The sequence below is a fragment of the Azolla caroliniana genome, unplaced genomic scaffold (assembly GCF_043228905.1).
Source record: "Azolla caroliniana isolate FFs.n. ecotype wild unplaced genomic scaffold, voAzoCaro1.0.p SCAF_3, whole genome shotgun sequence".
NCBI lineage: Eukaryota > Viridiplantae > Streptophyta > Polypodiopsida > Salviniales > Salviniaceae > Azolla > Azolla caroliniana.
In genome coordinates this window covers 2,777,225-2,908,969 of record NW_028230438.1, presented here as the reverse complement: position 1 = coordinate 2,908,969, position 131,745 = coordinate 2,777,225, and the positions used below count along the sequence as shown (strand labels likewise).

Below are 131,745 nucleotides of genomic sequence, written 5' to 3'. Positions count from 1 at the left end.
AATATGGTTTTTGCTTGGCATTCAAGAATGCATCGGGAGGAATCGAAATTTTCGAGTTCCCCGTGGAGCTTTCCTGCTTAGATGTAGGTGTATCAGGATTAGTAGCAATATGATTGTCAATGTTTGTTATCATTTGTTCTCTCCAGCCATTGCCATCGGCAGTGAAGCTATATTGACGATGCGGCCCAATGCAGTGGTTTGTATGGCAAGTAGGGATGGGTTCAAATGGATGCACAGCAGCCTCATTGGGTTGGATAGTAATCCTGGTTTCCTTCTTGATATTCTCAGCCATCTCTTAACTACTACTACTACTACTACTTCTAAACTGATTTCTTCTTCTTCTTCTTCTTCTTCTTCTTCTTCTACTACTATTACTACTACTTCTGCAGTGACACTTTCTTCCTCTTTTTCTTCTTCTAAACTGATCAATTTCTTGTAGATGATCGAAGTACCATCCACTCCTCTTTTTATATACCTATTAGTGTTTATGTATTGATGTCAAGACATTATACCAATTTAGAAAAATGTCCACCCTTGAATCTTCATGGAGATCACCAAATGTCAAACATTCTTCAATAAGCTCCTTTGTTATGTGATAGAAGAAAAGGAATATCCAAGTCTAGAGTTATAGATGACCAATGATTGAGATAAATCAGATCTAGTCCACGGATATACATGACTTTCACAAGTTGCCTTAAGATATTATTTTGTATACTCAAGTTGTTAGTTGTTCACAAGTTGTCTCTTCCCAAAATAAGGGGGGTTATGTGACATATAGATAATTTTTATGTTTAAACAATTATTAATAATGTTTATATGCACATGTTATAGATTTTTCTACTAGTGTTCATTCCTAGGTTAGTGATATAGATTCCTTGTGGTGCAATGTCTTTGAGAAAGGGTGATCTGTCTTATTTTTAATGTTCAATATTTTTTCTCTTTCGCATTATGTAATGCAACTTGGTGGTAGCACATGACCGAAATCTCGAATACCATTTCTGGAGGGCTGGCTCCACAACTCCAAACCAATTACTAGAAATAAATATCGTGCTATTATGTCTCATAAAAAATATAAGAATGATTCATTATAATTTGTAACGATGTATGTATTTATGTTGAGGACTTCGAAATTCTTGTGCAATGCACTAAACGAAACTACTAAATATGTTGAGTTACGACAATTTTGATTTAGGACAATCATATAGGGCAATCATCAACTTATCCTACACCTCATTCAACTTGTTGTTTGTGGATACAACCACAAGGTTATAGACAATAAAGATCTCCAACTAATTGTGGGGAGCATTAATAAGTGGTAGGTGAGCTTCATTACTTTGAAGGTGAGTTTCTTTGTGTAAAGGCAACCTTTTGAACCCAAGTTGGGAGTGTCCCACTCAATACCCTATCCATGAAAGAACTACATAATCACTTATGAAATTATGAAACAATGTGAATGTCACTTAATCACTATATGTATATGATTTGCACAACCCATGACCTCTTGGTCTCCTAGTATGTGAATGACACTTAATCACTATAATTATGACATTGATAATTAGAAAGTATAACATTTATGACACTTTGACCTATATATCTTTTCAACTTATAGAAAAGTTATGCCTTTATAGAAAAAGTTATTGAATAGTTGACATTAAAAATGAATGCATTATGCCTAATATCACGTGTAAGAAATATATTTGAAGATATTAAAACATGACCAAGTCAATATGTTAATATCCAATTGTTCTAAAGACTACTAGGCTAACATGTCTGTTTCCCCAATTAAATGTTCCTTGTAGTCAGTTCAAAAAGGAAAGGATAAATCCGAAGAGTCAAAAGGGAGTCTAAAATCTCTCAATCGAAGACGAATAATTTGAGGAAAATAAATGAATTGAGTCTAAAATTCAAACAGGGAGTCTAAAATTTCTCAATGGGAGACGAATTATTTGAGTAAAAATGGATGATTTGGCTGGAGAACTGGTGTTATTGAAAGTCTGTAAATAATGTTGGGGAAAACTCTAAAGGCCATCAAATATAATTATGTCACATTAGGGGAGAAAAAGAAGGATTTGAGACGTAGCCAGCTTCGCTTTTGGATGCTCAATAAATCCAGGCTCATGAAAAGCAAAAAATTGTGGACAAAGTCAATACTCGTGAAATTAAAGGGCGCTATGAATAATGAATGAAGAGAGGTTGGAGCTAGACAAAAGTTTGATCACAGTTATGCCCAACATAGACCTGGAGATCTGATCAGAACTGGGTCTCAAACAATCATTCATAATTTGAGAAGAAAAGAGCATGAATTACCTCACAAGTCTTTGATTCATATTCCATCTCCCCAGATTATGGTTATGTGGCATATAGATTGAATTATGTTCAAACAATGACTAATAATGTAATCTCAAATCATCATTGTGTGCCATTTTATAGATTTTTCTATTACGAATCAAAAAGCTCATAGGTTAGTCATATAGATTCCTTGTGCTGCAGTGTTAATTCTTGAGCTACTTTCAATTTTCTATAATTTTCATAAAAAGGATAAGGTCACTTTATTTTTAATGTTCAATATTTATTTTTTCTCTTTGGTAGCTAACTCATGAGTGAAATCGCAAATACCATTTCTAGAGGGCCGCGTTCACAAACTCCAAACCAATTACTACAAATAAATATTGTGCTATTATTATGTCTCAGAAAAAGTATAAGTCTAATTCTGGATGATTCATAAAAGACAGAGAATGTCTGGTTATGAAAGGTTCTGAACTATGGCAATATGTGTATATATACGAAGGGATGAAAAAAGAAAAGAGGGGTAAGAAAGGAAAGAAACGAAGGGTCCTTCGGTTACCTTTATTTTGAATTAAAATGGAGAGCGTTTACAGTCATGAGAGAAACAGAATAAGATAAGTAGGAGGCAGAGAGACAGAGACTCTGTTTCCCTATTGCTTCAAAGAGACTCTTAAGTGATGGAAGGCTATATTTGTAATTAACATAAAGTGAGAAAAAATATGAACAAATTTAAAATTATCCAAAACCCTCCCCCATACAAATAACCTTCATCTCCATTCCTTCATCTTTCCTCTCAAAACCTAATCAAAAACCATATTCTAGTACTTGTGTGAAAAACACCACTATTTATCAAACATGTATAACTCATCATCGTACATTATATTACCACATTGACATTCATTATCGAGCGATAAGTTTTAGGTGCTAAGCATGCTTTTCCATCAAGTAGTAATAGTGTGTTAAATGCCAGATGGAACTGCGCTAGTCCATATTTGAATCGGATTTCCGAAAAACAAACTGGTAATCTGGTAATTACTTTGGAGATTTGACTTTTTTCCTCATTCAATTTTACTTTCCATTTTGGAAATGTCAGTGCGCACTTAGTACTAATCAAAATATGATTCAATAATTAAGTTTGAAAGTTATGTACTGCGAACACCTTGGTAATAAGTTGAGTCTAGATCCTCTCCTAACTAATGGGAAAGTAGCTCCTCGGATTGAAAACGATGTATATGTGTATTTTTGTATATGTGTGTGCACTCTTAAATATTAAAACAATGACCACTTTGGGAGCCGATTCTCATTAAACAATGAGGCCGTGTTGATTGAATACAATATGATCTCACATATGTTGGTTGATTCTTGTGTTTTTTTTCTATAACCAAAGCGGATGTTTGATCACATACACATACTTAAGCCTTGCCTTCATGAGGCTAACCAAATATCTCTGTCATTTCTCTTGTAAACTAAAAGATGCAAATGCTCATGCAATATGCACTTTTCATATTTGAGACATTACTATGTTGGGATAACCATTACAATTTTGTGAGCTAATTGGTCTCACTTTTGGTTGTATGTAGTTAGATATTGGAGATTTTACCTTTCAAGTTCAATAAAGTCACAAAGCAAGGTTCATCACATGATTCTCAACCTCATTTGCATAGAGTGTAGCTGATTGATAAGCATAGTCCTGTAATATACCTCTTTTCCTTGTGTATCCTAATCCATTGGTGAATGTGTGAGTTTTTTGTAGTAGTGGGCAATTATAAGGGCACATGGTCTGAATCTAGTGAAGATGGGCCAATTTGGAACGTATTCACAATGGATACATCTCATTCTTTCATCTATACATGATCAACAGGCTATAAATTCGCAGGCTACTCCCAATTTAAGCCCTAAATTCACCATTGAACCTTAATGAAACCCTTGGGTAAAAATAAAGAAGCTTTGTTATTTTTGTTATTTCTCATTCATTTGGGATTTCATTGTGCGTTACTTCTATTATTTCTCCATTTGGACTGGCAAGAAATAAGAGTCCTATGGACTCATAAAAACGTGGTCAAATATGATATTTGCAATCTGACATTGTACTTACGATAAATAATTTGATTATTATTGTATTATGGAGTATCTGATTACAACATTGGTTGAATAAACAATCATCTTGTCTTCTCCCCAATAAAATGAAGTACGTTTTATATAATGTCTCATTAAAAAATCAAGTACACTTCAGTACTTCATTGTGCTTCAGTACTTCATTGCGACAATTACTCCAACAACATCTATTTCCATTAAATAATACATGAATCATGAAAATGATTCACCATAAGTATGTAAGTACATAGTCTTTCCACAGTATTTCATAAGCCAATGTGGACTATAAATACATAATAAAGAACGGGTAATAATCAAATTAAGAATTCAAATCAAACGGAAATACCAAAGGAAATATTAACCAAAGCGGAATAAATAGATACATACTTGATTGTTGTGTTGAGAGCTTCTTTTACATATTTTTTGGGCTAGGGGTTCAAAGGTTGGGTTAAATTCTGGGTTTGAAATAAGCGAAAACCGTAAAGAATGTCTGCACTATTGTAAGTAGGAGCAATGGAGATGCGGCGATGAAGAACTTCTCATAAAACTCAGCAGCCAAGTGGCTCCAACTGGAGGAATGGTCAGCCACTATATCATCGTTCATCATTTGGGCTTTGTCATTATAGTAAACATTGACGCACATGTTGTTCCACATGTCGACAAACCTCTTGTCGTTCCCCATGTGGTTCTCGATGATTTCCGCATCTTTCAAGATCGCAAGATCTTCTCGGGTGTGGATGAGCGAGTTCATGATTTTAGCATACATAGCAAACTCTTCTCCTCTTTTGGAAATTAATTCGTGTGCAATGAGGCTCCTCAACACATCCCCTGTCCTGTCGAACACTAGAATGCGTGGGAGATGGAGCACACGTTTCGCCTTGCCATACCTGATCACCGATATGTTACCTTCGCAAGCCTTGAACGAAATGCCGGCTTTAAACAGTTGGGACGCTGTCGGGAGCCAAGCTAATTCCTTCTTGTAGACTTCCTCGCTCTTTTTGCAGCACAGCAATTTTCTAAGAAAAGAGAAACATGAATAAACAGACATTCTCTCACGAGAAGGAGACAGGATCGAGTAGATGGTCTCGTCCGCAGTGCATTCGAAGTAGAGGCAATCGAGTAGATGCTCGCAAGTATCGACCAATTTAATGTCTTCCGAAGAATGGAATCTCCTAGTCGCCACTTTGCTAGAGAAGAATGGATTATGGCTGTAGATGAATTCCCTCACCTGGAGCTCCAGATCAGCCACTGAGAAGTCTGGATTGTTGGGAGACTCAGCAATCTTCTTTAGAAAGGACATGGGAATTTGGTTGCCTATCAACAGCAAGTCCCTCCATAGTTGCATGCGGAGTGTATGATCATTGGCGTAGACAGTGGCAAAGTAGTCACCACTTTTTTCCGTAGTGGAGAACAATGAATTCATGATTTCATGAATGAAGACGGTATCGACAGTGACTAGAAGTCGGAACCACTCAAATTCAGATTGGGGGATGTCAAGATTATAGATGTGGCTAAGTTCATGTGGTTGATCAGCAATGAGGTATTGCATGAGACCTTCCACAGCTGATATCCCATGTCTATCCATAAATTTCTTCACACATATTGCATGTTCAGCAATATGGGTGTAGACCTGGAGATCTGACCAGAACTGGTTCTCAAACCAACATGAATAATTTGAGAAGAAAAGAGCGTGAATTGTTGACTCACAAGTCTTCCATTCATCTTCCATCTTCCCAGATTATGGTTATGTGGCAGAATATACATTAAATTCTGTTGCCACCATGACTAATGATGCAATCTCAAATCATGAGTATGTGCCATGTTATAGATTCTTCTACAGTTACTAATCATTCATAGGTTAATTCTTGAGCTACTTTGAATTTTTCGAAAATTTTCATAAAAAGGATAAGGTCACTTATTTTTTGTTAGGGTGACACTCGGATCAAATAGTACATTAGATTAAATAGAAGACAATAATATGATAATATAGGAGCGGAGAAATAAATGACACGAGTATTTACGTGGTTCGGCTAAATTAGCCTACATCCACGGAAAGGAGAGTGATTCCACTATAAGAAAATGTAAGAGAGTGTTTACAACAAATAGAGAAATTGTTCTCTAATTAAACCCAACACCCAAGAGAATAACCTCACAATTCTCTCTAAAGAATTTTCTCTCTAAAATGGTGTTCCCAACTCTCTAATTCTCTCAAATCTCACAAGCCTACAACTCTTGGTGGTCTCTTATCAAATGACTAAGGCTGCCTATATTTATAGCCCACACTTCAATAACTTTTGCCCTAGGGTTTAAGGTTAGGTTAGTTTTAGGGTTTGAGATAAGCTAAGACAGAGAAGACTGTCTGCAATATTGAAGCTATGAGTAGTAGAAACACCGCCATGAATGATGCTGCATACCATGGCCGAGAAAAGAACTCTTCATAGAACTCTACATGCCAGCGATGCCAATGCCAACGGGAGGAATGGTCAACCACTATATCATCGATCATCAATCTTTTAGATTTGTCGGTATAATGCACATTGATGCTCATGGTGTTCCACATGTCTACGACCTTCTGATCGTTCCCCATGTGGTTCTCTATCACATTGACCTATTTCAAGATTGCGAGATCTTCTTCTGAGTCGATGAGCATGTCCATGATATTCGGATACGTCGAAAACTCATATCCACTTTTGGACGTTATTTCGTGCGCAATGAGGTTCCTGAACATATCCTCTGTCTTCTCATCCACGACAAGGCATGGAAGATGGAGCTGAAGTTTCCTCTGGTCATACTTGATCACCGATATGTTACCTTCACAAGCCTTGAACGAAATGCTGGCTTTCCAGAGTTGAGATGCTGTTGGGAGGCGAAGAAAATCCCTTATGTGAGTTTCTAGTTTCTTGGTCTTTTTGGACGACCAAAATTTCCTTAGAAAATAGAAACATGAATAATCAGATTTGCTTGTGGATTCTTCAGAATTAGATCGCCTCGTAGATACCTCTTCGACAGTGCACGAGAAGTAGAGTGAATCAAGTAGATGCTCGCAAGTATCGACCAAGTTTATGTGATTCGATTCAAGAAATCCTAAAAATCTATCCTTACATCTTCGCCTATAGAAGAATGGATTACGTCGGACAATAAAAGCCCTTACCGCCATCTACAGATCAGCAAATGAGAAGTCTCGATTGCCAGCAATCTTCTCTAGAAATGACATGGGAATTTGGTTGCCTATCACCATCAAGTCCCTCACTAAATCTACGCTGAATGAAAGGTTCTGAACTATGGCAATATATATATATGTTTGTATATTTATGACAGGGATGAAAAAAGAAAAGAGGGGTAAGAAAGAAAAGGAAAGAAACGAAGAGTCTTTCGGTTACCTTTATTTTGAACCAAAATGGACATCTTTTACAGTCGTAAGAGAAACAGAATAAGACAGGAAGAGAGAGACAGAGACTCTTGTTCTTTTGTTGCTTCAAACTTCGCTTCAAACTTCAAAGGTACTGTTAAGTGATGGAAGGCTATATTTGTAATTAACATAAAATGAGAAAATATGAACAAATTCAAAATGATCCAAAGGCACTTGAATTTCTATGGAGGCTCCTTTGAGATACTTATGATTGTGTTAGGATTGTGAAATGTTATTTTGTGTGAACCCAACTGTTGATTAACAGTTAATGACAACAAAGTCAACTATAGAGCAATGTCCAGCATGGAAAGAATATTTTGGATAATTTAAACAATCATCCAGAAATTAGAATGTAAGGAAGTTTCCGTGGGGCCAAACAATTTTGCAAAATGATGTCAACAAATCCTCCGAAATACAAACTAAAGACCTTGCCCTACATGGTAGGTGTGAAATGGCAATGTGAAACGTTACAAATTACTTACAAAATAGAACATTCTCACGTTTATGAGAGGGAACTCTATGGATCTAGACCTTCACATTTGCAAGTTATTTGTAAAGTACACACACGAAATGAACAATATCAATAATTGCATAACTTGATGAATTGAAGAGGGTGATTGAGCAAATAGAGGTTGTTTTGGGAAATGCCTTGTGTGGAACAATAGGGTTATTGGCATTGGTTCCTCTGCTGAAATGGGAAAAGAGAACATTACCTTTGCTTTCTTGTAGGCTTTTCCCCCCTCAATTACCAATGTATTTCACACTCATGCTACTGAGGTATGTTTTTCTAGACGTTGTGACACCAATTTTTGTTGATACTACATGCAAGTGACATTACGAGAATGTCAATTAAAACCCATCAATGCCATTGGGAAACATCATAGTTATTGTGACGATTGTAGGCCATTAGCAATTAAAGTTCCACTAACATTAAGTCATCATCATGCATTCTTGAGGATTTATGTTTCTATTAAAGTTTTCGATAACCTAATTTGAATGAATGGTATATATTACATTTTTGACCTTCCACACCATAGTAACTTCTAGTTGATGGCCTCCTCCACAATGCCTATTTCCTCGTTCAAAACACCTCTCCATCTTGTCAGCATTGTGTTCTCAAGATCATTCGAGCAAAACAATGGATACAATATCAGTGATGCACTACAACAAGAGAAAGCTTCAGTGATGCATCACTGTCTCGGATCGGCCATGCCCGGATTGGGACGACATGATTGAAGATGTATTGGATGACTATGAAAATCCTAGGCCTGTCATGTATGTGGATGTTTCGTGAGAAGTATTTCTCTCGGCCATGGCTAACCATTTCGCTCCTTGTGGCGTTTCTACCGCTCCTTTTCTCATTAGTGCAGACAGGCTATACTGTGCGCAGGCTATTACAAAAGTTAGACCCTAATTTGATGATCGTACCTTCATCAAACCCTAGGGCAAAAAACAGAAGCTTTCTTATTTCGCGTATTTTTCATTCATTTGGGATCATTGAACGTTATTTCTGTTATTTGTTTATTTGTAGTGACTGGGAATAGGAGTCCTATGATGGTCTCATAAAAACATTGTCGAATATGCCATTTGCAATCCGATTCTGTACTTATGATAAATAATTGGTGATTAGCGAATTATTGAATGAAGACACTTCTACTTCATACATTGTTTTTTAATAGTGTGAGGTTGTTATCGATTCATAGTTGTCACAATCACCCAATCTAAATGTGCACACTAAACATCAAATTGCTGAGAAACAACAACATGTTGACAATAATATAAAAAACTTCTCGCCCCGAGTCTTCTTGTATCTCACCAAAACATATTAAAATCAATATAGAAAAACAAGAATGAATTACGTTGGACAATAAAATCCCCCACGGTGATCTCTTCTTGTATCCCACCAAAACATATTAAAATCAATATAGAAAAACAAGAATGAATTACGTTGGACAATAAAATCCCCCACGGTGATCTCTAGAGTACATTCTCTTCCACAATATTTCATAAGGCGATCTGGTCCAGGACATTAGATACATAAATAATGGGAAATAGACAAACCTATAAATCAAACTAATAATTAATTTATACATGAATCATGAAAACGATTCACCATTTAAACCAAGGGTTAAAGGTGTGGGTCAAGGTTTGGGATTGAGGTAAGCTAAGACTGTGAAGACTGTCTGCAATATTGTCGCTATGAGCAGTATAAACGCGGCAAAGAATGATGTCGTATACCATGGACGAGAACAGAACCTGTCACAAAACTCGACAAGCCAGCGATGCCAAGTGGAGGAATGGTCGGCCACGATATCATCGACCATTGATCCGGTGTGGGGATCGTAGCGCTTATTGATGCACATGTGTTTCCACATGTCGATCAACCTCCGGCCGGTCTCCAGGTGGTTCTCTATGACCTTGGCCTTCTCCAAGATTTCGAGATCTTCCTGGGTGTTGATGAGCTGATCCATTATGACACCATACATCGAAAACGCAGTTCCATAGCTGTGACTTATTTCCAATGCAGTGAGGTTCCTCAGCATATCCTCCGTGCTGCCGAGCACGGCAATCTTCGGAAGATGGATCCGACGTGTCCTCTTGTCATACTTGATCACCGAGAAGTTACCTTCACACGCCTTGAATGAAATGCCGACTTTGCGGAGTTCAGATGCTGTTGGCAGGCGAACAAATTCCTCTTTGGAGAGAACATATGAACCTTCCATACAGATGAACCTTCCTCTTTCCTCGCAAAACTTAATGAAAAACCAAATTCTAGTACTTGTATAACTCATCATCTTACATTACATTACGACATTGACATTGATTATCTAATGATAAGTTATGGTTGTTTGGGTGCGGGCATGCTTTTCCATCAAATAATAGTAATATGTTACATCATACATGTTGGTTAAAACTGCGGTAGTCCAGATTTGAATCAGATTTGTAAACAACGAAATGGTAATGTTTTTTGAAGTTTGAATGTTTTCTTCAGCCAATTACTGTTTCCATCTTGGAAATGTTGAAATGCTCCCTTAATACCAATAAACTATGATTCCAATAATTATGTTTGAAAGTTATGCATTGCTAACACCTTGTTAATAAGTTGAGTCTAGATCCTCTCCTAACTCATGGGAAAAAAGCTCCTTTTTTGGAAAATAAAAGTTGAGTCTAGATTGTGGAGTAAGTTCAATTCCCTAGGAGCTTTCTCCATTGGTATTGTGATCAACTTTGTACGTCATAAAGCCTCAAAATCAACGTATCCTCATACGAGACTCTCGCTTTTCCTTTATTTCGTAAAGAGTATTGAATTATTGCTTTGCCTCTATCCCTCTTCAAAGCACTAGATCTAAGCATATACGCAACGATGGTTTCCTCGATCTTATCAACGGACAATAGAAAGTATTCAAATATTTGCATGTTGTCGCAAAGTCTTAGGAAAGCAGATTTTATCGAACAATGAATCCATGTTGATTCAATACAATATGATCTCACATATGTTGGTTGATTCTTGTGTTTTCTTTTTTACTAGAGTGGACGTTTGAACATATACATATACATAAGCCTTCATGTGGTTAACAAAATATCTCTATCATTTCTCTTGTAAACTAATACATGCAAATGCTCATGCAATATATACTTTTCACATTTTAGCCATTAGAGGTTACAACCTCAAGGTAACCTTGTTTGTGGATTCAATCTCAAGGTTATGGACAATAAAGATCTCCAACTAATTGTGGGGAGCATTAAGTGGTAGATGAGTTTCTTTCTTGTAAAGGCAACTTTTTGAACCCATGTAGGGAGTGTCCCATTCAATAACCCTATCGATGAAACAACTACATAATCACTTATGAAATTATGAAACAATGTGAATGACAATCACTATAATTATGACATTTGATGATTACAAAGTAGAACATTGATGACACCGTGTCGATTGACCTCTATATTCTTTTCAGCTATGAATTTACATTTTCGTCGAAGAAGTTATTGAATGAAACTATGGTTTCATAGAAAAAGTTATGTGATAGTCGACTTAAAAAATGCATGCATCATGCCTATATATTTATTTGATTGATAACTGTTAGGTATTGTGTCCCTCTTGATGGGAGGAGACTATCAGTGGCTGAATTCTGATCGGTTGGTTGGATCGGTCAATCGATCGATTTGGGGGTTGGGCGAATCATAGGCCATTGAGGGCTGACCAGTCGGATCGACCAGATGGTCGAAGACAGGGTCAGATAGTCAAACCGATCAATCGGTCGACCAATAAACATATATATACATACATATATGATATATGTTTATATGTAGATACATATGTATGTATATATATATATAGGAAATTGGTATATGTAAGTTAGGGGAAACTGTTGAGCGCTTGAGACAGAGTGAAGAAGACAGTGCGAAGAGAGAAAGAAAGTGCTAAGACAGTAGATGTGAGTGACTGTGAGCAGAGAGTCCAACAGAGAGTCCAACAGAGAGTGCGCGAGAGACAGAGAAGAAGAAGAAAACAGAAGAGTCCAACAGGTGGCTATTGTTGAGTGAGTTTCGTCTCTTCCATACTATTGTGGTATTCTCTGAGATTTGAGTCTTTCTCCTAGAAAGCTAAGGGGCTTTTGTAATCGATCTGTATACTCTTGATCCTGAGATTTGAGTCTTTCTCCTAGAAAGCTAATGAGCCTTCTAATCGATCATGTATACTCTTGATCCATCGTGGAAATTTTGCTGCTCCGTGGTTTTCCCTGGTTTCAGGTTTCCATGTAAATCGTGTGTATTCTGAATTTTTTGTTTGTGTTTCAGTTTATTTTCTGTTTGTCTCTGTCTACAAACATATCCATATCACGTGTAAGAAATATATTTGAAGTTATTAAAATATGACCAAGTAAATATATTAATATTGAAGTGTTCTAAAGCCTCCCCGGTTAAGATGTCTATTTCCACAATTAAACGTTCCATGTAATTGGGTTGAAAAACAAAAGACAAATCCAAAGAGTCCACAGGGAGTCTAAAATTTCCCAATCTTAGACCAATAATTTGAGTAAAAATGGATGAATTGACTCGAGAAATGGTGTTATTGAAAGTCTGTGCTACACAAAAGTTTGATTAGGCCAAGCTGAAGTAGATTCTGCTAAAGCAATGAAGATGCCATGCCTTGTCATACCAATTCCTTCATACAATGATGCGCAAGCTTATGATACAAGGGATAGTCTGCATCCATCCAAGCAATAATGTGTAGTGTATTTAATCAGTTTTTGGTTGTACTGCTCAATGTCGATTGCATAGCATATCATGCAATGGAAATTTGAGATCAATAGACCATTCCTCCTGGCTTGTCGATGGGGATAACCAATTCTTCAAATCTATCATCCATCAATCAGTTATTGCAGTTTTGGTGGGGAGGTATTCTGAAAATCTTTCTAGCAATTTGATCTTGAATAGGTCAAAATTTTTGTGAAGGCTAGTAGAGGTCAATTGCTTTTTTTTTCGTGCAATCTGAAAAACAAAGAAGGTCTCGCGGATTATAGTTCCTTCTTTTGGCTGTAGAGCTTGAGGCCAGTGTAATGAGCAAACTCCTTGTTTTCTGTTTTTATGCATTTTGAAAATTGAAAAACTCTGTTTTATTTGGGTTCTTGTTTCCCAGTGTCTACAACTGTGATAGACAATTTCTGCACAGGCTTGATCCACCAATGATGTCGATTATTTATGCGGAACATTTATACAGGTGGTGCTAAGAATTGTGCTAGAAAAGATTTTTAGTTGATGCTAAAATGACAAATAGATCTTCAAATGTGCAAATAAGTATTTGTTAGTTAGCTTTGTAGTATTCAAAATATATGACCCTTGGAAATGGTTTGGCCCAGCAACGTTTATGGGCCTATTTAGTGACATTCAATTTTCCTTTTATAAATAAGTGTAGAGAACATGAGAAGGGGGGACAAAAGTTTTTAAACTTGTACATCTTTTAACGTTAATTTTCCTATAAATTAGGCCTAATGGACGGAAAATAGCTACTTTTGAGAATCTCGACTAGCTAGATTCTAAAAACTCTAGCTAGAACCACTTCCTAATCTCCCCACATTAGTCTTGAGAAAGTTCCTCCGTACAGGGCATGCTTACATTGTGCAGAGGAATTCACTCAACATTGAAGAAGACTTTTTATGTAGGGTTAAGAAACATGAGGATACCTATCATAAGTGCCATAAAAACATTGCTCATGACACCATTCATTGAGTCGTTATTATTAGAAGTGTCACTTAGAGCCGAAATTGAAAATCGAAAACCGAAAACCGAAAATTGACTCGATCATTAGCTGCATCGGCTGAAGCCGATTCAGGAGACTATAAATTTTGTAAATAGTCTAAATATGTCCTTAGTGGGCCATAGTCCATATTGTATATTAATATATATACACCTAAGGCAATCATTATGTTATGATGATTTTAGTTGTTAAAAAAGTTAGAGCGGTAGTGGCCTTTGTAACTAGTGTATATGTGTGAGAGAGTGAGAACAATGTGTAACTCTGTAGCTGTTAGTTGACGAAGAAGAGCCCAAGGTCGTTGCCTTCAATCCTCTTGTTGTAACTCCTCCCCATATAGTGTTCTGTCGGGAGTTTGTACACTCCATGTGGTTTTTCCCGATTCGCGTTTTCCATGTTAAACATCCCGTGTCTCTGTGTTCTCTCATTTGAGCATTTCTGTTTTATGTTTTCTCTTCTTTTGTACTTAAATCTCTGTTGTGGCCGAGTCCCATATTCATCATCGAGTTACTATTGTTAGAAGTGTCACTTAATACCCATTAAAAATCCTTGTAACAAATAATTACTCAATCATGTATTAAGCACCAATGAAGGTGTGGTAAATACAATGCCATGATGTCTCACCGCGTTCTTATTTCTAAGCACAAAGATGCTTAGGACAATCTTCCACACTGATAAAAGCTCATATGGATTATAAATTGGGATAGATCTAACTAAAGTAATGGAGTCAAAATGAGATCCCAGAAATGAACTTAAAGGAAAGAAAGCTCAAACACTTGATTGTTTTTGAGCTTCCCTATCTCTGCCCAAGAGTTGATTCAGAGATTCAACTAGTAATAGCCTAAGATTGTGTAGATAGTCTGCAATAATGTCAATATAAGGATTAGGATTCCAGCAATGACCGATGTGGTCAGCCATGGGCGAGAGAAGGACTTCTCATGAAACTCCACATACATGCAACGCCAAGAGTTTTCATAGTCACGTAGTACCTCCCATGTCATATTGTCCCATCTTCTGCATGATCGAATGGTGACATTCTCGCTCATGTTGTTCCACATGTTGACCAACTTCTGATCGCTCCCGAGGTGGTTCACTATCACCCCTGCCTTAGTCAAGATTGCTAGATCCTCTGTTGTATCAATGAGTGAGTCCATGATTACAACATACTTAGCAAACTCACCTCCATCTTTGGAGGTCTGCTCATAGGCAAGCAGGTTCCGCAGCACATTCTCCGTGCCTTCGTACACCACAATCCACGGAAGATAGAGCTGAAGTTTCTTCCGATGATACCTGATCATTGATGTGCCACTTCTATGACTCAGAGCATGAAACGAAATGCCGACTTTTGACAGTTGAGACGCTGGTGGCAGCCGATCACGATGTTTAGACTGTAGCTTGCCAGCTCCTTGATTCGTCGACCAATTATGTTGGATTTGCGGGGATCTCAGCTCGTTTAATCCTTGTGTGACCAGAACATATTGGCAATCCAGTAGATGTTTGCAATTGAGTAAATTTGGATATGGAACATTCTTGTGCCAATCATTATAGCCCATGGGGAATGGGGAATTTCTCGCAACAATATCGACTAACACTGCCTGGAGATCTTTCAAATTGACTTCGTTTTTGTTTGGAAACTCTGCAATCGTCTTTAGAAAGGACATGGGAATTTGGTTTCCCATCAAGAAGAAGTTCCTCCATACAGGTTTGCATTTGAAATCATTGTTGAAGAATTTGTCCAAGTAGTCAGTATTTATAATAGGTTCTTGGTTGCATTTAGTTTTGTTATTGAAGAAACTGTGTAAGAACTCCTGTTGCTTATCTTGGCAATATGAACGTGCAGTGCTCGAAAAGAATAAGAATTCATGAATGAAGACGGTATCAATAGTAACCAGAAGTTGGAAATCTTTGATGTAATCTTGGGAGAAGTTTGAATAATGGTTGTTAAGGTCAAGGTGGTTAGGAATAAGGTATTCAATGAGCTTTGTCACCTCTCCTATATCATGTCTTTGCATGAATTTCTTCATACATAGTGCCTTACAGTCATCAAGACAGGATTTGGTCACAAGATTTGTATACAATGGTCTGATGGTCAGGTTTTCATCCCAATATGATTTTTGCTTAGCTTCCAAGAGTTCTTTGGGAGGAATCGAAATCTTCACATTTTCATCATCGCTTTTCTTGTTGAATGGATTTGTATCAGGAGCAGTAGTAATTTTATCGATCTTTTTTATCATTTCGTCCCACCATTTGGATTGGTCCCCAAGTTGCCTAATGGAGTGGTTTGTATGGTTAGGAGGAATGGGTTCATATAGATGCACAGCCGACCCATTGGGTGGGATTGTAAGGCAGATTTCCTTGTTGATATTCTCACCCATCTCTTAAACTACTGCCACCACCAACAACAACACTACTACTACTACTACTACTATTACTTCTAAACTGAAATTTCCTTCTTCTTCTTCTTCTAGTACTACTACCTCTAAATTGTTTTCTTCTTCTTAGCCTTCTTCTTCTTCTACTACTTCTAAACTGATTTTTTTTTTCTTCTTCTTCTTCTACTAACACTTTCTTCTTCCTCCTCTTCTAAACTGATACTTTCTTGTAGGAGATCAAAGTACCACTCCTCTTTTTATACAACCATTAGTTTTTATCTATTGATGTTAACGTTTTTTGGTGGTGGCATCCTAGAAAAGTCAAGGGTAGGGATGTGGAGACATTTTGGTGGTATCCAAGCATAGTCAAGGGTGGAAGTTTTGCCACCAAAATGTGTTGACATCAATATAGAAAGACTTCCACCCTTGAGTCTTCTTAGACGCCACCAAAATGTCTTGACATCGATATAGAGTCTTCTTATTTCTCGTATTTTTCATTCATTTGGGATCATTGAACGTTATTTCTGTTATTTGTTCATTTGTAGTGACTGGGAATAGGAGTCCTATGATGGTCTCATAAAAACATTGTCGAATATGCCATTTGCAATCCGATTCTGTACTTATGATAAATAATTGGTGATTAGCGAATTATTGAATGAAGACACTTCTACTTCATACATTGTTTTTTAATAGTGTGAGGTTGTTATTGATTCACCCAATCTAAATGTGCACACTAAACATCAAATTGTTGAGAAACAAGAACATGTTGACAATAATATAAAAAACTTCCCGCCCCGAGTCTTCTTGTATCTCACCAAAACATATTAAAATCAATATAGAAAAACAAGAATGAATTACGAAATCCCCCACGGTGATCTCTAGAGTACATTCTTTTCCACAATATTTCATAAGGCGATCTGGTCCAGGACATTAGATACATAAATAATGGGAAATAGACAAACCTATAAATCAAACTAATAATTAATTTATACATGAATCATGAAAACGATTCACCATAAGTACATAATCTTCCACAATATTTGATAAGGCAATCTGGTCCAGGACTAAAAATATGTACATAAATAGTGGGCATTGAATAAACCTATAAATCAAACTAGTAATTAATTTATATATGAATCATGAAAAGTATTCACCATCCATCAGTTCATAATCTTCCACAATATTTCATAAGGGCAATCTGGTGGACCAGAACTACAAACACATAAGTAATGGGCAGTATACAAACGTGTAAATAAAATGGAAGATCGTAAGGAGTATAAATCAAAGCTGAATAAATGTATACATATTTGATTGGGTTGAGAGCTTCTCCTCGGTTTTGCGCCCCCCCCCCCCCCAGGGTTAAAGGTGTGGGTCAAGGTTTGGGATTGAGGTAAGGTAAGATTGTGAAGACTGTCTGCAATATTGTAGCTATAAGCAGTATAAACGCGGCAAAGAATGATGTCGTATACCATGGCCGAGAACAGAACTTGTCACAAAACTCGACAAGCCAGCGATGCAAAGTGGAGGAATGGTCGGCAACGACATCATCGACCATTGATCCGGTGCGGGGATCATAGCGCTTATTGATGCACGTGTGTTTCCACATGTCGATCAACCTCTGACCGGTCTCCAGGTGGTTCTCTATGACCTTGGCCTTCTCCAAGATTTCTAGATCTTCCTGGGTGTCGATGAGCTGATCCATTATGACACCATACATCGAAAACGCAGTTCCATAGCTGTGACTTATTTCCAATGCAGTGAGGTTCCTCAGCATATCCTCCGTGCTATTGAGCACGGCAATCTTCGGAAGATGGAGCCGACGTGTCCTCTTGTCATACATGATCACCGAGAGGTTACCTTCACACGCCTTGAATGAAATGCGGACTTTGCGGAGTTCAGATGCCGTTGGCAGGCGAACAAATTCCTCTTTGGAAGTTTCGACTCCCACCATGTTTACTGTTCTGTGTTCTTCAGAATGGGATTCTTCACCAGCAGACATCCTAGAATTAGGCTCTGCGTGCAAAGTGCATGTTAAGTACAGGGAATGAAGTAGAGTGTTGGCCTTCTCGGTCAGTTTGATGCCTTCCGAATCAAGAAATCCTAGGAAACGTGTTCTCGCTTTTGTGATAAAGAAGAATGGATTACGATGGACGATGAAATCCCTTACTGCCGTCTCGCAATCAACCTTGTAATGCTCTGAATAGGTGTTCCAAACATGCACTAAATATGATATGGGAATTTGGTTGCCCATCACCAACAAATCCCTCTCTACACTAAGCATGAACGAGTGTTCCATGTTGTTGGCATAAAGAACGCTCTTTCTAAGGGTTCTCGATTGGTAGCACTGATCAAGGAATTCCACAATGAAGATTGTATCAATAGTGACCACAAGATCTAGCCACTGTATGTCAAATCCTGTATGACGGTTTTGTGGAACATAGATTTCGGCGAGTTTCTTATTTTGATGAGAGGCTACCACGTCTATGACCTCTTGTACAGCTCTGATGTTACATCTCGTCATAAATTCTTTCATAAACCTTGCCTTCAGGTCATTAGCATGGCTAGGCTCTAGAGTTTGATAGGTGGGACCGATCTTCAGTCTCTTAGGCTTATATGCCTCCGGCTTCGCTTCCCAGATTTCTGCGGAAGGCTTCCGAATCTTCCAATCTTCACCTCGGGCACCGACAGCAGCTATGGTAGTCTGATTGATCAACTCAGTCATAGCCACTCTCCAGGCATTTGGGGATATTTTAGTGTTTTGCGGTTTATCTATGATGTTGAGGGTGGTAGTTTTTCCGGTCTCTACTATCTCAACATCTTCTTCTTTGTTAGAATGGGTGGTTTCATCATCATGCTTATCAGAAAGAGTTGTCATATTGTCTGATCAGAACACCCGATCTCAGCTATGTGATTTCGTTTTACAAAATACTTAGCTGTGATCACAATAAGTTGAGTCTAGATCCTCTCCTTGCTAATGGGAAAGTAGCTCCATTCTTTGGAAAAGAAAAAGAGTACATATAGTCTTGGAATCTAGATTGTGGAGCAGGTTCAATTCCTCATGGTATTGTCATCAGCTTTGTAAGTTGTAAGGCGTGAATATCAAGCTATCCTGATTCCTCATACGAGACTCTCACTTTTCCTTTATTTCGTAAACAATGTTGAATTATTGCTTTGCCTCTGCCCCTCTTCAGAGTATGTATTATATCTAAGCATATACGGTACAATTGTTTCCTCGATCATAGCATGTACAGGACAGTAGAAAGTATTCAGACATTTGCATGATGTCGATCAAAACGATGTACTAAGCATGTTTGTCCATCAAATAATATTAGCGTGTTACATGTGAGTTAAAACTACATTATTTCATATTTGAATTGGATTTGAGTCTAGATTGTGGAGCAGGTTCAATTCCCCATGAACTTTCTCCATTGGTATTGTGATCAACTTTGTAAGTCGTAAGGCCTCAATATCAAGGTATCCGCATACGAAAAAGTTATCAATTCATTTGTATATCAGTATTTTCTTATTGTTCACGAATCATGAGATTTTATGATGAATGGGCCATGCATTGCAATAACAGTAAGTTTACTATTCAAACATTGGAGAATGCTAAAACAAAAGTTATGAATTTTATGGCAAATAGTGAGCATATCGTCATTTTCTAAGTACATACATATTTAGGAGCAATGTATTGTTGAATATGATCTTAACCTAATGTTGTGAATGTGAAGAGTACAACTTTGATATCAAAGTACAAACATGGAGAAATTTATTACAAGCACCATCAAACCTGTCGTAAGTTGTTATTAAGTATAAAATACAAATCTGACTTTGGAGACATTCTTATTTAATTTTCATCTAGGCCATTGATAAAGAAAATTGGGCAACATTGAAAAGCTTTAACCCAAGGTAACGTTGGGTTAATTTCAATGTACTATTCTTTTGACGACGGTTCATGCTACTTATTTCCTACTTAATGTTAGGTGTAACCTTGGAGGTAATTCCGATGAGTACATACTACATATCCTTGAAAAACATTTCTAAGAAGGCTAACTCACAAAAACATTTCTAAGAAGGCTAATCAACAAATTGGTATATAATCCTTTTGACAATTACTATGATTTCGACAAAGATTGTGTGTAATCTTAGAGGGGGGTTCATTGGATAACATCAAGGGTGACATGCAACATTCACCTTCGCTAGGGGGTGATTGGGTGGTCTAGCACCCTTTCTGCCTTATTTTAACAATGAAGATTCTTATAGGTAACCCTTTCATCATCCCACATTCTAATTTGGCACCCGTCTCCACATTCCCAAATGAAAGAGGAATAAAGGCACGCTCTTTCTCACAAAAACACCACTCTTTCTCTAGTAACGATAGAAGCTCATGTGTCACGGGGAATGTTGAAACTCATTAGCTATGCGTCATAGAATATGACACATAGTTAATGTTAGAAAGTAGTGGTGATCTTTATCCTTAGACTCTATGTACAAGGTATGTTCACACACTAGAACTTAGATTGAGTTTGATTCTCAACCATTACAAGTGGAATTTCTTAGGGAAAAGAGAATAAAGTCGTCTATGCATATAGTAAAAAAGGCCATAATGTAGTATTTCATTCTCTAAGTTGTTCTAACATGTGTCTAACCATTGTGTTAATGGTGAAATATTCTTATGCAAGTGTGTCTAACCGCTAACATGCTCATATGGGTGATACATTTGAAGGAATAAAATCATTGGTACAAGAGTATTTCATATTATTTTGGAAGATTTTGTGGGCCATTTTCTTTGAAAGGGAGAATAAAATACTTCATGAAACCATTTTGGGATCAAGAAGATCTATAAACTTAGAAAATTTGTAAGATCTATTATATATTCAATGTTAAATGGGAATTGATTTCCATGGATTTGATTAGAAAACCTATTCTCTTCCCTCTAGTTATGATCACAAAGTTAGTCAAGAAAGGGTATACACATTATTTTTTCATTTTTTCATTTTAAATGGATATCATACTTTAATTATAGTAAAATTAATTAAGAATTTGATTTTGTGGTCGTTGAGGTGGGATTTTTCACGGCGTAAACTGAGATATGACTAGATTTTTGAGATTCTCATTCAAGCATATATCCTACTCATTATACATATTTTAGAATTCTCACATGTATTCAAAATGCTCTCAATGTTTTTGAATATTCTTATTTATTTAAAATGTTTTCAATGTTTAAAACAATTTGGACGTTTTTTTTCCAAGAAAGGTACTACATTCATATTAGGAATGGGCCCGGTTTAAGCTCAAACCGAACCGAACCGTTAAGCGACGTTTAAAAGGTTTAGGGTTTAGGAAAGTCTTAGGAAAGCTGATTTTATTGAACAATGAAGCCATGTTTATTCAATACAATATGATCTCACATGTTTAGTCAATACAATATGTTTATCGAACGTTGATGACACCTATGAATTATGTTTTCATAGAAAAAGTTATGTTTAAGAATGCATGCATCATGCCTAATATTTATTTGATTCATAACTGTTAAGTATTGAATCCCTCTTAATGGGAGGAGTCGGTCGCTGAATTTTGATTGTATGGTCGGATCGGTCAATCGATCGATTTGGCTGTTGGGCGAATCGTAGGTAATTCATTGCCCACCAGTCGGATCGACCAGATGGTGTGGTCGAACCGACCATTCGGTCGACCAATAAACATATATATACATATATGATATATGTATACATTTTATCGCTAGGAGAAGTATTGAGGTTTTGATACAATGGGCTGATGGTCAAGATCATTTTCTTCTTTTTCTTTTTCTTTTGTTGTTGTTTCATAAGCTTGATCTACTTTCTTTAGAAGGAGTATAGTTCTTTACGGTGTAGTACCAGCCCTCTTTTTATGCATAGCGCCTTCAAAGTAATTACTAAGGATTTGAGTAAAAACGGATGAATTGACTCCGTCCATAGAACAAGCTAAAATTTAAGAGATGTATTAATGAAAGTTCGCAAATAATGTTACGGAAAACTCTAAAGGCCATCCATCACTATATATCTGTGCATCCACATCATTGTAATAAGCCATACACTTATTCTTAACATTAATAATGGTATGTATTGTATGAATGTCTATACCTATATACATAATTAATGCAATAAAATTATGTTTCTTTAGGATCGTGCATATTCATAGTTTGGCATTTTACTACACTTGAACGACGCACATTTATAAATCACAATAGCATTGTGCCTATACTCAAAATTGTTGGTTGTTCACAAGTCTTCGATTCAATTTCCATCTTTTCAAATAATCGGAGTTTTGTGGCATATAGGTTTTATGTATAAACAATTACTTGTATTGTAATCCCAAATAATGCTTATGTGCATGTGTCATAAATTTTTTAAACTGGTGTTCATTCTTAGGGTAAGGATATAGATTCTCACTGAAATTTCTCAACGGAAGGCCAATTGTTTGAACAAAAATGGATGAAACGACCCTTGGATACATCCAATGTAAAATTTTAGAGGTATCGTGTTTATTGAAAGTCAGTAAACAAAGTCGGTGAAAACTCGGAAGGCCATCTAACATAATTTTGTCATATTGGGGGAGAAAAAAGCAAGTCTAATTGAGACGTAGCAAAATTCGGTTTTGGATGCTCAATAATCCCTCATGAAAAGCAAGAATTTGTGGAAGAAGTTCAAATTTTGAGTTTAAGGAAATTGTCGAAGAAGTTTATAGTTTGAGCTAGATGCTGCCACGACTTGTCATATGAATTCCTTCATACAAAGCGGTCAATTACATCTGGCGATGACAGAAAACTGTGTATCCATCCAAGCAATAATTAGTGCATTTAAAGATTCAATTTTTAGTTGTGCCCTCCAATCTCGATTACATAGCGTATCATAAAATTGAGATCTATAGGCTAATGTTAGCATATCACGCAATGGAATTTTGAGATCAAGAGTCCACTCCTCCTGTTCTTGCAGATTGCAATCTAACGACTCCTTCAAACCTATCATCCATCCATCAGTTATTCCAGTTTGGTGGAGGCATATTCTAACAAACTTTCTAGTAATATTTTGAAAGGGGAGATGAAAGAGAAACTAAATGGATTTGGCAACTTACAAGTATGTATGTTCATTAGACAAATAGAAGTAATGTAACAACTTACAAGTATGTATTTCCAGAAGTAATAGAACTAATCGATATAGTAGAACTGATTTGGATATTCCATAATCAATATATTTTGTTTGGCATCGTATTCAACTTGTAGGTAATTTAATGAACGTGGGATCAGGAAGAAGATGATGATGAAGAAAGAGAAGAAGAAATTGTGCTTTAGTAGTACTTCATTTCGTCAATCTCCTACAATTTAACAACCACATTGTAACATCTATGTCCATTAGTGTATATATGTATCATGAAAACCATTCACCATGAGTTCATAATCTTCCACAATATTTCATAAGGCAATCGGGTCCAGGACTATAAATACATAATATATATAATGGGAATTAGCTAAGCTATAAAACAAACTAATAATTAATTTATACGAGAATCATGAAGACGATTCACCATAAGTACATAATGTTCAGCAATATTTCAGAAGGCGATCTGGTCCACGACAATAAATACATAAGTAATGGAAAATAAAGAAACCTATAAATCACACTAATAGTTAATTTATACATGAATCATGAAAACGATTCACCATGAATACAGAATCTTTCAGAAGGCAATCTGTGCAGGACTATAAATACATAAATCGTGAGCAGTAAAGGAACCTATAAATCAAATTAATAAAAAATTTATAAATGAATCATAAAAACGATTCACCATAAGTTCATAATCTTTTACAATATTTGATAAGGCAATCTGTTCCAGGACTATAAATACATAAATAGTTGGCATTAAATAAATCCTGTCAATGAAATTAGTGACTAATTTGTACACGATTCATGAAAAGGATGCACCATTAATCAGTTCATAATCGTCAACGATATTTCACAAGCAAGCTAGACCACAGGAACTACAAATACATAAGTAATGGGCAACATGTAGTCCGGTAGATCAAATGGAAGACCTAAGGAATATAAATGGAAGCTGAATGAATGAATACTTGAATGTTGTAAGAGCTTGCTTGGCGTTCGCCCCAAGGTATGAGATAAGCTAAGACTGTTGTAAGAGCTTATCTCAAATTTTGTGAATGAGATAAGGTCCTCTTGTCATACATGATTACCGACAGGTTACCTTCACACGCCTCGAACTTTTTTCTGCAACTCTGTCTTGTAGATTCTCCATTTATTTATCTATGCTTATGTGATGTTGAGATTTCCTGTTATTTTCTTTGTCAAATTCTGCGTTTATGCTGAAATTGGTGGTTTGATCATCAGGGTTGTCATTATTGTTGACATTTTTGCACTTTCATCACTTTAATCGTTATCACCTTATTCTTTTTCCTGTTGCTGTTATACTATTATTGTGTAAACTTGATGAATTGAAGAGGGTGATTGAGCAAATAGGGGTTGTTTTGGAAAATGCCTTGTGTGGAACAAGGATATTGGCATTGGTTCCTATGCTGAAATGGGTAAAGAGAACATTACATTTGCTTTCTTGTAGGCTTTTCCTCCCTCAATTACAAATGTATTTCACACTCATGTTACCGTGGTATGTTTTTCTAGACATTGTTGTGACACTAATTTTTGTAGGCTGTCGGGGAGAGGCTGTTACCATTTGGTTACATTATCTATATTCTCTGTCCCTTTAGATGAAGATATGCATCGATTTCCTAGGTAATAAATGTGTACTACCTAGTATATTTACATAAGCCGACCTACTCCTTGTTATGTACAACTTATCAATCCTCATGCCCATGCGTAAGGGCCAGTTCACACACCCTTTTCACCGATTCCGCCTAACTCCGGTTTTTTTCACGACACCGTTAGCAATTAAAATTCCACTAACATTAAGACATCATGTATTCTTAAAGATTTATGTTTCTCTTAAGGTTTTCGATAATCCTGATTTGAATGGTATCTATTACATTTTTGACCGTCCACACCATAGTAAGTTGTAGTTGATGGCCTCCTCCACAAGGCCTATTTCCTTGTTCAAAACATCTCTCCATGTTGCCATCATTGTGTTCTCAACATCATTTAGCCAAACAATCTGTACAATATTTTTTCCTCCCTACGTTTTGTTTTTCGCATTTTGTTTCATTCATCTTTGTGTGTGCCTTTAACATCACAGATCCACAGGAAGAAGAAATCGTTGGGATTCACTCAATTAGAGCCCACAACTAGCTGAAGCCAAAGACCCGATTGAGAGTCGGTTAGTCTAAGTATCGACAAAAAGTTGAGAGTCGGCTGATAGGCTAAGCGTCGAATTGACTTGGGGCTGAAAAAAGGAAAAAGATATAATTAACTATATTAACATATACCTACTTACAGATACACACACACACACACATCCTACATATATGTGTGTGTGTGTGTGTGTGGACAGTTATATATGTATGGGTTTTTTCTTTGTATGGTTTTTGGTGTCTCTCTTTTATGTGTCTTTGTGTGTGTGAACAAAGGGTTATGGACATTGAACATCAAGGAGAAAAAACATAAGAGGAAATAGAGTGAGAGTTGGAACATTGCCTTGAAGCTAGAACATTTTCTCTAGTCAATACCTAGAGTGTCCGTACTCATTTGTACCCACTATAGTGTAGCCAAGGTTGTGGCCTTGAGGTTTGTGCATTCTTTGTTATTATATCCACCTGATTACGTGAAGGTTGTAACGAAGGCCAATGCCTTGAGGTTGATACATTTCTCTAGTGAGGTCATATTTTGTTGTACTAAAAAATGTAGTGAAGTTGTTTGGAACCTATGGTTTCGTGGTCTTTCCTTGTTTTAGGTTTTTTATGTTAAAATTTTTGGTGTACTCTCATTTTTATATTGTGGTTTCATCTAGTGTTAATTGTGCTTGAAGTTTAAATCATCCCAATTCAGTCCCATATTCCCAACAGAAATTACTCGTGAAAAAAGATTTTAGGGTTCCAAGGCAAAAGTTTATGAATTCCCAAAATTGCAGAAATGGATGTAAAATGAAATTGTGCTATTCTCACTCACATAAAGGGCTTTAAATTGAAATGGTCTCGGAAATCAATTTGCAATAATCAGTTATTGTTGAACGCTAGGCCTTCTTCAGTAATTAAAACTTGTCGCTGCATTTAGCTCTCGGTCCTCAACCAAACACATAGGTAGGTACATGGGTCAAACTTGCAAGTATGCATGGTAGTTGTTGCCCTGTTGGTCCTTATCTATAAAAGTCCTAATGATATATTGGGGAGAGGATCAATTAATGGTTGTTAAGATCAATGGGGTCAGGAATGAGGTGTTTCATGAGCTCTTCTAAGACATTTGACTCAATCAATTGGTCCACACAATTTTAGTTTATTTTTTTGTACTTATTTCCTCTCAAACAATTACAACATGTAAATGATTGAGTCAATTCGTCCACATTTGCCTCAATTTGTCTATGTTAATTTGAGACTGAATTCTAATCCATAGACAGTGGGAAAATTTATGTGATCACTGATGCATTTACTATCACCTTCTTATACTAGGTTGGTAATTTGTACAAAAATGTCACCCTCTTCACTCACCATTGATAATGTGCCACAAACCCATGGTGAATCTTCATAGTGAACTCGCCATAACATAACGGTAATAGTAAACCCTAGATGAGGGCCATAAATTAGGATTTGGGAAGATAAAGTTGAATTGAAGACTTGCAAATAGCTAGAGTAAAGAGAGTGATACTTTGTGTTCCTTGTTTCATGTTCATATGTATGTTCTAGATTGTTCGAATTCTCATTTAATTTACCCCAATCATAGGTCATCCCTAACACTACAAGTGGGCATCCATTTCATCCTCACCAAGAGAGGCATGCATTCTATGAATTTCTACATGTGAATGGCCTTACATTTGTCAAGAGGGGAAGGCTTGAGGTTTTCATACAATGCACCAATGGTCAAGATATGCATATAGTATTGATTGTGGCTTCACCTCGATCATTGCACGTAGGACTTACCCGATCACTTCTTTTGGAACATTAATATGTTGACAATCACAGTATCAACAACATAATCAGCCTTCATGATCTCTTTCTCATGTAATCAACCACATAATCACAGTAGTCATGGACTTAGATATCGTTATGAGTTGTCATTCCTAGATTACATATTAGGAAGGTAATCTAATATCTTGATTTGTGGCATATGTTGTTTTCAATTACTTTCCATTCCTAGGATAGTGAAATAAATTCCTTGTGGGCCAAAAATTCAACACTATTTTTGAATATATGTTGAACCTCCCTCAATTACCGATGTATTTCACACTTTTGTTACCGAGGTATCTTTTTCTAGACATTGTTATGGTTCTTTTTCCTAGATATCATGGCTTAACCATTGAATTTGTTCTTCCACATAGAAGTTTGCACCTGTGCGTGCGCATACGTGACTTAATTTTTTACGAAAGGAATTCTCATCTATAGATTTCCAAACACAAAGTGGAAGTTTTGCTATCTATATGTTTGTCTATCTTCAAATGTTTATACAAAAAGTATCAATAAGATTTAAATTTTGAAAATATGTGCACTTGGTGGTATTGAGTATTGACATCCTATTTATTGTATGCATATGGATTTGTAATGTGTACCTTGCGGAAATTTGACTTTGATTTTTATTGTTAGTAAACTTTGGATAATGGCACAACGAAGGCTTTATTTAACCTCTTTATTAGCAATATCTTTAATGGGAGAAATGACAAATGAAAAAGTTATCAATGCATTTGTATATGAGCATATTGTTATTGTTCACGAATCATGAGATTTTATGATAAATGGGCCAATTTATGCATTGCAATAACAATAAGTTTACTATTCAAACATTGGACAATGCCACAACAACAATAATGATTTTTTTGGTAAATCGTGAGCATATTGTGATTGTCTAAAGACATTCTTTAGGAGCAATGGATTCGACTAGGTGAATATGATCTTAAACTAATGTTGTGAAGAGTAGTACAACTTTGATATCAAAGTACAAGTATGGAGAAATTTATTACAAGCACAACATTAAACCCATCATTTGTTGTTATTATTTATAAAATACAAATTTAACTTTGGAGACATTTTTATGAATTTTCATCTAAGTCACTAATAAAGAAAATTGGGCAACATCAAAGAACTTGTAATGTTATTTATTTTCTACTTATCTAGGTAACATTGGGTTACTTTCAATGTTACATATTTTCTACTCAGTGTTAGGTGTAACCTTGGAGATAATTCTAACGAGTACATATCCTCGAAAAATATTTCTAAAGGGTTGACTCGCAAAACTCCTTATTACATATACTTAATAGCAATATTATTGATCTTTATTATCATTACTTCTATCCATTTGGCTTGGCCAAGTTGCCCAATGGAGTGGTTTGTATGGCTAGGATGGATGGGTTCATGTGTATGCACAATCCCATTGGTTGGATTGTTGATATTCTCACCCATGTCTTAAATATCCCATGCTACAACTACTACTTCTAAATTGATGCTTTCTTCGAGAAGATCAAAGTAACATTCCTTATTTTACACAAGTATGAGTTCTTGTCCTCCCATGATGATAAAGTCTATCAGTATGTATTTATCTATGAAATATGAGAGAGAGAGAGAGAGAGATACAATAATGAGAATCTGGTCAACTAATTGGATCAAGTAAGGGGTTATCATGGGGAAGCATTGCAAAAGGTTCAGGAAAGAGTAAAACATGTTGGAGATGGTTTATGTCATTGCCACTACAAGATCAAGCCAACATTCTCCATGGAATTAAGGGCAAATGACTATCATATCTGAATTTATGAATGCTCTATTGCTAAGGAATGTTGTTAATCAAAGGACGATAAGGGATAGGTTGAAGATCTGAAGTGGATAGGCTATGAGATCTAAAATGGATAGGCTATGAGGAGAGATCCTTGATCCCAAGAGGTAGGGAAACACCGGATATGATCCAAGGCCATGAATTGTGAGACAATGAGGTACCAACATTGAACATGACAATTCGAGTACTCGCATATATAGGTCGTAATTGGATTGTAGACCCCGATCCAATCAAAGTACAACCTACATAAGGTAAGTTAGGACCCTTTGCAATTGACGGGACACGATCCTTATGCGGGTCCAGGAAGCAAGGCTATCCTTTTCTTCCAATTCACAACGAGATTAGGACACCACATTCGAGCTGCTCAAATCGTTTGAGAGCTGGCTGTTGCAAAGACGTGGCACACATGTCATGCTCCCCGTGTAATTATTGCTAAGTTTTGGCAGAAAATATAGAAACAACATCACGTTAGGCGAATTATTACATTCCAATGGCTAATAACACATAGGTCACTACTGTTTGGAGTGTGTCCGCGTGGGATCCTTAGCTCTTGTAATTGTGTAGTGTGCCCAAATGTAATAGAGTCAATTCGACATGCTTTGTGGGAGTGCCCAAAGACCCATTGAATATGGTGGGGGGTTGGCCGCCTATTGCTATCGTGCTAGGTGCAACACACAAACAAGTGAGGAAATGTATGTTGGTTATCATGGCAGGGCCCAATTGACAAGTATGAACATCAGGAGGAGGGGATGACACTGGTGATAAAGGCAGAAGGGATTTGTTTTCCACCATTCACAATATCCACTCAAGTCTTATAAATACCAAAGCTGAATTTGTAAGCCCAATTACTCTTTGGGTCCTTTGTAAACAACGATATAGACAGGTCTTTTCCTATCAAACCATGCATCAAGCACAATTGTTGTAGGAGATATGGAGTGAAGTTGTAGCTACTCTAAAGAGCCAATACGATGGCCTCATGGATGGATCCAATGGAGTCGAAAGACAACGATTAGCCTTCATCCAACTGAATCGTTATCCTCTCCCTTTCTTGAGTCAACGGGCCTCCTTATAAGATGGAACTATTGTGTCCCTATTGGGATTTGTATATAACATTCTCATCTTTAAAATTTTATAACTAATGGAAGGAATTTAGGTATGTATAGATTGAGAATCTAGAATGTATGTATAGAGCTTAGAATGAATGTCATTTTCCTATATTGTGTGCCTACTAGATGATCTTATCTTCGTTAAAAAGGAATGTCGGGTATATTATTGTTATCCAAGCATAGGGTATAAATTTTCCATCGATATATATTGGTTTTGTGTATCCTCAAAGACAAAATGCATCAGATCAAGAAGAATAAGTTGAATATATCTAAGTTTTATGTTATTGAATTCCTAAATATTGCGCGTATTCATACGTATGCATAATGTGCATATTGTAATGAATCAAAATTTATTCTCCATGGTTCACATAACCTTGAGCAATAGGGAATCTAATAAATAACAAATATATGCCAAAATAAGAGTAATAAGTTTTATGGCAAATAATGGACATCAATATTAGCCTTGATTTTAAATGGTAGTTAGAACCATTTCCATTCCTTGTATTGTGTTTAGAAGTGAAGTAGTGGTGTACATTCTAGAAGACCTCAAACTAAGATTGTGAGGAGTTTTTGTATAGAACACAACTTTGATGTCAAAACCATAGTAATAAAGAATTGTATAACAAATACAATATCAAAACCATGGCTTTAGGCTTGTAAATATAACCTTAGAGTACAAGTTTAACCACCACACTATCACATCCTTATGTAATATCATAAGGTACCTTCTTATTTATGACAACAAATAAATTGTTGGAATAGTGAAAGTTCCTTATATGGTGGATAAAGGTGATACTTTCACATTGTGGCTCAACATTTAATGTTTTTTAAGGTTGTTAGAATGTCTTGTCTCATCATCATTGCAATGTCCTAATCTAAATGTGCACACTAAACATCAAATTGATGAGAAACAAGAACATGTTAGCAATAATATAAAAAACTTTCGACTCTTGACTCTTATTGGATCCCACCAAAAGGTGTTGACATCAATATAGAAAAACTTCCACCCTTGACTCTTCTTGGATACCACCAAAACGTGTTGACATCGCCACCCTTAACTCGTTCTTGGATACCACCAAAACGTGTTGACATCGCCACCCTTGACTCTTCTTGGATACGACCAAAACGTGTTGACATCAATATATAGAACCTTCCACCCTCGAGTCTTAGTGGATTACACCAAAACGTGTTGATATCAATATAGAAAAATTTCCACCCTTGAGTCTTCTTGGACCCCACAAAAACGTGTTACCATCAGTATGGAAAAACTTCTACCCTCGAGTCGTCATGGATCTCACCAAAACATGTTGACGTCAATAAAGAAAACTTTCCAACCTTGAGTCTTAATGGATCACCAAAACTAACTAAAGATGTGCTTCAACAAGCTCGACTATCATTGCAAGAAGAAAGGAGTTTTCAACTCTTAAGTTATAATAGATGGCTAATGATTGCGATAAATCAATGAGAAATCACACGATCTAGTTCATAGATATTACTAACTTCAACTTACAATATTTTAATGTATAGTTAATTTGTTAGTTGTTCACAAGTTTTCATGCATTATGGCTAATATTGCTGTGATTGATATCACGTGTAAGAAGTAAATTTGAAGATATTAAAATATGAGCAAGCCAATATTAAAAAATATAATTTGGTCAATATATTTAAAGATATTAAAGTACGACAAGTCAATGTATTAATATCCTAATGTTCTAAAGAGAGATAAAAGTTTAAGATAAAGAAGTCAATCTAAGTGGTCCAGACTCCACAGGTGTCAGAAATTGCTCAAACTAAAACAAAGGATTCGGGTAAAAATGGATGAATTGACTTCTCAATTCATACAATTTAAAATTTTAAGAGATATGGTGTTAATGAAAGTCTGTAAACAATGTTGGGGAAAACTCTAAAGGCCATCAATACAATTATGTGCATCCACATCATTGTAATAAGCCATGCGAATTTTCTTAACATTAATAAACGTTATGTATTGTATCCATATGTACACCTATTTTGCAAGTTCATGGTCACATGTGTTTATCCCCAATTTGCCTCGTCCCTCAATTTTACCACCCAAGATTCTGCATTGCCAACATGCATTCCATCTTGGTGGTGTTCCAAAGCCCCGAACAACCCAACTTGTGGTTGTGTCCACTACTTATCTAGTGCTCTTGTCCCAAACCAAGATACCCATAAATGCCATCCACTTGTTATCGTGACATGGCGGGCAAAGTAAGGTGAAACGGGTAAGTGAGGGCCTAAGGAGATATCATATTAGAATATGAAAAGATAGGATTAAAAAAATGGAATGTAATAAAGTGTAGCCCAAGTGGAAAAGGTTTTTGGTTTAAAGGGAAAAGCTTTGAATCTGGAAAACAATTTAGGAAAACTTAAAAAAATATTCTCTGCAACTAAGATTCCATAATTCTAGCTGATGGTCTCCACAAGGCCTACATGAAAAAATTAACAAAAATGTTCGTGCTCTTTTTGACTTTGGAATACTGTTTTACTCTTTTTGGGATCTCCCAAGATTTTAGGAAAAGCGAATCCTTGCCGGGCTTTGTGAAACATTAATGTTTAAAATATCCACGTTTATTTGAAAAGTTCTTGATTCATAATGCTGCATCAATCATCCGATTCATAATACTACTAAATAATTAATTTGTAATGTAGCACCACATTTTAATCCCCCTCATAAATGGCAAAAAGAATTGATTATAGAAATGTGCAAATCAACCGCTTATTCATAGGCGAGTCCGAGTCCCTTATACGTGTTTGCTTACATGTAGTAACAATTCTGACTCTAATTCTCTTCAAAAGATGCTAGTTTGTTATGCACAAAATACTTTTGTGAAGTCTAAAAAATCCATCAATGGTAACACCATAAAGATGATAACAACAACATATGTATAATGATCAACATCTCATTATTAGTAGACCCAGCGGATCATGACGTATTTGTCTTTATAACATATCGACCAGTTTAATTAGTATCCCTTGGCATGATCCTTAACTTGCATGATAGTTGACGTCATGTACATAAGTCAGTCAAGATCACAAAAATAAAAGAAGATAAGCTCTTGATTCCAATAATACAGGAATTGGTCAAGAAATATGGAAGAGAGCATTTGATCTTTATGGGAAATGATATGATTATTGGCCCCATACACACGCTTTATCTCATTCCTATGTCTCTACTTCTAGATAGATAAATAGATAGGCACCTAAGTTCATGTCTTTGCTTCTATATATGATGCATGAGCTCTTCCACATCTGATATCCCATGTCTTTCCATGAATTCCTTCACACATCATTATTATTGCTAATGTAATTAATAGAATTTCTATGATTAGACTGGCAATCTTATCTCTCCCCCTCTCTCTTTCTCATTTGTCTCTCTATTCCTATCTCCTGCAAGGCAAGTCTAGTGCTGGTGTTTGATTTCAAGAAGAAAGCATCAAGTTTGTGCCCACCCAGGAAGAAGAAGTCTGAAGTTAAAGTTTAAGAGAATATCAACAAGAAAGAAATCAACCTTACACTTCAAATGGATCAATCTAAATCCTGTACTAAAGAAGAGAAATGGAGAGAATGGATGACAATAACAATCAATAATGCCACTGATGCTCATACAGAAGTGTCTAACAAAAGTTGGACGATTTCGAAGCCTCCAAAAGCCTTATTGGATGTCAGGCCACTGGCATACTCCCCTCAGCTCCTGACCATCGGACCATTGCATGAAATCTTTAGTCAAATCTCTTCTGCTGATCATTGTAAGGCAATGTGTGTGTTGAGATTCATGAAAACACATTAGATATCAGATGTGAAACAGCTCGTGAAATGCTACTTGGATGCCCCTTGTAATCTTAATACCCATTATTCAAGTCTTCCGGCCTATGGCCCTGAAACCCTCCAACTTATGCTCACTGTCGATACCATCTTCATTTACGAATTCTTGCTATGGCTATGGATTGAATTTCAACCCAAAACGGAAGAATCCAGATCCCAACTAATGCAACACGACTACTTCTACACATTCTGCAAAAATGAAATCACAACCAACCAAATACTTAGGGACCTGTTCTTGATGGGCAACCAAATTCCCATGTCATTTCTAATGAAGCTGTATGAAGAGTTTCCAACGAAACCCAACATAGAAAAAGATCTTAAGCTCAACAAAGTATTGGTTAACATCATCAAAGCAGCTGATCCATTCTATATGTGGCATCCTCGATTCGAAATTTTCGAAAATCCTGAAAATCTCCATAATTGTGAACATCTACTTGATTGCCTATATGTTTGGGTCATCCGAACGACATTAATAAAGACAAAGAGAAAAGCCATCAATCCATGTAGAATCCCACGACTACTGAATCTTTTCCGGACGGAACAAGCTCCTCACAAGATAACTATATATCGCAATCGCCTGCCGACAGCGTCACAGCTCTCTAAAGCCGGCATCTGGTTCAGGGCAATGGAGGGTGCCATATCAGTGATGCGCTATGACAAGAAAAAGCTTCGGTTCGATCTTCCACGGCTTGTCGTGGAAGCTGGCACGGAGGATATGCTAAGGAACCTTATTGCACATGAACAAACCTCCAGAAAAGAAGGTTATTTCACTAAGTATGCGGTCATCGTGGACTCGCTCATCGACACGCCGGAGGATGTAGCGATCTTGACAGAGGCGCGGGTCATAGAGAATCACTTGGGGAGCGACCAGAAGCTGCTCAAGATGTGGAACGACATGTGCATCACTGTCTCGGATCGGCCATGCCCGGATTGGGACGACATGATAGAAGATGTATTGGACGACTATGAGAATCCTGGGCGTGCCATGTATGTATGTGGAGTTTCGTGAGAAGTATTTCTCTCGACCGGGGGTAACCATTTCGCTCCTGGTGGCGTTTCTACTGCTCCTTTTCTCATTAGTGCAGACAGGCTACACTGTCGCAGGCTATTACAAAAGTTAGACCCTAATTTGATGACCGTACCTTCATCAAACCCTAGGGCAGAAAAACAGAAGCTTTCTTATTTCTCTTATTTTTCATTCATTTGGGATCATTGGACGTTATTTCTGTTATTTGTTCATTTGTAGTGACTGGGAATAGGAATCCTATGATGGTCTCATAAAAACATGGTCGAATATGCCATTTGCAATCCGACTCTGTACTTCTGATAAATAATTGGTGATTAGTGAATTACTGAATATCAACTAAGTTCTCATCGCCCATGAAACAACAAACGAATCAAGACGCTCAATCATAGTGTTCATACATTTTTTTAATAGTGTGAGGTTGTTATCTAATCATAGTTGTCGCAATCGCCCAATCTGAATGTGCACACTAAACATCAAATTGCTGAAAAACAAGAACATGTTAGACAATAATATAAACAAGAACATGTTGACACACTAAAGTACCCAATTCTTTCCATAGGGCAAACTACCCGGATAAACAGCAAGAATTCATGAATGTAGACGGTATCCACAGTGACCACAAGTTGGAGGCACTCAATTTCAGATTGGGGAAGGTGGAGATCATAGATGTGGTTAATTTCATGCGGTTCAGCAGAGACGAGGTCTTCCACTGCTGATATATTCTCATTATGTCGCTCCATGAATTTCTTCACACAGCGCCTTCAAATTATTAATGGGCGAAGGCTCAAGATTTTGATACAATGGACCAATTGTCACTAAATTTCGGGTAATATGACTCTGGCTTCACTTCCATCAATGCTTGGGGAGGCTTCAAAACCATCCAAAATTTGTCCAACGCAGGATCCTTAATTGTTCAGTGGGAAGAGAAAACTATTTTGAGTTTTGTCACCATGCTACCATGATATATTCACAAATACAGAATTAACTCATTCAATGGACATGGTGATACACTAATGAGATTTACTTGTTCATAATTCTAACCAACATGCACTTGAATTTCTATGCAGGCTCCTTTGAGATACTTATGATTGTGTTAGGATTGTGAAATGTTATTTTTGTGGACCCAACTGTTGATTAACAGTTAATAGCAACAAAGTCAACTATAGAGCAATGGCCAGCATGGATGGAATATATTGGATCATTTAAACAATCATCCAAAAATTAGAAGGTAAGGAAGTTTCTGTGAGGCCAAACAATTCAATTGTGACCAGAAGTTGGAAATCTTTGATATTATCTTGGGAGAGGTTTGAATAATGATTGTTAAGATCGAGGGGGGTAGGAATGAGGTATTCTATGAGCTCTACCGCACCTGATTTCTTATGTCTTTCCATAAATTTCTTCACACATAGTACCTTACAGTCATCAAGACAGGATTTGGTCACAAGATTTGTATACAATGGTCACATGATCAGGTTTTCATCCCAATATGGGGTTTTCTTGGCTTCCATGAATTTTTTGGGAGGAATCAAAATCTTCACATTATCCCGGCCACTTTTCGTGTTGGATGGACATGTATCAGGAGCAGTGGCAATTTTATTGATCTTTGTTGTCATTTCTTCCCACCATTTGTAGTGGTTTGTATGGTTAGGAGGGATGGGTTCATATGGATGCACAGCAGCCCCATTGGGGTGGATTGTAAATATGATTTCCTTGTTGATGATTACAATGTAGAATGTTGATGACACTGTGACGATTGACCTCTATATTCTTTTCACCTATGAATTATGTTTTCGTAGAAAAAGTTATTGAATGAAATTATGTATTCGTAGAAAAAGTTATGTTTAAGAATGCATGCATCATGCCTAATATTTATTTGATTGATAACTGTTAGGTATTGCATCCCTCTTGATGGGAGGACTCGGTCGCCGAATTTTGATTGTATGGTCGGATCGGTCAATCGATCGATTTGGGGGTTGGGTGAATCATAGGTAATTGAGGGCCCACCAGTCGGATTGACCGGATGGTGTAGTCGAACCGACCATTCGGTCGACCAAGAAACATATATATACATATATGATGTATGTATATATGTACATATGTACATTTATACATATGTATACTTTATAAAGTTATATGTAAGTTAGGGGAAACTGTTGAGCGCTTGAGACAAAGTGAAGAAGAAAGTGCGAAGACAGTAGATGTGAGTGACTGTGAGCAGAGAGTCCAACAGAGAGTGCGCGAGAGACAGAGAAGAAGAAGAAAACAGTTGGAAGTGAAAGAGGCAGACAAACGAAGTAGGTTTGGTGGATCTGGCTTAAACCTTAGTCTTGGTTTCAGACTACGACCTGGGAGTGCACCTATGCCTGAATAGGTTTTGTCAATTCATGCACTATTGTTGAGTGAATTTCGTCTCCTCCATACTATTGTGGTATTCTCTGAGATTTGAGTCTTTTTCCTAGAAAGCTAACGGGCTTTGTAATCGATCTGTATACTCTTGATCCTGAGATTTGAGTCTTTCTCCTAGAAAGCTAATGAGCCTTCTAATCGATCATGTATACTCTTGATCCAGAGTGGAAATTTTGCAGCTCCGTGGTTTTCCCTGGTTTCAGGTTTCCATGTAAATCGTGTGTATTCTGAATTTTTTGTTTGTGTTTCAGTTTATTTTCTGTGTGTCTCTCTCTGTCTACAAACATATCAATATCACGTGTAAGAAATATATTTCAAGATATTAAAATATGACCAAGTAAATATATTAATATCGAAGTGTTCTAAAGCCTCCCCCGGTTAAGATGTCTATTTCCCCAATTAAACGTTCCATATAATTGGGGTGAAAAACAAAAGACAAATCCAAGGAGTCCACAGGGAGTCTAAAATTTCTCAATCTTAGACCAATAAATTGAGCAAAAATGGATGAATTGACTCGAGAAATGGTGTTATCGAAAGTCTGTAAACGATGTTGGAGAATGATGGGTAAAACTCTAAAGGCCATCAAATTAGGGGAGAAAAAGCAAGAATTGAGACAGTAGCGAAATTCGGTTTTGGATGATCAATAATTCCTCATGAAAAGCAAGATTTTTTGGAAGAAGCCAATGCTCGTGAAATTAGAGGACGGTATCAATAATGAGTAGAGGTTGGAGCTGTACAAAAGTTTGATTAGGCCAAGCTGAAGTAGATTCTTCTGAAGCAATGAAGATGCCATGTCTTGACATACAAATTCCTTCATACAATGCTGTGCAAGCTTATGATACAAGGGATAGTGTGCATCCATCCAAGCAATAGTGTGTAGTGTATTTAATGAGTTTTTGGTTGTACTCCTCAATATCGATTGCATAGCATATCGCGCAATGGAAATTTGAGATCAATAGACCATTCCTCCTGGCTTGTCGATTGCGATAACCAATTCTTCAAATCTATCATCCATCAATCAGTTATTGCAGTTTGGTGGGGAGGTATTCCACAAATCTTTCTAGTATGTAATTTGATCTCGAATAGGTCACAAGTTTTGTGCAGGCTAGGAGAGGTTAATTGCTTTTTTTTCATGCAATCTGAAAAACAAAGAAGGTCTTGCGGATCATAGTTCCTTCTTTTGGCTGTAGAGCTTGAGGCCAGTGTAATGAGCAAACTCCTTGTCTCCTGTTTTTATGCATTTTGAAAATTCAAAAACTTTGTTTTCTATGGGTTCTTGTTTCCCAGTGGCTACGACTGTGACGTACATTTTCTGCTCACCTCCATCTTTGGAGGTCTGCTCGTAGGCAAGCAGATTCCACAGCACATTCTCCGTGCCTTCGTACACCACAATCCGCGGAAGATAGAGCTGAAGTTTCTTCCGATGATACCTGATCATTGATGTGCCACTTCTATGACTCAGAGCATGAGACCAAATGCCGATTTTTGAGACAAATCCAAGGATGAACCGTGTAAGATGTCTATTTCCCCAATTAAACGTTCCATGTAATTGGGTTGTAAAACAAAAGACAAATCAAAGGAGTCCACATGGAATCTAAAATTTCTTAATGGAATATGAATGATTTGAGTAAAAATGGATGAGATGACTCCTCGATTCATACAATGTGAAATTGAAGAGAAAACGTGTTTTTTGAAAGTCTGTAAACAATGTTGGGGAAAACTCTGAAGGCCATCAAATATAATTATGTGACATTAGGGGAGAAAATAGCAAAAATTGAGACGTAGCCGAACTGAAGTAGATACTGCTAAAGCAATTAAGATGCCATGTCTTGTCATACGAATTCCTTCATACAAAGCGCTCAATTACATCTGCATTTGATAGAAAGCTGTGCATCCATCCAAGCAATAATGTAGTGTATTTAATGATTAAGTTTTTGGTTGTACCGCTCAATATTGATTCTATAGCATATCACAAAAATGAGATCAATAAGCTTAACGTTAGCATATCACGCAATGGAATTTTGAGATGAATAGGCCATTCCTCCTGCCTCGTCGATTGCAATCTAAAGAATCCTTCAAATCTATCATCCATCAATATGTTATTGCAGTTTGGTGGGGGGATATTCGAACAAGCTTTCTAATAATTTTTTGAAACGGGAGATATGAAAGAGAAACTAATTGGAAGAAGATGATGATTCATGACGAAATTGTGCTGCAGTTACACTTCATTGCGTCAATTTACTCAAATTTAACTCCCACAACATCTATTTCCATTAATTGATACATGAATCATGAAAACGATTCACCATAAGTACATAATAATGTCATAAGCCAATCTGGACTATAAATACATAAATAATGGGTCCAAATAATTAAATTAATAAACTAAAAGGAAATACCAAAGGAATATTAAACAAAGCTCAATAAATACATACTTGATTGTGTTGAGAGCTTTTTTATTTTTGCCTCAGGGTTTAATGTTAGGTTAAGTTTTGGGTTTGATATACGGTAAAACTGTAAAGACTGTCTAGGATATTGAAGCTATGACCAGTACAAACGCGACAATGAATGATGCCGTATACCATGGCCGAGAAAAGAACCTTTCATAAAACTCTACACACCAGAGATGCCAACGGGAGGAAGAGTCGGCCACAATATCATCGATCATCATTGCGGTTTGGGGATCATAGCCCACATTGATGCACATGTTGTTCCACATGCTGACCAAACTCTCATTGTTCCGTGTGTGGTTCTTTATGACGTTGGCCTTCTGCAAGATTGTGACATCTTCCTGGGTGAGCCGGTCCATTATGAGAGCATAGACCGAAAGCAGAGTTCCTTGTCCGTGAGTTATTTCTAATGCAATGAGGTTCCGCAGCACATTCTAGTTTCCCAATGTTTGCGACTGTGATACACATATTCTGCATAGGCTTGATCCATTAATGATGTTGACTATCTATGTGGTCGGGAACATTTATACAAGTAGTGCTAATAATTGTGTTAGAAGACATTTTTAGTTGATGCATTTTATCTTCTCTTTCTCTAATAATCTTCTATTCTCTTTCTCTTCTCTATCTGCATTTTGTCTGCCTCAGAATTCTGTTTCCTGCGTTTATTTTACCCCAATCATCGATCATGGCACGTAGGACATACCTGATCACTTCTTTTGTAACATTGACATGTTGACAATCACAATATCAACCACATAATCAGCCTCAATAATCTCTTTATCCACGTAGTGATGGATTTTAGATATGGTTACGACTTCTTATTCCTAGATTTAACATACTAAGAAGGTAATCTAAAAACTTGATATTGTGGCATATGATTATAGACAATTCCGCCATAGATTTTTCTTCCTATATGATCATTTCCTCCTGATTTAAGGGTTTCGGGTGTCATCTCCCAACCTAATCCTCTAATGAAAAGCTTCCTGTATGTTGTATCCTTGTCAGCAAGCTTCTTTATCTCTGAAAAAACCCTAGAATCAGACATCGTTGCTTCGTGAAGCAGATCTAACTGATCTATTCTGTCAAGAATGGCTCGATCAAAGCTCTAATTTATTCTGCAGACACTTCTCAGTCCACATTGTCATTCTTGTGGTCTGCTTTTTCTTCTTGATCCTCCTCCTTAGCTTTCCTTTCCTTAAGCGTTGGATGACAAAACCACATCTTTAAGTTGTCTGTTATAGAGAGAAAGTGGTCATGGAGACAAAGCTGAATAGATAAGAGAGCTTGAATCACCTCCGATGAAATAGATGAATGAAAGAGAGATGAAGAACAGGGGAGGATCAGAGAGAGCAGAAACAGACGCATTCAACCAATCTACTTTAAATGCATTCCTATGGGCAACAATTTACAAATTGGTTTTCATCCCTCGGAATTTCCATTAGGTATCTAGACCACTTATGATGGTTGTTCTCATTTGGTTTTCTTGAGGTCTATGGTGAGATTTCTTTTCATAATGATCTAGGATTGCCGAATTGCTCATGACTCCATCACATATGCTTAATAAACACTTTTGGCGTTGAATTCACGATGAACTGTTTTTTTGTTCGTGCTTTGGCGAAGTTAAAACATGTATGTACATACATGTGCTACTTGAGCGGGACTATTGTAGTGGGACTTGAACTAGAGAGGATGGGATGTTAGGTGACTCGAAGGCTCTTGAGAGTTCAAAGACTCTCAGAGTCGAAAATTGTTAGGAGTCAACAAGTTCCTTAGACTGGAGAGCTTTTAGGGGTTGAAAGATCATTAGACTAGAAGGTTCCAGAGAGTCAAAGCCTCTTCAAACGGTCGTTAGACTGGAGAGCTTCTAGGGGTCAAAAGATCATTAGACTAGAAGGTTCCAGAGAGTCAAAGCCTCTCTCTCTCTCTCTCATTTCTCATATGGTATTAGATTGACGTTCATCACGTTAGATAAGTAATCTGTGAATAAATAAGTGCATACATCACATTACATAAGTAATCTATGAATAAATAAGTGTCATACATCACGTTAGATTGATCTGGATAATCTATACAAGATGTCGTTGACGACGGAAAACCAATCGGAGGTTGGTGGAAATTCAATCAATGTTGCATCATCAAATCAAATGGCAAGAAAGTATGTGGTGGAGAAACTCACCGATCACAGTTATAGAATGTGGAGAATGAGAATGGAGTTAATTCTCGAAAGAACAAATCTTATAGGAATTGTAAATGGTTTTGAAGTCATTCCACCAACAGAACCTAAATTGGGCGATTGGAAAAGTAAAGATCTAGATGCAAGAATGGAGATAATCATGCATCTAAGTGATTGACAAGTTGATCATGTTCGAAGTCTTAGATTTGCACGAGCAATGTGGGATCATCTTCAACAATTACACCAACCTTCCGATGGTACGACCAAAATCTTCTCGTACCGAACCCTAATGAGCATGGACATGCGTGAAGGAGAACCAATGAACACCTTCATAAGCAATTGGCAAAGACATCAAAATGTGAAATACTAACAGGTTCTTCGCCAGAATGATGGATCACATTCGTGAGCATCGATAGCAACGAGAAGGATCTCAATCTCCAAACCTTGATTGCGAAAATCAAGCAAGACGAACTACGGAGAAAGAAACCAAATGGTCAAACCGACACAAGTCACACAAATCACTTGGCAATGGCGGCGTCCATGAGTCATTGTTACAAAGGCAATTCTTACAAAGGCAATTGGGAGACAATTACTACAAGCCGAAAACATTCCAAAAATTTTATCCAAGGAATAAGCCTCCTCAAGGAGGGGCTGGAGCTATTACCATGTCTACAATTTTTTGTAGATTTTGCAACAAACCGTGCCATCTTGAATGGGATTGTCGAAAGAAACAATACGGCCAAAAAGGAAAAGGTTCCATCTCTCACACCATTTGGACGAAACATTGGTGCACATATCATTCCACATCTACACTTACATCTCGTCACTCCCGAGATGGTTCTCTAATACTTTGGCCCGAATCAAGATTGTGATATCTTCTTGTGTGTGAATCAGCATGTTCATGGTTGTGGCATACATCGACAACTCACCACTTTCTTTGGAGATTTGTTCATTAGCAATGAGCTTCCCTAACACATCTTATGTGCCATCATACACGACAAGGCATTCAAGACAAATCCGAAAAGTCTTTCCATTCTTTTGAGTTGCAATGGAGTTGATGAAGTTGCTCGATGGGGAATTTATAGATAGTAGGGATGGGATTATATGGATCTGGATATTGGGCCATTTGGTTCCCACGGGAATCATGACTGATCATCATCATCATCTTTTTCTTTTGCTATTGTTGTTGCATAAGCTTTGATACTTTCTTCAGAAAGAGTGTACTAATAGTATGTGAATGGAGTTTCCTTTGGGGAGTAGATAGTTCTTAGATATGTTGATCATCCGTGAACTGTTCGTTGGTCTTTATAGATCTTTAAAGAAACCAAAGAAGTCTTCAAATTTGTTGTTCGTTTCCATGTGAGGTGGAGGAAACTTCGTGTGTGTTTGTTTGTTTGTTTGTTTGTGTGTGTGTGTGTGTGTGTGTGTGTGTGTGTGTGTGATTGGAAACAAAGATTTATCTTTGTGCCACATACCCTCGGACACTCCTCATGCACACACACATGTAAGTCACATTTGCGAGCACAATAATAAAATCTATCTATCTAGCTACCCAATCATAGCTTAAACACTAGTTAAGTAGGTAGGTCGGTACACAAGATGTGGGACATGTAATGTTGGGGACCAAAGTTAAGCATTTCCATGTAGCATAGAGGATAGGAACACGACAAAGCCAAAAAGGAGGGGTAGTTGACTAAAGATATCGGATAATAAAAAATGAAAAGAAAAGAAAAACTTTTGGGCTGTCTAGAACAAGTCATTGAAATCCAAGTGACACACTTAAAGTAAACCATTGCAAACAACATATGTGTAAATGTAAGTTTCTACAATAACCTATAATGTGCATAATGCCAAGGATAATAATGCACATATGTAATCTTTGAAGGTTGTCTATGAACCCAACAATCATGTTAATGTATCATGCCAAATCAATTATGTTGTGAGAATTGTGTGTGGAGCCTTCAATCATGTTGCTCAATCTTGTGCTTGAGTATATTAAAAACTACATGTTAGTTTACCAAGTGAAATACGTCGTGATCAAGTCTGGTATGAGATGATATTGTGCTAGTAACCCCATTTCTGGTATTGATATGATTTATGGATATTATGAGACTTGGACAAAAAGTATATGGAACTAATAGCTTTGTCATAGAATTAGCAAAGAACTTATAATTAATTAAGTGTAGCTACATACAAAAGTGGGAGGATAATAGAATTTCATTACAATTTTGCAATAATTGGATATAATTTGATATGATAGATTTTGAAACAAAATACTAGTAATGTGATCACATTTATACAACACATGTAAAATCTGATCATAATTAGGTTGCAAACCAACTTAATTATTTTGAGAAAAAAAGGAGATCAATCCACTCTTGATCAATTTCTTTGAGAGGAAACAGTGAGCATGCTAATAACAGAGAGTTTGGGGTAAATGCTAATAAATTTTACTCGTAGTATTATGACACCAATATTCATGAATACTGCCAATGTCAATTAAAACCCACCAATGGCATCAGGAAATAATCATAGTCATTGCGATGATTGTAGGCTGTTGGAGTAGGCTTGGCTGAAATAGATGTTGCTAAAGCAATGAGGATGCCACGAATTCCTTCATACAAAGCGCTCAATTACACCTGGCGATGACAGAAGGCGGTGCCAGCTGATGATACAAGGGATAGTGTGTATCCCTTCAAGAAATAGTGTCCTGTATCTAATCCGTTTCTGGCTGTACCCCTCAATATCGATTACATTGCATATCACAAATAGGAAATTAGAGATCAATAGCCGTTAGCATATCACGAAATGGAATTTTGAGAACAATGGCCATTCCTCCTGCCTTGTCCATTACGGTAACCAATCCTTCAAATCTTTCATCCATCAATCAGTTATTGCAGTTTTGTGGAGGAATATTCTAACAAACTAAATGGATTTGGTGGAAGTGATTTGTTAATGTAACAAGTATGTTCATGAAACAAATAGAACTAGTAATGGGATTTGGGTTGATTTGGACATTCTATAATCAATCAATTTCTTTGTCATCGTGTTAAAACTTGTAGGTAATATGATGAACGTGGGATCATGATGAAGATGATGACGAAGAAGAAGAAAAACCTGTGCTTCAATAGTTCATTGCGTCAATTACTTAAAACTTAACTCCCAAAATATGTATTTCCATTAATACATGAATCATGAGACGATTCACCATAAGTACATAATCTTCCACAATTTCATAAGCCAATGTGGACTATAAATACATAAATAATGGGAAATAATTAAATTAATAAATAAAACGGAAATACTAAAGGAATGAAGAAAGCTGAGTAAATACTTGATTATGTTGAGCTTCTTTATTGTTGCCCTTGGGTTTAAGGTTAGGTTACTGTTTGGGTTTGTGATAAGCAATGACTGTATAGACTGTCTGCAATAGTGAAGCTAATAGCAGTACAAACGCTGCAATGAATGATGTTGTATACCATGGCCGAGAAAAGAACTTTTCATAAAACTCTGCATACCAGTGACGCCTACGAGAGGAATAGTGGGCAGCTATATCATCGATCATTCTCCATCTTTCGGATTTGTCATTAGAGATCATATTGATGCACATGTTGTTCCACATTTTGACCAACCTCTCGTCGTTCCCCATGAGGTTCTCTATGACTTTGGCCTTTTTCAAGATCGCCAGATCCTCTGTTGTGTCGATGAGCATGTCCATGATATCCGCATACATCGAAAATTCATCTCCTCTTTTGGAAGTTATTTCGTATGCAATGATGTTCCTGAACATATCCTCTGTGCCGTCATCCACGACAAGGTGTGGAAGATGAAGCTGAAGTTTCCCCTTGTCATACTCGATCACTGATATGTTACCTTCACAAGCCTTGAACCGGATGCCCGCTTTATAAAGTTGGGATGTTGTGGGAAGGCTAACAAAATGCTTCTTTGGAGCCTCTAGTTCCTTGCTCAGAAAAGAGAAACATGAATAAACAGATACTCTTGTGGATTCTTCAGAATTAGATTGTCTCATACATTCTTCCATTTCGACAGTGCACGAAAAATAGAGGCAATCAAGTAGATGCTCGCAAATATCGACCACTTTTTTGGGGTTTGGTTCTGAGTCAAGAGATTTTAAAAATCTACTCCTTGCAGTTTCGCTATGGAAGAATGGATTGCTACCGAGGATAAAAGCCCTCAGGGCTTTCTCAAAATCAGCCAATGAGAAGTCTCCATTGTTAGCAATCTTCTTTAGAATTGCCATGGGAATTTGGTTGCCTATCAACAGCAAATCCCTCTCTAGTTGCACCTGGAGTGTATGGTCGTTAGAGTAGAAAGTGTCAAAGTAGTTGCGAAACAGCAAGAATTCGTGAATGAAGATGGTATCCACAGTGACCAGAAGTTGGAGCCACTCAATGTTATATTGGGGGTAGTCGATATTGTAGATATGGCTAAGCTCATGTGGCTGAGCAGATATGACATATTGCATAAGGTCTTCCACACCTGATATCCCATGTCTTTCCATGAATTGCTTCACACATAGTGCCTTATAATCATTAATCGGGGAAGGCTTATTATTTTGATACAATGGACCGATGGTCACTAATTTAGGCTTGTATGCCTCTGGCTTTACCTCGAACAATGCTTGGGGAGGCTTCAAAATCATCCAACTTGTGTTGGGCACAGGTGTATCAACATCCTTGATCTTCTCCCTCATGTAGTCTCTCCATTTATTATGTTTGGTGAACTTGGGGGCTTGATGATGAGGTTTATCCATTGGAATTGGAATGTTGAATCTTCTTCTTCTTCTTCTTCTTCTTCTATGAGTTAATTCTGCCCTCTGATGATGAGAAAGAGAGAGACAGAGACAGAGCTATATATAAGAATGCGAATGTGTGGAACCATGCCATTTCCCATTGGAAGCAATTCGATTCTAATTAATCTATTCTTGTTGGCTTCTTGATTTGAGAGGTGAAGACTTTTGAGCCCAAGTTGTTAGTACGTCCCTTTCTTTGGACCGATCACAGCACATAAACCCAAATCAACACCCATCCATCGATGGCAATTATGTGATCATATTGACAAAACACAACATACATGAGATCAAACTAAGATCAATAATTTGAGACGAAAAGGGGATGATTTGACTCCTCAATTATTTACATTGAACTCTCAAAATGTCTTATAAGTCTTTGAATGGTAACAACATATCCACAAACTTTTATAGTAAGTAGTCGATTTTACTATAAAGTCACGACGTATTTGCAGAACACAAACACAAACTTCCCTTTGACCTAGGCGTATTTGAAATCGTCAATATTAGATCTTTGATTTCAATATTGCAAATGTTGGGGTAAGTTGGGTGAAATCACAACTCAATTATTTACATGGTATAGTTGAAATAAGTATGAGAATAATAGAGACTTTGGGAGCATTAAATTTGGTGTTCGCCTTCCTGCCCGATGTTGCATTTAATGCTAGAGAAATGCCTATTACTTGTTGTATTATGAGCTCTAATTACTACTCAATACCATTACAAGTGTCAATTAAAACCCATAAACAATGTGAGGGAACACTCAGTCATAGATACCCGACCAATATGTACCTAATGGTTTATTATTTCCTTATTAAGTCGTTCAGTTCTCCAAGTCGTTTTATTATTTTTCATGCACCCATTGGCCGTCATATAAAATATATACCAAGAAGCTAGATGTGGCTTGGTAATGATCAAGTTACAATAGGAGCCCATGTATGGTTTTACTATCATCCCTCCATTATGATGCTCTCATTATAGAGATTCACTATAGAGAAGTTAAAGGGGTTTCGTTTAGAGAGGGAGAGGGAGAAATTGACCACAGGTGTTTGTGGAAATAACACGAACCAAAACAAGCTATTGGTGTCCAAAGGACACACATGTTAATGTAGTTCTCTGACATATGTGCATATATATTCAAATTGCAACAGTAGTTGCATATATATATTCAATGATAAAAGTGCAAATGTGTTTCAAGTAGATTTGCAATTGAGCTGAAAGTTGTACTATTAATAAGGTCACATTTGTACAACCTATGTAAAATCGGATGGGAATAAGGTCTCAAACTCACATGAATGGTTTGAAAAACAAGAAGGGATGAGTTGGATTGCAGATCAATTTATTTAAGAGGAAACAGTGAGTATGAAAATAACAGAGAGTTTGGATTAAATGCTAATAATTTGGTTATTATTTGTCATATTTAATGCCACCACTTTTCATTGATACTATGTACATACAAGTGACATTACTGCCAATGTCAACACTACTATGTAAAAGCATTGTCAACCGAGGTGCCCGAGGAAGACGAAGACTATGCGAACAGTCACTACACAAGGCCACATTGGGTGAGAGCGACAACGTAGACACCGGTACGGGTCGGAGATGTAAAAGAGCCGGTTGTAGCATTGATCGACCATGGCTCTGAGATCGACCATGGCTTTAAAATCTTCCAACTTTCGTTCGAAACATGTGCGTCATCAACAACCAGATTCATCTTCGCCTTCATGTAGTCTCTCCATTCATCTTTGGTGAAATTGGGGGGTTGATGGTGAGGTTCATCCATTGGAATTATAATGTTGAATCTAGTATTCGTACCCATCTCTTCTTCTTCTGTGGGGCACTAAGTTTGACTACTTTCTTGTAGGATTAGATCAAGTAGTACTAGCCCTATTTTTAAGCATCTCTATGAGTTAATCATGCATTCAAATGATAAGAAAGTCTATATTCTATGTATCTATTTGTCTATCTATGATAAGGAGAGAGAGTGTGTGTGTGTGTGTGTGAATATGTGGAATTCCCTACAAAGAATCATGCCATTTCTCATATGAAGCAATTCGATTCAAACTAAACGATTCTTGTATGCTTCTTGATTTGAGAATTAAAGTCATTTTTTAGTGTGGCCATGTCGATAGTGCTTCCCTTGTTGTGGACCGATCAATGACTGATCACAACACCGATCACAGTTATGTAATTGGTTTTACAAAATACATAACTGTGATTAGAGTTATGCCCAATGTTACGGGCATGACCATTTAATATCCCGTGGTGAGAATTTACCGTAGTATTCTATACACGTGGATAAGTGTGAGGGTTAAACGAGAGTGTAAAGAAGGGGAGGATTACTTTTAATCCTCGGGATTGAGACAACCCATTAGGTCAAGTGTGAACTTGGCTGGGGGCCTTGGGTATCGCTATAAATAAGAGGCCTAGCTACCCTCATTTGATCATCTTTTTTTGACTACATCGAGACTCTGCTCTTGTCGTGGGTCAACTCTTGTAGCGAGCGCGCCTGTCAGGAATAGTACTAAAGTAGAGATGGAATTAGTACTAAGAAGAGCAGTACTATTAGTACTAAGAGGACGGGACTGCGTAAGATTCCTGAGAGAGGAAGCGAGAAGAGGAGAGAGAGAGAGAGAAATAGCGAGGATGAGAGAGAGAGAAAGATGATGACAACAGCTACTATATTATGTGAAAAGATAAGTACAAAGCGGCTGAGAGGCTTAAGACTGGCGTTGAACCAATTTGGTTCAACATAATGCCTAGTGCCTTCTTTTATAATGTTGTCAGGAGTAATCCGGAAACTTCTAGAATGTTCTAGAGAAATCTAGAATATACATTACTTTCTTATAATAAAACATAAATGAAAATAATATCCTATGAATTACAATAGATGGTGTGAGGGTTAAGAGCTCGACCCATATACCATAAGGTCATGGGTTCGAGTCTTGCCATATCATGACACTATCTCCCCCTTAAAGACGACGAGTGGAACGAGTCGGCGCTGATTGCGGACCGGGTTTGTCCGGATACTTTCGGTGGAAATCAGCAAGCAGATCCTGGGCATTGGCAACATGCTCGACGGGTTCCCAAGTGCGTTCGCTCGGACTATAACCAAGCCAATCGACCAAATAATAAAGTTTGTTGCGAATAAGTTTGGAATCGATGATGGCAGCAACTTCATACTCCGGCCCGGCGTCCAACTCTAACGGCGGCGGCGGTGGTGTAACACGATCGGGAATGGCGTTTGCTTTATAAGGTTCAAGAAGAGAACAATGGAAAACCGGATGTATCTGAAGCTGTGGAGGGAGATGAAGGCGGAATGTGACATCATTAACCTTACCCGTAATACGGAAAGGACCGAGTCGTCGATAATCCGACTTGTTGCACGGTCGAGTAGTCTTGATGTGACGACGTAAGAGCGATACTCGATCTCCGATGGCAAAAGAGGAGGGAAGCCGATAACGATCCACGTAAGTCTTCTGTGTCTGTTGAGCATGACGAAGTGGATCGGCACCCTTCTTTCTCTTTCTCCTTTCTATCTATCATTTGTTTATCCTTATCTTAAGCTTACTTTAGTACCTGGTTCTCTAATATTAAAGTAATCCTCCCCTTCTTTACACTCTCGTTTAACCCTCACACTTATCCACGTGTATAGAATACTACGGTAAATTCTCACCACGGGATATTAAATGGTCATGCCCGTAACACCCAACATGAATGAGATCTGATCAGAACTGAGTTTCAAACCAACATTAATAATTTGAGTAGAAAAGAGCATGAATTGTTGACTCACAAGTCTTCGATTCATCTTCCATCTTCCCAGATTATGGTTATTTGTGGCATATAGATTTTATGTTTAAACAATTACTAATAAGGTAATATCAAATCATAATTCTGTGCCATGTTATAGATTTTTCTACCAGTTTTCATTCTTGGGATGAATCTGGAGTTAGTAATGTTGAAGGAACACTAGTCGAAAAATCTATAACACAACAATGTTAATTCTTGAGCTACTTTCAAGTTTCTATAATCTACATATTGGGTGAGGTCACGTATTTTTAATGCTCAATATTTATTCTCTTTGGTAGCTCATTCATAAGTGAAATCGCAAATACCATTCCGCTACAACCTCAAGGTGTTATACAATTGTGAAGAGCATTTTATGTGGTAAGTGAGCTTCATTATAATCGACAATGTGAATTGTCTATAATTATTACACCAATAATTACCCAATTAAACATTGATGATAGTTGCGTCTTGGACCTGCATATTATTCATTTATGCAATATGCATTTGGAGAAAACGTTATTGACTAGTAGACTCTAAAAATGCATACATTCTGCCTAATATTGCTTTGATTGATATCATGTGTAAGAAATATATTTGAAGAAACTAAAATATGACCAAGTCAATATATTAGTATCCAAGTGATCTAAAGAAAAGAAGGAGTCCCGTAAGTCTAAAATTTCTCAAACTAGCACAAAGGTCTAGTAAAAGCGGATGAGTCAACTTCTCAATCCATACAATAGAAATTTAAGAGATATAGTATTAATGACAGTTCGTATACAATGTACATTTAGAAATTATAATAGGAACCAGTGTAGCAATTATTACCATTATTGTGTTATGGTGAGTTCACTATAAAGATTCACAGGAGAGGAAACAAAGGGGATAAGTTATGGAAGATTTACGGTTGTGACTCACGAGTATCTCTTAAAGCGAAGAGCAAAGGAAGGAACGAGTACCCTTTTTAACATCGTAGCTATTAGATTTTTGAACTTCAAGACCGTAGCTATGAAATGCCGTGCATAATGCGAATGCCATATAATTTCCTTACATGCCTCATAACTAGCTACAAGATTATTCTTGAAGGTGGGGTCTCCAATAGATGGAAACTCCCATAAATACAAATGAATTATACACTAAATTAGATTTCTTGCAATCAAAACATCCAAATAGTGAAAGATCGTGTATCCAATATCTAATACATAGCTGCCACCCAAACACAAGCACTTATCCTTAGTGCCACTTAGGTATATCAATATCATTTTGATTGTTTCCTAACCATTCTGGTATCTCTTCACAAAGCCCACTTCAAATGCAAATGCAAATGTATTGTGTAGTGTATCAGTTATCCCTTTCTACCACATCATCCATTGGTATTTCACCAGTCCCATGGTCATATGTGTTTTATGCCTAGTTTTCCTTTAAATAAAAAGGTAAAAGGTTTGAATCTTAAAAAGTAAAAGAAAACTAGAAAAATATCCCCAAGTTCCAACTAAGACTCCATAGCTCTAGCTGATGGCCTATTTTCTCATTCGAAAAAATGTCACTATCTTATCATTTTTTATACCTTTTTCTCAGTTTCATATGCCTCATCCCTTCAGAGCTCCCGCTTCCCAAATTCCTCTAAGACTATTGCCCATAATTCACCTGCATGGGAGCCCTCATGAATCTCTGTCGATGATGAATAGAAGGTAGCATATACTTTTCTTCTTTCAATTTCCTCCACATAACCCAGTAATGCTTTTGTCTTCATCCTCGCAGATCCTTCAGAACTGGAGGAGGAGAAGAAGATTTGTGAAGGAATTACTCAGGAAGAAAGATTTTAGGGTTCGAGGATGTTTGGGACGATAGAAGATCATGGCTGTAGCATGAGATAAGGGTTAAGGAAGAAATACTCCTCGAGATCCATAGTCTACCATTTTATTCCACTTAAAAGGTGTACATTGAGAAAGCAAGATAGGAACGCATGTAGCATTTACTATCCTCAATGTGTTATGCTAAGTTCACTATAAAGTTTCACCATGAAGAAAACAAAAGGGATAAGTTGTGGAAAATATATTATTATGAGGATCTCATAAACCAAAGAGGAGAGGTGGGAGGAAGAAGATAAATACATGGAGGAATAAATACAAAGGAATTACTCAGGAAGAAAGATTTTAGGGTTTCGAGGATGTTTGGGAGGATAGAAGATCATCGCTGTAGCATGAGATAAGGGAAGAGGAAGGAACCCCCCTCCAGATCCTTCTCTACATGATCGATAAATCAGGGGTTATGAAATGAAATGGTTTTGGAAATCAATTTGTGATAATTTGTTACTATTGAACTCAAGGCCTTGAGTAATTAGAACTTGCTGCGTATTTGGCATTGGGCCTCAAACCAACACAGATAGGTACTTGGGTCAAATCTATATACTTGATAGTTGCTGCCTCATTACTATAATTGGTATTGTGCCCAAGTACAACATATGTAAAATCTGATTAGAATTATTAGTCAAACTGATATGAATAGTTTGAGACAAGATGGGGATGAATCAACACCTGACCAATTTATTTGAGACAATAATTAGTACTGTTTGGGGCAAACGCTCTTAAATTGGTTACTACTCGTCGTCGTATTATGAGCTCTAATTAGCACTAATAACAACAATATTCATTAATGCTACATCCAAGTGACATTACTGCAAATATCAATTAAAACCCAAAAATGCCATCGGGAAACACTCATAGTCATTGCGATTATTGAGGGCCATAAGACTTTAAAATTCTACTAACATTAAAACATCATGTATTGTTAAGCATTTCTGTTTTTCTGAGGTCTTGGATATTCCTAGTTTGAACATTTTTCTTAGACTAATTACGAATATACATTTAGGTAGAACCTTTGCAATAATGAGCCAATGGTGACCAAAATCAATGCAATCTCAAATCATTCCTGGGTTGAATCTGGAATTGTAATGTTGAATGAACACTAGTCCAAAACTCTATATAACATTAAGAATTTAACAACGCCAGAAGATGCTTTGGCATGGATTATGGTGGTTTGCTCATTAGATAATTGTAGATAGCAGCAATTTATGATCCAAATTAAGGGAGTGATTAGCGCAATTAAAGCAAGAGAATGAATGGAATCCCTGTTTCAGCACGGTGGCGTGTCATCCATAAATGCACTTCAATCTATTACTGATACATGTAACAAATTACTCAATAATACATAAATCACTTGATGATTTTATCTTCCACAATTACAAGGCTGATTTATTTATAAATCATGAAATCAACATGAAAAAGCTAAAATAAATAATAGAATAAAGTAAAATGGAGTCCCAACTCGATAAAGCAAACGATTATTTTGAGGTTGCTTATATTTACGCTGGGGGTTACTCTAGAGGTTTTGGTAAAAACCTAAGATTGAAAAGATCGTCTGCAATAACGTAAATGTGAGCAAGAGAATCGCAGCCAGGACTTTAATCCAAAGCCATGGCCGAGAAAAATACTTCTCATGAAACTCCGCATACAAGTAATGCCAATGGGTTGTAGCACAGTGTTCACGTAGAGCTTCTATCACCACAGAGTTACAGTCCACAACATTGGTGCACATGTCACGCCACATCTGAACCAACTTCTCATCATTCTCGAGGTTGTTCTCTAATACTTTGGCTTGTGTCAAGATTGCGATATCTTCTTGCGTCTTAATGAGCAGGTGCATGATCATGGCATATCCACCAACATTATCTCCTTCTTTGGAGATTTGTTCATGTGCAATGAGGTTCCTCAACACATCCTCTGTGCCATCATCCACAATAAGACGTGGGAGATAAAGCCGATGTTTCCTCCTATCATAATTGATCCTTGATATGTTACCTTCACAAGGCTCAAACCGAATACCTGCTTTAGAGAGGTTAGATGCTGTAGGGGGATGGTCACCATGTTTCTCCCTCTTTTTCAATCTCCGATTAAACAAGGTATCAGCTTTTGAGGGTTCAGATGTCGTCCAAGGTTCAGATGTCGTCCAAGGTTCAGGATCATATTGCTTCTTGCTCTTTTTGCAGCCCCATAGAAGGTTCAGGAATTGCATGCATCTACTTGGATTCTTAGGCTCCCAAGATTTTTGTGTGCACGAAACATATAGGCAATCAAGTAGATGCTCACAGTTAAGAAGTTTTTTTTCCACTTGCTTCCTTTCTATTTGATTAGCCTCCCATTCTTTAAACCTGGTCATGAGGAATGGACCGTGTACCCAAACAAAATAGTGCAAGACTTGTAGAAGATCATTCTCTGTGAAGTCAGGTAATTCCTGTGGGATGTTTATAATTTTGATTAGAAGTGACATGGGAATCTGGTTGCCTATGAGCAGCAAGTCCCTCCAGATTTGGGATATCGTAATTGTATTGTTCATGAAGGCGTACAAGTACCCACTCTTCTTCTCCTCTTCAGACTGAGGGCAATCCTCGCTCAAGAACAGAAAGAATTCGTGAATGAAGATGGTATCAACAGTGACCAGAAGTCTCAGCGACTCAAAGTTAGAAGTCGAGAGATCCAGATAGATATCTCTAAGTTCCTGCGGCTCGGGGATGAGCTGTTCCATGAACTCTTCGACATCTGATATCCCATGTCTTTCCATGAATTTCTTCACGCAAAGGGGCTTACATCTATCTATAGGGGAAGGCTTGAGGTTTTGATACAATGGACCCATGGTCAGGATCCACGGGCAATATGATTGTGGCTTTACGTCGAACAACGAGCGAGGGACAAACCCGATCACTTTATGTTTTTGAAGCTTATATCTGTTGACAGCCTTACCAATCTCTTTCTTCATGTAGTGTTTCCATTTTTTTGTGGTGCAGTTGAGTTGGTAAAGTCGATCGATGGGGAGGTTATGGATAGTAGGGATGGGGTTATATGGATGTAGATAATGGACCATTTGTTCCCCATGGGAAGCATTATTCATCATCATCATCTTCTTCTTCTTCTTCTTCTTTTGCTCTTGTTGTTGTTGTTGCTCCATAAGCTTGATACTTTCTTCAAAAACAATATTCTAATGTATGTGAATGGAGTTTTCTTTAGGGGGTAGATAGTTCTTACATATGTCAGATCATTCATGATCTATGATCTATTTGTTGGTCTTTATAGGGGCTTTAAAGAGTCTAAAAGAAGTCTTCAAACTTGTTCTTCGTTTCCATGTGAGGTGTAGGAAACTCCATGTCTGTGTATGACTAAAAAGAGAGAAACGCTTTGAAGTATCCCTTGATTTTTTATGTTTCCGCCACAATACCCTTGGGCAATCCCCATGCACGCGCGCGCGCACATACACAAGTCACATTTGCGGGCACAATAATGAAATTCACCTATCTACCTACCCAATTATAGATAAAGATATAGTGAAGTATGTAGGTCGGTACACAAGATGTGGGACATGTAACCTCGGGGATCATGTAACGTAAAGGAGAAAGCGAAAAAGGGTAGTTGACTAACGATGAGGGGTAGTTGTCTAAGGATATTAATAAAAAGGAGAAAAGAAAAGAAAAACTTCAAGAAAAAGGAGTGGTTCACTAAGGATATTAATAAAAAAGAGAAAACAAAAGAAAAACTTTTGGGGTGTGAAGAAAAAGGAGGTGTTGACTAAGGATATTTGATAAAAACAAGAAAAGAAAAGAAACTTTTTTTTGGGTGTCAACTTTGAAGAAAAGGAGGGTTAGTTGATTAAGGATATTGATAAAAAAGAGAAAAGAAAAAAGAAAAACTTTTGGGGTGTAAAGAACAAGCCATTGAAATCCAAGTAATACACTTAAAGTGGACAATTGAAAACTACATATCTGCATATGCAAGTTGCTAATATGAGCTATAATGTGCATATTGCCAAGGATAATAATGCAGACATGTAATCGTTGAAGGTTGTCTATGGACTCAACAATCGTGTTAGTGTATCATGTCAAATCAATTATGTCGTGAGAGTTGTGTGTGGAGCCTTCAATCATGTTGATAGTTGCTCAATCTTTTGCTTGGGTATTATTAAAAACTAAATGTTAGTTTACTAAGTTAAATACGTCACAATGAAGTCTGGTATGAAGATGTCTATCTAAGATCAAGGTGTCCATCAGGGTCTGAAATTGCTCAAACTAAAACAAAGGATTCGAGTAAAAACGGATGAATTCACTCCTCAATTCATAGAAAGTAAAATTTTAAGAGATATGGTGTTAATGAAAGTCTGTAAAAAATGTTGGGGAAAACACTGAAGGCCATCAATATAATTATGTGCATCCACATCATTGCAATAAGCCATATATATTTTCTTAACATAAATAATGTTATGTATTGTATCCATCTGTATACCTATTTTGCAAGTTCCATGGTCACATGTTTTAAAAGGGAAAAGGTTTGAATCTGAATACAATTAAGGAAAACCAAAAAAAAGTTCTTCAGCTAAGATTCCATATAGTAGTTCTGGTTGATGTCCTCCATAAGGCCAACATGAATCACATTTCCCCGTTTAATATGTACTCCTTTCTCTAATGGAATCATGTGTGAGGATAAAAAATTAATAACAAAAATGTTCTTGCTCTTTTTGACTTTGGAATACTCTTTGCTCCTTTTGGGATACCCAACATTAGGAAAAGGGATTCTTGGTTAGCTTTCTGAAACATTAATCTTTAAAATATCCAAGTATTGTTTGAGAAGTTCTTGATGGGCAATAATTAGAAAATGGCAAAGAGGAAAAAAGTACTGCATTGAAAAGTAAATGGCGTTAATAAGTATACGAGACTTACATTTTTAGTGTAGCGCTACATCATCAGCTGATTGATAATGCTAATAATTAATAAATTTTTAATGTAGCACCACATTTTAGTCCCCTCATATAAATGGAGGGCTTTAGTATCTAAGTAGCAAAAAGAATTGATCATAGAAATCAACCTCCTAGTCATAGGCGAGTGCGTTCACATGTATTAACAATTTTGAGTCTAATTCTCTTCAAAGGATGCCAGTTAATTACACACACAACATACTTAAATTAAGAAGTCTCATAAATCCATCAATGGTAACACCACAACGATGATAACAACACCATATAATGATCTCAACATCTCTCACTGTAAACCCAATGACATATTTGTCTCTGTAACATATCCACTACTTTGGCATGATCATTGACTAGTATGATTGTTGACTTCATGTACATAACTCTTTCCTAGAAGCTACCTACCTACTCAAAGACTCAGTCAACATCACAAGAAGATGAGCTCTGGAGCTCAATCATACAAGAATTGATCAAGAAATATTGAAGAGCCCATTTGATCTTTATGGGAAATGAAATGACTATTGATCCCATACACATGCTTTATATATCATTCTTATCTCATTAGATCAGGGATCAGGAAATATGATGCATGAGCTCTTCTACATCTGATATCCCATGTCTTTCCATGAATTCCTTCACAGGTGATTATTGTGAATGTAATTAGTAGAATTTCTATGATTAGACTGGCAATCTTATCTCCCCCCCCCCGCCTACCTCTCTCTCTCTCTCTCTGTCTATTCCTATCTCCTGCAAGGCAAGACTAGGCCTGTTGCTTGACTACTAGAAGAAAGCATCAAGTTTGTGCCCACCCAGGAAGAAGAAGTCTGAAGAAGAAGTTAAAGAGAATATCAACAAGGAAATCAACCTTACAAGTCAAATGGATCAAGACACATGGAGAATAAGGATCAATGAGGCTGATACTATTGCTGAAACTGAACGGCCCAAGAATTTGCCGATCATTTCGCCGCCTGGCCAAGCAATAGTGGATGTGAAGCCACTGCTATATCGCCCTCAGATCCTGACCATCGGACCATTGTATGAAATGTTTCATAAAGACTCTCCTCCTAATCATTGTAAGGCAGTGTGTGTGAAGAGATTCATGCGAAGACATGGGATATCAGATGTGCAACAGATCACGCAACGCCTCTTTGACGACCCTCGTAATCTTTGGGTCATCAGAGAACGATCACAACCGCATAATGGAGAAGACATCAATCCAGATACATTTCCAAAATGCGGAAGTGATAGAGAATCACCTTGGGAATGATGGCAGAGTGGTGGAGATGTGGAACGACATGTGCATCAATGTCTCGGATCGATCATGGGTCTTTCGCACAATGATTCGCGATATATTGGACTGACTATGAGAATCCTGGGCGTCTCATGTATGTGGAGTTTCGCCAAAAGTTTTTATCTAAGCCATGGCTCAGGATTTCGCTCTTTGCCGCGATTCTCGTGATCCTGTTGGCATTATTGCAGACAGCCTATATTGTAGCAGGCTATTACTGACAAGACAAACCTAAATATATAAAACCCACCCTAAGCCAAAAATAAAGAAGCTCAGATATAGTGGAGTGTGGAGCTTTGTTGATTCATTTGGGATTTCATTGTATGCTATTTCTGTTCTTTTTTTTGTAACTCTTGCAACATGATGTAGTAGAAGTAAAATAAGTGACAAGGAATAAGAGAGTTATGGCCGATAGGGTGATGACTTGCATTCACCCCAAGGTAACCCAAGAGAATGGCGTTGTGCTAGATAGCCCCATTTCTCGATTAGAACTCTTGGAGGCACTCAGGGATTTGAAGAGAGGAGCATGCCCCAGCCCCGATGGTCTCTCACGAGATATTTTTGAGATCCATTGGGAAAGTGTTATCCCATCATTGGAAGCCAGGGTTTAGGAGAACTAGACCTCAGGAACAATGCCGACCGGTTTGACTGAGGGGATGGTCTACCTTATTCCCAAAGCAGCAAGAGTGAAGCCTGGAGTTGCGCTAGTGGCATCCAATAACAATCCTTAACACGATTTACAAGATACTCGCAAAAGTCCTCGCTCGGCGGTTAGCAAGCTTCTTACTAGACATTATACATGAGAATCAAATAGGGTTTATCAAGGAGCCGGTGTATCTTTGATAATGTGCTCCTTCTCTGGGAAGTAATGGCATTGGCAGATCACTCCACATCAAGCTCGGCTATTTTGATGCTAGACTTCGAGAAGGCCTACGATAGGGTACTATGGCCCTTCTTGTAAAACACGATGAGAGCTATGGGCCTACCCCAAAAATGGAGGACTTTCACTTCTGCACTCTATCGGACAGCTACCAGTGGCGTGCTATACCCACAATCTTGCATTCACCGTCATTTACCATCCTTATGTAGCCTCACGGGTTGTGTAAGATGAGAAACATTCTCTTTTCGAAGTTAGGTGGAATGATGCACCGGAATCCACTACCCATGAGCACTTACCATTTGCAAGATTCACACTAGCTTGTTCACAAATAAATAACATATCTTCTTCACTAGTTGCAATGATTGAGGTGTTTTTATCATTAGAAATTTTTCTAGGTTCGACCTCATCCACCATGCCTTTGTCCTTCCTAAGGTGTTGACAATTCTTTAGGAAGTGACTAGGCTTCACACAATAGAATCATGTAGGTCTTCCTCTAGATTTCGGCCTAGCATAAAACTTATCTCTACCTTCAGGACTTCTGTGTTTGTTTCTTCCTCTACTAAGTTCTTGTGTCACATTGGCTTCCGATTGAGACAATGCACTTTTATCCTTTCTTCTTGTCTCTTCGTTTAGGATACTTGTCTTTACTACTTGTAAGGATAGGTTGTCTTCTTTAAATGAGGCACTGAGTGTTACTATTAGGTTTGCCCAACTATCTGGTAGAGTACATAGTAGTAGTGTGGCCTGCATAACATCATCTAATGGAAACTTCCCTGATGCTAACTAATTTACCAATCCCATGAATGTACTAATGTGCTCTACAATGCTCTCCCCATCTACGTACTTTAGTCTCACTATTTTCTTCATTAGAGAAGTTTTATTTAGGGTGTTTTTCCTTTCGTACAAGATAGAGAGTTTATGCCATAACTCAAAAGCATTTGTATCACTTGCTACATGTTGTAGGACGCTAATGTCTACACACTGTCTTATAGTTGCCACTGCCTTTCTATATAGAGTTTTCCACTCCGATTCTATTACCCCTACTAGTATTTCCTTCCTATCTATAGGCTCATACAAATCTTTGACTATCAAAAGATCTTCCAATTTGAACTTCTAGTCTGAGTAGTTTTGTGAGTTTAGGACAATCATCCCCGGAAAGCCACTTACACTCCCTTCCATCTAGACCCTAGGCTTTGATACCAGTTTGATATGATTTACACTCAAACGGAAGCTATAAATATACCGAGACACACGGAAAACAAGCAACACACGATTTACGTGGAAAAACTTGATTTCAGGAGAAAACCGAACTTCTATATATGTGTGTATTAATCCGAACTTCTATTCGGCCGACTTCCATTTGACCGAATCCCATTTCGGCTTTTCAGCAGATTTCGGCCAGCCGACTCTCGTTTCGGCTTTTCGGTTGACAACCCCACAAGGAAGGACAATCTTACACAACAAGGGGTAATTCAAGGTATAAATCTGGTCATTGGGTTTTCCTATTCATTTCTTAAACAAAGACCAAGATATTGTGCCAAATCTAATTAGAGTCATGGTCTAAACCACGAAAAAGATAACATGATGATCAACATCTCATAAATTTGGCTTCCACACCAATTTTCCTACAACAGATTGATGGTCATCATCAATATGTTGAGCTATTGTCGTAAATCTAGCTTTCATACCATTTGTCCTACAACAGATGGTCTATTGTTAGAAATATGTATTTGTCCTACTTCAGATTGATGTTCATTATTGAGGTAGTAAAAATTGGCATATCATTTTTCTAAACTGCATTACTTACCTATTAAACATGCATTCCACCACCAGACCTTGTCCCCAAGTCTTGTTGGAGGACAGACCAAGAGTTCTATTGGTTGTTAGAGGTCAATTGCGTTTTTCTGTATACCTGTAGAGCTTGAGGCAATTGTAATAGCAAACTTCTTGTTTTATGTTTTTATGCAATATGAAAATTGAAAAATTCTGTTTTATATGGGTTCTTGTTTCCCAGTGACGATGACGGTGATAGACATTCTCGGCACAAGCTTAATCCGCTAACTTAATCCCACGTTACTTTTAAGTTGTATCTTATATATTTTGTGTGGAAACTCTTGGCTGCTGCTAGGTTTACACTATTCAAAACCGTAAGCTTTGCCATGATATGAGTGAGCTACACACACCATTGCAACATGTCCATTCCCTCTGCTTCCTTTTGATAATACAGTCCATACCAGTGTTGGGCAAAGTCCCAAGAACAGTGTCAGCGTTCCGGTTGGGTTGGGACTTTTGCCGGCCAAGGTGGGGGGCAGCCGGAATTGATTCCGGCTAGGTTTTCCTACCAACCGGAATCTAGCCGGTTCATATTTTTTGAACCGGCTATTTATATAGTTTGTAAAAATAAAAAGGTTAAAAAAAAACATATTCATTTACTCTTGAGCCTTTTCCCCCTTTTTCCCCCTTTGCGTGTTTTTTCCCCCCCTCCTCTTTCTCTCTCTCTCTCTCTCTCTCTCATTTCTGTCTCCCTCTCTGTCGACGATTTCTTTCTCCCTCTCTGACGACGATTTCTGTCTCCCTCTCTGTCAATTTCCATTTCACTCTGTCGATTTCTGTTTTTTCTCACAACTCCATCCTTCGGACTTCATCATTACTCGTTCCTCCTTCCTCGTTGATCGCCGCTCGCTCAATCGCCGCTCGTCGCTCTCTATTGCAAGGTGAGTGCACAACTATAGTTTCTAAAAATTTCCAATTAGGTTCATAAGAACAAGACCAGTTTGAAATGGCAGTTGTAAAATGCAGAATGTATGTTAAATAGTTCAAGTATTCTAAAATGCATTTTATACATAAAATGCACATTTTTAATAGCTATGTTTGTGAAGGTTTTGTTTCTTTATCACAATAATTAATGACATCCATGAATATTTGCTCAAATGCCTGATGATTGCAATCCTGAATTATTGTTGCCTTTGCTTCCAACGTTCATTTTCCCGCTGGAGAAATAGTGTTTTTTGTACTAGAGGCAAGTACAGTGGATGTCCGTAAACTACGGTAATTATTTCAGAACATGGGCGAGAGAAATTAGAGTACTAGAATTTTCTTCTTCTTCTTCTTCTTCATCATGAAACATGGCATGCCCATCATCATCATGAATCATGGTATGCACATACTCATGATGAAACATGGTTTGTTGAGAAGTGGCATGCCTATCATGAATGATGGCGTGCCCATTGCCATCATCATCATCACCACCACCATCATGAGATATGATATGCACATCATCATCATCCTGAACCATGGTACATCCATCATTATCATTTTCATGAACCATCATGGTATTGCCATCATCCACATGACCACATTCTCTTTGAAACCTCATAATTCTTTCTCGCTAACAATTCTTGCAAAGGAACAAGAAAGACCTTGAAAGAAAGTTTCAAGTGATTAACTCATCTCCATAGCTGGATCTATAAGTGCTTTACCTCATACATCTTTGCAGCTAGCTGCTCCAATGGATATGGCTGTTAGGATTTCAGAACGATGATGGAAGCTAGAAGCTGGAGATATATCTAAATCATTTTTTAGGGGCATCAAAAGAGATTGTTGTATGTTTTGAGAGCATCAGAGTGCCTCTTCTGTCAATCAGGGTATGAAAGTTTGAGGCTTTCAAAAGGACACTGAGACTCTCTCAGAATTAGGCCTGTATTGGGATTGAGACCCTAATTTAATGGTGAAACCTTATAAAGTTTTAAGATGGCTTGCTTGCTGTTGTTGGATACACAGAAAACAATCAGAGTCAACAAGAAGAGAGAGGGAAACAAAGGCTCTGCTTTCCTCTGTTTTTTTGTTTTCAAAAAAAGGCAAAGAAGAGGAGAGAAGTGGCAAATAAGAGGAGAGAAGTGCATGGGCCCATGATTCGTGGCAAGTGTGTTTAACCATGAGAAAGAATATCATAAACTTTTTGGGCCTTCGCACTCCGTGATTTGGTACAATGGTCCGAATTTGTCCCGAAATATATAATGGTAATTGCCTCCAATATAGCATGCATAGCATATGTCAATGAAATGCTCATTTGTTTGTATTCCCCTCCCACATAGATTTCATAACTTGCTACTAGTTGTCGTTTTCTCCCGTCTATTTGTCTCCTAGTTTGAGCCGAATGCGAACAATTGTGTACTTGTCAATGGTCTTGCTCATTTTTTTCATGTAAGATGTGGAACTACGTATCTAAGAGAGTATGTTGATGTCATTAGGAACGAGTTGGAGCAAGTGATTTGATAACATGTCATCCTGATTCCTAACCCATGTTCTCTCGGTTTTATATCGCTTGATTTGCTAAGCTTTGAACCAATGAGTCCCTAACCAATGTTGTAGTGACGGTTCATAATCAATACATTGCATGGTAATTTCAATTACTTTAAACAAACTTACCATAAACCTTAAGATGAAGTGGTGCTTTCAATATAGATGTAGCAAGAATTGTTACATATGCTCATGTATTTCATATTGTCTCTATGTAAATAGATTTGTATGAAGATCCAAGAGTAGCATACAAGTTTAGGACAAGTCAAGATAGAGTAGCATAATTAGTGTAAACACCACGAGGCCACTTTGTGCATATTTGGATACACATGTATGATGTGTACAATGTATTGCTCAAACTTTTGACTTTATGACCCAAACATGAGACGAAGACAATGCATGCATGAGACGAAGACAATGCATGTATGTCTCATTGATAGTGAAATTATTTTGAGGTTTTGACATTCAATTTAAGAGTTTCAATTGCGTTTTGCATCGAACACGCTAAGAAAGAGATGAACTAGTAAATAGTGAAGATATGTATTATTTATCATTTGCATGTGCGTGTAAGCTAATGTGAGGCTTCCTCTTTCTTCTTTATTTTTTTATAGATTGGAAGATCCATAGTGGAAACTCAATCTTTTATAGCCTCGCAATCTTCCATATATTCCAGGTATTTTAATTTTCTTATTCTCTTTGGAAAACATGGATTGTGTATGTATGTTTCCCTTTCTTGTAAATGAAAATGATAGATTATGATTGTTCAATATACTCTACCTTATTGTTACAGTATGTCGCACAACAAAAATAGCAAAGGCAAGGGAAAACAAATGAGCCTTCATACAATGCCTTGTTTTAGGAAGAACATGTCATCTTCTAATGAAGATGTGTCTCTAGAAGAACCTATAAAAGACCAACAATACTCTCAAGAGTCAATTAATGAGATAAATAGAGTTAGTAAGGCGAAACTAAGATTTCAAGAAGATTGGCCTACTAAATTTAAGTGGCTTCAAGAGGATTTAGAAACTGGGCTTCTATGGTGTAGTTATTGTAGGAATGACCCACATTGTAAGTCCTTATTTGGAAAAACAGGTGCAAAAAATTTTAAGACTTCTGCATTAGAAGAACATGCAAGAAGTGTGGCCCATCGAGATGCCATTTTGTTACAAGAACGAGACAAGAATGGTCTTGAAAAATGTGCATCAAAGAAAAAAGCTAGTGTGGATTTAGCAGTTGAAAAATTGTTTAAATGTGCATATTTTATAGCTAAAGAGGATTTGGCATTTAGAAAATTGGAAAACCTCTTACGTTTATTAAGAGAGTGTGGTGTGGAAGGCCTTCCACGAATGTACAATGATAATAAGCCTTGTGCAAGCTTTATCTTGCACATTAGCAAGGCTCTTGAAGCCGAGATATATGAAAGGTTGAGGACAAGTCCTTGGTTTGGGCTTATGGTAGATGAAGCTACCGATGTAAGTGTGACCAAGAACTTGATCCTTTACGCTACATTTGTGGAAGGAAGGCAAGTACGAACCTCTTATTTAGGGGTACTTGAAGTAGAGGATGGTACAGCAAAAACAATAACAGAAAACATTTTAGCGTTGTTAAAAAAGTGGAACTTAGATGTTAGAAAAATGATGGGATTTGGAAGTGATGGAGCATCTGTTATGGTAGGTATGTCTACAGGTGTTGCTACAAGATTGAAGTCATATAATCCATTTATGACTTCATTACATTGTTGTGCACATCGAACAAACTTGTGTGTGCAAGAGGCTTCAAAGAACGTCGAAGTCAAAGAAACATGCAAGCAGTTAGATGCCCTTGTGAATCGGGTGGCTGCACATTTCTCGAGGAGCTCAATGCGCCAAGGTGAATTAAGTAAGATGCAAGATGCATTAGAATACACACATTTGCATATTCTTGGGATTATGAAGACACGATGGCTTAGTCGGCATGGTGCTATCATGAGGGTATGTGATGTGTATGAACCCTTGATGAAGACTTTGCAATCGCAAAGTGATGCATACAATGTATTCTTGAGTTTAAGAAACTTTAAAGTAGTGTATATGCTTCACTTCCTTGCAGATGTACTTAAGATCATGTCTACATTAAGTATGGAATTCCAAAAGGAATATGTGGATGTGACATGCATTGGAGGTTTGGCTATGATAGCCATTGGGGAGATAGAAGAACAATTTTTACATCATGTTATGATGGATCTGAATGGTTTTGAGAAGGATAACGATAATTATCCAATTATTCCAGAATATGGTAGAGAAAAAGGAATGCTTTCAGTTTTACGAGATGCCACAAAAGGTAATATGTATAAAAGCATCCTCATCGATAGAAGTGTTGATGGTGAGGACTTAATTGAAGCCATACAATTCCAAACTTTGTTTTCTAAGGCATTGATAGAGACAATAAAAAAGAGGCTTCAAGATCCGGTGACTCTTTCCGCATTGAAAATGTTATCACCAATGAACATGTCTACCGGATCTACAAGCATTTTAGCACGAAAAACTATGGGTCTTAATGAGTTGAAAACACTTGGAAATTTTTATGGCATTCAAAAAATGATAGATGGGAAAGCGTTTTCTCCCATAATTGATAATGATAAATTGTATGATGAATATGCAATTTTCAAAAGGCAAGCTACCACGGAATGGCTTGGAAGAGATTTCTTAGATGTTTGGGGTATGATAAATTGTAATGATGTGTGGAAAGAAAAGCTACCCGAGCTTCTAAAGCTTTCATTGATAGGGTTAATTCAGTGTTCTTCTACGGCAGCATGTGAGAGAGGCTTTAGTCGCCTAAATCTAATAAAAAACAAGTTTAGAAATAGGCTAAAAACCAATGCGGTTGATGCATTGATACGAATATCTATTGAAGGACCTGAATTAGAAGAACATGACTTCAATGCCAGCATTTTGTTGTGGCGAGAAAGCAAGGCATATCGTCATATTTTTACAAGTACTTCTCATGAGCATGATGAAGACATCGAGGACTTCATAGAAGATATAGATTGAAATTTTGTAAATGTGATCTATTTTGTTTTGGAACTTTATATATATTAGCTCTAATTTGATCTAATATGTTGTTAATGCTAGTTTACAAAGTTTCGAAAAGTGAATTTTGTTTACAAAGTTAGTACATTTTTTGATAAATATATATATTTAGTTTTTGGGCTCCAATTTTTTGTGATTGATTTGATGTGGTATTGCACTAGAATTTTATTTATTTATTTGGTATGCGTTAAAAAAAATTTCAACATTTCCGGTTGACATTGTCGCTAATAGGAACGTGGCCGGCTGAGATTTTAACATTCCGGTTAGGTTCATAAGAAGCAGGAAAATTTCCGGTAGGGCCTAGAGACTTTGCCCAACACTGGTCCATACCTCCATATTTCTATTAGTAGAGATTAAAATGGATAGAGAGGAGAAGTGTTGGGCGAACGTTTTGACCTCAAATATCACCTCTGGGAAGATCAACCCATTAATGATGTCGATTATCTATGTGCAACATTTGTACAAGTGGTGCTAAGAATTATGTTAGAAGAGATTTATGGTTCATGCTAAAATGACAAATAGATCTTCAAATGTGCAAATAAGTATTTATTAGTTTGTGGTATTCAAAGTATATTATGACCCTTAGAAATGGTTTCGCCCAACAAAGTTTATGGGCCTATTTAGTGACATTCAATTTTACTTTTATGAAATAAATGTAGAGAACAAGAGGAGGGGAAATCCTTTTTTATACTTTTTCTAAACTTGTACTTCTTTTAATGTTAAATTTCCTCTAATGGGGCTAAAATAGCTAGCTTCCTTGTCACATGCTCTAGGGTTCATTTATAGATTCCACTAGTAATAGCCTAAGATCGTGTAGACAGTCTGCAATAACGTCAATATGAGGATGAGGATCGCACCAATGACCGATATCGTCAGCCATGGGCGAGAGAAAAACTTCTCATGAAACTCCACATACATGGACCTCAAAGGGTCTCGATAGTGCTTCACTACATTGCGCGTCATATTGTCCCATCGTTTGCATGATCGAATTGTGACATTTTTGCTCATGTTGTTCCACATCTTTACCAGCTCGTCATCGCTCCCGAGGTGGTTCACTATGACCCGCGCCTTAGTCAAGATTGCTAGATCCTCTGTTGTGTCAATGAGTGAGTCCATGATGACAGCATACATTGTAAACTCACCTCCTTCTTTGGATGTTTGTTCGTAGGCAATGAGGTTCCGCAGCACATCCTCCGTGCCTTCATACACCACAAGCCGTGGAAGATCGAGCTGAAGTTTCTTCTTATGATACTTGATCACTGATGTGCCACTTTTATAAGCCTGAAACGAAATGCCGACTTTCGAGAGTTGAGACGTTGTTGGCAGGCGGTCACGATGTTTAGACTGTAGCCTGCAGGCTCCTTGATTCGTCGACCAATGGTCTTGAAATTGCGGGGATTTCCTGGGCTCATGTAATCCTTGTGTGACCAAAACATATTGGCAATCAAGCAGATGCTTGCAATTAAAGAAAATCGGATTTGGAATATTTGTGAACCAATCCTTATTGCCCATGGGGAATGGACAATTTCTCACAACAATATCAACCAATACTGTCTGGAGATCTTCCACATTGACTTCATTTTTGTTTGGAAACTCTGCGATCTTCTTTAGAAAGGACATGGGAATTTGGTTTCCCATCAAGAACAAGTTCCTCCATACGGGGTTACATTTAAAGTCATTGTTGAAGAAATCGTATAAGTAGTCAGTACTTGTAATAGGTTCTTGGTTGCATTTACTTTTGTTACTGAAGAAACTCTGTAAGAACTCGTGTTGCTTATCTCGGCAATATGAACGTGCAGTGCTCGAAAAGAATAAGAATTCATGAATGAAGACGGTATCAACTGTGACCAGAAGTTGGAAATCTTTGATGTTATCTTGGGAGAGGTTAGAATAATGGTTGTTAAGATCAAGGGGGTTAGGAATGAGGTATTCTATGAGCTGTGCCACATCCGATTTCTTATGTCTTTCCATAAATTTCTTCACACATAGTACCTTACAGTCATCAAGACAGGATTTGGTCACAAGATTTGTATACAATGGTCCGATGGTCAGGTTTTCATCCCAATATGGTTTCTTCTTGGCTTCCAAGAGTTTTTTGGGAGGAATCGAAATCTTCACATTATCCCGGCCGCTTTTCGTGTTGGATGGACATGTATCAGGAGCAGTAGCAATTTTATTGATTTTTGTTGTAATTTCTTCCCACCATTTGGATTGGGCTCCGAGTTGCCCAATGGAGTGGTTTGTGTGGTTAGGAGGGATGGGTTCATATGGATGCACAGCAGCCCCATTGGGGTGGATTGTAACTACGATTTCCTTGTTGATATTCTCACCCATCTGTTAAACAACTACTACTACCACTACCACCACCACCAACAGTACTACTTCTCCTAAACTGATTTTGTTTTTCTTCTTCTACTACTACTATTACTTCTGAACTTATACTTTCTTCCTCTTTTTCTTCTTCTAAACTGATAAATTTCTTGTAGATGTTCAAAGTACCATGCACTCCTCTTTTTATACGCCTATTAGTGTTTATGTATTGATGTGAACAAATTTTGGTTGGTGGCATCAAAGAAAAGTCAAGTGTATGGATGTCAAGACATTTTTGGAGTCCGGGATGGAAGTTTTGACACCAAAATGTGTTGACATCAATATAGAAAGACTTCCACGCTTGTCTCTTCTTAGACGCCACCAAACTGTCTCGACATTGGTATAGGAAGACTTCTACCCTTGACTCTTCTTGAATCCCACCAAAACGTATTATGCCATCGATATAGAAGGATTTTTGCCCTTGACTCTTCTTGGATCCCATCAAAACATGTTACGCCATTGATATAGAAAGACTTCCAACCTGGACTCTTCTTGGATCCCACCAAACTGTGTCACGACATGAATATAGAAAGACTTCCGCCCTCAAGGATTTGTGGATCGTACCAAAACATGTTAACATCAATATAGAAAAATGTCCTCCCTTGAATCTTCATGGATATCACCAAAAGATGTATACATCAATAAAGAAAACTTTCCACCATAGAGTCTTCATGGATCCACCATACCCAACTAAGAACGTTCTTCAATAAGCTCCTTAAGACAAAGGAATATCCAAGGCTAGAGTTAAAGATGACCAACGATTGAGATAAATCAGATCTAGTCCATATATATGAGTTTTCAGCTTAAGACATGTTTTTGTATACTCATGTTGTTAGTCATTCACAAGTCTTCGATTCAACTTCTTTCTTCCCAAATAATGGGGGTTTTGTGGGATATAGATTTTATGTTTAAACAACCACTAATAATGTAATGCCAAATAATGTTTTTATCCCATGTCATAGATTTTTCTACTAGTGTTCATTCCTTGTGGTGCAATGTTAATGTTGAGCTACTTTCAATTTTCTATAATTTTGATAAAGGGTGAGTTGTCTTATTTTTCATGTTCAATATTTTTTCTCTTTGGCATTATGTAATGCAACTTGGTGGTAGCTCATGATCGAAATCTCGAACCCCATTTCTGGAGGGCCAGCTCCACAACTCCAAACCAATTAATAGAAATAAATATTATGCTATTATGTCTCATAAAAATATTAGAATGATTCATTGTCTTTTGAATATAAAACAATTTGAATGACACTTAATCACTATAATTATGACATTCATGATTGCAAAATGGAACATTGATGTCACCTTGACGATTGACCTCTATATTATTTCCACTTATGAAATTATGCCTTTTTGGAAAAAGTTATTGACTAGTTGACTTTAATATTTATTTGATTGAAATCACATGATATTTGAAGATATTAAAATATGATCAAATCAATATATTAATATCCAAGTGTTCTTCTAAATATTAATATCCGGTTAAGATGTCTCCATGTAGTTTGGTTGAAAATAAAAGACCAATCCAAGGAGTCTAAATGTTCTCAATCGAAGGCCAACAATTTGAGTAAAAATGGAGGAATTGACTCTTCACTTCATACAATGTGAAATTTAAGAGAAATGGTGTTATTCAAAGTCTGTAAATAATGTCGGGGAAAACTCTAAAGACCATCAAATATAATTTGTCACATTAGGGGATAAAAAGCAGGATTCGATTTTGGATGCTCAATAAATCCTCATGAAAAGCAAGAATTTGTGGACAAAGTCAATACGTGAAATTAAAGGGCGCTATTGATAATGAGTGGAGGTTTGGAGCTACACAAAAGTTTTGAGTAGGCCAGGCTAAAGTACATGTCGGTAGAGCAATGAAGATGCCATGTCTCGTCAATTGAATTTTTTCATACAAAGCCTTAATTACATCTGGCTATGATCATAAGGTTGTGTAACCTTATGATTCAAGGGATAGTGTGTATCCATCCAAGCAATAGTTTAGTGTATCTAAACAATTTTTGGTTATACCCGTGAATATCCATTTCATAGCATATAACAAAATGGAATTTGGCAATCAATAGCCGTTCGCATATCACAAAACGGAAATTTAAGATCAATAGCCATTCCTCCTGTCTTGTCGATTGTGATAACCAATCCTTCAAATCTATCATCCATCAATCAATTGTTGCAATTTGGTGGTGGGGGGTATTAGAACAAAGTTTCTAGTAATTGTTTGAAACGAGAGATATGAAGGACAAACTAAATGGATTTGGCGGAAGTGATTTATTATTCTAAAAATTATGTTCACGAATCTGAACTAGTAATGGCATTCGGGTTGATTTGGACATTCTAGAATCAATCAATTTCATTGCCATCGTATTCAACTTGTAGGTAATTTGATGAACATGGGATATGGAAGAAGATAATGAAGAAGAAGAAGAAAACAGTGTGCGTCAGTACTTCATTGTGACCACTTAAACTCCCACAATATCTATTTCCATTAATGCAATGAATCATGAAAACGAATCACCATAAGTACATAATCTTCCACAATTTCATTAGCCAATCTGGACTATAAATACATAAATAATGGGAAATAATTAAATTAATAAATCAAACGGAAGTACCAAAGGAATAAACAAAGGTGAACATATACTTGATTGTGTTGAGCAGCGGGCTTCTTTATTTTTGTCATAGTGTTTAAGGTCGGGTTAATGTTTGGGTTTGTAATAACCTATGCCTGAATAGGTTGCCTGGTATATCGTAGCGGAGAGCAACAGAAATGCGGCAAGGAATGAGGCCAGTAACCATGGCCGAGAACAGAACTTTTTACGAAACTCTGCATACCAGCGACGCCGACGGGATGAATGGTGGGCCACTATATCATGAATCATCTGCACCCATCTGTCGGAGTTGTCATGATAGGGCACATTGATGCACATGCTGTTCCACATGTTAGCAAACCTCTCGTCGTTCCCCAGGTGGTTCTCTATGACTTTGGCCTTTTTCAAGATCGCGATATCCTTTGGTGTGTCGATGAGCATGTCCATGATGTTCGCATACATCGAAAACACATATCCATTTGCGGAAGTTATTTCGTGTGCAATGAGGTTCCTCATCAGAATCTCGGTGTCGTCAAACACTACAAGGCGCGGGAGATGGAGCCGACGTTTCCTCTTGTCGTACTTGATCACCGATATGTTACCTTCACAAGCCTTGAACCGGATGCGGGCTTTGTAGAGTTGGGACGCTGTGGGGAGGCTAACATATTCCTCTTTGTGAGCTTCTAGTTTCTTTGTCTTTTTGCGCGCACACAATTTGCTCAGAGGTGAGAAACATGAGTAAACAGATATTCTCATGGATTCTTCAGAATTAGTTTGTCTCGCCGATTCTTCTTCTTTGACAGTGCACGAAAAATAGAGGGAATGAAGTAGATGGTCGCAAATTTCTATCAATTCTATGTTTTTCGACTCAAGAAATTCTAAGAATCTACTCCTTGAAGCTTGGCTAGAGAAGAATGGATTAAGTTGGACAATGAACTCCCTCATGGCTTTCTCAAGATCAGCCAATGAGAAGTCTTGATTGTTAGCAATCTTCTTCAGAAATGACATGGGAATTTGGTTGCCTATCAACAGCAAATCCCTCTCTAGTCGCACGCAGAGTGTATGGTCATTATTGTAGAAAGTGGAAAAGTATCCAGATCTTTCCATAGGGCGGCACACCCAGATAAACAACAAGAATTCATGAATGAAGACGGTATCTACAGTGACCAAAAGTTGGAGCCATTCAATGTTATATTGGGGGGAGTTGATATTATAGATGTGGCTAAGTTCATGTGGCTGAGCGGAGATGAGGTCTTGTATGAGGTCTTCCACAACTGATATCCCATGTCTTTCCATGAATTCCTTCACACATAGTGCCTTATAATTATTAACAGGGGAAGGCCCAAGATTTTGATACAATGGACCAATTGTCACTAATTTAGGGTAATATGCGTCTGGCTTCACTTCAAACAAATGTTGGGGAGGCTTCAAAATCATCCAACTTTCGTTGGACACGGGGGCATGAACATGATTGATCTTCTCCTTCATGTAGTGTCTCCATTCATCCATTGATACTGTAAGGTTGTTTTTCTTTCTCCTCCTATTATGGAGCACTAATTTTGACTACTTTCTTGTAGGATTAGGTCAAGTAATACCAGCCCTCTTTTTATGCATCGCCATTACTTAATCCTGCCCTTAGATGATAAGAAGTTCTATATGCTATTTATCTATCTATGATAAGGAGAGTGAGAGATAAGAATGCGAATGTGGGGAATCCCCTGCTTGAGCAGCATTTGTGTGGAGCCAAGAACTATGCCATTTTCCCATAGGAAGCAATTCGATTCTAATTAGTGGGCCCAAGTATGCTTCTTGATTTGAGAGGTGAAGTCTATTTTTAGTGGGCCCAAGTTGTTACTGTGTCCTTTTTTGTGATGCATATAGACTAATTAACATGTATATTTATGTATATGTATATGTATATATATAGTGTATATGTGAACTAATTAACATGGAAAGAGAGAAGGTAGGCTAGGGTTTTTGGAAATAGCCTAAGATTGAAAAGATCGGCTTCCCATGGGAAGCATTATTCATCGTCATCATCAATCATCTTCTTCTTTTTCTTTTCCTTTTGTTCTTGTTCCATGAACTTGATCTACTCTCTGTAGAATGAGTATAGTTCTTTATGGAGTAGATAGTTTTCTTTAGGGAGTAGATAGTTCCAAGAACTGTTGATCATTCACAATCTATTTGTTGCTCTTTATAGGAGCTTTAAAGACTCCGAAGAAGTATTCAAATTTGTTGTTTTTGTCCATGTTAGGTGCAGAAACTCTGTGGTTTGACTAAAAAGACAAAAATAGATTGAAGTATCCCATGATTGTTTATCTTTCTACAACATACCAGGCTTGAACAATCCTAATGCGTGCACATACGGAGGTCACATTTGCGGAGCACAATGATAACATCTACCTATGTAGCAACCCAATTATAGATAAAGAGATAGTTAAATAGGTAGGTCTAAACACAAGATGTGACATTTAACCTAGGAAATCAAAGTTGTGCATTTTCAAGTAGAACACGAGAAAGGGAAAAAGGAGGGGTACTTGATGACGGATATTCGATAAGAAAAACAAAACAAAAGAGAAACTTTTGGGGTGTCAAGACTAAGTCATTGACATCCAAGTAACACACTTAAAAAAGGGGTCCATTGAAAACAACATATGTGCAGATGCAAGTTGCAACAATGAGCAAAGGATAATAATGCAGAAATGTGGTCTTTGAAGGGTGTCTATGGAGCTAACATTACTTATGTCTTGAGGGTTGTGAGTGGAGTTGACAATCATGTTAGTCAATTTTGTGCTTAGGTATATTAAAAGTCTCGCATGATATGATGATGTGGTATTAACCTCATTGTTGTATTGTTATTATTGATGGGCATTGTGAGACTTGACATAAAGTGTGAGCAACCAATAGCTTTGTCGTAGCATTATCAAAGAACTTATTATTGGTAAATTATTGAAAAATAGCACAATAACAACATTTCATTATGATTGTATTAGTTATAAGTTACCTAAAAGAAGAAGTAAGTAATGTCCATCTCAAATCAACACGATTAGAACCTTTTGTACACAATGAGCAGATAATGGGGGAGATATCCATGTCTCTTACCTTTTGCTTAAACGATGTTACTTTTTTATCATTACACGTAATCCTAAAGATACTTCCACCAGCTTTACTAAATTTGGTAGTTCACAATGCCACTACTGATATTCCCTTCATTCATTAAATCTTTTGCATGTGTCTATGGAAATCCATTTACAGTAGTAAAATATTGGATATCAATCACCTTAAAATATTGGGAATTACACTCATTCCATACAAACAGCAGCAATTCATGAATGAAGACGGTATCGATGGTGACCATAAGTTGGAGGCACTCAAATCTATACTTGGGGAGATTGAAATAGATGGAGTTTAGGTCATTCCAGTCGGGGATGAGACGTTGCATCAGCACTTTCACATCTGATAGCCCATGCCTCTCCATGAATATCTTCACGCATAGTCCCTTGCGGTGGTCTAAAGGAGACTCCCCAAGGTTTTGTATATACAATGGTCCAATGGTGAGGATCTCAGGGCAATATGAGAGTGGCTTCACCTCCAACAATGCTTGGTGAGGTGTTGAAATCATCGAAATTTCTGTGGGCTTATGTGTATCAGCATCGAGAAAAGCATTCTCGATCTTTATTGTCATGTAGTGGCTCCATTCATCTTCATTGAAATTATTTTGGTGATGTTCTGCAGTCGGACGGTTTTTATGGCTAGGAGGCATTTCCTTGTTGATATTCTCTTGATACCTTATTGTGGAAGTATCAGTCCTAGTGCAAGGAGGTTCCTCAACCCATGCTTAATACAGCCCGGATTAGAAGTAGGTCTCAAATTAACACGAACAATCTCAGAAAAAAAGGCTGTCAATTGAAATCCGTAAACAATGTATGGAAACACTGTTAATAACAATAATAATGTTGTGAAGGAATTCATGGAAAGACATGGGTAATCAGATGTGGAAGAGCAAAAGCCATATATCCTTATCCCTGAACCCCATGAACATAGGCGCATCCATTCATCTATTTAGAAAGACAGAGATAAGAATAACATAAGCATATGTATGGGGCCAGTAATCATTTCATTTTCCATAAAGATCAAATGTCTCTTCGATATGTCTTAATCAATTCCCGTACAATGTAACGTGTCCACTCAAGGGATCATCTTCTTTTTAATTTCGTGATCATGACTGAGTTTTTGTGTATATAAGTAGTCAATGATCATGCCAAGAGATACTAATTAAACTAGTGTAAATGTTACAAAGACAAATATGTCATGATCGGGTGGGTCTACTTAGTACTATGAGATGTTGATTATGGTATGGATTCTAAAGCTATGCATTCATATTAGAGGATTAAGGTTTTTCCATCAATCAAACATCCTATTGCTACACCAAAAATTAGTTTAGTAGCATAGTGAATCTGGTGGTCCTACATTAAAAATATACGTTTCTGAATTCTTATTAATGTGACTTACTTTTCAATGCACCATTTTCTTTTTCCTTTTTCCATTTTCTCTCATATGATTGTTGCCCATCTAGAACAAGAGCCTTGATACTTGTATTTTAAAGGTTAAATGTTTAAAAAAGGGACAAGTATCCTCAAAAAACGGAGAAGTGTCATTCCAAAAAGACCCAAAGTCAAAGGGAGCAAGAATTCATCAATAAAGACATTATGCTCAATTGTTGTATTAGGGAGAGGCTTAACTTATGGTTGTTAAGATTATGGGGGTCTCGACTCTCTATTAAGGAATGAGGTGTGTCATGACTCACGAGTTGTCCCAATACATTAGATATCTAATGTTTATTTATGAATTTCTTCACTCAGTGTCTTACTAATGTTTTTCGAAGTACCAACCCTTTACGACCCAACCCATAACTCGAGGTCGATTTCACGGGCAGTCGAATCCTCTAGCATTGACTTGGCATTGCCTGACTCGACACTGTTGAATGATTCGACTTTGGACCATCAGACCCAAACACCCGATCAGGCTAGCCTAGTCTTACCAAGAAGAGCCGAAACACTGTCACAGCCTCTAGAGAGGTATTCTCCTAGAATCTTCTTTATGGACGTCGTTGAGCTGACATCATATGAAGAAGCATCGGCATGCGCCGATTCGGCCAAGTGGCAATTAGCGATGGAGTTGGAGATTAACTCCATCCAGCAAAATAAAACATAGGACCTAGTTGAACTACCGCACAATTAACATGCTATTCCGTGCAAATGGGTCTATCGAGTCAAAGAGATGTCGTATTCTGCATGTACCAAGTATAAGGCCAGATTAGTCTCGAAGGGTTTCTGATGTGGCGCCTACTTCGACGAGATCTTTTCCTCAGGGGTGAAAATGACAACCCTTTGATTCCTACTCTGCATTGTGCCAACAGAGAATTTGGAGTTGATTCAACTAGATGTAAAAACGACATTCCTCCATGGTGACCTCGAGGAAGAAATTTATATGGAACAACCGAAAGGCTTTATGGCATCAAGACAAGAACATCTAATTTGCCTACTCAAGAAGAATCTATATAGCCTATGATATGGCAAGATTTGGCACCAATACGATTCAAACCCATGACCTTATGTTACATGGGTGAGCCAGTCCTAAGCCTCTAAGTTGTTCTTTCTTGTATATTCTCTTTATATAGTATATCATTTATTATTATCATTATCATTACCATCTCTCTATTATATACTTCATATAAGTCTCTATTTCACTAGATGCCATTGTCAAATATAAGGGTCGAACCCATGACCAGCTGGTCTCGATTGGGCAACCTTACCAACTGAGCTACATCCATCTAGGCTCTCTCACTTTCTCCCTCTCTCCCTTTTCGGTAAAAGCATACACTTTATATTAATTGTATGTAAAATCCACTTAGGTACAACACATCTTAGTCTCTTCTACCTATCATATGCGTATGTAGGGAGAAGGACGACCTGTAATGCTATTAAAACCCTGAATAAACATTTGAGGAAATGATACCCACATGCTCTAACATCCAAAAATTCCACATGAGAATACCTTTGAGCTTCTTTATACATGCTTTTACCCCATGTCTATTATCAAACATGAAAGCATTACTCATATTCCAACTGTGTTGTAGACCCCAATAACGTAAAAATGGGAACAATATCTCCATCGCATCATTTGATCCATTTTGAACATATTGAGAAATAACCCATTGTTGCGGTCTCAAACAACAACGGGTTAAAACTTTCTGGGAATTATTGGTAAATATAGTTAAAGGTGAATATGATAGCTATAAGGGTTGTGGAAATGGGCCTAACCGGAAAAGAAAGCGACTTAGAAGAGTCTGGTCAACCATTCCTATTTTGTTGGATGCAACAGGGGAAGATGTAAAGTGGAATTATGTTCCACCTCGATGGTTGTTTCCGCCACCAGCGCCATTTATATTGAACACAGCCGTTTAGGATGAGTGCGTGAGGAAAGTGTAAACTGTTTTTGTGTTGTAAATACAGGTTTTCCACGGACATTGGCAACAAGCTAATCGACGAGAGGGCTGATGTGGAAAGAAGGAAGAATGGTAAGAGAAAAGGATGGGGTAGGGTGGCGGGGTCATAGTCGACAATCGTGAGTGGGTGGGGAATTTTTACACTAATTTTTGTTTTTAATACAGGTTTTTCGTCAACAGTGCAAGATGTTAATCGGCAAGAGGGCTGACGTGGACTGAATGAAGAATTTCTTGTTTTGTGATAAGGATGAGGGAAGATGGCGGGGGGGTCGAAGCCATCTATCATGAGTGAGGAAACTTTGAGATTAACTGTTTTGTTATTGATACAGGTTTTTTTCGTGGACATTGGTCATGACGATAATTGGCTACACGGTTGATGTGGATTGAACGAAGAAATTTTCTGTGTGAAAGTGATAAGGTTGAGTGAAGATGGTGGGGAGGGTGAAGCCGACTATAACGAGTGGGTGAGAAGATGTTTACACTAATTTTGTGTTGATCAATACAGGATATGCGTGGACATTGCCATCGTGTTAATTGGTGAGATGGCTGATGTCGACTGTATGCAGAATTTCTGTGTTAAGGATGAGTGAAGATGGTGGGGAGGGTGAAGCCGACTATAACGAGTGGGTGAGGAAATGTTTACATTAATTTTGTGTTGATCAATACAGGATATGCGTGGACATTGCTACCGTGGTATTTGGTGAGATGGCTGATGTCGACTGAATGAAGAATTATTGTGTTAAGGATGAGTGAAGATGGTGGGGAGGGTCGAAGCCAATGTGCAGGAGTGGGTGAGGACATGTTTTAAACTAAGTTTTTGTTGATTATACAGGATATGCGTGGACATTGGAACCAGGTTAATCGGTGAGATGGCTGATGTCGACTAAAGGAAGAAATATTTGTGGTGAGGATGAGTGAAGATGGTGGGGAGGGTCGAAGCCAATCATCACGAGTGGCTTGAAGAAGACTACGGCCAAGAAGTAGCAGATTACCTCAATGGCTTGATTGGAGAGAGCAGTTTTGTATTACCTAAGTGGTACAAAAGGACATTCACAAAGGAAAATTAAAGGCCAAGGAACGGGAACAGCTATTGCACAACCAGGAATTTGTTTATAGGTTGAATATGGGTATACTAAAGAGCTTCAGTATATGTGGAATCACATTCAGCCAACGTTGGCTGCAACATGATGTTTTTTTAGAGGCCATAACAAATGCCATCTTTATTTGGTCCCTGTTTTTACGATATATACTTATGGAGTGGAAACTATTATGTACAATTTGTAGATTGCCTTTGGCATTGTTAATTTTAATACCAATGGAGCATATTTTTTATGGAAAAAACAACGGGTTAAAACTTGCCAAATGTCCGATAAGTACTTCCAAAGGGTACACTCTATATGACGTTTAATGAACCTATGTGTATTATCCTCCAATGAAACGGTGTGAAAGAAGCAAGTGCCAGACCCTAGTCCTCGTCTCTTTAAGGCTGAACCTAATGGGAGCCCACCAATAATGAATCTCTATATGAATACCTTTGTAGAAAATGGTAGATGGGAAAGCCAACCACATTGTAATATTTTCCACCACCTTGTATCTAACTTACATATATTCCACAACCTTGTTGTTTTTGGAGATAGCCAAGATATTGATGCTATCGCATGATGATACAATATTTTTGTAGTGACCTGTAACAAGCGTGTACCATCTTGTAATCACCAATGTACCTAAGGTGCAAAATTTGTTTGCAATGGCAAAGATTCTTGCAACAATGGTATATCTTGTAATTTCTCCCAAATAAATCCATAATTTGGGGGAATACATAACCATCATTTGGGACTTCAAAATCCGACATACTTTGAGATTCATTATCAATCACACCTTCTAAATGTACAATCCCTAATTGAAATAAATGATTGAATGGAGATCTCAACTAAATCTATTTTCCATGCCAAAACAACACACGAGAAGAAACAAGTAATTCATTTTGTAATGAATTACAATATTGTCAATCACTTGATGGTTCCCATTTAAAAACAGATAATGCATCTTGTCACAATCTTACCAAATGTTGTCCACAAAGAATGTCAAATCTTTAGAGGAATACTTCTATTTAGTAGTGACCACCATGATGCTTGAATGTTTGTTTTCCCATGCATCAATCCTTCATGCGCAATAAAATATTGCATCATAGATATCCATGGTTGAGCTTGTTGAAATATATGTCATAATAATGGAAATCTACGTGCCATCAAATGCCTTTCCAAATCCAATATTACTGCACCACCTAACCTTTTAGGAGTAGCTAAATGGTCCCATCAAATCTATGTAACTCCCATCATTTCTCCCTTCCACCACAACATGAACCAAATAGGTTGTAACATGTTTTGTAATGCCTTCTTAATCCAAGGAAGTAAAGGCACAAAATATAACAACATGGGTATCAAGATACATTGCACCACTTTGAGTCGTACATGAAAGGGCCATAATTGAGACTTCCAATACATAAATTTGTCCTTTAATTTACTACCAATCCAATCAATCAATTAAACATTTGTAGCATCAATGCGCAATGGATAGCCCAAATATCGATAAATTGATCCTCGTGTAATCACTAACCCTCGCCATCCTAAACATTCCAAATCACTCTCCGTACAAGAAATAAGGCGAGACTTCCTCCAATTTAGATACAACCCTGAAGCCAAAGCAAATTGATCCTAAACTTGCATACTCCTTTTAAGATTTTCTTTTGAGGCTTGTAAAAACATAAAAGAATAATTAGTCGATGCTTGTGCTACCAATTGTCCACCAGAAGGAAGATGCAAACCTACAAAATCACCACTAGTCGCAAGATTTGACAACATTACTAACAAAGGATGTGTAGCAATAACAAATAACAATGGGCTTAGTGGACATTCTTGCTGCACAGATCTAGTAAGAAACACTTTTGGAGTGACTCCGACATTAAGCATCACACACGAGGTTGCATTTTGCCTTAGCAAAAAGATAAGTCGAGACATACAAGGACCAAACCCCATATTATACATCACACTTGAGAGGAATGACCAATTAACATGATTATATGCTTTTACAAATCTAATTGCAGCATAATCATTTCTTGATGTGTATGTTGAGCATAATCGGTAGCCATTTGAACATTCAAAACATTATGCAATATATTTCTACTTGTAACAAAACCATATTGAGATGGATAAATATGTTGAGGTAAGAACTTTTTAAGTCATTTGGATCATATCTTTGCGAACACTTTGTCCAACCCTCCCATCAATGAAATAGGCCTCCATTGATGAAATGACTCCAGAGATGGTACCTTTGGTATCAATTTGATTAAGCCCACCTTCCAGCTCTAAGGCATGAAACCAAAATCCCAACATTGTTGAAACGTTTGCGTGAATGAACTCTTAAGCATGCTAGCATACTTCTTAAGATTTTCATTTGTAACACCATCCCAGCTAGAGCTTTTACCATTGGGAAGGTATAACAATACATTTTCCACCTCAGCATCTTCAAAATTAACATCCAATTCTTGACAAATATTTGTATTGACGACATTCCCAATTACATTGTGAAACTCTTGTCGTGCTTTCAAGATGTCCTCATTAATAATCAACTCGGGCCCAATCAAATACTTAAATGAGTAATACATAACAATGTCATCCCCTATCTTAATTTGTACCACATTTGAACAAGCATATGGTGGTCTTAATCCTTGACAAAACATATGAGGTTATGATTGATTATTTATAAATCCCTCCTTTAGTTGATGTAGTCTTATCTATTGATGACTTTGACAAGCAAATTCTTCACAATGCCCTATACTTGAACTTGAACATCCAAAAGCTCTTCATCATGCGGATTATTCATCAATAGTACATTGCATCACATAAGAATATATGAAAACTTATCATTCAATTTCTTACGTCTCTTAGCATTAGCCATACCATACATACGATTAATATCATTGATGTTTTGTAGTGTTGTATCCCATGCATCCCATCCTTTTGAAAAAACTTGTTCTGAAAACATGCCAAAAATTTGTTGCATATAGGCATCAAATAAGTAATGTAATAATAAAGAAGAATTAAACCTCAAAGGAACTCGATGAAGCAATGTTTTGTACATATCTAACCCATGTTTTTTAAACTCAAAACATATGGGAAAATGATATGATGTCACAACCTCTTGCATAACGGACTCATCATGCATAACATACATTCTATCTAACGTACTCCATGTTTTCCTATATTGCATACTAGACTGAAATGTAAACCCAACCTCATCTTGATGCAACCATTTCCACACATCCAACTTCAAAACCGTTGATGGCAATTTGTCCCAAACTGCTTGCTCAGGAGAATCCATCAATGAGAATCGTGAATTAGATTGTAAAGCATCAACATACATATTAAAATCACACATTAACAAACCAACATGGCTCACTAATCGTCATGGATACATTGAAGCCCATAACTCAATGTGTTGATTAGCATTATTACGTGCATAGATTCGTACCAATGACATCAAATCCTCAAAATACTTGACTTCCATCAGCAAAAAACGTCCATATGGATCATTATAGACAATATGTGGATAAAACGAATCCTCAACATACTTGACTTCCATCAGCAAAAAACGTCCATATGGATCATTATAGACAATATGTGGATAAAACGAATCACAAATAATCATAACAACCCTTGGATAATGATGTGATAACTATCCTGCATAATATGCGGAATATCCACGCAAATGTAACACAAATCCTGCTAAATCATGACAACCCTTGGATAATGATGTGATAACTATCCTGCATAATATGTGGAATATCCACGCAAATGTAACACAAATCCTGCTAAATCATGACATTTATGTTCAACTGCACATGATATATCCCAATCTTTATCAAATAAAGTTTTCCATAATATATATTTCTTATGAAGAGAAGATGCGCCTCTCACATTCCATGATGCCACTTTCATTTAACACCTTTGGTAAGATATTGCTCTTTATGAGCAAGTGTATTCATGAATGTACTAACTACTTGTTTAAGAGCTGCATAAGGATTCGTGTGTACTCCATCCCCTCCACCAATATTAAGGATTTGTTGTTTGGTTCTATGAGAACGAAGTCCTTGATTTAATTGAGGTCGTACCACCTTTCTTGAAGAATCAAATTGTAGTTGGTTGGACAATCTCTGATTTCGCACCTGTTTCTACCAAGGATTTTTCTTAAACCCCTCCTTCAATCTCAAATTATCTTTTGGTAATGCCTTACCATTAGTATTTTTTGATTCTCTTTGTATGGCAACACCCTTCCCTTTTATCTTATGCTTTACTTCATGTCGATCTCCATCTCCAATATCTATGCCACCATTAATACATACTCCATTCTCCTCCCCAACACCTCTAACATGACCATGAACTTTAGGATCTCCTTCTAACCCATGAGATGTTCCCTCATCCATGACCATATCAACCATTGAGAAAATATCCTTCCCAACATCTTCCTTATTTTTCCTTTTTCACATTATTTTCTAGGGATAGTTCACTGTGATATTGGCATTAAGCCATCAAATGCCCCAATTTACCACATTTAAAACAATGTCCTACAAAAGTTTCCCATTGAAGCTTAAAAAGAAATCGACAAAATTGAGATGCATTGATACTCAACCACCTTGGAAGTTTACAACTTGTCTCCCTTAACATGCAAAATCTAGGTAGTTCTCTAATACCTTGGCCTTAGTCAAGATTGTGATATCTTCTAGCGTGGCAATGAGCAGGTTCATGATAATGGCATAGATAGTGAAGTCAAATATTTCTTTGGAGATTTGTTCATGTGCAATGAGGTTCCTCAACACAGCCTCTGTGTTATCTTCCACCACAAGACGTGGAAGATCGAGCTGATGTTTCTTCTTGTCATACTTGATCACTAATGTGTTACCTTCACAAGAGTTAAACTACACTCCTGCTTTGGAGAGGTTAGATGCAGTCAGAGGGCGGTCGCTATGTTTCTTCCTCTTTTCCGATCCATGATTAAACTAGCCAAAGAATTTAGAGCGTCTAGATATTGTTGGAAGGCAATCAGGTTGCTTCTTGCTCAGTCTCCAGCCCCATAGAATTGTGAAGAGTTGCAAACATCTACTTGGATTCATAGATTTATTTGGCTCTCTAGATTGTTCAGCTGATTTCCATGTGTACCAAACATATAGGCAATCGAGTAGATGCTCAAAGTTCAGTTGCCTCCTTGCGTTGGTTTTGTTTCATTATCCTTGCATTTAAGGTGAAGAAGATTTTTGTATCCTTGCCTCCATTCATGCAACCTACTGATGAAGAATGGATTGTTTACTAAAACAAAGTATTTCAAGCATTTCAGAAGATCATCCTCATTAAAGCAGGGTGATTCCTTTGGGATGTTTATGATTCTCTTTAGGAATGACATGGGAATCTAGTTGCGAATTAGCAGCAAGTCCCTCCATATTTGGGATTCCGTAATGTCATTGTTAATAAATGTGTACTCTTCAGAATCGGAGTAATTCTCCGTTGAGAACATAAAGAATTCGTGAAAGAAGACAGTGTCAACAGTGACCATAAGTCTCATGGACTCAAACTTGTAAGTCAGCATATCCAAATAGACGTCGCGAAGTTCCTCGGTCTCGGACTCAGGGATGAGCTTTTCCATGAGCCCTTCAACATTTGATATCCCATATCTTTCCATGAATTTCTTCACGCAAAGTGCCTTCCATTTATTAATAGGGGAAGGATTGAGGTTTTGATACAGTGGGCCAATGGTCAAGATCCATGGGCTACATGATTGCGGCTTAATGTTAAACAGTGCTCACGGGACAAACCTAATCACTTTGTCTTGTTGGAAAGTAGATTTGGTGACAACCTTCGGATGAACTACCTTACCAATCTCTTTCTTCATCCGGTCTTTCCATTTTTCATGTTGCGGTTGAGTTGATGAAACTGCTTGACAAGAAAGTTATGGATAGTAGGGATGGGATTATATGGATGCTCATATTGGGCCATTTGTTTCCCATGGGAAGCGTAATTCATCATTATCATCTTCTTCTTTTTCTTTTTCTTTTTCTCTAGTTGTTGTTCCATAAGCTTGATCTACTTTCTTTAGAATGAGTATTGTCTTTATGGAGTAGAAAGTTTTCTTTAGGGAGTAGATAGTTCTAAGATATGTTGATCATTCACGATCTACTCGTTGGTCTTTATAGGGGCTTTGAAGACTCCGAAGAAGTCTTCAAATTTGTTGTTCGTGTCCATGTGAGGTGTAGAAACTTTGTGGGTTTGACTAAAAAGACAAAAATAGGTTGAAGTATCCTGTGATTTTCTATCTTTCTGCAACATACCCTTGGACAATCCTCATGTGCACACATTCAGAGGTTACATTTGCGGAGCACAATGATAAAATCTACCTACGTACCAACCCAATTACAGATAAAGAGATATTTAGATAGGTAGGTCCGAACACAAAATGTGACATTTAACCTAGGAAATCAAAGTTGTGCATTTTCAAAACCTCAATCCTCATGCGGGCGCATATAAAGGTCACATTTGCATAGCGCAATGATAAAATCTAACTATGTACTAACCCAATTATAGATAAGGAGATAGTTCAATAGGTAGGTCCGAACACAAGATGTGACATTTAACCTATGAAATCAAAGTTGTGCATTTTCAAGTAGAACACGAGAAAGCAAAAAAGGTGGGGTATTTGACTAAGGATATTCAATAAGAAAAACAAAACAGAAGAGAAACGTTTGGGGTGTCAAGACTAAGTCATTGACATCCAAGTAAAACACTTAAAAAAAAGGGGTCCATTGAAAACAACATATGTGCAGATGCAAGTTGCGACAATGAGAAAACTTAAGGATAATAATGCCAAAATGTGGTCTTCCAAGGGTATCTATGGAGCCAACATTATTTATGTCATGAGGGCTTGGAGTGGAATTTAACAATCATATTAGTTAATTTTGTGCTTAGGTATATTCAAATTCCAATATGTAGTGACCAAGTCTCGCATGATATGATGATGTTGTAGTAATCTCATTGTCGTATTGTTATTATTGACGGACATTCTGAGACTTGACATAAAGTGTGAGGAACCAATAGCTTTGTCTTAGCATTACCAAAGAACTTGTTATTGGTAAATGTAGCTACGTAAGAAAAATAGCACAATAACAGAATTTCATTATAATTGTGGTATTATTCGTTATAAAACTTAAGTTACCAAAAAGGAGAAGTAATTAATGTCAATCTCAAATAAAAAACTATTAGAACAGATAATGGGGGAGATTATTGTACAAAATGGGCTGATAATGGGGTAGATATCCATGTGTCTTACCTTTTGCTTAAACGATGTAACTTTTTCATCAGTACACGTAATCCTAAAGATACTTCCTCAAGCTTTACTAATTTTGATAGAGCAATACCACCACTAATATTCAGTTCATTCATTAAATCTTGCGCATGTGTCCATGGAAATCTATTTACAGCAGTAAAATATTGGATATCGATCACCTTAAAAGGACATACATTTTTCAAAAATGTTGGGATGTATTGCCAGAGTTAACTTACAAAGATCATGTCTTAGATTTTCAGTTCATCTCAGAAAGCCTTGATTCTTAGTTTGTTTGGAACATTGGCAAGTTCAGTCAACATGTTATTTGCTTAGTTGTTGGTTCGATATTTGGGATAGTCTGAATATGATATATAAAGCTGGGTGTGATTTATAGCTAGGAGAAGAGCTGTAAAATTAATTGCCGTTCTCACATAAATCAACTTTGGAAACGAAATGGTTTTGGAAATACATTTTGTGATAATTAGTTAATGTTGAAATCTAGGTAGAGTACAATTCCTCAGAAAATCTACAATCTATTTATCTATAATCTGTTCAATTTCGTAACCTACTGTACAATTTCAGATAGTGGCTGAAAATTCTCTTTTAGGTAGGCTTCTTGATATTGAGAGGTGAGGTTTCTTTTGTGATAAGGAGCTTTTCAGCCCTATTTCCTAGTGCGTGCCTCTCTGAGGACCATGCTGGACCTATTAATGACAGTAAACACAACACATGCGTGAAATACAATGCCGATCGTACTAATGTGATCATGTTTGTACATAAGTGTCGCGCTCTCTGTGACATATTAATGATAGTAAATTCAACAACTTCAGTTAAAATGATCGGCATTACTATGAACATTTGTATTAGACTAATTACGAATATATATTAAGGCAGAATCTCTGCAAAACAAAACCAATAAGAGCCCAAATCAATGCCTGTAAATAATGCGAATATCGGGGTTTGTCTATATACAAATCAACAAACGGAGAGAAAGCAAGTCTAAGTGGGACGTAGCCAAATTCGGTTTTGGATGCTCAATAATTCCTCATGAGAAGCTAGAATTTGTGAAAGAAGTCAATACACGTGAAATTAGAGCACTATATCAATAGGGAGTAGAAGTTGGAGTGAGCCAAAAGAGTGAGTAGGCCAGGCTGAACTCTATGTTGCTAAAGCAATAAAGCAATGAAGATGCCATGTCTTGTCGCAAGAAGATGACCAAGAAGAAGAACAAGATATTGTGCTTTAGTACTTCATTGCGATAATTACGAAATTTAACTCCCACAATATCTATTTCCATTAATGTACAGGCATCATGAATCGATTCACCATCAATACATAATCTTCCACAATTTCATAAAGCCAATGTTGTTTGTAAATCAATAAATACATAAATAAGGGGAAACAATGAACCAAAATGAATTCACAAATGAATAAATGAAGGTCAATACTTGATTGTGTGGAGTGTTTTTATTTTTCCCCTAGGGTTTGGAAGTTCGGTTGATTTAGGTATTTTGGTAATAACCTGCGATTGAATAGACTGTCTGAAACATTGAAGCTGAGAGCAGTAGAAATGCGGCAATGACCGAAATCCATAACCATGGCAGAGAAAAGAACTTTTCATGACACTGCATACAAGCAACGGCAACGGGAGGAATAGTGGGCCATTATATCAGGAATCTGACCATTATAGTAATGTGGTCACACATGTACAACAGATGTAAAATCTGATTAGAACTATTTGTCAAACTGATATGATTAGTTTGAGACAAGATGGGGATGAATTGAGACCTGACCAATTTATTTGAGACAAAATAATTAGTATTGTTTGGGCCAAACACTCTTAAATTAGTTACTACTCAGCGTCGTATTATGAGCTATAATTAGCACTAATAATAGCAATATTCATTAATGCTACATTCAAGTGACATTACTGCAAATATCAATTAAAGGCCATAAACCTTTAAAATTCTACTTACATTAACACATCATGTATTGTTAACCATTTATCTTTTTCTAAGGTGTTGGATAATCCTAATTTGAATATTTTTATTAGACTAATTACGAATGTATATTTAGGTAGAATCTTTGTAACAACGAGTCAATGATAACCAAAGTCAACGGATCTGAATAATACTAATGTGGACGTTTGTTACCATGACAACATTTGTCACAAATTTGTCCATAACAACATTTGTCCACCATATACAAATAAAAAAATAGATACAGTCTAGAAATGTTTCGTCCAAACACCCATATTTTAGGTTCACTTCATAAAGCCCCTTCCACCTTAGCCACAAGGGGTTCACACCATATGGTAATTGTGTAGACCTACTTCACAAGAGAAAAAGTTTCAAACAATAGTAACTATTTGTAGGAATAGTACAATGTCGTCGATTATATGAATAGTTGGTAAAGTCACTCGATGGGAAGTTATGGATAGTAGGAATGGGGTTATATGGATGTACATATTGGGCCATTTGTTTCCCATGTGAAGTATTATTCATCATCATCATGTTCTTCTTCTTCTTCTTTTGCTCTTCATGTTGTTTTTGCTCCATAAGCTTGATACTTTCTTTAAAATTAATATTCTAGTGTGTAAATGGAGTTTTCTTTAGAAAGTAGATAGTTCTTAGATATGTCGATCATTCATGATCTATTTGTTGGTCTTTGTAGGGGCTGTAAAGAGTCCAAAAGAAGTCTTCAAACTTGTTCTTCGCTTCCATGTGAGACGTAGGAAACTCCATGTCTGTGTATGACTAAAAAGAGAGAAATGCATTGAAGTATCCCATGATTTTTTATCATTCTGCCAGTTACCCTTGGACAATCCTCATGCACACACACACACACACACACACATGCACATAGGCCACCTTTGTGAGCACAATAATGAAATTTACCTATATACTAGTACCCAATTATAGATAAAGATATAGTTAACTGGGTAGGTAAGTACCCAAGATGTGGGACATATAACCTCAGGGACCAAAATTATAACAATCGGCAACAATTTAGTTCAGTTCGGTTTGATTTGAGAGGGTCCAAACTGAGCCATTTAAAATTTTCGAAACCTGAACCGAACCCTTAAACATTTTTCAAACCGTTAAACCATTAAATTGTAAAACCCGTGGTTTCGTGGTTCAGTTTCGGTTTTGAACTTAGGTTAAATTTTTAAATTTACAATATTTCATTATTTTAAATTTTTAAAATTTTAAAGATGTTCCTAAAACGTGAGAATAAGGTCTAAAAATGAAAATTTGTTAAAAATATTTTTTAAAAATTTTTAAATTTAAAAAAAAACAAAAACAATTGTTATACTGTTTAAACCGCGGTTTCTTACTAATGAAACCGAATCGAAAACATACCGAATCATTTTTAAAAACGCAAACTTGAACTAAACCAAACCATTGAAGCCGTTAAGCCATTAATCCACGGTTTTGCGGTTTGGTTTGGTTCAAACTGAAATGTTGCCGATTGTTACAAAGTTGAGCATTTTCCATGTAGCCTCGGCGTTAGGAACATGAGAAAGCAAAAAAGGAAGGGTAGTTGACTAAGGATATTTGATCAAAAAGAAGAAACGAAAAGAAAAACTTTTGGGGTGTCAAGAAAAAGGAGGGCTAGTTAAGTAAGTAGTAACAATATCTGATAAAACAATAGAAAGAAAACATAACCTTTTGGGGTGTCAATAAAAAGGATTTTAATTAAAAAAGAAAAACTTTTGGGGTATCAAGAACAAGCCATTGAAATAGAAGTAACACACATAAAGTGGGCAATGGAAAACAATATATGTGCATATGCAACCTACTACAATGAGCTATGAAGGTTGTCCAACGACCCAACAATCGTGTTAGTGTATCATGTCAAATAAATTATGTCGTGAGAGTTGTGTGTGGAGCCTTCAATCCAATTGCTCAACCTTGTGCTTGAGTATTATTAAAAACTAAATGATAGTTAACTAACTTAAATATGTCGTGATCAAGTTCGGTATGAGATGATAATGTGGTAGTAACCCCATTTGTGGTATTGTTATGATTTATGGATATTATGAGACTTGGACAAAAAGTATGTGGAACCTTTGTTCAAGGATTACCAAAGAACTTAGTATTAGTTAAGTGTATCATAACCTACAAAAATGGGACAATAATTGCTTCACATATATTGAGACTCCTTTGTTAGTTTTTTTTGTATAAGTTGGACTATTTATATTGTTGATTTGGAGACGGACATGGCTTCATTGTATTTTCTTTGTCTCTAAAGATTGGTTACATGTGTTTCTTATTTATCTTTACCTACAAAGATTGACTATGGTCATATTTGTAATATTAGACTGTTTTGTACATGTAATTGTAATACCAATGGAGGATATTTTCCATGAATAACAAAAGTGGGACGATAATAGAAATTGTAGAATTTCATTACAAATTTGCGACAATTTGATATGAGAGATTTTGAAACAAAATACTAGTACTGTGATCACATTTGTACAACACATGTAAAATCTGATCAAATCTAAGTCTCAAACTAACATGTATATTTTGAGGAAAAAAGGAGCTAAATCCACTCTTGATCAATTTGATTGGGAGGGAAACAATCCGAATAAAAATGATGGATAGTTTGGTGTAAATGTTATTAAATTGGTCATTACTCATCATATTACGAGCTCTAATTAGCACTAGTGACACCAGCATTCATGAACACTACTTACAAGTGACATCATTGCAAAGGTAAATTAAAACACACCGATGCCATTGGGAAACACTCATAGTCATTGTGGTTATTGCAAACTTTAAGACATTAATTTCTACTAAGATTAAGACATGACATGAATTTTTTCTACGTTGAATTGAATCTAAACGTGGAATTGACGCTATTTTCATCTACAAACATGTCTTGTACTTGTAATGCGTAAATCTATTTTTTATACTTGTAACAAATCACTGAATAATACATGAATCACGACATGGTTTGTCTTAAGAGAAATATCAGATCGGAACTTTGGATCAAAGCTAGGATGGTCGCCCATGTTCTCATAAGCAATTAACTAACTGCTTAGGGTTACAATGATTCCTTCATACTTGATCTTCGACTACTTCATCTTCCATAATTATAAGCTTGATTTGTTTATAAATCAAAACAATCGTACCAATCAAAGTAGATGGTTGCAATGGAGAAGATTTGGCTCCATATCTTTAGAATAGTCGTACCAATCAAAATGAATTGCAAGGAATGGATGATTTATCTCAACAATATATGTCTTTCCTCTATTCCCCGTTAATACTTAACTTTTAAATTACTGATTTCCATGTCTCTTTTTTGCATGTGAATTTCTTTGTCATTTTCACCTCATTAAGAGAGAGAGAGAAAAAGAGACTTGGCATAAGTATTGTTACCTACTTTAGCACCGTGTACATGTAACGCTTAAATGTATCTCTGATACTTGTAATCGATTACTCAATAATGCATGAATCACTAGCGGATTTATCTTAAGCTCAATATTGGAGGTATTGTAGAGGTTGTGGTAATAGCGTAGGGTACATCATGGGTAAAACTGACAACAATTCATGCCAGTTGCTATCTCTTGCTCTTTATCTATCTATTTACTAGTAAAGAAAAAACTGAGAGATAAGAATAGAGAGAAAATTAGGGGAAAGAGACACCAAAATGAATGCCATTTTTCATTGGAAGCTCAAATACTCTATTCAAAATTTATTTCATTCTTGTGCAATTTCAGAGAGTGGCCGTGAACTCTCTTATAGGTAAGCTTGTTGATTTTGAGAGGCGAAGTTGTTTCTCAGCCCAATTCGATAGTGCGTTCCTCTATGTCTACCATGTGCTCTGTGTAGAATTCAACAACTATACAAATAGAGAATGATTGTTAGAGAGAGAGATCACACATACATAAAATTTGTTCTATATTGGTTGTGTAATGTTACATTAGCCAAAATGGCTTGATTGTAGAGTCAATGGACATAAAGTTATCTCTCTTCAATGAACAAGTTTCTCTAAAGTCTAATAATAATTAACTCATCGTAATTACTTATTTTTAATAATAATAAAAATAAAATATTTCCACACTCCCCCTTAAGCTAAATATTATTTTATTCAAAAATATTGTCGTTCGAAGAATAATTTGGCATTGTTAGACCAATCTTTCGTACCAAGCGGCATGCTTTGTTTGAGGTACTTGGCTTTGTTAGAAAATCGGCCCACATTAGTGTTTTATACGCATACTTCAAATCTAGGTTCTTCTCTTCAATTAAGTCTCGTAGAAACTAACTGATGCTTGAAAGAGACATGTTGAATATTGTCACTCATTTTCGGATTACAAGCTAACTTTATACAAGATTGATTATCACAACGAAGGATTACTTTAGAAGTCTTAAACAAGTTAAGTTCTTCAAGTATAGAATGAATTCATATTCCTTCTTTAACAGCGAGGGCGACAGCTACATATTTAGCTTCGGTTGAAGATAGAGCGACCGTTGTTTGCTTCTTAGATGTCCATGCTATAGCGACTCCAACGAGACAATATACGAAACCACTTGTTGACTTACGACCATCAATATTCCCTCCCCAATCTGAATCTGTCCAACCTGACAATTTTGATGGATTGGTCCATCCTTCAAGATTCATGTTGACAGACTCTGATTGTGATCTAGATTAAGTTACCACCATATCTTTTGTTCGTTGTAGGTAACGGAGTAGTCGTTTTAAAGCTTGCCAATGTTTCTGTCCAGAATCTTACATAAATCTTAAATGAATTCCAGTGGTAAAACATCAATCGGGACATGTACAACTAATAAGGTAGCGTATACATCCAATAATTTGCTTGTAAGCAACATTGAGCATTTCATCTCGTTCTTTAATAGTTCTTGGAGCATCTTCGATCGATAATTTGCACGGAGCTCCCAAATCGTGGGGTGGCTCATGTCGCGTGATTGACTCCAGTCATGGCCGATCGTGCTTGGTTGTCCCCCTCCCCATGATTCTTACGGATCAATGACCAACCAAGAGTCTCAATTCCCCACCCTCTGAGAAGCATAGATTTAAAGTGGCTCACTTTGTTTCAGAAAAGCCTATGTATGAACAAGGCTTAATATTACTTCCTCACCTAGCTATCCGCTGCTGGGGGTAGGTCCCGGTGGAGAAATCATAGACACATTCTCATACTTTTGTTTCCGGAGTACTTCATTTGATTTCTTCCGCGGTTTTAGGTTTTGGGGGTATCTACCACGCTCTCATCGGCCCGAAACTCTAGAAGAATACTTTCCATTCTTTGGCTATGTTTGGAAAGACAAAAACAAGATGACCACGATTTTGGGTATCCCTCTAATACTACTGGGTCTTGGTGCCTTCTTATTAGTGTTCAAAGCACTTTATTTTGGAGGTATGTAAAAGTCAATTCTATTTTTGGTCAAGTCCCGCATATTTATAGAATTTGAAAAACCTATTGGAATCTTCTAGCAATCTATCTATCCATAATGGTTCAATTCTCTTAGTCTTGTCTCGAGATATATCTTTGCTAGGGAATGAATCCCTCACTGAGCAGACCCTCCATCTGCCCGAAACTAGAGGATGCTTTTGCTCCCTCGTCAAAAAAAGTAGTCGACGAGAGGATTTGTTGCCTATGATGCGTCAAAAAACCAATCCAAGTACAAGTAATTCGGGTTTTCGCTCGTTTCCTGCTTCAATGCATTCTCCAAAGGAAGTGATTTCCTATTCATCTACGAGATCCTTTGTCATTGTTATGGACAATTTTGTGACAAATGCTTACATTAGTATTATTCACAAGCATTGATTTTGGTCACCGTTGCCTCGTTATTGCAAAGATTCTACCTAAATATATATTCGTAATTAGTCTAAGAAAAATGTTCAGACTAGGATTATCATAGAGCTTAGAAAAACATAAAAGCTTAACAAAACATGATGCCTTAATGTTAGTAGAATTTTTAAGGGATACGGCCCGCAATAAACGCAATGACTATGACTGTTTCCCAATGGCATTTTTGGGTTTTAATTGATATTCGTAGTAATGTCACTTGGATGCAGCATTAAAGAATATTGGTGTCATTAGTGCTAATTAGAGCTCATAATACGACCTGTAGCGTGAGAAATAATTAGCATTAATGACACCAATATTCTTTAATGCTGCATCCAAGTTCTTGTCCCCTTTTTCTTTTTAGTAACACTTTGATTAGTAGTGGGAAACCTCAAAGTTCTTGTACCATTCTTGTCTCAAACTATTCATATCCGTTTGAGAAATGATTCTGATCAGATTATACATATGTTGTACGAGTGTCATTTTACAGCCCTTCCTACGAAATTGGGAATTGATGATCTTTACTTTCTTACATTGGGAATCATGTAATGCGTTTTGTTCTTCATAGGATGGCTTGAGCGCGCTACTGCTGCTTGTTTGTGGAACCTCTCAAGCTGCTCCTACAGAGCCATGGTATGTCTGTATCAATCATGGAGAGAAGGATCTCATGGGGTGTTTCTTCCTTTACCCTTATCTCATGCTACAGCCATGACCTTCTATCGTCCATAAAATCCTCGAGACCCTAAAATCTTTTTTCCTAGGTAATTCCTTCATAAATCTTCTTCTCCTCCTCCTGCAGAGAAGGATCTGCGATGATGAAGACAAACGCAGGAATGAATGAAACAAAATTCTGATGCCTCAGATCACCAGACGGACAAATTTTGTGAATTTCCAAATGCATAATTCGTTCGGTGACAAACGAATCCACTCACCTGAGACTACGGAACTGTTTAATGCGAAATTTGGTCATCAGAGCAGGGCGAAACTTGTGGAAGAAATTGAAAGAGGAAATGTATATGCTACCTATAGTACCTACTATTCATCATCAATAGATATTCATTCATGTTTGGTGGCTTACACTTTATTGTTCCTGTCTTAAAGTCATAGTTTTGGGGAAATAGAGACCTTAGTCTTTGGAACATTTGGATAAGATTATATTGACACAGTCATATTTTAAAGTATTCACATATATTTCTTATATGTGATATCACTCAAATTCGCAATATTAAGCATAACGCATGCAGTTTTAAAGTCATTATCAGTAGTTATATAGTTGTTTCATGGATGGGGTATTGAGTGGGACACTCCCAGCGCGGGTTTGAAAGGTTGCCTTTATGGAAGTAATTTTACATTCAAAATGCTCTCCACAATTTGGTGGAGATCTTTATTGTATATATATATATATATAAGCTTGAGGTAGTATCCAGAAGCAACAAGTCGAATGGTTTCTTGGATAATTCGACGATTATCCTACACAACTGTTCTAAATCAACATTGTCCTAACTCTACTCCATACTAAGTAGTTTTTTTCTATGCGTTGCACATACATACGTACATACATACATACATACACATACATACGTATTTTCAAATTATAATGAAAATGACACAATCATGATTTAAGATTCCATTATTACTCATTATTTAAACATAAGTTTATCTGCTACATAACCATAATTTGTGAAGATTGAAGATGAATCGAAGACTTGTGAATTGAAGACTTGTCTTTTCAAATTAATAATGTTGGTTCGAGACCCAGTTCTGATCAGATCTCGAGAGCTATGTTGGGCATAACTGTAATTACAGTTATGTATTTTGTAAAACCAATCACATAACTGTCATCGGTGTCGTGATCTGTCATTGATTGGACCACAGAAAGGGACGTACTAACAACTTAGGGCCCACTAAAGAAAGAGTTCACCTCACAAATCAGGAAATAGCTTAATTCATGGCTCCACACATATTGCTAATCATGCAGGGAATTTCACACATTCGCATTCTTATTTCTCTCTCTCATTCTCTATCCTTATCATACACAGATAAATAGATTCATAGAATATAGATTTTCGTATCGTCTGAGGGCAGGATTAACTCATAGAGATGCATAATAAGATCTAATCCTAAAACAAAGTAGTCAAAGAAGAAGAAGAGATTGGTATGAGTTTCACATTCAACATCACAATTCCAATGGATGAACCTGATCATCAACCCCCCAACTTCACCAAAGATGAATGGAGACTTTACATGAATGAGAAGATCAATCTGGATGTTGATGATTCACCTATGTTGAAGCAAAGTTGGATGATTTTGAAGCCTCCCCAGGCATTACTCGAAGTGCAGCCACAGTCATATAACCCTAAATTAGTGACCATTGGTCCATTGTATCAAACACTTAAGCCTTCCCCCATTGATAAATGTAAGGCACTATGTGTGAACAAATTCATGGAAAGACAAGGAATATCAGCTGTGGAAGATCTCATGCAATACCTCATCTCTGATCAACCACATGAACTTAGCCACATTTATAATCTTAACCTCCCCCAATCTGACTTTAAGTGGCTCCAACTTCTGGTCTGTGTCGACACCGTCTTCATTCATGAATTCTTGCTGATTCTGTCATCACCTCAATCTATGGAGTTTAGTTGCAGGTACTTTGCCACTTTCATCTTTAATGACTATACACTCGCCATGAGATTACTGAGGGACTTGCTGTTGATCGGCAACCAAATTCCCATGGCATTTCTAAAGAAGATTTGTAGCAATCAATACTTCTCATTGGCTGATCTTGAGAAAACCGTGAGCAGTTTGATAATCTACCGTAATCCATTCTTCTCAAGCGACGTTGAAAAGAGTAAATTCTTAAGATTCCTTGAATCGAAAAACATAAAATTGGTCGAAATTTGCGAGCATCTACTTGATTCCCTCTATTTTTGTTGCACTGTCGAAGACAAAGAATCTAATTCTAGAGAATCCAGAAGAATATCTTTTTATTCATATGTCTCTTTTCTGAGCAAAAAGAGCAAGGATCTAGAAGCTCATGAGGAGACATCTTGCCGCCTCCCAACAGCGTCCCAACTCTACAGAGCCGGCATTCGGTTCGAGGCTTGTGAAGGTAACATATCGGTGATCAAGTACGACAAGACGAAACTTCAGCTCCATCTTCCACGCCTTATCGTGTATGACAAGACAGAGGATGTGTTGAGGAACCTCCTTGCATATGAACAAATGTCCGGAAAAGGATATGACTTCGCGATGTACGCTATCCTCATGGACTCGCTGATCGACACTGAAGAAGATCTTGCAATATTGAGTCGGGCCAAAGTATTGGAGAACAACTTGGGGAGTGATGAAAGGTTGGTGAAGATGTGGAACGACATGTGCATCAATGTGCTCTTGAGTTTGCCATCGGAAAGATGGAGAAATATGATCCATGATGTAAAGGCTCACCATTCCTCCCATTGGCTTCGCTTGTATGCGGAGTGTTATCAGAAGTTCTTTTCTCGGCCATGGTTATGGATTTCGGTCATTGCCGCATTTCTACTGCTCTCAGCTTCAGTAGTGCAGACAGTCTATACACTCTTAGGTTATTACTATAAAACCTAAAACAACCTAACATGAAACCCTAGTTCAAAAACAAAGAAGCTCCACACAATCTATTATTCATTTTGTGTGGAGCTCCACACAAACGAAGCTCCATACTAGATTGTGTGGAGCTTCGTTTATTATTCATTTTGGATTTCATTTTGGTTTATTAATATAATGTGTTTCCCGTTATTTATGTATTTATGTAAGTATAATCCACATTGGCTTTATGAAATTGTGGACGATTATGTACTGATGGTGAATCGTTTCATGATTCATGTAATAATGGAAACAGATATTGTCGGAGTTAAATTTAAGTAATGACGCAATGAAGTATTGAAGCGCGATTTTCTCTTAATGCATTATTGAGTAATTATTTGTTACGAGTATTGTTAATGGGTTTTAAGTGACAGTTGTAATAATATTAACTCAATGAATGGTGTCATGAGCATGTTTTTATGCCACTCGTGTTTCTTAACTCTACATAAAAAACCCTCTTCGATATACCTCCTAACTCCAAAACTTTATCTCTATAAGTATGCTAAATTAGCTGTAAGAAGGTGGTGTATAAAATTCTAATTCCCTAATATGAATGTAGCCCTTCAAACACATTAGCAAAGAAATTTGATTATAGGATGTCCAAAGCAAACTTACATTCATTAGGGACTCTGTTGACCAAATATGTCACTAACGAATGTAACTTTAGTTCCCAATGAAGTAGCTCGCCTACCACTTGCTCACCAAAAGAGATTTTGCATTTTTGCATTCTTATCTCCCCGCAATGTTGGGTAAATTCCTACGCATAATGTAAGCAAGCATGCCCTCTAGGGAGGGACTTTGTCAGACTAATGTGGGGAGACTAGGATGTGATTCTAGGTAAAGTTCTTTGAATCTAGCTAGTCCACATTCTCCAAAGTAGCTATTTTAACCCCATTAGACCTCATTTAGATGAAAATTAACATTAAAAGAAGTACAAGTTTAGACAAAGTATAAATATTTTTGTCTCCCCTCTCTTGTTCTCTACATTTATTTGATACAAGGAAAATTGAATGTCACTAAATATGCCCATAAACTTTGTTGGGCCAAACTGATTCCAAGGGACAAATACTTATTTGCACATTTGAAGATCTATTTGTTATTTTAGCATCAACCATAAATCTCTTCTAACACAATTCCTAGCACCACTTGTACAAATGTTCACATACATAATCGACATCATTAATGGGTTGATCTTCACAGAGGTGATATTTAAGGTCAACCTCTCCACTCTATCTATTATAATCACTATTAATAGAGATATGGAGGTATGGATTGTATTATCAAAAGGAAGCAGAGGGAATGGATATGTTGCAATGGTGTGTGTAGCTCAACAATATCATAGCAAAGCTTAGGGTTTTCAATAGTGTAAACCTAGCAGGAGCATGGAGTTTCCACACAAAATATATAAGATACAACTTGAAAGTAAAGTGGGATTAACTTAGCGGATCTAGCTTGTGCAAAACATGTCTGTCACTCTCGTAGACACCGGGAAAAAAGTGCCCATTTAAAACATAGTTTTTCAATTTTTAGATTGCATAAAAAAAAGAAACAAGAAGTTTTCTCATTACACTTGCCTCAAGCTCTACAGCTAAAATCAGGCATAGGAGCTATGATCCGTAAGACCTTCTTTGCTTTTCAGATTGTATGGAAAAAAAGGCAATTAACCTCTACCAGCCTACACAAAAACTATGATCTATCTTAGATCAAAGAGGATGAAATTTACTAGATTCCGAAACATGCATAACAACTATGTCTCTACTAGAGATCAAAGAGCAAGAAATTCACTAATTTGATTTGTGGGTGTCAGCCAATAGAACTCTTGCCCCGTTCTCCAATAAGACTTGAGGACAAGGTTTGGTAATGGAAATGGAGTGCATGTTCAATACGTAAGTATTGTAGTTAAGAAAAATGGCATGCCAATTTTTACTACCTCAATAATGAGCATCAATCTGGAGTAGGACAAATACATATTTATGACAATAGATCATTTGTTGTAGGACAAATGGTATGAAAGCTACATTTATGACAATATCTCAACAGATCAATGATGAACATCAAAATATGTTGTCGGACAATTGGTGTGGAATCCAGATTTATGAGATGTTGAACGTGACATTATCTTTTTCGTGTTTTAGACAATGACTCAAATTAGATTTGGCATAATATCTAGGTTTTTGTTTGAGAAATGAATAGGAAAACTTAAGAATCAAATTTTTATACCTTGAATTACCCCTATTACCTCTTATCATTTCCTTGAATAAAACTTTATTTAATAAATGGCCATTTTTGGAATTTGAATGCATCATGAAAGCTTTAGCACCAGTAGACAATGATATTGATTTACAATGGATGCACCATAGCTTATATACATAGCAGAGTGTCTAAGCATGATAGCAACAGAGGGTTGATACAATAGTTTGCTACACTCAATTTGTTCTTGCTTGTATACATAGGTTTACTAGTGTAATGGTTAACCAATCATCTACTCTCTTCACCACAATCAAGAGTTCTATGATCCTTGGCGTAAGATTGTTATTGAGAATCAAGCTCAAACTATTCTAGTGTGTGAACACACCCTTGAGAGTCTATGTGCACTCAAAGGTCAAAAGTCACCACTACTTTTGTATTATTCACTATGTGTCATAGAATCATATTCTATGACACATAACTAATGAGTTTCCACATTCCTCATGACCCATGAGCTTCGGTAGTTAATGAAGAGAGAAGGTGACTACATGAAGCACCCTCCTCCTACTTTGTAACATGTCGGTTAATCTCCTTTGAATATACATCTTCTTGAGTATTCTATTTTCATCTATCTTGTGTTTCTCTCCTCTCCTCTCCTCTTACACATACACACAACACACATCTCTTCTGCTACACAGAATCACACCATCGATTCTTTACATGGTATTAGAGCGCTTTGGAAGCTCGATCTAGCCCATCCATGTGTGTTGCATCTATGCCGACGATTCAAAAAGAACCGGCTTATTGCTACCGTAGTGTTGCTACATAGCTGATGTTCAAGCAAGAAGAAGAAGGAAGAAATCTACATCGATCATCATGAATACTCAAATGGAAGCGCTCCCTAGCAAAAAAAAAATCTTTTCTTTTCTCTTTTCTGTTAATATCCTTAATCAACCACCCCTCTTTTTTCTTGACACCCCAAATATTTCTTTTCATTTCTCTATTTATCAAATATCCTAAGTCAACTACCCCTCCATTTTCTTCTTGACACGTCCAAAGTTCTTCTTTTCTTTCCTTTTTTTTATCAAATATGGTTAACTACCCTGCTTTTTCTTCTTGACACGCATTTTTTTTTTTCTTTTTTTTTCTTTTTTTTTCTTTTTTTAATCAAATATTGTTAGTCAACTAGCCCTCCCTTTTTTTGACACTCCAAACATTTTTCTTTTCTTTTCTTTTTTTATGCAGTATGATTAGTCAACTTCCCATCGTTTTTGACTTTCTCCTTTTCTTAACCTTTTTTTATCGAATATTCTTAGTGAACAACCCCCTCTTTTTCTTGACACCCCAAAAGTTCTTCTTTTTTTTATCAAATGTCGTTCCTTTTTCTTCTTAACGCTCCAAAAGTTGTTCTTTTCATTTCTTTGTTTTATGAAAATCCACAGTCAACAACCCTCTTTTTTTGCTTTCTCTGTTCCTTAATCCCATCCTTATCATCAAATAATTTTAGTTAATTACCTATCCTTTTTCTTGACATCCCAAAAGTTCTTCTTTTCTTATCAAATATTTTTAGTCAATTACCTCTCCTTTTTCGCTTTCTCTTGTTCTTGTCCTGTACGCTACATGGAAACGCTCAAGTTTGGTCCACGAGGTTACATGTCCCACATCTTGTGTACTCACCTACTTTCTTAACTATATCTTTATCTATAATTGGGTAGGTAGATAGGTAAATTTTATTATTGTGCTCGCAAATGTGACCTATGTGTGTGTGTGTGTGTGTGTGTGTGGGCGCGCTCATATGAGGATTGGCCAAGGGTATTGTGGTAAAAAGATAAAACATCATGGGACACTTCAAAGCATTTCTCTCTTTTTAGCCATACACAAACATGGAGTTTCCTACAGCTGACATGGAAATGAAGACCAAGTTTGACGACTTCTTTTGGACTCTTTAAAGCCCCAATAAAGATAAACAAATAGATCATGCATGATCAACATATCTAAGAGCTATCAACTGCATCACAAAAAACTGGAAACATTGCATGAAGAATGAGATCGATAAGATGGTCAACAAATCTAAGATCCAAAAACATAAAGTGATCGGGTCTATCCCACGTGCGGTGCTCGACGTTATGCCACCATCATATCTGGGGGGCTCCACTATATTTAAAGAGGTTGTAAGACGTGCGTTCATGATACGTTTTATAAACCCCTTATACGTATGTCTTTTACTATTTTAGATACCCTTCTGTAACAAACCAGTTAATAAAAATACCCCTTACTGCCAATATATATTTTGACAATAGCTCATTTTATCTACCCTTACATAGAAGACACATGTATGTTTTATGCATGTGTGTATATATGTTTTATATTGTATTGCATATGTTGTATATATTTTATGTATGGGTTGTGTGTATGTATGTATATATGTGTTATCTGTGTGTGTGTGAGATAGAGATAGAGAGAGAGAGAGAGTTCATATGTATGTATTGTATTCCATGTTTATGTAAGTATGTATTCTATTATATGTGTTATATATCCTAGTTGTATGGAATGTGTGTATGTATCTACGTGTTATGTGTATGTGTGTGTAGTGAGAAGGCATCCATTTGCACCTAAATTATAAATATTCTTTTACTAATAAAGACTCAAGAGTTCATTATTTGGTTTGATAGATATTCTATATTTAAACTTTATGAAATTACATCAACAATCATCAAATGCTCAATAATTTCTCTCATCACAACATTATTTAATAAGCAAAAGATTAATATATGACTAATTAAATATACAAAGCTTATCAAGCAATATATGTGCTACATGCGTCAAGCCACATTTGACATATATATCAATCACATTATTGGTAATACAACATCTTTTTTCTAGTACACATTTTCCTTAGATTATATAGTTTGCAACAAACAAATACATGCAAGACCAACTTGCTATAATAATGAAATACTTGAGGTTCAAAAAATGTTTCAAAGAAAACAATAATTCATTATACGTGAGGAAAGTAATGGAAACCATTCCATATTACAACACATACAATTATTTATCAATCTCCTTCCTTTACAACACGTAGAAATCAAGACCTTAAGTGCATCACTAGAAAAGATATCATATAGAAAAGTGCAAAGATATCATATAGAAAAGCAATTAGGCACAATGAAACTTTGATGAAGACATATAGTTAACTTAGGTAAATAATTTCTTTTTCCACTTGAAATAATGAAATGAAAACACTTCAAACAAATGGGACAAATTTCCCATATTATTTCAAAAGGAGTTTTAAGAGAAAACAATTGAAATAAGCAAAATATCCACTCCTTCCTCTATATTTTCCTTTCCAACCATTTCATTCCTATTTTTGCATACTTCATTGAGAGAAAGAAAGACATACATCATAAGCCAAAACCCCTAGTCATAATAGTAAATTTTTCTGGCCTTTTCTTTCATGTTGACAATAATTAATCAAAATTTAAACCGGGCTAACCTTTCTCCAACTTCCATGGCTTAACGATTTTCCATATGAAGTCAAGGTCATCACAACCAAAGTGACCATTTGCATAGGTCTTCTAGTAATGTTATTTTCTGTCTCTACGAAGATTGAGGTGGATAGCCATCATCTAAGGTCGGAAATCATTGGATTAGGGTTTCCTAAAGTAAGAATATTTCACGTAGATTCAGTATAGAAATCAACCTTACACGTCAAATAGATCAGTTTTGAATCCTCCCCTGAAGAAGACAAATGGAGAGCAGATATGATAATAAGGATCAATGACATGGTTAGTAATGCTAATAGACATGCGTCCAACTAAACTCGGAAGATTTCGAAGTCTCCAAAAGCATCATTAGTGGATGTCAAAGGCATAGCCAATAGTAATATTACTCAATCGAAGATGACTTATTTGAGTAAAAATGGATTAATTGACTCCTCCATTCATACAATGTGGAATTTCAGGGGAATTGTCTATATTCAAAGTCTGTTACAACAATGTTGGCAAAAACTCTAAAGGCCATCAAATATAATTTGTCACATTCGGGAAGAAAAAGTAGGATTTGAGGCGTTGCCATATTTGATTTTGGATGCTCAATAATTCCTCATGAAAAGTGAGAATTTGTGGATGAAATCAAAAGGGCACTATCAGTAATGAGTGCAGGTTGGAGCTACACAAAAGTTTGAGTAGCCTCGGCTGAAGTAGCTATTGCTAAAGCAATGAAGATGCCATGTCTCCTCAAATGAATTTCATCATACAAAGCCTAGAATTATATCTGGCTATGATCATAAGGTTGTGTACCCTTATGATACAAGGGATAGTGTGTATACATCCAAGCAATAGTGTAGTGCATCTAATCAATTTTTGGTTGTACCCTTGAATATGGATTTCATAGGATATAACAAAATAGAATTTAGCGATTGTTCATGGTAATTTGAGAGCTAGTTCTAATATGATTTTCTATACGTTGTGCGATTTATGTGATTAGTATTTGTGTTTTTCAAATGTATCATTAATCTACGGAGAGCGATACATTACCAGCTAACAGCTTTGCCTCAAAAGCATGGACCCCCCATCAGCAAAGAAAGAATTTTATCTCTAAAGTCAAGATCAACATCAAGCTAGCCCAAATGAGATTAGAATCCAAATTGTCATATAGATTAAAGAATGCCAAGAAGCATGGGCTGAGGAACGTTCTTCCACATGCACAAACTTTATAGTAAGGGGTTAACTTTACTAGGAAAAAAATGGCATGATTGTGGTCTCTCCCCATACATATGATTCTACCATTCTTATCTCTTGCTCTCTCTCATTTGTCTTTCCATTCTTATCTTCTGCAAGAAAAGGTACACTGATTAGAGCTTCCCCGAAAGAAGACAAATGGAGAGACTACATGAAACTCATGAGCTTAACATCACGGAAGAAGACGAATGGAGAGACTACATGATACCAAGATCAAGAATGCTAGAGTTAATACTAATAGACATGTGTCCAACGAAAGCTCAGTGATCTGGAACATAGTATGAACCATGCGTACCATTCGTGCATTCGTGCTCGAGAATGATTCAATCATTCGAGAATGATAAACACTCTCGAAGAATGATAAATACCATACTTTTGGATAAATGGTTTACTATAAGGTAAACATTTTTTCACGGAAAAAAATTTTAAAAAATTGCAAAAAAAAAACATATTACCTTCTTAATAACAATATGCTTTTTTTCGTAAATTCTAATAACAACTACCCAAAATGCCTAGTCTCCAAAAAAATCCTCAATGAGGTGTTACATCAAAACGAGCATTCCTAATCTTCATTCAAGGTGATATCATCATCTTCAAAATCATCATCCTCATCTTGTGCATTATCATCAAGATAAGACATCACATTGGTGAGGCTCTCATTTTCATCAACTTCTTGTGCTTCTTGTTCATCAATTTCTGAAAGATGAAATTTCATCATTGAAATTTTAGAAATTTCATCATTGAAATTTTAGAAATTTCATCATTGAAATTTTAGAAATTTCAGTGATGATTGAAATTTTAGAAAATTTGATTGAAATTTTAGAAATTTCAATCATCACTGAAATTTCGTTGATGAAATTTCATCACAGAAATTTCTGTGATGAAATTTCTGATTTTTTAGCACTGAAATTTCTGATTTTTTAGCACAGAAATTTCTGATTTTTCAGCACAGAAATTTTATCACTGAAATTAAAACCATATTTCTACACTAAATATACCTGAAGGTTGAATGCACTCTGCAGAATCGCAAATCGTTTGAGGCTAGGTTGTAGAGGAGAAGAGAGCGTAACGTTAGTGCAGAGGAAAAGGGAGAAAAGAGGGAAAAATTGAAAAAAATTGAAAAAAAAATGAAAAAAAATGAAAAAAAAAAAACACACGAATATTTGCATATCATTCGTGTTCGTTTTCCAACGTATGAAAACGAATGATATGGCAGACGAACACGAATTTTACGTACTATGATCTGGAAGCCTCCCTAAGCATTGTGTGAGATCAAGCCACTCTCATGTTCCCCTCGAATCCTAACCATAGGATCATTGTATCAAATGTTGGGGAGCTCTACTATTGATCATTCTAAGGCATTGCGCGTGAAGAGTTTCATGGCAAGACATTGTAACCAATCAGATTTGGAGCAGTTCATACTATAAGTATGTGAGATTACAAAGATCCTATTTATGGTAAATATATAGGTACAATCTTGGAAAGCAGTTACATATGAACCTTGACGGTTCTTGAAGTAAAAACAGTCACATGTGAAGCTTCATGGTTCTTTATTCATGGTAAGTATTTTCTAATATCCTAATATATATATTGCTTACATTAATAATGTTCTAACACCCCCCCTTAAGGTAAGCAATTTATTTCTTCTTAGGGTTTAGTAAACTAAGGCCAATTTTAGAACAACACAACCAATGCTTTTGGCTTGAGACAGGTTTTGTTAAGAAATCAACCCACATGGTGCTTGTTGAAGTGAATTGTAAAATCATTTCTTTAGTTGCTACCAATTCTCTTATAAAGTGATGTCGAGCTCTAATGTGTTTGTTTTGATCTATGATCTTTGGGTTTTCAACTAACTTTATACACGACTGATTGTCACAATAGGTTTTCATTTGTGAGAGTTTGAAAACGTCAAGCTCTTCAATAATTGCCTTAATCCAGATTCCTTCTTTGCCTGTGAGAGCTTCTGCTACATACTCTGCTTCAATACTTGACAACACCACCGAAATTTGTCTTTTACTTCGCCATTCTATAGCACCTCCAGCAAATGTGAAGAGCATACTAGAGGTTGGTCGAGAGGTGTCAATATCCCCTCCCCAATCAGAATACATCCAACCTTGTAGGGGAGCATAAAGCCATCTGTTCAGTTGGGATGAATTCTAGAATTGGAAGCTGCGGTAAGTAAGTACCATGGATTTGGTATGTTGTAGGTAGCGGAGAACCCACTTTAGGGCTTGCCAATGTGCTATTCCAGGATTTTGCATAAACCTAGATAGAAAACCAACACAAAAAGATAAATTGGTCGTGTACAACTTACCAAATACCGGACACTTCCTAAAATTTGGCGATATGGAAGCGATGCCATGATTTTCTCGTCCATTATAGTTTGTGGAGTATCATTAGAAGATAGTTTGCATGGTATTGTCATTGGTGTTTAAATAGGTTTGCAATTAGCCATGTCAATTTCTTTAATATATCTTCCGAACTTCATTTGTTAAAGAGTGAGAGTACCTTCCATTCGGTTTCGAGTAACTTTGATACCAAGGCAAAACTCCATTGTTCTTAAGTCTTTGACTGGAAACATCATTTTTAGTTGGGAGATGGTCTCCCTCATAGCATTAATTGAATATGAAGCAATAGGGAGGTCATCAACATAGACACCAAGAAGTATAAAATTTTTACCTTCCTTTTGGATGTATAAATTTGGTTCTACTTGAAGACATTTGAATCCAGTAGATTCAAGGTAAGTATGCAGCTTCAAATGCCACATTCTAGGTGATTGTTTGAGACCATATAAGAATTTCTTGAGTTTGCACACATGATGAGGATTCTTTGGATTTACAAAGAAGGGAGGTTCCTCCATATAAATTTCCTGATCCAAGTCGTCATGAAGGAAAGCCATTTCTACATCAAGATGGTATAATTCTAGGTTTAAGCCAGCACTTATAGCAAACATAAACCTTAGCTGAACTGCTTTTGGAGTTGGGGCAAAAGTGGTTGTGAAGTCAAGGTCTAGAACTTGTGAAAACCCTCGAGCAACAAGTCGTGCCTTGTGTCGAAGTAGAGCTCCCTGTGAATCAAACTTCTTGGTCAAAACCTAGTGAGATGATATTTCAGTTTTCTGGAGGTTTAATAAGTTTCCAAGTGTCATTCTTTAGCAAAGCATCAATCTCAAGTTGCATTGCTTCTTTCCACTTGACACTATCCGGTCCATGAATGTCTTCTTCAGCACTAAGGGAAAAATCATCATCATCAAGAATTTCTAAATTATCTTGTGCAAAATCCACTTCGGGAGAAAGATCACCCATTACTACTTCTAATGGTTTAGTGATCTCCATAATTTCTTTCTGTTGTAAGTTTTAGGGTTAGGGTTAAGGACGACGATGATGATGAATGATAACTATAATAATTGGTAATGAAGATAGACATGGTGATGGAGAGTATGATGGTGAGAGAGATCATATAGAGAACAAGACAAGCATTGAGAAGCATTGTGGGGTGGGGGGTGGAGCCATTCTAGGCACCACCCCCCACCCCGCAATGCTCATCAATGTCATCCTTACCCCGCAATGCTTCTCAATAATTCTCAACAACTTCATGTCAATCTCTCTCACCATCATACTCTTCATCATCTTTGTTATTTCACCATGTCTATCTTCGTCATCGTTAACCATCATCATCCTTAACCCTAACCCTAACTCTAACAACCTATAACACATTTTGGTGACCACTAAGGCAACCCCCCTTTCGAGACGGAGTCGAAGAATGATACGCGGCGATGCAAGACATAGTGACCAAGTGCAAGAAATGGTGGACATGTGTGAGTAACGACGACATAGATACGCGAGTGTGCGGTTGCGATTAGCGACAAATGACGGTGGCAAAGTGCGAGACGGAGTTGAAGCATGATATGTGATGAGGATGTCTGCAAAGAAGTCAATGAATGGACGGAGTGGAAGAATGTACGATAAATCGAATCGATGTTGCGCAGCAAATGGTGATCACAATGTCCTAGAAAAGTCACAGAATGAGACGCAGCGATACAGATGTGCAAGTGTACGAGAACTAGCAACGTGTGTGTGCAAGAACGTGTGATGAAAGAGACAACCATCAGATATCAACGGCCAACAACCATATGACGACTGAACAGAGTGGCCACAGGACGGACGGCCAACTGCAGATTGGCTGAATAGCGCCGACAAGGCCGGTGACAGAGATGTCTGGAGATGGACCGGACAGACATGGCCTGATGGGCCAGACTGTGGAAAGAGCAGTCGGAAGGACCGGAAACAGCCGGACAATAGTTGGAGCAACCGGAGCGGCTGGACGAGGCCAGAGAGCGACCTAAGAGCGGTCATAGTGGCCGAACGGCGCCAAAACAGAGACCTCCGGACCGGACTACCGGACAACCGGTCGATACGAACCGAAAGACAATAGACAGTGGCAGCGGATAGACACAGAGCGACAGAGGGAAGCAACAGATACGGGAACGGAGCCGCTAGAGGGCTGAACAGAGAGTGCTAAAGGAAAGTCCCCACCGATGAACAAAAGCGGCCGGTCATAGACAGACAAGCGACGAGACAGAGATGACGATAGAAGAACAATGGCCAAGGAACAGTCGAAATGGCCGGAGAGTAGCCAAAGAGTGACCGTAGCGACTGGAATGACGGCCAAACAACAGCCGGAGAGTGGTTGGAGTGGCTAGAGCGGACGGACTAGCTAGACAAAGACAACAATAAAGAAGGATGACCGGGAGGAGGTGACACCGACGCCGACGCCGACGGATCAGCAGCCAGTGACAGAGATAGAGACGCCGACGGACAATGAAGAGACGAAGGACGACGGACGGAGACGGGTCCGGAACCAAAGTCAGAGACAAAAATGGAAACACACAAAACATCAGAAGAAGAGGAAGCAAAAACAACCATAGGAAGAAGGGAGATGCAAAACAAAAGAGGAAGATAGAAAGAAGAGAAAGATGAAGTACAAAGCAGAAAATGAGACAGAACAAAAGAAAACGAAAGGAAGAAAAAGAACCAAAGAAGGAGGAAGACATGGCGGGAAACGACACAGAAGAAGTAGAAGGAGAAAGAGAAGGGAGAATAGAGAGGATTCCATGAAGAAGATGCACACAGTGAGGTTGAGAAAGAGAGAGTTCAGAAGGCGGGGGTTCTCTGTGCGCAGGTTCTCGTCTGATGATCTTGCAGCGTCTTGGTGCTTCTGTGCTCCTGGGTTCGTGAAAGTAGAGGATCTCTACGCGCAGTGGTTTTTGTCTGTGCATTCTGGTGCCTTTTTTGAGTGTGTGCATGTCGTGTACTAAAATAGCATTATGTCCTGTGGTGGCGCTTTAAATGCCCACTACGTACCTTTTCGCTCCTCGCTCTTTCATCCATTCATTCCTCGCTTTTCCATGATTGTTTTTTTTTTTTTTTAGTTATTATTATTATTAGTGTGACGTCACTTGTCCGTTGGTCCTCTCGGACCCTTACCGGCCTCATTCTCCCCAGTTACTGGCTCGCCTTCTCGGCCGTCTTGGTGGTTACCGTTTCCCTCACTGGTGTCGGTCCTTTGCTCAAATGGGTTCTTAGGCATCGGTCCTCTATATGCCTTCAACCGGAATCCGTTGACCCATTTGCCTAGCACTTCGCCGGCAAGTGTCCCTAACTGGTAGGACCCATTATACTACCGTGTTAGCCAATACGGTCCGGTCCATCTAAACCGTAGTTTACCCGGCATCTTGCCAATCCGGGTTTCGAATACTAACACCAGTTTGCCGATTGCGAACATTTTTTCGTTACCTTTCCTGTGCCGGTCGACAAATGCTTTCCATCGCCGTTGCTCCAATTCTAAATGTAGGATGCTGGCCAGTCGTTGTTCCTCGAGCTCACACAGCGCTGTCAACCGTATTGCCTCCGACTCCTTCTCGTTCAGCCGTTCCCGTAGCTGGATCCGTAAGCTGGGTACTTGGAATTCTACCGGCATTACCGCCTCGAGTCCGAAAGCTAACCGGAACGGTGTTGTTCGGATGCTCGTTTTGTATGTAGCTTTGTGTCCCAATCCATCCGGTTTTCGTTGACATCTTCCGGAGGATATTCTGGAGCGTCTTGTTTGTTGATTCCGCTAAACCGTTCGCCTCTGAATAATAAGGTGTGCTTCGTTTGTGGACAACGGCATAGAATGTCGTCAGGCTTTCCACTACTTGGCCGAGAAAGTGCCCCCCTTGGTCACTTATTAATTCAATTGGGCATCCGTAACGGCACTAGATGTACTCATATAGAAACTTCGCCGTTGACGCAACGGTGTTATCCCTTAATTCTTTGGCCTCCACCAATTTCGTGCAATAATCCGTAGCAACGATGACGTACCGATTACCCGTTGTCATTGCCGGTGGCTTGAAGGGTCCTACAAAGTCCAGCCCCCACTTCTGGAATGGCTCGAGTGGTAGTACCGGCTGGTGTGGCATACGAGCCTGCTCCGTTGGCTGGTGCATTCTCTAGCATAGGTCACATTCTTTTGCGTATCGTACCGCATCTCTTAGTGTCGTTGGCCACCATAGGCCACTTTGCCATATTTTCCTGGTCCTCGCATCTCCGTCATAGTGACCTCCGGCAACTCCGCAGTGGGCTTCCCTCAGTATCAGTTCCTTTTCATCGCTGCGCACCGCCCGTCTCCAGATGCCGTCCGCGCCCTTGTGGTACAGTGTGTCTTGCAGTAAGCAGAAATGTCGGCTTTGCACCGCCAGGCATTTCCGTTCATCCCGGTTCATCTCTTCCGGAGGCAGTCCTGTGCTCAGAAACTGGTGCATATTTGTCAGCCATTTGTCTTCCTGTGCCACCGTCTCATCTGCTACCGTCTCCGTAGTGACTCGAAACAGCTCCGCATCCGGAAACTCATCCGCTACTCCGTCCCCCGTCTCTCCGGACTCTAATCGGCTTAAGTAATCCGCCACGGCATGTTGTATACCGGGTCGGTGGAATATTTCAAACTCGAACTCCTGTAACGGTAAGGTCCACCGGGCCAATTTGCTGGTGAGTGACGCTTTGGACACCAGGTAAAGGAGTGCCGAATGATCTACATGGAAGGAAAACTTCCTTCCCAATAAGTAATGCCGAAACTTTGTCACACGGTAGATCATCCCTAGAGCTTCGCGTTCCGTAGTAGAGTAGTTCCGTTCTGCTTGGGATAGCTTCCGGCTGGCATAGTACACTGGCCGGTACCACTTTGGTTCCGTAAGTTGCATCAGTACGCTTCTGATTGTGATGTCGGAGGCGTCCACGAACACGTGAAATTCTTTACTCCAATCCGGAGGTTGTACTATCGGTGCCTGCGACAATAGTACCTTGAGGGCCCTATACGCTCTATTCTCGGTGTCGGTCCACTGAATGGTGTCCGATGTACGGCGGCATGCAACGGTGTAGCTAGGTCAGCCAAGTATCGGAGCATCCGGCTGTGCCACCGGATTTGGCCTAAGAACCGGCTTAATGCCTTTGCCGTTACTGGCGCCGGTGCTTCTAATATGGCTTTCACTTTGTCTGGGTCGACTGCGATACCTTCCTGGCTCACAATATGTCCCAATAGAGTTCCACTGGACACGTTAAATACACACTTTGCCGGATTCAAGCTTAGCCGGTACGCTCTACACTTTTCTAGACAAAGACGGAGGTGCTGAAAATGGTCCTCCTGCCGGCTATAGACGGCGAAATCGTCAAGGAAAACCTGCATAAAAGCCGGTATATATTCACCAAAGATTTCCATGATGATTTGTTGAAATGTTGCCGGTGCCGTTTTGAGTCTGAACATCATCACCACGGCCACAAACATCCCCCATTCGGTGACGAATGCCGTTTTCTCTTGGTCGTCGGGGTGCATCCGGATCTGATTATACCCGCTGAATCCGTCTAGGAAGCTATAGACCTCATGGCCGGCGACGACATCCAACACTCCATCTGTGAACGGAAGTGGAAACGCATCTGTTACCATAGCCGCATTGAGTTTCTGGTAGTCCACGCAAACTCGAATTTTTCTGTTCTTCTTCGGTACGACTACGATCGGTCTCAGCCATGTCGCTTTTTTTACCGGACGGATAAAGCCAACTCTTAGCAGTTTGTCGATTTCTTCCTTGACCCTGGCGGCATAATTGGGATTCATCCGGTACCGTCTTTGTGCCACTAGTTTTGCGTCCTTGCTCAAGTGCACTTGATGTTTGTATAATTGAGGGTCGAGTCCTCGCATGTCTTCGTATGACCAGGCGAATACATCGCGAAATTCCGTGAGAAGTGTGATCATCGCCGTTTTGTCTTCGGACTTCATCTCCTTGGCGATGTGCACCGGTTTTGCTTCTTCCGTGGTCCCTAAATTCACCTCTTCCAGTTGCGATGCTTTTACGCGCTGTGAAACGGCCATTTCCTGTTCCAACGCTTCCTGCGCTTGCCGTAACGCCTGGATTGCGTCTTTATCCGGTTCTGCTTCAGCCTCTTCCGGTTGCGGTAAGTATGGTGCTACTGCTTCGGCAATGTCAATTTCGAAGAGAGGTATGATCTTCGGGTTTTCCTGCAGGTACTGAGCTTCTTCTTCATCCGCTAACTCTTCTAGCATGTTGACGCATTCCGCATACAATGGTGTACATTCCTTGCCACTGCTCGTCCTTGGCTGTGTTGGTACCCGTACCTTGGCTTTTCCTCGCCGAAAGGTAATTATATTTTTTCGCCAATTCTGTTTGATATGTGCCGTTTTCAACCATGGCCGCCCCAACAATAGTGGGTATGCGCCTTGTGCCTGTAATTGTAGCACTACGGCCGAGATGTGAAATGTATGACCGCCCACGATGACTTCTAATTTCCGTATTAATCCTGTCGGCCGCACTGAGCTTGTATCGGCCATCCGCAACTAGAACGGACACGGCTCCCACTCGTGGATTCCTAGGGCATCACACATCCGGAGGCTTATTACATTTACCCCAGAGCCTCCGTCTATAACTATGCCGGGGAGTTCTTTCCCTTTTACAATGGTAGTGATTATCGGACTGCTGGTGTCCACCACCGTTGGGCCCTCCTCCGGATTCGAGAAGAGTACCGGTGCCGTCATGGCCGTCTTCAGTCCTTCCGTGAATCTTGGCACGAGTTGTAGGAGTCTTCCTAGTGGTAACGTAATCTGGCATTCTTGAAACGCCTGCCATGTCTCGTTCTCGGAGTGACTACCACCGGCAAGCCTTGCGGTGTTCTCCTTTTGCCGCTATAAGTCTGTGACATTCTGCTCGTTTGCTTTCTTTACCCATTCCGTTGCTTGTTTCCGGATGGTCTCCTGTGTCTCCCATTCTTTGGCCATGCCCTTCGACCTTGTGGTTACCTGCTGCAGATCTGCCACCTTAGGGACTACCATATTTACTGCCGGTCGTTTTTCATAGCTCTTCACCGGGCCTTGGTTACTTTAATGGCCTTCCTATCGGCAGTAGTAGCAGTAGGCCTTCCGGGTATTGCTAGATTCGGCATTGTCTGTCGTACCCGGGGCAGGTCCTGCGGTACGGGCGGGGTTTTGTACCGGTTGGCTGCTTGGAGCTCCTTGTTCCGGATCCCGGGGGAGCTGCTTTTTTTAAAATGTCGTTTTTTGTTATAGCTCTTCTTATTACGGTACTCTTGACGGGGTTGCTCGTTATATCTACCGTATTCCTCCCGTTGCTGACGATACCCGGGGGAGTGCTCCCGGTCGTAATGTTCGTATCGTCTATTGTAATCCTGGTACCGATCATGCCGGTCATAGTTATCCCGCTGATCGTCATACCGGACATCATTTTCCCATCGATCGCCATACCGGACATCCTGTGCCGGTCGGTCACGGTCCATTCGCCGCCTGCATTCGTCTTCATCCCGGCTGCTGCGTGGCTCAATTTGTCGGACGGGCGGTACTTGCCGGTTTAACAGATTATACTCGCACCTATCCATCGTATGGCTCTTGGATTGACAGATTACACATTGCGTCCTCATAGTGCATTGTAGAGCCGAGTGCCCGGAATTCAAGCAGGTTATGCATTGTATTGCTTGCCGAAACCGAAGGTCTTCATTGGACGGTAACGCCCGTTGAAGTGCTCCCAGTGTGAGCCATAAGCTTGTCTTTTCCATCTCTCTCACCCGGTCAATGACCTGGTCGATGGTACTTGTGTGGAAGTCGATTACCGTGCAAACCGTGTGTAGGGGTTCTCTGAGCGCATTTAGGAATATAGTCCGTAATTCCTCCTCAGGGGGTGCGCGGTGTCGTGAAGATCCGTCACTATGCGCGGATCGTGAGGCGGAACCGCCGGGGTTCTGGACCAGAAGGATTTAGAGTCGATACAAGCTTTGGCGAGAAAGTACTTAAGATAGATTGGGAAAGAGAGAAGATGAGATTACACGATTGATTTGATAACGAATTTCTTCTTCTTAATTTTCATAAAAAAAACCGTGTTTTTCTCCTCCCCCTTCCCTCTTTTATAGATGCTCTCATGCATATGATGCATGTGAGGGTACAAGACATGCATAAATTCCATGTTTGCCATTTGGCGCTTAAGTATTACATGTGGTGCATGCTAACCATGTCACTCATTTTAGCACTCATGGATGAGAATTTACATGTAAAACTACAATGATAGAAATATAATTTCAACTAAATACTATGGCTTAATGGTAAGCCATTTGACTCCTAACTTGGAGGTGCAAGGTTCGAATCTATACTTGCCCTCCTTGTATATGTAAAATATGTATATATTTTTATATATTTATTTTATCTAGTCGCCGGATGCCGACGCCGGATACCGGTGCCGCCGTCGACGCCGGAAACTGGTGCCGCATGCCGCCGCCGGATTGCGGTTGGATCACCGGCTCCATCGCCGGTTTGGTTTTGGTTGGCCAAAACCCTTTTCGAGTAGCTAGCCACCTCCACTCTAAGTTCAAGTTACCTTGAACTCTCAATGCTCCACACATAGACACAAAGATAATATCTTTTGCTCCACCTTATATATGATGAGAGCCGTATTTGTCGTGCCTATGTGGGATATCTCACAATTTTCTCTTTTCTTTTCACAAACTTTATACCCTCATATCTTGACATTTAGTTGTCCATTTCTCGTGTAATAAAGTGCATTCGAAACCTCCATCATTTTGTACTTAGATATTAAAAATGTTATCTTCACAATTATTGTACTACATGATTCATACTCGATTTTGTACGTTTTATGGGATTTTCACACTATTGCCGAAAATCTTCACGACATCCACCCCCACCAAACCGCACGTCCTCCGGTACGTGCCAAGAAGAGAAGAAGTGAGATTTCGGCTATGATGATCAATTAGATTCCTCCATGTCTTCATTTTCATCCGGCCTATTATGTTCATCGTCGAGGTAATCGAGGTCAGGATCCTTGTCTTGTATTTTCTTAAAAAGCTTTACTCTTTTTCCCGCAATGGGTACGGCCAACCTTGATCCGTCTAGTTCCGCAAGGTGGTATGTGGCATTATCGTTGGCACTTGTCACCACATACGGCCCGAACCATTTTCTTGCGAACTTCCTTGTTGTACTATGTTGATTGTCAAGGGTGCTGTCGTAAACCAAAACCCAATCCCCTTCTTCAATCTTCTTGGGACGAAGTCGATGCGTGTTGTCGAACCGAACTTTGTTCTTTACTCGGGCTGCCTTCATCATCTTTCGCGCTTTTTCTAAATCTTCAGGTCTTCTTTCAAGTTGCCTTATCCGCGCCGCTAATAACTCTTCTCGGCTCATCTCGTTCTCCCACGGTATCGCTACCCATGAGGCGATCGTCCTTTCGATGGGCATAATCGGCTTTTGTCCATACATAAGCTCCGTCGGCATATACCCTGTTACCGAGCTATGTGTCGTTCTATCGGCCCACAAGGCATAGGGTAATAGTCGTGGCCAATTCCCGACTCGACCGTTGCATGCCCGTACGATGGCTTTAACGATAGGTCCATGCCCTCGCTCGATCTTCCCATTTGCTTCCGGATTGTAGGTAGTCGTGAGGGAGAGCTTCACGCCTAGTCTTTCGAAGAGCTCCGTCGCTTCGTGCGCGTCCAACTCCCCTCGGTCGGCCACTATCTTCCCTACACATCCATATCGGCAAACAACATCTTCAAGTAAAAATTTACAAACAGCTGAAGTCGTCTTATTTGTCAAGGCTCGTCCTTCCACTTGATTTGTCAAGTCTTCCCTTGCGAGCGCTAAGTACTTCATTTGTCCCACTCCCATTGGCATCGAGACCAGATCCACCATCCATTTGAAGTGAATGGTGAGTGGGTATGTCGGCTTTAACTCATCACGATGACGTATATTTGAATATACTTGGCAAGTTTCGCATGTGGACACGAAATGGAGTACATCTTTGTACATGCTTGGCCACTAGTACTTCTCCTTCAACTTTTCGAACGTCGCCCATGTTCCTCTATGACCTGCCCAAGCACTCTCGTGGAATTCGGTCATCAGCGTCTCTTGCTCTTCTTTCTTTACCACCACTCGACGTGGTATTCCTTTCCTTCTTTTTGGATGTCGCCAAAGGAATCCTCCCTTCAAGAAGTATCGGTAAGCTTTCTTTCGGATTCGTAGGGCCTCCTCCTTTGTCAACGAAGCATCTGTCGTCAATGTTCTTAGGAATCTACCGATGAGTAACCATTCTCCTTCGTACTCATTCTCGTTGAAGGCGTGGAGGGTTTGCGTGTCCTGGTCTTCCGCCGACAATCGAGCCATCTTGAAGAAGTCGAGGGCGACATCTTCATCTTCCGAAACCATGTTACTTCCATTTGAAAATCTTGCCCTCGACAGCATGTCAGCCATGGCGTTCTTCTTCCCGGCGATGTGATGGATCTCTGGGTTTAAAGACTTGATGTAGGCGATCCACCTTAGCATAGCAAGATCTAGGGTCGCACATCCCGAGACCATTCCGAGAATTGGGAGACAATCTGTCTCTATTATCACTTCTGATCCGATCAGGTAATCTTTGTCCGTCTTCACTGCCGACACAATACCCCAAAGTTCCCGCTTGACTTGGGCATATCTTTGTTGTCGTTCGCTGAGAACCTTTGCTCCGAACCGGACGGCATATCACGCATTATCTTCACCTTCTTGATTGATGACCCACCCGATTCCGGTTGGGCTCGTATCTACGGTCACATAAATTGGTTTCCCTTCGGCATAGTCGGCCTTCCTTAGTGCCGGAGCTTCAAGAAGCAGTTTCTTTAATCTTCGCATCGCCTCTGTGTGCTCGTCTCGCCATTCGAACTTTATTCTTTTCTTTAGTAGTCCATATAACGGTTCGGCGACATGAGCGTAGTGAGGAATCCATATATGATAAAACGCGCACGCTCCAAGGAACCTTCGAACCTCCGTTTGGTTTTCGCATTCTTCTTTCATGTCTTGGATTGCGTTCACTTTGGATGGCGAGGGCTTCCGGCCGTATGCTCCACACAAGTGACCTACCACCAAGATCTCCGGTTGCCCGAATGCGGATTTTTCTCCCGAAAATGTCAAATTCACATCTTCGAGCCTTTGAAGCACCTTCTCGCAATCTTTCATATGATCCGCAACGAACTTTCTACAACCTTCCCTATCTTTCGATTCATCTTTCTCCTCATTCGAACATCCTTTTATCGGAATATCATCCAAGAATGGCATCGTGATGTCCGGAATGCAATCCTTCAAGACTTTATTCATGGCATTCACCATATGAGCCACCGAGTTCGTTGCGCCTTGGGGTAAGGTACACATCCGCACAAGCCCGATCGGAGTCCTCATGGTTGTAATGTCCCGACTGTCAATCGCCAATTGGAATTGGTCATATCCAGAGTAGAGATCGCCAATGGAGTAGATGGACCGGCCCGCAAACGCTTCGGCAAATTCGTCCACGCTCGGACTGATTCCGGCATTTCGAATTGTCACCTTGTTGACGGGTTGAAGATCTTGGATGAATCGCAATGATCCATTCTTCTTCGGCACCGTGAACCACCTATTGGAATAAGGAGCATTCGACGGTTCTAGAATTCCCATACTCACCTTCTCCTTTAAGAGCTCGATCAGCTTCCGAAGGTGTGCTCTTGGAACCGGTATCGGTTTCAAATTCCAAGGCACATGAAGCACTGTGAAGATCACCATTGGCTCTATAACCTTTGGGTCGACGCATCCGATTTCTCGTGGGAAGAATGCGAAAGCCCTCCGATGTCTCTCAAGCATATCGCGAAACATTCGCTCCTCTTCAGGGAGAAGGAAATCCTCCTTTCCAACTCGTAGCTTCCCCTTCGTCTCTTTGGTGAAGTCCTGACCTATCTTCTTCGGATCTCTTAAGCTTGGATCGTTAGCGACTTCCTTCATCTTTTGCCAGCTATCTTCCGGTAGCGGAACCGCAATTGGCTTGATCTTCTTATCCACCGTTTTATATTTCGTGTTGATGTCAGCTTCCTTCATCGAGATGCCACGACGGTATTCATCGATGATAGCGTACATGTTGACAGAGTTAACCGAAATCACGCATTGGTTGTGAAGATAGCTCAAGTCCACGACGTCCTCGATTTCGCCGATGGTGTCGTTAAATGAGGCTTCTTCCATAATATGAGTCACGAACTCCCCTTCTTCTATTATGTTCTCTTCTTTCAACATCTTCTCGAATTCTTGTATCCGGCGCTTGTGTTTCTTGTCGGGTAGTACTAGTTTACATGCGCCACTAGGTGTGACACATGTTGCTTCTCCTTGCAATCCACGCGCTCTTCTTTCTTGTGGGGTCTTGTGATTGCTCGGACTATTTGTGCCCCATGCTTCAATAGTCCGCTCTAAAAATCCGAGGATTCGCCTCCGAGACTATCTCGATTCCTTTCATGATTGGCTCGCACTGTTAGGAATTGGACCGATCTTTGGTTGTCAAGACTCTTTATTCGTGCGAAGGCTGCTCCATTATCGAACACTTTGGTCTCCATCCGAGATGATGTGATATAAGGTTGCCCTAGGATCACAGGATGCGACGCCGATTCTTGTACGAAGAAGTGTTGATCCATCTCCACATCCCCGATCGTGACTTTGACATTGGGACAAGCTCCGTACAAGTCCTCCGTAGACTTTGTTGCCGCGCGAATCTTCCATCCGTGGTTTGTATTGATTGGCCATCTTCCCTTTTTGTAGAAGTCGGTTGACATAAGGTTGATCTCCGAGCCGTGGTCGATCAAGGCTACAACGGTCTCTTTCTTCTCCCCGATCTTTACCGGCGTCTCCGTTGTCGCTCGTGCCCAATGCGGTCGAGTGTAGTGGTTGTCCACCATATCTTCATCGATTTCGTCTCTTGCCATCGTTATGGCATTCGTTTTTGCTTTCTGCGGCTTCTCTTCTTCCTCGTCCTATTGTTGTCTCTTTCTCTTTACAAGGTCCACAATCGTGTCATGGAACTCCTTCTTCGTAATGCCAAGCAATTCCCTCAAGGACAAAGTTACATGGCTATCAAGAACTCGTTCTTCGAGAATCTTCTTTAGGTCCGTCGTCTGCTCTATGTCCGACCTTAGCTTATAGGTAGGTATGGTCCTTGTCCTCCGAGTGGGTTCTTCAACACCAACGTTCACGGGCCGAACCGTTTCTTCAACTCGTATGCTCGGCTCCCCTTTTCGGCTTAACTCTCGTTCCTCCGTTTGTAAAGGTCGACTCGTCTCCGCATCGTCCTTCTTTTTCCCGTTCCTTGTTTCATGTCTTTTTGATGGGCCTTGCTCTTCAATTCTCTTTCTCTTTTCTTCGACGAACACCTCGTGGTTGTCGCACATCACCTTTGCGAGTATGGTGTTGTCGTCCACCGGATCCGACCACCCGATTATGCTTTGCACGTTTCGGTCCGCAAGCTCTACCTCGTTCGATGTGACTTTTCCCTTCTTCTCATATTCGAGAACGGAAGTCCAAAACTTTGCTCCCGCTCTAGCAGCTTCAGTCTTGTCTTTCCCGACTCTTATTCCGGCTGACGCAGCATAGTGCATCGCATCCACATGAGTCGCATCCGCATCCTCCATAGATTTCTTCATTCCTCCTCTTCCGAAATTCACCCGTAGGGGTCTTCTAGTCTCGCTTGAGCAGATCATGTTGTCCTCTATGTATACGATATTTTGTCAAATCGCCTCTCGAAGGCTTGCACAATCCCTTCTCATGTGGTCCATGCTATCGCACCACACGCATCTAAAGGGTTCTTTTCCTTTAGGGCCCCGACGATTCATGTTGGCTAGAGTGACCTTCTCGAACTTCTTCGCTAGCTCTTCAATGATGTCATCATCAATCTTCTTTTCTTCCACGTTACTTTGTCTTGGCGGCTCAACTACTTTTGGCGGTCTTGCTTTCTCCGTGGTAGTCGGTCCCGTCAAGTCGGTGTCATCAACCCATTGGCGACGCTTGTCGAGCCTATTGCATGCCCGCTTCACCGCGATCCAGTCCGCTACGAGCCCATTTGCTTGGGTATCATCTTCGAGAAGAGTCCCCAACTCCCGTCTATCCTTTATATCCACGGCCTTCAAGAAGTACAAAGTCTTGTCCTCTTCAAGCAACACTTGGTCCGTATTGGGGAGACGACTAAACATCTGGTCGAATTCGTCGTACACCTTCGAGACGCTCATCTTCTTATTCTTCTTCTCTATTCACTTCATCAGGGCATGTCGAGTCATCCTCGTTGAGTCTTCAGTCACGAACTCCGCTAGTATCGTTTTCTCGAACTCGGACCATGTTGTCTTTCCTTCTTGAAGCTCGATGTCGCGTCTTTGGATGTTGTTGGCGACAACTCTCTTGAAGCTTGCGATTTGACGTGCCTCGGACACGTCCCTTTGATTCATCTCCCTCTTATATGCATCAAGGAACTTTGTAACGTTCCTTCCATCAAATTGGCCCTCGAGCTCTACGACACGATCGACAGCCTTCTCCACGCTCGCGTCGTTGTCCCGAGATCTCATCATTTGCTCGACGATTAGCATCATCCTTTCGAGCTCTCCTGCTTGGTTGCTTGAGGACGCCATCTCCAAGTATTAATCTCGACTTGATCCTTCCTACCGCCTCTTTCACGTCGGGTTCACCACTTTATTATGTCGTGAAGATCCGTCACTACGCGCGGATCGTGAGGCGGAACCGCCGGGGTTCTGGACAAGAAGGATTTAGAGTCGATACAAGCTTTGGCGAGAAAGTACTTAAGATAGATTGGGAAAGAGAGAAGATGAGATTACACGATTGATTTGATAACGAATTTCTTCTTCTTAATTTTCATAAAAAAAACCGTGTTTTTCTCCTCCCCCTTCCCTCTTTTATAGATGCTCTCATGCATATGATGCATGTGAGGGTACAAGACATGCATAAATTCCATGTTTGCCATTTGGCGCTTAAGTATTACATGTGGTGCATGCTAACCATGTCACTCATTTTAGCACTCATGGATGAGAATTTACATGTAAAACTACAATGATAGAAATATAATTTCAACTAAATACTATGGCTTAATGGTAAGCCATTTGACTCCTAACTTGGAGGTGCAAGGTTTGAATCTATACTTGCCCTCCTTGTATATGTAAAATATGTATATATTTTTATATATTTATTTTATCTAGTCGCCGGATGCCGACGCCGGATACCGGTGCCGCCGTCGACGCCGGAAACTGGTGCCGCATGCCGCCGCCGGATTGCGGTCGGATCACCGGCTCCATCGCCGGTTTGGTTTTGGTTGGCCAAAACCCTTTTCGAGTAGCTAGCCACCTCCACTCTAAGTTCAAGTTACCTTGAACTCTCAATGCTCCATACATAGACACAAAGATAATATCTTTTGCTCCACCTTATATATGATGAGAGCCGTATTTGTCGTGCCTATGTGGGATATCTCACAATTTTCTCTTTTCTTTTCACAAACTTTATACCCTCATATCTTGACATTTAGTTGTCCATTTCTCGTGTAATAAAGTGCATTCGAAACCTCCATCATTTTGTACTTAGATATTAAAAATGTTATCTTCACAATTATTGTATTACATGATTCATACTCGATTTTGTACGTTTTATGGGATTTTCACACTATTGCCGAAAATCTTCACGACAGCGGGCAAGCTGACTATGCATCCGTTGAAACCGGATGACAAATTGGGGAATACTCTCCCCTGCCTCTTACTGGATGGTATAAAATAAGCCTACCATTACGGTCTGGTCTACCTCCTTTTGAAAAAAATGCAAGAATTTAGCTTTTAAATCTACAAAAGTGTTGATGGTAGACGGGTCCTGCGTCCGGCGCCATCTTGCTGCCAGTCCGTCCAATGTGACGCCAAATTCCGCTATCTTAGAGCGTTCTTCTTCCTCCGGGGTCAATCGGTGGGACACATGGTTGACTTCCCATGTCTGTTCAAAGGCGTGCCCATGAGCTTCCGCGTCCGGATCATCTCTATACTTGGAGTACTGGAACGACATGTCGTCGTTCGGTATCGGTGCGCGGGCTGGTAGTGTTGGTGCTCGTTCCGGAATTTTTTCAGGCGTCGGTTGTTTTTCCTCTTCCTTTGGTGACGGAGGCCTCTCCTCTTCGACTTCCGGTGTCGGAGGTCGCTCTTCCTCTGCTGGTTCCGGGGGTTCCAGCGTTAGCACTTCCGGTTCCGGTGTCGGTAAGGTATCCGATCCTTCGTCCTCCGGTCCGCCCGGGGTTTCGTTGCTGCTACAGTAGTTCGTCTACACGCTGTATTCCCCTTCGGAGTCCAATTCATATGCTGAAAAGGCTTCTGTTTCGCCTTCTCCATTTGCCAACGCGTGGAGAAGGGATTCCGTTTCCTGGAGGCTGCTTAGGCTGCTGCCGTCGTCCGAGTGTGATGTTTGCTGTAACCAGAGGGAGTCCTCCGCTACTCTTCGGATTACGTTGGAAAACGAGCGATCGGCTCTAATTTCCTGCACCTCTTGCTGGAAAGCCTCGCGTCTCCTTTGCCTTTCGGCAAGACGTCGAGTTCGATCTGTAACCAGGTCGTGCGTTGATCTAGACATCCATCCGTGCCGTCGTTCGCTGCAAAAACAGGAATCGTGGTCGCCAAAAACTATGTTAACTCTTAGGGCCGGACAATGGCCTAACAGAGGGTGTCTACGGAAGACACTTCCCCAAAGGGTGTTACGGCAAGCGGATTAGACTTCAACGCTTAATCCTACTTGATTAAGTTACTTATTATGATCGTCTTTCATAACACACGCGTAAGATATAACAATTAAGACAGAACGACAATTAACATAGAGAGATAACAACGCTTAAGCTTTCATTAATTAACTGCTCCTGATTACATTGTATCCGGGCCTTTAAATAGGTTTTCGGTCTGTATTACAAAACGGTGCCATCCGCACCTGTTCGGGATCGGTCCGGATCCGGAACGGCATACCGTTCCGGTCCGTCCGTCCACACTCATAGCTTAATTACAACCACATTCCTACTACTTAAATAACTCTCTGTTTCCCACTCTGGACTCCTTTGCCGGCCGGTAACACTTTCAAGCTTCTAAACTTAGATCTCCTTGTGGGAAGACGAGGGTAAGCATCTTCATCGTCAAGCGATTCAAGATCAAGATTTGGCTCCAAATGGAAGGAAACTGAGGAAACATCTTTAGGGGATGTAAAATTTGTATTAAAATGGAACCCAAAATTTGAATCAGCGGGAGAATGCCAAGATTTTCCTGAGTTTTCAAGATTTGTTGTAGAATCAATTGTTTCATAAGTTGAGTAATGGGATATTGGTTCACCATCATTTCTGATTATTGTGTCATTATTGTTTACAACTGAGAAGGGTGTCGATGTAGATGCACGATCCATCTTTGGAATTGTGGTGGCAAATATAGGACCTGTTGTTGTTGTTGTTGTTTGTCCTGTCGAAAGCACCTTTGGAACTGTTGATGTTATCGTAGGAACTTTTGTTGTTGCCACCAGAACTGTCGTTGTCACTGTTGAAACTGTTGGTTGTTGCCACTCTACTAATGTCATTTCAAGGTTTGTGTTCTCCTCCATTCTCAGAGGTTCTTCAATATGTCTTCTTTCTTTTCTCAAGTCATTTCCATTGTTCACATGCAATTGATTATGCATGTCTTTCATTTCCATTTTACAATGTGACAATTCACTATTGTAGAATAGAGCATCTTCATCAAATGCCACAGACCTACTAAATATAAACTTTTGATTGCTAGGATCAAATAGTTTGTATCCTTTCACACCTACAACCTCACCATATCCAACCATGATACATTTCTTCGCATGTGGATCCAACTTCTTCCTTTTCTCTTGTGGTATGTGACTATATGCAATCGAACCAAACACTCTTAAATTTGAAAATTTTGGTTTATGTCTAAACCAAAACATGTATGGCATGTGCAGAACTAGCACTTTGTGTGGTGATCTGTTTTGTAAATAGCATGATGTAGCTACTGCCTCTTGCAAAAACCGATGTTCAAGTCCTGCCACTTGCAACATGCTTCTACTTGCATCTAGTAGTGTTCTATTCTCTCTTTCTGCCACTCTGTTTTGTTGTGGGTTGTGTGGTACATTGAACTCATGTCTGATGCCATGTACATTGCAGAAATTCTGTCATTCAATTGAGACATATTCTCCACCATTATCTGACCTAACATTGTTGATTTTACTTTGACATTGGTTTTCAGCCATGGATTTATAATAGGTAAAGGCTTGGAATGCTTCAGACTTTTTCTTTAAAAAATAAAGCATGGTAAATCTACTAAACTCATCGATGAATGAAATGAAATAGTGATTACCGGAAATTGATTTCTTTTGGAATGGACCACACAAGTCCGAATGTACTAACTGCAACTTTCTTTCATATCTGCGTTTGCTCAAAGGAAACTTCTGTCTCGTTTATTTCCTAGAAATACATCCTTCACAAAGTGAAAGGTATGTAAATGGTTGTGTTGGCATACCCTGTCCAAGCTTATGAATTTGACATGTCTTCATGAATCTTGGATGTAGATGTCTGAGCCGATAATGCCATAAAAAGTATGATCAACTTGAGAGTTTCTTGAGGTATTGTGTGTTTTAATTGGTGTTTTGTCCATAGCTGGAATGGGGTAAAGTCTTCCATGTTTGGGAGACACTATCTTTACAACTTTTCTTGATGGTAAGGTATATTTGATAATTGTACAGTTCTGATGAAATTAAATTATTGCACCATTTACAAACAACAAGTTCTTCGCTTACAAACAACAAGTTCTTCGCCAAGCTAGGAACATAGTATACATTGGATATACTAATTGTTTGCTCATCATCTGTTGACAAATGAACTGCTCCCTTTCCTAAACCCAACTTCATTACATTGTCACCAAATCAAACTTCCAAAGGTGTAGGAAGTTCAATGTAATCATGAAGAAGGTTTCTACTATGGGTAAGATGATGGGTTCCACCTGTATAAAACAACCATAAATTTTCCACATTGATGTTCTGATTGGTTGCCATAAATGCTTGGATAAAAGGGTCATTATCTTCTTGTTGGTTTTGTACTGAGGTTGTGTGAACATGTGCTGAGTTTCTTTTACTCTTATTCCTGTAATCGTATTGCTTCTTTCTGCAGTCTCTTTTCATGTGACCCGCCTTATCACAAGATTGACAAATGATTTGAGAGGAAATACTAAGGGCACCTGATTTTTTATTCTGGAACGATTTTTTATTGTGCACCTTGTTTCCATCATGTATACTTGGTATGTTCTTTGTGTACTTATTATTGTTTTGGAATTTGTTTCTATTAAAGTTACCTCTTTAATACTTCATCGTAGCAATCATTGCCACGTGTGGATTGTCTGAGACATTTTGAGGCTTTCTCCTTCGAAGATTTTCCTGCTTCATCTTGGAGATCAGATTTTGTAGAGAAAGTGTTGGATCAGCCCCATGGATCACTATAAATGGGCCCCATGAAGTTGGTAAGGTTCCAAACACAATGTCTACCTTCATTTCTTCATCAATCTTTTTACCCGCTGAAATTGTTGTATCATATGCATATTGATATTTACTGATGAAGGTGTCAAGTGAGTCATCCTCTTTTTCCAAAGTGATGAGGTAATGAAATGAAAGGACTTTTGTGGTTCGATCTGATGGTTCGTGGTGTTCTTTAAGAAGATCCCACATTTCTTTAGATGACTCAAGGTGTTTGACAAGATCCACTTGTCTATCTGTTAGATGCATGATGATTTCAGTCCTTTGCATCCAAATCTTTCATCTTCCATTCTGTTGTTTCAGGTCATGTGGTTGGTTGTTCGATCTCACCTTTGATTATTCTAAGTAGTTCCATTCGTTGTAGGATGAGTTCCATCTTTAATTTCCACATCCTGAAGTTGTTTTAGTTTAATTTTTCAATTAAATACTTTCTTGTGGTTGGTGTTGTTGATGTTGTTGAGGCTGTTGATGTTCCTTCAATCGAACCCATTTCTGCAGATCTTCTGGATCGACCTGTAGAGGATGCTAAGAGAGAAAATGGATAGCTAGGATTCTTTTGGCTCTAATGCCATGTAAGTTTCTCAGAAAACAAAGCTTCTGTATAAAAACGACCTATATAATGATTCTTATTAATGGCAAATATATAGGTACAATCTTGGAAAGCAGTTACATATGAACCTTCACGGTTCTTGAAGTAAAACAATTACATGTGAACCTTCATGGTTCTTTATTCATGGTAAGTATTTTCTAATATCCTAATATATATATTGCTTACATTAATAATGTTCTAACACTACTTGAATGCCAGCAAAGTTTCAGTTTAGTTTTTGTACTTATTTCTTATCAAACAGTTACAACATGTAAATGATTGAGTCAATTCACCCCACTTTCTGTTAATTTGAGACCGAAGTCTCATCCGAGATTTCATATAAGTTCTGAAAAATTATATAATCACTTCATAAAAGTTCTGAAAAATTATATGATCGTTATTTGTTTTTTCAAATGTTTCTTGATCACTTTTGTAGTTACTATCATTAATTCAACAGAGCGTTACACAATGAAATCTAACTTTGCCTCAAAAAAAAGGAAAACTTTGTCATTAAAATCAAGATCAAGTTTGGCTTAGTAATATAAAACCTTTACAAATAAGGACTTGACTTCACTTGGTATACTCAGCTCATCCAAACCCCACGAGATTTCTGAAATCGTAGAGGAATTGACTGAAAAATGGAATAGAATATTTGCTTTCTATGTATAAAATGGCATGATTATATGCTCTCTCTCCATACATATATGATTCTGGCATAATTTCTTAGATCTCTCACCATTTTCTCTCTTTTCTTATCTCCTGCAAGAGAAGACTAGGGCTAATACTTGACTTGTAGAAGAAAGCATCAAGTTTGTGCCCACCGAGGAAGAAGAAGAATTTATAATCAATGAGGAAATCAAGCTTACACTTGAAATGGATCAATTTGAATCCTCTGCTAAAGAAGAAAAATGGAGAGAAGCCATGAGAATAAGGATCAATGAGGCTACTGATGATGATACACAGCTGTTTACGGAGATTTCGAAACCTCCAAAAGCATTAGTCGATGTCAAGCCAGAGTCATATCGGCCTCAGATCCTAACCATCGGACCATTGCATGAAATGCTTAGTGGGAGCTCTGTTCTTTATGATGTTAAGGCACTGTGTGTGAATAAATTCATGAGAGCACATGACATATCAGATGTAGGAGACCTCATGGAACGCCTCTTCTATGACCCTTCTGATCTTCACAATCATTATTCAGGCCTTCCCAATTATAATTCTGAGTCCCTCCAACTTTTGGTGACTGTGGATACCATCGTCATTCGTGAATTCTTGCTGTTTATGCCGACCGAATGGGATTCCATACGTGAGGAACACACCAGGTTCCGCAAAATCTGCAACAATAACATCACATTCAAACAAGCAGTCAGGGACTTGTTTGTGATGGGCAACCAAATTCCCATGTCATTTCTAAAGAAGCTGGTTGAAGCATTCCCAAAGAAACCCAAATCCGAAGGGGATGAACTCCAGGAAGGATTGTTTTATGCTGTTGCAATAACTGATCCATTCTTTATCAGCCAGAGTTTCTCTGTAGAGTTTGTCCAGAGTTTTGAAATTCCCGATTTCCGACTTTGCAATCATCTACCTGATTGCCTATATGTTTGGGTCCGTAGGCAACCATTACAAAAGAATGGGAGTGAAGCCAACAGCATCTCGGCTCTCGAAAGCTGGCATCCGGTTCAGGGCGATTGTAGGCAGAATATCGGTGATGAAATATGACAAAATAAACCTTCGATTCGATCTTCCACGGCTTGTCGTGAATGACAGGACAGAGGATGTGCTAAGGAACCTCCTTGCCTATGAACAAACCTCCAAAGCTGGAGGTGAGTTTACTAAGTATGTATTCATCATGGACTCACTCATCGACACACCGGAGGATGTAACGATCTTGACAAAGGCGCAAGTGATAGAGAATCACTTGGGCAGTGATGAGAAGTTGGTCAAGATGTGGAACAACATGTGCACCAATGTCGACCTTCGAGCGTGCCAGAAATGGGACGACATGACACGGGATATATTGGACGACTATGAGAATCCTGGGCTTTCCATGGCTATGAGAAGTATTTTTCTCAGCCATGGCTAACAATTTCGCTGCTAGTGGCGTTTCTACTGCTCCCATTCTCATTATTGCAGAGTGGCTATTACCAATAATTAAGCATTTTGGTCCAAATTTAAAGAAGCTTTGTTATTTCTGTTATTTTCATTCATTTGGGACCTCATTGAATGTTATTTCCGTTATTTGTCGATTTGGAGGGACAAGGAATAAGAGTCCTATGATGGACTCATACAAACATGATGGAATATGCTAGTTTCAATCCGAGACTGTACTTATGATAAAGAATTGGTGATTAGTGTGTCATTGAGTATCTGGTTACAAGCATTAGTTAATTAAGCAATCTTGTAGCCTTTTGCAATTAAAATGAAGTATGTTATGTACGAGTCTCATTAGACAATCGTGATCCCTTTGATCTCATTGGTGATTGATGCATATGTGATTGCCTAATGATACTCATACAAGACATACTTCATTGGGAATGCACAGACAATATGATTGCTTATTTAAGCAATGCTTGTAACGAGGTACTCAATAATACACTAATCACCAATTATTTATCATATGTACAATCCCTTATTTCCAGAGGTTTCTGGATGTGCAGGGAGGTTCATTAACCCATGCTTAATACACCTGAATTGGAATATCAATTAGAGATAAGTTTTTCTCCTTTTTTCAGTAATGGGATCCGATCTCTGGAGGCAATGTGTCTCTCTCTGTGTATTAACGATCACGACATATTTGCAGAACACAAACACTGTTCACATCATTTTCACGGCGTATATATGAAATCGGATTAGAAATTAACATGAACAAATTCAGAAAAAAGACGAGAAATTGACTCAATTATTTAATACATGGTGTGATCGTTTGAGAGGACATAAGTACAATCATAACTGAAACCTTAGGGCCATCTAGCTTTCAGAAACACTCAATCATGCAATTCATGGAAACACATGGGTAATCAGATGTGGAAGTTCTAACGCCATATATCACTTAGGCGCATCTATTTCTCTATCTAGAAGGACACAGATAAGAATTTGATAAAAGCATATGTATGGGGCCAATAATCATTATATTTTCCATAAAAATCAAATGCTCTCTTCAATATTTCTTAATCAATTCTCGTACAATTTGAAATGTTGATTCGAGCCATCAACTTCTTTTATTTTCGGATCATGACTGAGATTTTTAATATGTAGATACTCAATGATCATGCCAGGGGATATTAATTGAAATAGTGGATATCTTACAAAAACAATTTTGCCATGATTGGGTGGGTCTGCTATGAGATGTTGATCACGGTATGGAATTTATAGCTCTCCATTCATATGAGGATTAAGACTTTTCAATCAATCAAACATCCTTTGGCCTTATCATGTTGTATAATCAGTAGCATTTTTATGATGTGATGCTACGTCAGAAATTAGTTAGTACTTGTACCTTTAAGGTTAAATATATAAAAAAGTAAGAATTCATTAATGAATACATTATACTCAATTGCTATATTGAGGAGAGGCTTGCCACTTGAATAATGGTTGAATGAGGTGTCCCAATACATTAGATATCTAATGTTTATCTATGAAATTCTTCACACATAATGTGTTACTACAATTATCAAGAGACGAATTGATCTCAAGATTTTGATACAATGATTAGGAGCTAAGGGTCATATCATTTTTGTTTGATCATCCAAGAGTTCCTGGAGAGGCATTACATCCAAGAGT

The 131,745-nt window shown here is 38.3% G+C and overlaps 8 protein-coding genes and 1 long non-coding RNA gene across 9 annotated transcripts in view; 3 read left to right on the top strand and 6 right to left on the bottom strand.

The window, feature by feature from the left end:
* LOC147865877 (putative UPF0481 protein At3g02645) overlaps positions 1-415 on the bottom strand; it is a 1,977-nt gene extending 1,562 nt beyond the window's left edge. The window contains exon 1 of the mRNA XM_087316210.1: positions 1-415. This exon is cut by the window's left edge and continues 1,562 nt beyond it. Within this exon, the coding sequence (XP_087172336.1) occupies positions 1-292 (292 nt within the window). The 5' untranslated portion in view covers positions 293-415.
* A 14,367-nt stretch (positions 416-14,782) lies between these two features.
* LOC147865872 (putative UPF0481 protein At3g02645) lies at positions 14,783-69,590 on the bottom strand. The gene is made up of 2 exons (XM_087316000.1): positions 68,021-69,590; positions 14,783-14,845 (listed from the first exon to the last, which is right to left on the bottom strand). The coding sequence occupies exon 1, from the start codon at positions 69,588-69,590 to the stop codon at positions 68,049-68,051; it is 1,542 nt and encodes a 513-aa protein (XP_087172126.1). The 3' UTR covers positions 14,783-14,845; positions 68,021-68,048.
* Positions 17,790-19,292, bottom strand: LOC147865876 (UPF0481 protein At3g47200-like). The gene has a single exon (XM_087316003.1). It carries the CDS (start codon positions 19,290-19,292, stop codon positions 17,790-17,792), a length of 1,503 nt encoding a protein of 500 aa, XP_087172129.1.
* LOC147865875 (putative UPF0481 protein At3g02645) lies at positions 23,155-47,134 on the bottom strand. Its single transcript, XM_087316214.1, has 2 exons — positions 45,671-47,134; positions 23,155-23,226 (listed from the first exon to the last, which is right to left on the bottom strand). The coding sequence occupies exon 1, from the start codon at positions 47,108-47,110 to the stop codon at positions 45,719-45,721; it is 1,392 nt and encodes a 463-aa protein (XP_087172340.1). The 5' UTR covers positions 47,111-47,134; the 3' UTR covers positions 23,155-23,226; positions 45,671-45,718.
* On the bottom strand, positions 54,276-55,624 carry LOC147865874 (putative UPF0481 protein At3g02645). The gene has a single exon (XM_087316002.1). It carries the CDS (start codon positions 55,622-55,624, stop codon positions 54,314-54,316), a length of 1,311 nt encoding a protein of 436 aa, XP_087172128.1. The 3' UTR covers positions 54,276-54,313.
* On the top strand, positions 64,983-67,217 carry LOC147865873 (uncharacterized). Its single transcript, XM_087316001.1, has one exon. The coding sequence runs from the start codon at positions 64,983-64,985 to the stop codon at positions 67,215-67,217; it is 2,235 nt and encodes a 744-aa protein (XP_087172127.1).
* A 2,518-nt stretch (positions 69,591-72,108) lies between the features above and the next one.
* Positions 72,109-73,759, bottom strand: LOC147865871 (putative UPF0481 protein At3g02645). The gene has a single exon (XM_087316213.1). The coding sequence runs from the start codon at positions 73,733-73,735 to the stop codon at positions 72,335-72,337; it is 1,401 nt and encodes a 466-aa protein (XP_087172339.1). The 5' UTR covers positions 73,736-73,759; the 3' UTR covers positions 72,109-72,334.
* A 5,079-nt stretch (positions 73,760-78,838) lies between these two features.
* LOC147865870 (uncharacterized) lies at positions 78,839-79,787 on the top strand. Its single transcript, XR_015529446.1, has 3 exons — positions 78,839-79,201; positions 79,304-79,364; positions 79,570-79,787. It is a non-coding gene; the product is annotated as an uncharacterized LOC147865870 (long non-coding RNA).
* A 17,293-nt stretch (positions 79,788-97,080) lies between these two features.
* Positions 97,081-98,565, top strand: LOC147865869 (putative UPF0481 protein At3g02645). Its single transcript, XM_087317505.1, has one exon. It carries the CDS (start codon positions 97,081-97,083, stop codon positions 98,524-98,526), a length of 1,446 nt encoding a protein of 481 aa, XP_087173631.1. The 3' UTR covers positions 98,527-98,565.
* The last annotated feature ends 33,180 nt before the right edge of the window (positions 98,566-131,745 follow it).

What these genes read in the sequence shown, in the direction of transcription:
- LOC147865876 (XM_087316003.1), bottom strand. Translation starts at nt 19,292, where the DNA reads ATGACAACTCTTTCTGATAAGCATGATGATGAAACCACCCATTCTAAC.
- LOC147865875 (XM_087316214.1), bottom strand. Translation starts at nt 47,110, where the DNA reads ATGGATAAACCTCATCATCAAGCCCCCAAGTTCACCAAACATAATAAA.
- LOC147865874 (XM_087316002.1), bottom strand. Translation starts at nt 55,624, where the DNA reads ATGGGTCCATTGTATCAAAACCTCAAGCCTTCCCCTATAGATAGATGT.
- LOC147865873 (XM_087316001.1), top strand. Translation starts at nt 64,983, where the DNA reads ATGTCGCACAACAAAAATAGCAAAGGCAAGGGAAAACAAATGAGCCTT.
- LOC147865872 (XM_087316000.1), bottom strand. Translation starts at nt 69,590, where the DNA reads ATGGGTGAGAATATCAACAAGGAAATCGTAGTTACAATCCACCCCAAT.
- LOC147865871 (XM_087316213.1), bottom strand. Translation starts at nt 73,735, where the DNA reads ATGGATGAATGGAGACACTACATGAAGGAGAAGATCAATCATGTTCAT.
- LOC147865869 (XM_087317505.1), top strand. Translation starts at nt 97,081, where the DNA reads ATGAGTTTCACATTCAACATCACAATTCCAATGGATGAACCTGATCAT.